Raw genomic sequence first — 138,391 nt, 5'->3', positions numbered from 1 at the left:
GTGCGGGACAGGAAGTGGGGGACGCGCAGTGGGGGGTCAGGAGCCTGGCTGCGTGGTGGCTGGGGCCTCCGTGGAGCCCGGCCGGCCGTCCTCGGCTGGGCGCCCTTGCTGGGCCGCATGCCAGGCCTCAGTTTCCTCACCATAAGAGGGCTGGGGCTGGTTGCAGGGTATTGATCTGGGTTTTGTGAGAACCCGCCAAGCTATGCACTTTGGGGGTGCATTGTTCTGCATGGTACGTGGCGGTTAAAGTTCACCGGTCAGCGGTTAGTGATTTGGGCGAATGTGTACTCTGCCACCCGCCTGTCGTCACACATCCCCCCTTTCTTGTCCATGCAGCAGGGACCTGCCTGGTCTGGTGGGCTTCCTGGTGTGTTCTGGATTCTGGCTCAGGGTTTTCTGGCCTCAGACTCCTGTGACGGGTGACGCTGGTGTTGCGGCTCCTCATTCCTGTTCTGCTCTGAAATATGTTCCCCCTAAATTCACGTGCGGAAGCCCTGACTAAACCCCAGTGCAGCTGTGTTTGGAGAGGGGGCCTTTCGGGAGGTGACTGAGGTTAAATAAGGTCATAAGGGTAGGGCCCTGGTCTGAAGGACTGGCGTTCCTATAGGGAAAGGAAGAGCCCCCAAGCTCTCTTTCTGCATCCATAGAGAGACCGTGTGAGGACACAGAGAGGGTGGCCCCCTGTAGGCCAGGAAGAGAGCTCTCCCCAGGACACACCAACGGTACCTTGATCTTGGACCTGTAGCCCCCAAACTGTGAGAAAATCCATTTCCCTTGTTTAAGCCTCCCTGTGCACGGCGGTTGGTCTTGGCTGCCCCAGCCGGCTAAGGGGGCGCATAGGGGGAGCTGTTCCCCTGCTGGTATGGGGTGGAGGCACAGTTGATTCCCTCTTCTCCCACTTGGCCTGGTGTGAGCACCCCTCCTCTGTGGGCAGAGGGTAGTGGGTGCAAGCTGGTCCTCGAAGACCAAAGGTGCTGGGTTTGAATCTCGGCTCCTCCAATTGCTGCCTCTATGCTCGGCCTCCCTGAGCCTCAGTGTTCCCTGTTGTCCACTGGGTCGGTGGCTCCCACAGCACCTTCTGCTGAGGGACCAAGGACAGCACTGAGCATAGGGACCCCTCAGTGAGGGCAGCAAGCTGTGTCCACTCCAACGTCTCTCCAGTCCGGGCCCCAGGTCCAGGCCCCCTGCAGAGGCCGGTAGGACCCGGACGGCGGTCTGGGAGATGATCCCTCCTCACAACGTTTAGGCTGTTATCAACTTCTGCACCGGGTGGGGTGGGTAGTCTTGGAATTTGCCTATTTTGGGGGACAGAGCAAAAATTGCCCTGAGGAGAGCTTTGAGGTGCAGGGCAGCCCCATTCCGGCCTCAGTTTCTGAAAGAGGGTGTTTATGGTACGTCTGCTTTCTAATTAGGCTGAGCAGCTAAGGCAAGGGGGGCAGAGGGCTGCTCTCCATCCTGGGAGGACATTGAGGCTCCAGCCCAGGGCACGGTCTGCAGACTTCCCAGGTTCTGGTGCTGCCCGGGCTCCCTGGTCCCCTCACTGGTGCTTCATCTCTGGCTCCCAGACCCTCAGCTGGTCCTGATCCTTGACCCCTGGCCCTGGGCCCGTGAAGCTCATTGCATTTCTCCTCCTGCAGGCTGCTGATCAGGGTCTGGATTTTCGGTTTAGCAACCACAAACCTGGGCACAAGCAAGATGCCGCAGGGGCCACGTTCTGGATCCTTCCTGCATCCGCCCTTGGAGCACAGGCGGCAATGGGCTCACCATCTTCCAGCAGCAAATAAATAAATTGATTAGAGTCACAGCTCTCGGGGAGGTTGACACAGATTGTATTTGTGCACCGGGTGGAAGAGATTTCTCTAAATTTAATTATAATTTAAGTGTAAAATATGCCTCTTCGGCGGGAGTTTCGCGCCTCGTGCGTAATTACTCCGCTGCTCTCTCCCAATCGCCCCCTCACGATGCCTCCGTGTGCTGTGAGCGATTAATTTATAGGCTGGTAATGGGCTAAAACAATATTTAAAGTCATTTTGCCCAATGTAGCTTTTAAGGAGGGACTGAGATAATTATTTAAAGACCCATTTTATCACTTTGGAGCGATACCCAGTTTATTCCCCCCGCAGTCGGAGCTGGCGGAATGGCCCCCCCCCTTCATTCATTATCGGACATGAGGGCTCCGAGCGGCCCTGATTCGGTGTTGGTGACACTGAACACATGGGTCCTCGGCCCAGAGTGGGGTGCCTGTGGAAGACGGAAGCCGGCCCCACTGGCTCCTCATTAACTAAGGGCAGAATTTATCAGCCACTCAGGAGGCGCGGGCTCCGAGGCCCGGGTTGCAGAGGCATCCAGCTGCCTGCCCTCAGTCTGGGGGAGGGATGGTGACTATTTTTATGGCTCAGCCGTGGGGGGAAGAAGATGGTCACCGTCACCTCGGGAAATCCACTCACAGTCACACAGAACAGTCCCACGGCAGGTGTGCTGGCAGGGGCCGCTGGGCTCTTTCTTCCCTAAGGGACGATTCTGCCACAGAGACGCTGCATCCCGAGGAGCCCCTGACCAGTCAGGCCCCAGGCCTGGGGCTGTCTTTAGGGGCCTGGCGAGGCACATGGTCATCCTCCCTGGGGAAGGACCTGGGCTTTGGGATCAGACAGAGCTGGGGCTCCATTCTAGCTTTGCCTCTCACCAGGGCAGTGACTTTGGGAATCTCAGGAAACCCCTGTGCACTGGGCCTGGGGCGGTGTAAGCGGGACTCTGGGCTGCTGCCTGGGAACCCTGGAGGGTGCTGGGTGAGCTGCGGGGCCCTGAGCCCCTGACATTGCCTACACTGCTGAGGGGGACTCCGGAGCCGCTGGTGAGCAAGGAGATGAGGGCTCCCCAGTGAGGAGGGCTGGGCTGGGTGGCCAGGGAGCCTGCAGTCCCCAGGGAGTTAAGGGAGGGCACTCGGTCCCTAGAGTGGCTCCTTGAACCTGCACTGTCGGGCAGATGTGCGCACAGTGGGGCAGCAAATACCCATCGCAGGATTCACTGATACTCCCAAGGGCTGTGGTTTCCACGTGTCACCGTCCCGGTAAAAGGCCCGGGGTTGTCACATCTACTGTTCTGGCCCATGTTCGCTATTCCTGGTGCTGGTGCTCTGAATTCTTCCTCGGGAAAATGAATAGTTGAGGGAAGGGATGAATGGATCTTGGTGTCAGGTCATTTGCAAGAAATGGTCCTTTGGAGACCACCAGAAATCTGAGTGCTTGGCTTTTCTTAAATCTGAAGCAGTGGATGCTCGAGAGAGAGGGAAGGAGGGAGAGGGGGCGAGGGCTCCCTCTCCCCAGGGAGCAGCCTGGTGAGCAGCTCAGTGGGGGACACAGTGCTCTAGCTGGTAGATGTGAAGGTCCCACGTGGAGATGTTGCTCTGTCTGCTCCCGCCCCTGCCCTTGGCAGAGCAGCGTGGTCTGCCTTGCAAGCGCCAGAGGGGGCAAGTGACCTTGGGGAACTCACTCACTTTCCTTTCCTGGGCCTCAGTTTCCCCGTATGTACAAGTGGGTGGATGAGATCGTCTCTAACTTGTCTTGAAATTGTCAGATTTTCGTGACTCTGACATTTTAGGATCCTATGACCGGGCGCCTAGCAAAAGGCTCAAAAACTCTTGTAGTCATTCATTCATTCGACAAACCTGAATGTGTGCGGACCAGACTCAGAGCCCATCTCTACAGGTAATGCACCATCTGTGGGCCCAAGGGAGGGCTCTGGTGGGCAGGAGCCCAGAGCAGGGCCTCAATGGACCTGGGAATTCAGGAGAAATAGGGGTGGGGGAGTAGGGCGTCTGGGTAAACAGGGGGAGGTGGGGAAGAGCTCGGGAGAGGGCCTGGGAAGCGAGGCTCTTTGTACAGGGCCTGTCAGTCTGGACTATGGTAAGGTGGGGGAGGGGATGGAGTGGGGGGGAGGCTGAGTGGGGGACACAGAGAAAGAGCAGGCCGGTGACATGGCCTTTTAGGATCTGGCTCCCTGGACGGAGGATCCCCCAGCCCCTGATGTCAGCTCCTTGTGGAGGACAGAGCAGGGTAAATGGCCTTTCCACAGCGTCTGGCCCAGGCTGCCACCTCCCCCCACTCTGCACATCCCCTCGGGTGATTCTGCAGCCTGGCTTGGGGAGGGGCCAGCTTATACACACAGTGGTGGGCCGCATCCATGCGTCTTCTGCAAAGAGTCCCATAAAAGGGGCCCCGACTGGAAATCAATTCTTTAAAGCTGAAATCAATAACAATAACTAATATTAATACTGATTATCTTTTCTTTACTGCACTTTGCAGCTGGGGATGAATTGTTTTTAAGGATTAGCAGAGGCACTCTGCAATGCGGCAGGGGGTGGGGTGGGGTGGGGTGCTTCCCCGGGAACAGGGGCCCCTGCAGCCCCTGCCTCTTTGGTTGAACAAGTACAAGATCTCGTTCCCCACCATGGTCCCCACGTGACTGGGCTCATCAACTGTACACTTATGGGCAGGGGAGCCGGGGACCTGGGTAGCTTAGGATGGGTGCTGCAGAGGGGAGGTGGGTTGGGGCATTGCCACTGGCCTGTGTACTCCTGGTGCTGGGTTCTGCCCTGGGGTGAAGGGCAGGCCCCAGGGAGAGTGTCACACAGGGAACGACCAGCCAGGCTCCCAGGCAGCACAAAAATGGGGTGGCCCTGGCTCAGGCCTGCTCCTCTTGGGGCTCTCTGTGGGGGGATGGCCCATGACTTCTGTCAGAGTCTCAGAGTGGGAGTCCAGATCTGGAAGATGAAGCCACCAGCCACAGAGGCTGGCCCGGCTGTCAGAGTCACCTGTGACACTGCAGTGAGCCCGCCCTCCTCCTAACAGGAACAATCACTAACTCCCATTTTCCGGTCCGTAACTGAGGGCCGCAGGGGGCCTGGGGCCTCCGTCTGCCAAGCCCCCCCAGTGACAGTACCCACATCACGGGTGGCTGTGAGGGTCCCCTGGGCTAACCCACCCATGTGCTCAGACTGCTGCCCAGTCCAGCGGACACTGGCCTGTCCTCTTTATGATCCAGAATAGAATTCAAGGACGCGCCTGATCCCTCTGCTCCCTCCGATCTTTTATCCGCCCCGAGCGTCATCCAGCCCTGGAGAAGCCCTTTTGTGCAAGAACAGCCCTTGCCCTGCCCTTTGTTTATGTTTGCCGGATTGTGCTTTGGTTGGCCCCTGGGCACAGCACGCCTGTGACTTTGCACACATGTGTGTGCACACCCAGGAGCACACCCATGCCCTTAGAGATACACTATATCCAGGAGGGAGGGCTACGGGGAGGGACGGTTCTGTGTGTGTGTGTGTGTGTGTGTGTGTGCTCGAGCACATGTGCCAGTGGAAATTATTCATTATACAATGTTAGTGGCTGGGTATTTACACAATTAGACAATTTCTGTGTCCTAACTTGGGAAACTTCTGGGAAAAGAATCATACTGAAGCATAGAACTTAAATATGGAAATCTGAGGAAAAGCTCAGGAATAATCTAGATGGAAGAAGAAAGAGAACGTCCTCAGGAGCCAGAGAGAGCTTCCCAGCTGCCACGGCAAGAAAGGAAAGCAGGGTGCGGTTGTAGTTCTGGCCAGAGGGAGGAAGCCTTCGCCGGAGGACTGGGGGTCAGCACTGGTTTATCAGGTGCTCCCTGCAAGAGAGGAAGAGGGTGGCCGTGCCTCCCAGGGGCCTGCTTTTCGTGGGCCCTTGGTGCTGCTGAGCCATTTCTGGGAGGCACGGGGTTAGCTGAGGAGACATTTTGACTTTCTGGCTGTGAAATCCCATGGTGACTGAGGCCAGACAGTAGCCTCCGGGGATAGGACCCAAGCCCGCCTTGCTCACCAAGTTCGGTGACCACGCCTCTCAGGCGCTGGGTTAACAACTGTGGGGTGAAGGAAAGGGTGTTCCATTAAGTCCCTCGACGGGAGGAGGCATCATGTGGGTTTGGGGGCCTCGGGTGAACCGAGGGCTGGGCTGGGGGTCTCCAGGCAGGCCTGTGACTGGCTGGGCTGGCCAAGGGGAGAAGATGGCACTCCTGTTGGTCTGTGACCCTGGGAGGCTTGGGTCAGCCCTCGGGGTGGGGTGGCACACGGTGTCTGTGCCCACCCTGGCTGCAGGTGGCAGGCTGTTGGCCCAGGTGGGGGGTGGATTCAGGCCATCTTGTGGGCCAGGCCTTGGCCTCCCCCAAGTGGCTCATGCTGCCCGGGGTCTATGGCAATCTTGAGTGAGCTGGGCGGCCTGGTGGGAGGGTTGGCCTGTCTCCTGGATTGGTAGGGGCGGGAGAGGGTCTTGCCCTCCGGGACACTGGGTTTATCCCTCTGCCACAAACCATATCATTTTCTCTTGAATGAGGACCATCTGTGAGCCCATGTGCCCCCCCAACCCCCACCCCATGGTGGCCAGAGGGACTGGCCTGGGTTTTGGTTTCCTCAGAAGTTTCTGGAAGGCCTAGCACAGTGCCCTGCAGAGAGGAAGTTGCAGCCAAAGCACTGCAGTGTTGAACAAGTCTCCTCCGGAGTTGTTTGGACAACAGCCCAGGTCCTGAGCTGTGGATGAGATGGGGCCAGATTGGGGTGCAGAGGGAGCAGGCACCCCACTTCCCCAGCCTCGGGGTTCACTGTCCACCGAGCAGGCAGGAGGCCTGGGTTCTGGCATTGGCCCTGCGTCCGACTGCAGCAATGAGGTACCAGTCCCCGTCTCTAGGCCCCAGTGTTCCCATCTGTGGGGCGGGGGCTGGAGGCACCGTCGGGGGGACAGCCCCAGAGGCCCTCCAGGGTGGGGCTCTTCCTGGCCTCTCCTGGGCCCTGGCTGCAGCTGGCTCGGGCTCCCCACAGGCCCAGGCCCCCCAGCCCACCCCCGGCTTCTGCTTGCCTGTCCCCCGCGCCCTCGCTGCCTCAAGGAGCCGGCCTGTGGGGCTGTATGTACCCGCTGTCCGTCCACCTTGACATGGACAAACAGACGGAGGACAAACTGGAGGGAGAGGAGATAAGGCCGGGCCGAAGGACCAAAGGTGAGGCTCCTCACCTCGCTCACCCCGTGGCTACTCACTGTCCCTGAACTCGTCTGCCGCCCGCAGGACAGGCGCCACACGGGAGCTCGGGAGGGCCCCACTTCAGCCCGGGAATCCTGCGGGCTCAGCCAGCCTCTGGACAGACGCACAGTGACGTATAGACATTCAGGCAGCACCACCTGCAGCGGCTGACCCTGCGCCGAGAGGGTGCCCGCCTTCCCCAGGGCCTCACGGCCCATTGAATTATCTCCATTTTACAGACCAGAACGCCGAGGCTCGGAGCTTGGGGCGCTGTTAGTAAAACATTGGGATGGGAGTTTAATTCACATCGTTCTGATTCTGGAACCCAAGCCCAGACCTGGCAAGAGGGCTGGGGGGGAGGGGAGAGGGGAGGGGGAGCCCCCCTGCAGGCAGGTTCTGGGCTCACAGTTTCACTGTCATTCTGAGTGTGTCTTCCGTCTGATCACCAGTGGAGTTTTCCATGAGGGAAAGGACCGAATGTTCTACCTAATTAAGACTCTGGAGAACCCGTCCGCCTGGCTGTCCTCAGGAATGTTCTCAGAGTTTCCGAGTAGGTCTCTGACTGCTTGCGTCAGCCCCTAGCCCTCTCCCTCTGTGTGTGGATGGAAAGAGGGAGGTTTCCACGCTGGCTGAGGTCACACAGCCCAGGGAATAGGTCTCCCGGTCCCCATCCTGTGCTCTTGTCCCCACGGGTGGCCCCCCTGGGACACAATACAGGAGAAGGTGGCCTCCTTGGGATTTTTCCCAACTTTGAGCTCCAAGGCCTGCACGCAACAGAGCTTGTGTGGCTGGAAATTTAAGGAGTGTGGCCCATAGTTTCGAAGCACACTGTGTGGCCAGTGGTGAGAGCAAACCCAGCTCCAGCACCCACTGACAAGGCCAGGTGGCCAGTCTGGTCCTCAGTGTCCTAATCTTTAAAATGGATGTGATTACCTTTTCCTAGCAGAGATATTGAGAATTAGCAGGGCTGACCCAGGAGCCAAGGGGCATGAGGGCTCCCCTGCACAGCTCCTGACCTGCTGGGGGTCCAGGGTGGTTAGGCGCTGTCCCCTGTCTCTTACTGGTATTCTGCATTTCATTGGTTGCAGATGAGACCTGCTGGAGATACTGGGTTGTTAACACCCCACGAAGGACTCTCAATAAGGGTGTTGGTGGATAGGTGCCCTCCCCGGGGGGGGGGGTAGGGTGACAATTCTGGGGGTGTGCTCTGCAGTTATGTAGAGGCCTCCATGGGACAGAGGCCCCAGTGCCTGCAGCAGAAACCCACTCAGAAAAGCATTGCCTGTCTTCAGCCTTTCTCCGCTCCCCACTGTGCTTCCAGGAGCAGCTCCCTGCACTTGCATCCTTGCCTCCAGGTCTGCTTTAAGGGGCTCTGGCTAAGAAAGAAGGTTGCTGGTTTATCACCCAGACCCACAGGAGAGTGGAGGAGACAGAGACCAACTCAGTAAGTGTGACTCCAGTGGGTGTAGGGAGATAGGGGTTCTTCCTGGAGGAGGTACCCTTTGAACAGAGTCTAGAAACAACTGAGGTAGGGAAAGTCAGAATGGGGTTCTGTGCTCCTGAGATTCCCCCACTGCAAGCTCCTCCCTATACCCTTAAGAGCTGGTGAGCCAGTGTGGCCCTTTGCCCCCAGCCCCTGGACTGCCAAGCTGAGACCTTGGTGGCCAGAGGGGAGGTGGTGGCTCGACTGATTCCTGATAGCTTCCAGGCCGCCTACTCTGAACTTTCTTATTTGTGCAAAATTAATGTCGTGTCATTAGCAGTTGGAAAAGCTCTTGGGAAGTTAAACATTAAACAGTACGTGCTGGGAAACGTGGTCTCTCACGCCCAGGGCTGAAGGTCAAGGCCAAGGCCATGGCCCTTGGTCTTGGCTTTAGAGTTCTCCGACAGACAGGCTTTCTAAGTGACCATCACTGAAAGGTGATAGCCCAGAGCCCTCTCTCCCAGGGTCTCTGATGGGCCCCAGAAATGGCCAGTCCCTTGAAGAAACTCCCAAATGCCCCGGTGGGCTGGGAACCTCTCAGGAGGAGGTGGGTGGGTGGTAGGGTGGAAGAATGGATGGATGGATGGATGGATGGATGGATGGATGGATGGATGGGCAGTGGGATGGGTAATGGATGGGGGTGGATAGATGAATCGGTGGTGGGTGGGTGAGTGGTTGGGTAGATGGATGGATCCTTTCGATCCACCATTTCCGTTCATATCAGAAAGGGCAGACTTTGATCCCCCTCTGTGGGGTGGAGTGGACAAGTGCCCTCTTGCTTAACTGAAGCTCCCCCGGGGGCTGAGTCTCTAGCTGTTGAGGGTGATGCTCGCTGGAGCACAGGGTCCTCCGCACTGTGGGAGGTGGGTCCCTTTCCTTGGGGTGCAGTTTCTGAGGTCAGGTGCAGAGGGGGTGGGTACCTGAGGCTGGGAATTCTCCTTCCCTGAGAGATTCAGTGGAGGGAGAACTCCCCCACCCCAATAGGCGACCTGAAGCTGGGAGAAGGGGTGTATAACCCCTCAGGCTTTGGGACCAGGAGGCTGGGGGTCCCTGGGGGAGTCAGCTGGTGTGAGCATCAGCCTGGAGCTGCTCTTCCCTGGCGGGCGGGGCTTGCTGCCTGATTTCACCTATGAACCATCAGGGTCCGTCTTCATCGAAGAGGGTCCCCCGCCCTTGGTCATTCCCCCTAGCTGGGCTGACATCTCTTGGGCTCCTCCAGTCCTACTCTCTCTCACACATGTGTCAGGGCCCCTGGGCCAATGCTGGCCAACGTCCACACCAGTTGGCTGGACTTGGCCTTGCCAGGTGAGGCCTGGGGTCACCGGAGAACGGCCGCGTGGATGAGATGACGAGACTTTGGATCTTTTTGAAGAACAGAGACTGTTTATTCATTAGCTGGGCCCCCGGCCTCCTCGTGGAGGTGACCATGGCCTGAAACGGGAGCAGTTTCTGAAATCTTTGGGGAGGGGATTCGAAGCAGGGTTGAGGGCAAAGGCTTTGGCTTTGGACCGGATCTAAATCCTGCCTGCTGCTGACCGGCAGTGTGACTTCGAGCTGGTCTCTGCTTCCCCAGCCGGGTGGGGAGCGCGGGGCCTGACATGGCACCGAGCCAGTGCCAGGGCTGCTGTTATCAGCACTTCATTTTTTAAAAAATTATTTTTCCATTACAGCTGACATACAATATTATATTAGTTTCAGGTGTACAGCATAGTGATTAGACATTTACGTATGTGCCTTATGAAGCGATCACCCCGGTATGTCTAGTATAACCACGGGCATTGAAAACGTCAGCCGAGGGCCAAGGTCAGCCGCTTATCCGGACCTTGGCCACCGGCTCCTCCTGCACGTCTGAGTAATGGATTGATCTCTCGGCCTGACGCTACAGTAAATGAGGAGGTGTACCCTGCAGGCAGCCCGGCGTCCCGGCGGCCTCCCTGTCCTGTGCAGTGGCGCAGCGTGAGGACTTGGGCCACAGCGGAACCTCCCAGCCTCCGCCTCCCATCCGGATGTCGGGCCTGTGCCTCTTCCTCGGCTCTCCACTCACCAGGCAGCCACGGGACAAAGCTGCTCATGTCTCGAAGCCAAGTTTTGGGACAGGGTGCTGTGGGACTGGGATGCTAAGGCCAAGAGGGCCAGCTGCCACCAAACGCTCAGCCTAGTAACACGCCTGGGCGTGGTGGCTCTTTCAGGTTTTGGAGTGCTGGGTCCCTAAGGACTGTGGTGTTTCCCCAAGTGTCCCCTTTAGCGCTGAGGGTTTGGGGACCCCATGTGACCCCTGGGCCCAACAGTGACCCCAATCAGCCTGATTTGCACGGTCTGGGATGGAGGGGAGGGGAAGGAGCCAAAAGCCCCCAAGGGCCCCACCTCTGAAGATGTCTTAGCTCAGCTCCAAGACAGATTTACAATTCAATGGAGAAATAGAATAAAAATTAGACACCCCCCCCCCCCAGGCATCTCAACTTTCATTTGGAAAGGTTCTGTTCCTCTTAGTAAATGTATTGACTTTTTGATTAGCTTTTGTGTTGTGTTGACAGGCCAGAGGGCAGGCAGGCAGGGCAGGGCCTGGGCCTGGGCCGGGGAGGGGGGCTGCAGACCTAAGGGTTAAGAAGCAGTGCTGACTAGAACCCCAGCTTTGCCAACCACTAGCTGTGTGGCCCTACTCGGGTACCATCTCTGAGCCTGTATCCTAAGTGAAGTGGGAACTCATAACGCGGGGGCCAGGCCTGGGGAGGAACAGGCCCCAGCCATCAGGAGTTAAGGGCCTGTGCGTGCACATGCATGTGTGTGTGTGTGTGTGTGTGTGTGTGTGTGTGTGTGTGTGTGTGTGTGTGCACGTGTGTGGGCCAGGGGCTGGTGAAGTGCTCTCCAGTGCTGGTTTTGAGTCAGGTGGAGGGGGAGACCGTGGGCATGGGGGAGGAGGCGGCCCTTGGCATCAGTGTCCCGCCTTCAGGCTGAAGGCCCCAGGATGCCTCCACTTTGCTGTGATCCAGCCTTGTCTTCGGCCAAGGGTGTCCTGGCCCCGACTCACCAGGAACCACCCCGGCCCCGCTGGCCATGCCTGCCGGGGCCTGGAAGTCTCAGCGCCCACCGCTGTAGACAGGTCGGCACGGTCTCCAGACGCCTGGCATCTTTGCCAGCGCTCGCTGGCGCCCTGCTCTCCTGGGGGTCTGGAGTGAGTCCTGCCCTTATGCTGGCTTTCTTTCACTCACTCACTTGCTCCCCCAGACCCCCCTTCATTTGCTCCTTCCCTCTTTTTAGGCCATACAGCAATAGACTCAAACCCCGGCTCACAGTGGGCAATGGGGGGCAGCCTGACACCTGCAGTGCGGAGTCTCAGGCCTGGCAGGACAGATGCCCTTCAGAGAGTCCCCACTCTTTGCTCTGTGCGCTCCTGGGCCACTCTATGCTGTTTACTCTGGCTGCCATTAGCCCCCTCCTCCTTCCCAAGTCAGCTCCTCCTGTCCTTACTGTCTCAGTGTGGCTGTGACTTCTTCCAGGCAGTCCTCCCCAATCTCCCCGGTCTGGATTGGGGCCCCCAGCATGTGCACTTTGAGCTTAGCTTGGCCCAGGCCCTGCCACACATGTCAAAGCAACCTGTTGAGGACGAGAATCCTGGGGCCAGGGCCCACTCACGCACATGTCGGCCGCCCCAAGCCCAGCACAGGTGTGTCAAATGCTCAAGGGAGAAAGGAAGGAGAGGGAAGGAGTGAAGGGCCCCCCTGCTCATTGTGGAGACTTTGGGCTGCCCAGGAGTCGAATTTCTTGGCTGTCGGGAGGGCCAAGCGGGGCCCACAGATCTTCCTTTAGGCTGCTGACCTTCCTGGCTGGAGGGGCCACCTCCAGGTGCCTGTGCGGGCCCGTGAGCTATGGAGGGAGGCAGTGCTTGGAGCAGGCCCTGGCCAACCTGGGGAGGGGAACTCCCAGGCCCCACAGAGGAGGGCGAGGGTGCTCACGCCTGAACAAGTAGAGTCACAGGGCCTCCTGCCTGCCTCCTGGGCCCTGATTCTCATCTCAGGTGGGCATGAGCCAGGTGAACGCTCCTGGTGCCAGTCATGAGGGTCGGGCCCCCACTGATGTCCTGATGGGCATGTACGGGACAGGGTGGGGGATCCTGAGGCCAGGCATCCCTCAGCTGTCCTCACTGGGGACCTCCAGGCTATGCCCACAGACTAGGTCTAGCTCTGGAATGGAGTCTGGGGGGATAGTCAGGGTAGGCCTCCCTGAGGAGGAGGCTGTGCAGTGCCTGTGATAACCTGTCACCCCTCTATAGAATGGGGACAGCATAGAGTGCACTCCCTGCTCCCTGGGTCATTGTGAGAGGTCAGTGAGCATCACGCCTGGAAGGAGGGATTCAGGGCCAGGCATCCAGGAGACACCTAATTATTGCTCAGTAATAAGCAAAGGTTCCTGGAGCAGGAGCAGGAGCAGGAACAGATCAAGGGGGACAACTGAGGTGCTCTCCTTGGGTCCCTGCTCTGACCCTAGATCCTGGAGAGTGGCCCCAATTCCACTGCCCAGTGTGTGGTCAAGGGCTCAGGTCAGAGAGCTGGGGTTCAAATCCATACTCTACCCTTCCTGGGGGCCCCCAGAGCCCCAGTGTCCTTAAGGTGCTGGGGGGATGGGAAGTGGGGCTACAAAAGAATTGGGTCTGCTTTTATCATCTTGGTGGACCCGAAGGCAGGACTGAGAGAGGATGGGGGATCCACAGCTAAAGAGAGCACCCCACCTGGAATGAGCCAGGCAGACAGCGTGGGGCAGTCCCGCCTTCCCAGCTCTCTCCTCGCCCTGTAGTGGGGCTCACTCCTCCAGGACTTTCCTCAAACCCTTTCCACAGCTGAGGATAAAGCCTGCCCAGGATAAAACCACAGCAGCACAATGGGAGTATGTCCCCTCCCCTCTGCTCCCCTCCCCCCACTCCATCTCTCAATGGGCCCTAGCTTCCAGGGGTCCAGATCTCCCTGTGAGAATCAGGAGAAGATGACTGTGTGTGTCTCCAGATAGAGCCAGGACCCGGGGGTACTGCAGGAGGCAGAGCTGAGGCAGTGTCGGAAGCATTTCTTTCAGCGGATCCATCCCACTGTGGACCAGCTGGCTTTGATAGGTAGCGAGCACCCTGCCACTAACGGTAATCAAGCAGCGATGTGACGGCCATCTCTCAGAGGTGTTGTGTTCGATTCAAGGAGACACAAAATGATCTCCGACCCCACAGCTTTGCCGTTGACCTCTCAGCCTGAGCACCCCACTGTCCCGCGGCCTAGCGTGGGCACACCCACCCTGGCCATCCAGCTGCCTCCCCTCCTCCCGCCTCAGCCTCTGTCCCCTCTAGGGAAACCTGACCCTTTGGTTGCTTGAAAGATGAGAGGAACTTGGTTTTGATGTTTTGAAGAAGTGGCTTTTTATCAGGAAGCCCTCTGGGAGCCTGGGCCGCCACCAGTGAAATTATATCTGTTGTTTCAAGGAGGGGAGAAAACTTGGACCGATGGTTATTGAGATTTATGGCTTCCCCTGAGCCTAATTGCCTCGGAATCTTTTTAACAGTTGGGCTAAGTGGTGCTAAGACGGACAACAGAGCCGAGGTGGCAGCTCACTCTCTCCCCCTCCCCCTCCCCCCTCACCTTTCCCTCCCTCATCTCCTTTCCCCTCCCCCTCTTCCCCACCCCCATTGGGAGCATCCTGGATGCAGCACCAGGCAGGTGATGGAATTGCTGCTCATCTCAGCCCAGTAGGAGAGGAGGTGTGAAAAGCTGCTGGAGTTCAGGCTTCTGGATGATTTTTCTCCTATTGCTGTTGACTCAGGGACCCAGAGGTGCAGGGGCAGGGGGCAGTGACAGTCCTGACAGACAGCAGGGCAGGGCTTGGACTCTTCAGCCAGGTCTCCCTGCAGTGTCTGAGTTTCCCTGAGCCTCCCAGGGCTGGGCAATCATGTTCCTATTGTGGGGCAGGTAGCCCAGCCCAGCATTGCATTCAGCCTAACACATGCAAAAGACCTGCCCTGTGGAGGCAGAAGTGGGACTCCGGGCATGACTCAGATCAAAAAAAGAAGAGTTTTCTAACTAGCTGCCTCAGTGGGAGTGAGATGCCTGTCTCTAGGGGCATGTAAGTCTTCTGTATCAAGGTGAGGCCCATCCAGAGTCCCTGACTAGGAGCCCAGCAGGGCTGCCTCGCCCCTGCCTTCTTCTCTGCTCATGGGCAGACAGGTTGAGAGGCCCATCCAGCATTTCTACACCTCTCTGTCTGTGGTTCCTGGGCTTTGGGGGTCCCCAGGCTCCCAGGTGAGCTAGGCTTTGGGGCAGGTCTAGAGCATTGGGGGTGGTGCTGGTGACCAAGGTGCTTGGGCAGCCCCCAGGGGTGCTGAGACAGGTGCACCCTTCTCTCTGAGTCTGGTTTGTGTTCAAGGCCCAGGTCCCTGGAGGTGAGGGTGGACAGGGCTGGGGGTGAGATAGGCCCCCAAGATGGCAGAGTCATCATAGTGCCAGGCCCTGCTGGGCTGCTGGTGGGTGCGGAGGTGGCCTGTGTCCAGGACACTCCTGCCAGGGATAGTGGAGTCTCAGAGGACCCCTTGCACAAGAAGCTGGGGCGGGGGTCCTCAGAAGTCATCAGACCCCCTCCCAGACTCCACAGGCACTGAGGAGAGCTGACCAAGTCCTTGTGGGTGGGGTGGGGCAGAGTCTGCTGCTCTGCCAAGTGGCAGAGCTCGTGTGTCCTGGACACAGCACTGGGCATTGTACTTCCCAATGCCTGGTGGTGAGGGTGGAGCCCTGGCCCGGTGCCCAGCTCCTCACACCCCGGGTGGGATTAGGGCCCCGCCCTGGCCTCTCACTGGAGGTGGATGGGGCTCCCTGCCCCACCCGGTTAGGGGGGCTCGCGGAGGTGAGTGAGGGCAGGCCTTCCACGTGCTCCCAAGGCCTGCTGGCTCCCTTCTGCTAGGGTGACCTGCCCCGGGAGCCACTGGTTCAGGGAACATGAGGAAATGTGGGAGCAGACCCAAACCCAGCCTACCAGAACCACCCCCACCCACCAGAACCCAGCCCACCAGAACCACCCCCAAACCCAGGGGCAAGGAAACCACTGTTGGGTGTTTTAACTGAGTTTTGAGATGGTTTGTTATGCATCAAAACTGACTAATACATAACAATATTATTATACTGACTATTATTATCATTCAGTGCTACCAATGAAGAAGCTGAGGCTCAGAGAGGTCAGGTCATGCCTCTGAGGCCATCCAGCTTGCAAGTGGCAGCCTGAGAGTCAAGCCCAGCAGTCTAGCCTCAGAGCCTGGGCTCTCTACGGCATCCAGTGCCACTGCCTTCCCGCAGGGAGTCCTGTCCTGCTCCTGGGGCCCTGGGGAATCACATGTAGGCCTGTAGGTGAACAGCCTGGGACAAGTGATGGAGCTTTGCAGCTCATAGGATGCCCGGCTCAGGCCCTAGGTCTGAGGGGACACTTGGGCTAAAGCCATCTCCCCATTCTATTTCTGGTCTTGCATTCTATGGCCAGACACTAGACCCAATACATTTATCTGCTGGACATCTCTCAGGTTGTCCCCAGTGTACCTCAGCCCTGTCCAGGACCCCTCCCTCCTTGTCCTGCAACACTGAGGTGGCCTCCAGTTGGTACCTGGGCCACTTCCTGTCTCCAGTCTGGCCTCTACTCAGCAGCTGGACAGACCTGCCTAAATCATCAATCTAACCCTACCACCCTCTGTGGCTCCCCAGTACCCTCAGGAAAGAGTCCTGACTCCTTATCAACTTATCATGGCCCACAGGCCCTGTTGACCTGACCTCTCTCACACACTCACACCCACCCCCACACTCACACCGACATACACTCACACCCACATACACTCACACATACTCACAAATCACTCATACTCACATTCATGCACACTCACATACATTCTCTCTCACACACTCATATCCACACATGCTATCTCACACACTCACACACATATTTACACACTCATATCCACACACACACATTTCTCACACGCACCAGCTCCAGCCTCCTGGCTCTTGTACTTGCTCCTCCCCTGCAGAAAGTCCTCCTCCAATGACTCTTCCTGCACCTCAGAGTGGCTATGTCACCTCCTCCAGGAAGCCCTTTCTTCCTGTGCTTGCCCAGCCCTGTAGGCTTCCCCCGTCTCAGCAGAAGTCCCTGCATTTCTGTCATTGGTGACAGGTCCCATGCACATCACATTGCAGGTGCTCATTCAATGTCAACCGGATCACTGTTTACCACGGAGGGTTGCTGGGAGGGAGGCTGAGCCCTCAGCCCCTGAGTGAAGTGGGATCTCCTTGCAGGGGTCTCCCCAAGCCTGGCCTCCCAGGGTCCGCAGGGCTCCCAGTTCAAGGAGCCAGTTGCAGCCAGGACTAAGCTCTGTGACCCTCTGGTTTCCATCAGCTCCCTGTGGTCCCCCCACTGCAACGCACTCACCTCCTCTCTCCCTAGGAATGAACATAATCTAAAAAATTCCTTCCCCTCAAGATCCAGAAACAGGCGAGTGGACGGGGCTGGAGTCCCGAGCCCATGCTGCAGGGTACCGAGCATTAGCCCAGTAACCCGAATGTGTCAGCTCACCCGCAGGGCCTCGCTTCCTGAGTCCAGGGGATGGCAGCAGCCCTGGGTTGAGGTTCTAGGAACATGAGCTGCAGGGGCAGTTACACTGTTGAGGGGCCTTGGGGCCATACCAACGGCCTCTCAGAGGTGGAGGTGCATGGATCCGACCCACTCTCCCCAGGGGCATTGTCTAGGCCTGCCCCTCCCAGCACTGAGGGGTCCAGTGAAGGAGGGCTGAGGCCTCTCCGAGACAGCGGCTTCCAGGACCCCGAAGACCTCTCCCTTCCCCACCCCTCCCCACAGAGGTGGTGCATTATCCTCGAACCCCTGGCCTACCACCTGTGTCAAGGTGCCTCGGGGTGGGGCTGGTAGGCCAAGTACCCGTCTTCAGGGAGAGGGTGCAGGGGAGAGGCCAGGAGAGCCTGAGGGCTGGGAGGCCTGACTTTCCTCAAAGCCTGAGTCACCAGTCTGGGAACCTTGGCCTGACCTTGGTCTCTGGGGTCAAGGCTCCGTGTTTAGGGCCTTCACCTTCCAAAGACAGGGAAACGGTCTTGGCCTGAGGACTCCGGCAGAAGGGGAGGTGGTAAACTCTGGACTGGACAGTGGCTGGGCCCTGGTACCAGGCAGCCAAGCCTACGGGGACTCTGGGACAGCGAAGCCTTCCTCAAATGCTTGCTGAGTGAGACTTTGGCCCCTGCTCCCAACCCTCAGCCCAAGTTCATGGTCTAATGGGACCTGGGAGACATGACTTTGCACCAAACGTGTATCCATGTGCTCAGGGACCCTGAGGGGGGCATGGATCCGGACTTGAGAGGCTCCCAGGGCATGGTGACAAAACCAAGCCTAGGGTCAGGGCATGGGCTGCATCCTTAAGATGACCAGAGTGCCCCAGCAGGCTGAACAGCTGGGCCTTGCCACCAAGGTGTTCCGGGGGTACTGGGCATCCACTCTGTGCCCAGCCCTTTGCGGAGTGCAGGAGAGATGGGTGGACAGGTGATGAGTGGCCGGTCCAGGGCCAGGACCAGCTTGGCCTCCTAGAAATCACAGGTCTCAAGCTGGCCAGGAGAATGGGTCGCAGGGTGAACACAGACCTCAAGGAGCAGGATGTCGAGGGGAGAGGGGACAGGAATCAATGGGCTGGGACTGAAGGGCATGGAGAGACGGACAGGAGAACCATGTGCCTCTCGTTGAGGAGCCGTGGAGTGAAGGACGCCTCTGAGGTGCCCGTCCATGGTCGCTGTGGGACTCACATACCCAGTGACCCGGCACTTTCACTTCAGGCACGAGCAGACACAGCTGGCGTCCAGGACACCAGCAGACGCTGGTGGGTCACTGCAGCCTTGGGGTGATGGCCCCAGCTGGAGAGGACCAGGTGTCCTGGGGCATATCACAGAGAGATAAATCCACGTGGGGTCACAAGATGGGCCGGCCACACCTCCGCACAGCAGGGCGGGACTATGACAGCTGCCAGACGCGCAGTGAGAGAGCCCACTGTTGGAAGTTAACATGGGACAGAGACCCAAGTATTAAGAGTCAGGATGGCAGCTCCCTTAGGGGACCTGGGGACTGGGGGTGGTGAGTTAGAGGGGTGCCAGGGGCTTCAGGCCATTTCTGTGGCTAGTCCGTCCTGGTTCTCGCCTGGTTCTCCCAGTTACCTGGAGGCCCAGCACCCCCCCCACCCCGGGTTTTGGAAGGCTGAGATTTCTACGTGAGCCATGGAGCCTGTCACCTGGGAGTCCGGGATCAGTCTCACCAGGCTGGTCAAGGCCTCCCCATCCCCAGGCCGGGTCCAGAGCCTCTCTGTGGGCTCAGGCGAGGGGAGGTAGGGGCGGGGAGGGGACGATGCCCTCTGCGGGAGCCACCAGCCTGGAATGGCAGGTGACGCACCTTGTGAGGGTCGCTGCTCAGCCTCTCCCGAACCCCTCAACACAGGCGCTGGGCAGCGGTGGGAGAACAGAACATTCTAAGGCTCTCTGTGCCCTGGTCGTGGTGGCCAAGACCAGGAAGAGGACAGCTTCAGCCCCGCGGGCCCAGCGCTCGGGTGAGGCCGGGTGTCCGGGGCCAGCAGTGCATGTGGGTGCACTCCCGCGTGTGTGTGCTCCCATGTGTGCGTGCTCCCGCGTGTGTGCGAGCACGTGTGTGTTTCTGTGTGCAGTTTATGCAATGCACACAATCGCCTCTAAAGAAACGGGCACGTTCTTTAGAAAGGGGACGCGTCTTTGCATTTCAATCGGCTATCCCAACAATGTTCGTTTAATTAGTATGTTTTGAAGGGGAAATGAAGGAAAATTATAACTCATCCGAGAAAATGGTTATACGTGCTCAGCTCTTCTTGCGGGTTCCGGAGGGGCTGCCCCAGTTCCAGTGAAGCCTGAGCCCAGAGATGTCCAGGCCAGAGGAGGAGGGAAGAGTCCACATGGCCCCAGGATTAGGGGAACACCAAGAGCAAGGGTGGGTGGGGGTCGCATCTGTCCTGGGTGCTGGGCACAGTGTTGGGCACAGGGAGCAAGCCAAGGGTCCCTCTTCTCGTCGTGGACTTTATGATCCAGGAGCCAAAGCCCTCAGCAATGTGGTTCAGTAAAGAACCAGGATCCACTGGAGGCCTGGGTTCAAGTCCCAGCTCTGCCTCTGCTCTCTGCCAAAGCCAGCCAGACCTAGCTTCCTTACTGTAAAATGTGTAAAATGGTGGTGATGCCTGTGAGCCCAATAAAACACTGACCAAGAAAGGGCTTTATAATGTGTTAGGTCCGGAAGGAACATGGCCATGATACACCTTAAAGGGTCCTGGCAGCTCTCTGTCCCACACGAGGGCTGAGTCTTGGTCAAATTTCTCCCCAAGTGTAAATGTCCTCTCACTCCCTTCCCCGAGCCTGGGCTCCCTGGTGCAGGGGCAGGGGCAGGGGCAGGGGCAGGGGCCTGGCACTCTCTACCCGTTTCCAAGCACCTCCTGATTGCTCAAGGCTGCACCTCGTGGAGGCCAGTTCCCTGAAGGTTTCTCGCACCCCACCCAAAGGCTTCTTCTGCTCCTAGGCATAGCCCTGAGCAAGTGAATGACAGAAGCCTGGGTGGAAAATGCCACTGCTCCCTGCCCTGGCCTGCAGGGTGGCAGCCACACTCCTGGACTGGGCCTCTTCCCCACGGATAGCTCCTGAGTCTCCCCACTGGCCCACACCCCTCCCAGAGGGTCTTCCAGGTGGCTTTTAGCCTGAGTTGGGGCAAGGAATCTCAGGTTCCTCCCCCCCACACCCCCCCCCCCTGCTCTCTGGGGCAGAGACCTGAATCCCAGCCTGCACAAGTGTGCCAAAGGTCTGCGGGCAATGGTTGCCCAACTCGCTCAGGAGGTTAGCTTTTGTTAGAGGGGGTGGCTGGGGTAGGGAAGGTGCAGGGCCTCAATTTCCAGATAAGAGCAGGGTGCCTTGCTTGGGAGGGTGCCAGGCAGTCTGCATTTATGCCGTCCACAAGGAGCCTCTTCCACAGACAACCTCACTGTCCAAGGGAGCAGCAGCTGACACCCAGCAGCCAGGCCAGGGCCAGGCCCCTGTCCTGGTTTAACAAAACTGTGACTACAGCACTGGGTGGTGAGGGAGGTGGAGGGGCTGGCCTGCACTGGCCCCACTGATAATGCCAGACTGGCTTCAGCCCCCAGCTGCGGGTGGGGGGCTTCCTGCAGAGCTGGGGACGCAGGTGCTAGAGACTCCAAGTGCCTATTCCCGCCATTGCTCTCTCTGCCTGCGCCCTTGGGCGCTGCCTGAGCCTCGGGCAGCTGTGATGCAGTGGCCAGCGTGCCCGCTGCCTGATCTCGCGCGCTCCCTGCCTCCACCAGCTCTGCTCCGTGCTGCGTGCCCGCTGGGTCCGCACAGCTGCCTTGCGGGCTGCTGGCTTCCCCGCCCCCACGCTGGGGCACCTGGGAAGGCTCCAGCTCTGTGCTGCCTGAATAGCGCTGCTTTTCCTCCCGATCACGTTATTTCCCTCTCGCAGGGTTTGGCGCCTTCCCTGACACATCTCTTACTCACCAGGAGCTGGCGGGACGCCTCCTGGGGAAGTTGGCAGCTGCCCAAGCTGCTGAGTCTCGGCCTCTAGCTGCAGATGAGCCCATCCCGGAGCCAGGGGCTTTCGCCTTTGGGTCCAGCTCTGCCCTGTGCCCAAGAACATGACCTCAGCGAGGTGAGGGCTAGCGTCCCCATTTCACAGATGCAGAAACTGACCCCGGGAGGTTCAACAACCACAGAGGTGGTAGGAGGGAGCAAAATTTGACGCAGGCCCAGTCTGACTGGAGGCCAGCGCTTGTTACCAAGACCCCATTTTAGGGACCCCTTCCACACACACGGTGTCCTATGTCCACCACCAGGCGTCCACTCCAGTTCTCTTGTTTCCCTGTCCAGGAAGGAGTGTCTGCACCTCCCTGTTCGCACCTGCTGTCCTGTCCCCCAGGGAGCGCAGTTGCCACCCCAGCTCATGCCTCCTAGAGCCTCATTTCACAGACTCCTCATGGGGCTCATGGGCCCTGGCAGAGCCCAGCCAACCCTGACTGGCTCATCTTGGGTGTCTCTCCAGCTCCAGAGTGGTTCTTGGGGGCAGAGACCTGACTCCCTGGTGGGGGGGTGCTGCCTGTGAGCACGTCTGGAAGGCTACGGCTGCCCCTTCAGTGCCTTGCCCCACAGACCTTGGCTAGAGCTAGATGGACAGGCGGACAGATGGACGGAGCGACAGATGGATGGGTGGCTGGCGAACATGCAGTTGAACATGTCACAGAAGCCTCAGAAAGGATGCCCTGAACGAGAGACGCACTAGGCAGTGTCCAGTGGGAAGGGACAGCCCACCTACATCCCACGCCCTGGCCAAGCATCAGCAGGGTGGGTGGCTGCCCTCTGATGGGATCGCACCCTTGGGAGGACATGGAAACCCTGGACTCCTTTCCTGCACCCATGGCAGACATGACTAATTGAGCGGGACTCCCTCTGCTGCTGGGCCCGGCTCCTGCCCTTCCATGCAGCCCAGCCCAGCTGATTGCAGTTGGCACTGGGGGCCAGGCTGGCCATCCCAGCTGTAAGTCATTGAAAACACAGTGACTGAGACCCAAGTTTGCCACCCCTGCCAGCCTGTGGGTACCAACTGAACACCTGCTGGAGGCATCTCAGGCTCCTTCTCTGCTTCTCCTTGTCCCTGCCCAGCCAGCTTCACTCACAAGACACTCAGAGCTAGGGTGCCCAGCAGCCCAGAGCTTTGCTCCAAAGATTCCAGGTTGCCGAGTGGGGGCCAAACCCAAGCAGGTGTCATGCTGGGGGCAGGAGCCCAATCACAGCCCCCAGGCACCAGGCAGATGTCTTCAAACCCCTGGGGCCTCAGCAATCTCAGATTCCAGGTCTGTCTCCAATGGTGTGTGCCTATGGGGGTGGGGGCCTGGAAACCTGCATTTTCACAAGCAGGTGCAGGGCTTTGGGAGCTGGTCAGTGTGACTGGCTCTGCAATTCTCACCCAGGGGGTCAGCTCTTCCCTGAAAGTAGGTTCAGGCTGCCTGAGGGTCCTCAGACCCCTCCAGCTTGGGGTGGGGCATCCCCACCATAACAGTCATGGCTGTAAGGTCCTGTCCCCCAGTATTTCTAGAGGCATGTCCTGGGGAGGGAGTCTCACATTTTGCTCCGTTTGGGTGGCTACACTGCTGTTTGCTCAGCGGGGCCTCCCTGGTCCTTGCTCATCCCTCTGGGTGAGCCCTTTCTCCTGCTGCTCTGCCCAGCTCCAGTCCCACCTGACCATGCTGCAGCCCCCACTTGGTCTGGGTGGTCTCCCTGTACCCTCAGTCACTAGGCCTCATCATATCCACTTGGGCCCCAGGGTCTGTCACTTGTCCCCAAATAGCTCTATCATCAGAGGATGTGCTGGGTGCTTGGCCAGGGCTCAAACAGACTCCTTGCTGTGTCTCCCTCTGACCATAGTTCACCAAGACCTTGGCACCAATGGGAGGTTGGGTGACTGGCTCTCACCTGGCCCCTTGGGTCTGAATCCTGGCTCTCCCACTTGGAGCTGTGCGACTTTGGGCAGATACTCAGCCTCTCTGGGCCTTGTTTTCATTCCCTGTGAAATGCAGTCATTCACCTGCCTCTCAGGTGTTGGCAGAATCACGTGGGAGGAACGAAAGCTTGAGGCACAGAACAGGCCCTGGGTGGTGATCATTTGCCTCGTGACGTGGGGCCAGCACCTCCTCAGAGTGTGGGTTTGAGATGTAAGAGGCAGTGTGCGGTGCTGGGCCCTGCGCCTGGCACGGGGTTGCTGCTATTGACGGTGCGCTGCCCCGACAGCCCTGCTCTCCACGGTAGGACAGCAGCCAGCAAGCCTTGGGGCTGGGTCACAGACCTACCCACAGACACACTCTGTGCTCTGAGCCACTGCCCCGGCCGCCTTCCAGGTCGGGCCCACCCGCCTGCCCCTGCAGCTTCCCGAATGCCACCTCGGCCCGCCAGGCTCCGGGCCACACACAGCCACGCTTCCCCCTGAAAGTCAACAGACCCGTTTTAGCAAAGGTGGAAGCCACAGAAAAGCAGAAAGGTGTAAACAAAGTCCCCGGAGGCCCCTCCTTGCCTCAGCCTCTGGGAGTCTGCGACGTCTGGATTATTCCTACTAGCGTCTCTTCCACTCAGTAAAGGCCCTGAGTCCTTCCCCTGCACCCCTGCACCCCTGTACCCCTGCACCCCTGCCCCTGGCTCCCGGCCCCAGGCCTCTATTCTCACGGCCACCTGCCACTGCAGTCCTGTTAGGATGCCCATTTCTCGGATGGGGAAACTGAGGCGCCCCAGGAGGCAGAATGACCCAAGAGTTGTACCTGGTGGGCTCCAAGTGTGAACCCAGGTCCGCCTGACCTCCAGCCGGCCTCTCAGCCACAGTGGGACTGAATAGATGTGTGTGAACAGTGAGGGTGTACAAACAGGACAGGGAGGGAGACGCTGCATTTCCCAGAGGCTCATGGGTGGGAGGCAAGGGTGCAGCTGGGTGAGGGGGAGGTGGGGTATCTCAGAGTCAGTGGCATTGGGATGCTAGGGCGCTTCGAGGGTTAGGTGAGAGGGAAAGCTCTGTGTCACCTTTCCCTGGGGGGCTGAATCTGCTACCCCCTCCCCCGCCCCCGCATCTGTCCCCAGGTTTTCTCCTTTCTGCTTCTGGCCCAGGCAGAGGCAGAGGCTGGGCTCCCGGGAACTCCCTCATAGATCACTCCAGGCCCAACGGGCTCATGGCACAGACTGACCATCCCCGCAGCCCGCCTGGTCGCCTCCTTCCCTGCGCCCACCTTCCCAGTTCCAGGAGCCGGCCTGCGACGGGGCTGTCCTCCAGGTGGACATTCCTTAGAAAAATGACTTCATTATCACCATCGGCAGCTTGGCGTTGGGGGAGGGAGGTGTGTGGCCAAGGGGACGCTGGCAAGATGAACACCACCTCTCATTGCTCCCCCAGCAGCTGGGCCCCGGGGTGACAGGAAGGCCTGGAGCCCAGGCACACAGGGACCCCCACTCGGGCAGGCCTGACGGAGACAGATCTGCGGGCCCAGGGGCTGGAGGGGAATATTACATTATGAAAACAAATCACTCTGCTGATTGGAACTTAATTACGTCTCTTTTATCTTGGTGACAGTCACGCACCTGGGCTCGAGGCTGGCTGAGGGGCCTGAGCCCCTGGGGATTAATGAAGCCGAGCCCTCCCCCTCCCCCACCCCCAGGAAGCCGAAGCCGCCCCTCCCCCTCTGTGGACAGACAAAGGGGCTTCCTGCTGGAGAACTGGAGTCACCAGGGTCTCTGCAGCAAGAGTGGGCTGCGCAGGGCAGCCTGTCAGGGGTCTGCCCAGTCCTGCCCAAGCAAACCCAGGAGGGCAAACTGGCCGGGCCGGGTGCTGGGGCGGAGAGGCCACGCTGGAGGCTGGGCCCTGAAGTGAGCAGCCGTCCCTGTAACCTAGGGGCTGCCCCTGTCTGGGGTGCAGCCCCGGGGTGGAGGGTGTCACGACCAGGGAACACAGGCGGCTTCTGGTGCTGGCCTTCGAGCAGAGATGGACTCAGATGGCTTCTCGGCACCCCAGGATGGGGCAGGACAGGACAGCGGGGTGAGCCAGTGCTGGTGAGGCTGGGGCGACGACAACCAAGACCTGGGCTGAGAGTGAAATCCTGCTCATAACCACCCTTTGAGGGCAAGCATATCCCCCGTATTTTTCTGGAATGGCTCTGAGAAATGTTGGCTCAGGAACCAACGAAACCCAATATTCCGGAGTTCCCTGTATGGCCAGGGCTGCTTTTCCAGCCCAGGGTGAGTTCAGGTCCTGGACCCCGAGTGTTGACCACGGGGGCGTTGGTCTGGGTCCTTGGTGAGCGGCAGGTCCCTGGGCAAGTGGTTGGGCCTTCCTGGGTCTCAGCCTCCTCACCTGGAGTTGGGGTGAGGACCAGACACCCCTAGGGCTGCCACGAGGCTCCGGTGGCTATTAGAGCGTGTTCAGTTATGTGATGAGCGTGTGAACCTGTCACACCCACAGGGGCGAGGGTCTCGATGTTTTACAATGTTGACTCACAGAATCCTCCTGCAGACCTTTCGAGGGTCTAGTTACTGGCCACACTGTGCAAATGTGGAAACTGAGGCACAGAGAGGTGACATCATCTACCCAATGCCACGCAGCTGCTGCGTGTCAGAGGCAGGGTCGGAGCCAGAAAGGCAGGCCCAGGTGTCTGCTCTCGAGGGTGGCTGTCCTATCCGCGGTGTCTGGCCAAGTGCAGGTGTCTGATGCAGGCGGATGCTATTAGTCTCTTTCTGTTTTATATGAAAATGGTTCAGTCACCAAAAAGTACATATTTTCTATTCCTGGCAAGGCATGGGATCAACGTGGAAGGGGACACGTATTTGGGTTGGAGAACATGGTTCCCGCGTGGGCCCAGAGCATGGCTGATAGTCCCAGCATGACTCGCCCCGGGGGATCTCCGGACTCTGGGCTCTCCTTGGGGTAGGGCTGCTCAGGAGGCTCCTTGCCCCCCATGAGAGAAGCTTGGGCTGGGGTGTACCTAGGGTTCTGGGCTGGAGGCCCAACGGCTGTCCCGTCACTGTCCTCCCAGCTCCTGCGACGGCCTCCGGGTTGGACGCCCCCTTCACCCTCACCCGCAGGCTGCCGAGGGGGCTGCACTCATTTGCCTTCTGATGGAAGTGCCAGGGCGACCCCAGCAGAATTAATGCGTTTTTATAGACTGGCTGATGGCCGCTGAGTCATCACACAGGGTGATCCATCAGCCAGGCCGCTGATGGCAGGAGCTGAGAACGATGTCATTGCTTTGGGGACAGGGAGGGGGTGGGGTGGGCCTCCGTCTTCCACCCAGTTCCCGGCAGGGGTTGGCTGTCGCTGTGTGGAGGAGGGGTGGGTATGCGATTCTGCTCCCTTGTGAGATGCATGGGGTACGCATGTGAGAGTGTGGGTGTCCCTGCAGATGTGTGTGTGCTTGCGGTGTACACAGGCCTGGGGTGTGTGCACGCTCACGTACCCTGAGTGTGTCTGGGACCCCCAGGGTCTCGTACAGCATGGCTTGTCAGCCAGCATCCACGCACGTGGTCCTTACTGTGGTTGAGCATTTGCACAGGAACCACAGGCTCCAGGGGGTTTGAGGCAAAACCTCAAGCTGGACAGGGATCCCCAGGTCTGTCACTCGCCACCAGCCAGGTCCGAGCGCCAGTCCTCTCATCTGATGATGGTGAGGATGGCGGAGCTGATGTGCCGTACTTGCAATGAGCGTTGACGAGACCATGTCTTCCTGGCACTGAGCCCACGTCATTATTTGTGGCTTTGAGCACAGCGCGTGTGTGTGGGGGTGTGTTAGTCAGGGTTCTGCAGAGCAACGGGACCAAGAGTGTGTGTGTGTGTGTGTGTGTGTGTGTGTGTGTGTGTGTGATGAGAAACTGGCCCACGAGGTTACAGAGGCTGAGAAGCCCCACGATGTTCCATGTGTAGCTGGACACCTGCGTGGCCCATGGTATAAACACCAGTGAGTCTGAGGCCTGGGAACCAGGAGCTGGTGCAACGAGTCCCACATGGAGGGCCGGGGACACTGGTGCCCAGCCCACGCTCTCAGGCAGAGAGAGGCACTCTCCCCAGGCCTCACCTCCTGGGCACTGTGACCTGGGCTACCACGTGCCCCTTCGCTCGCCCAGACCGGGGAGAGCTTTCAGGAACGCGAGGGCTGCGGTGTGGGTCCCCGCCGCCCGCTGGCCCCGCACCTTCACAGCCCTGGGCACAGCTGCGGTGGAATCGCAGTCACCGCACTGAAGGGCAGGTCGCCCCGCTCTCCCCACAGGAACCTCGCTGACAGGTGACAGGGTCGCTCTGGCCTGTCACCTGTCTCTCAGCCCTGAGAGAAGGACCACAGTGACATGAGCCCAGGGGACGAGTGAAGGCTGACAACTTGCCCCCCATCCTCTCACCCCTGGCCTCCCAGAGGCAGTGAGGGGACAGGAGTTCATCCGATACGTTGTGTTGATAACCAGCCCGGGGTGACCTCTGGAACCCTAGCCCTGGCTGGAAATGGAGCTTCCGGATGATTCTCTGGGATAGTTTTCACAGACACCTGATTCCTGAGGACCTGATCCCGAGGGGTGGAGGTGGGCACCCCAGGTGGAAGCCTGGCTTCCGTCCCTCGCATGGTGGCTGTCACCTGGCGGGAGACACGTCCGTGCCTGGAGCCTCAGTGTACCTGACTCAGTGGTTTAGGCTGTGGTGTGAGTCTCCAGACGAATCTTGCTCAGCCACTCAAGATACAGAACAAACAGTGGCCACCCTGTAGGACTGGGTGGGGCGGCGGGGACTTGCCCTCAAGGTGTTGAGATCCAGGTGCTGCAGGCTGCTCTCTCGGGGAGCCCTGCCCCGGAGCATCCTTCCTGCCTCCCCAGTTTCTGGTGGTTGCCGGCAGGCCCTGGGTTCCTAGGCTCACAGTGATAGCTCCAACCTCTCCTCTGCCTTGGCGCCCTTCTCCCGGTGTGTCTATGTCTTGTTTTCCCAGGCTGACATCCTAAGGACACCAGTCATATGGGATTGGGGCTCACCCTACTCCAGTATGACCTCACTGTAACTAATTACACCTGCAATGACCCCATTTTCTCCCCATCAGGCCATGGTCTAAGGTCCTGGGGGTTAGGCCTCCAACATATATTTTTGGGGAGGGATAGAATTCAACCCATATCAAATGATTTCAAGGGTCAAAGCGATCTTGTTCATAAAAGGCCTTGCCCCCACCTGGCTCACAGGAGGTGGCTCCCAAGGGGCTGGAACAGAAGCTGTGGGGTTTGGCTTCTCAGCAGGCTGTGTGGCTTCATCTTTTGGTGGAGGGAGTGCCCGGCCCACTTGTATGGGGCAGGAGGTGGGGGAGGGAAGGAAGCATCTGCTTCCAGGTGGCTTTACCCCTTTCCCCAGCCCCAGGATGAGGCCTGGGCTGTCCACATGGCCCACATCCCAGGTCAGCTGCCCAGTGTCCCATCTCAGGGGCAAGACTCACCCATGGGTGGCTGTCATCATGGGCTCATCATGGCCCCCAGCAGGAGCTGAGAAGCAGCTTTAGGGGAAGGAAAGCTGCAAAGCTGCATCTCTGCAAGATCAGCAGGCTGGTTCTCCCACTGCAGGTGCAGCTGGAGCCCAGGTCTTTGCCCGGCTCTGCGCCTCACGGGTCTGTGGGCGGTGGAGCAGTGTTCGGGCGCCCAGGCAGCTGTGTTTGAGGGTGTGAAAGCCAGCAGAGGAGGGGCAGGGCCTGAGACAGATGTGGCATGTCCCACCCTCCATCCCATCAGTGTCTCTTCTTCCCAGAGTCACCCCATTGAGCAGGGCCTCCCCCAGCCCAGAGAACAAAGCGCAGGCCTCTTTTATCTTTCCTGCCGAGGTCCTGGAGGGAGGAACACACAAAGGCCTGACGCAGCATCATTTCTCTCCCCCTCACCCTCTGGCCCACCCTCTTCTTCCCTTTATAATGTATTTTAATAGGGTCTGAGCAAGACGGATGGCCCCAGGCGCTGGGAGAGGGGCCACACCGGGCCTGCAGACCACCCGGGGCCTTGGAGCTCTGGCAGGCTGTGCCTAGAGTCAGGACTGAGGGGACTGACAGGAGGAGGTGTCACACCCGAGGCTGATGGCAGCATGCCCGCTCCCTACCCCACAGCCACTCTGAGGTCTCCTGAGGGACCCAGTCAGGGCCTCTCGGCCTCAACCCTAACTCTATAAACTATTCGCTCTCTGCTCCCATCTCTCCCAGCAAAGAAGCCCTGGGCCCAGCCCTGGTGAGGGGACAGAGGGGACCCCAACCTAACTCCCACCTGGCTGGAAGGACCAGAGACGACCGACTTATAGCGCCCCAGTGAGCCTCGGGCCTTCTTTCGTTGTTCGATTGCTTGTTCACGCCGTAACTGAGCCACATTCCCTCCTTTGCCTCCTCGGCTGGCTCTTCACTTCCTCTGTGCAAAAGCCTCCGGTCACCTATCCCACGTCCCCCCGGCATGGTCTCGTCAACTTCTCCAACAGTCCTAGGACGTGGATCTCCTCACCCATTTTACAGATGAGGAGATGGGGTCTCTGGGCTTCAGGGCGCAATGGTTGGGGTTCAGTGGTGCAGTCAGGAGTAGCTTCGTCCTGGTAAGGGACCACCCTGACCCCATCTCTCATGGAGAGACTGAGGCCCGGGACTACTGAGGACCTTTAAGCACCAGGGAAGTGGGGTGTGGAGCTGGGGGCTCAGGTCTTGGGGCCAGCCCCATCTTTGCTCTGGTACAGAGAGTGTTTTTGAAAATCCAAAGGGCCTAGTCTCCCTCCTGGAGTCAGTTCACAAATCAAACTTAACAAGTATTGTAGTGATTGCTTGGAGAGGCTGCAGTCAAGATGTTGGTTGGGCCAACATGACTTGCCTGGAGTGGAAGATCTACCTTGAAGGGGCTCACACACATCACTCAAGTTGGTGCCGGCTGTTGGGAGGCCTCGGCTCCTCCCCACTCGGATGTCTCCACAGGGCTTCTTGAGTGTCCTTGCAACATGAGCCCTTGAGCCAAGAGAGAGCAGGCAGAAGCCAGTGTCTTATGACAGAGCCCCAGAAGTCACACAGCATCATTTCCACGATGTCCGATTGGCTACACAGGCAGCTCCATTCAGTTAGCAGGGGACCACACGGGGCGAGGACACTAGGAGGTGATTGGGGTGATTGGGGCCATCTGGGAGGCTGCCTACCACAGGCACGAACTCAAGTTTACATCGAAAACCAAAATCTTTCTGGAGTTGGTGAGTGCAGTCTCTCCAACCCTTTGATGTTGCTGTTTTTAGTCCTTCCAAAGAAATTGATGATAATTCCCTGTGATTACTCACGCTGCACCGAGCCCGGGAGCATGTCTCTGCCTGAAGTGATGTTTTTAAGACTGCCTGACACTGTCTCTTTAGCAGGCAAACCAGAGTACCAATGGCAAAAGCATCCCCACGCACACCCTGTCCCGTGTGCAAGAGCTCAAGCCGGACGGTGAAGACGAAGGCAGGTGGCACCTCCAGCCCCTGCTCGCTTCCCTGGAGCAGGACCGCAGGAGCCCAGTCTACTCTGGTCCATTCCTTGGCCTCCCCAGTCCCTCCCCTGGCTCTGGGACTTCACTCAGCTGAAAACTCTGAGACTTGCGCTGCGTCCCTTCCTTGGGTGGCCTCCTCCAAGTCCCCTGGCTGGATTAGCCCCCAGCCTGGGATCCCCCACCCTCCACCATCATCCCAGTGCAATGCTCACTATTTATCACTATAATCACCAAGCCAGAAAGCCCTGGGACAGGGCCAGTCTCTGCTCTGGTCACTACCATGTCCCCAGCACTGGACACTGTGCCTGCCACTTAGGAGATGTTCGACATTTTTCTAAATAGACACCAGAGTCAAGGGATGACTAAAACCAGGTCCTTGCCCATCCACGTTGCCCAGACGGGTCCCTCGTGAAGGTCTCCGAAGCCTGAGGGAGGACCTGAACGGGTAGGTGCCTTCTGCTGGAGGAAGCCGGTGCCCGACCCCCTCACCCTCCTCTGCAAGCTTCGGACCCCAGCAGGGTGCTGGCCCTCTGGGGAGACCACATCCTTGCTCTGACTTCCTTCCCCCTGCTTTCCCAGCTAGCTCCCCTCTTTTCCCATTTGGGGGTGTCCAGCTGGAGCTCCTTCAGAGGCTGCTGGCCACCCCAGGCCTGGTAGAAGGGGGAGTCCATTGGCCCCAGCCTGTGCCCCTTTCCGCTGTCCCCACTGTGCCCCGCACCCGGCCTCTGAGATCGCGTGCCCCCATCACAGCCAAGCCCCTTGGCCCTGCGGTTTTACTTTTGACTTGTCATTGTCGATAGCACCCTATTAAAAGTTGAAAATACATTTTCCTCCTGCCGATCTTTTTTCCTTTTCATTTAGCAAACATTGATTTTTCCCCTCCTGCAGACGGAATAGAAATGAAATCACGAACGTCTCTTTGGGGTGATTTAGTTGTCAGAGCCGGAGGCGGCGGGCAGGAGCAGGCTTCTCTTGTCACCTCATCCATGGGTCGCTTCGTGACCTCGGACAGTCATTTAGCCTTTCCCCACTGTGTTTCCCCCGATGAGAAAGGAGATCCCGTGCCCCCGCCCGGGAGAGCAGGAGGCTCTAGTCACCGGCTGGAGCAGGTTCAGAGGAAAGCTTCTGTTAAAAGCTAGTTCAAGGATGTGTCAACACCGACACCAAGGAGTGGCGATTATCCAATTAGCCTGATTAGTGCGGACAGAACCACGACCGTCTGCTCTGCGCGCCCTTCCTCTAGCTTCTGGAGCTCGGACAGCTGGGGCACCACGGAGAAGGCTGGAAACGAGGTTGGCCTCCTGACTGTCCCTCTCTGTGCCCTAGTCTCCCTGACTCTGGTTTGGGGATGACAGAGCCTCCCGCACAAGTTGTGGTGAGGAGTCGTGGGCTGGCCTCCAGAAGAGCTCTGGGGAGGCCAGGGGAGTGGGCACCTGGAGGGAGGGCACGTGAGGAGAGTGTGCTACAGACACATGCTGCTCTGTGCCTCGGCTCCTTCCCCTGTTCCATAGGATTCTGATAGCCTCAGCCTCAGGGAGGCACACGCACAGGTCCATGGTGATGACGGTGGTGACGGTGTAGTGACGGCGATGGTGTTGATAGTGATCCTGATGGTGATGCTGATGATGGTCACGGTGATTTTGATGATGATGATGGTGATGATGGTGGTGCTGATGATGGTGATGGTGATTTTGATGGTGATGGTGGTGATGGGGATGGTGGTGATGGGGATTTTGATGGTGATGATGGTAATTGTGATGATGGTAAAGAAAATGATGATGATGGTGATGGTGTTGATGGTGATGATGATGATCATGGTGATTTTGATAGTGATGACGATGTTGATGGTGGTGTGATGATGGTAAGGAGGAAATGATGGTGTTGGTGATGATGGTGATGACAATGATTATGGTGATAACAATGATGGTGCTGATGACAATGATGGTGATGATGACGGTAAAGAAGAAGATGGTGATGTTGATGGAGGTGATAAAACATCTTTCTTATGGGCTCACTGTACAGCTCTTGGACGAAAAGCCTTCCAAAGTGATCCCTCCCCCACTGAGAGGTAGAGTCTGACTCTTCCCCCTTCAAATCTGGGCTGCCTCTACAGCTCGCTTGACCAATAGCACACAGTGGAAATGATGCCATGTGACTTCCAAATCTAGGTCAGATGGAGCCTTGTAGCTTCCCCAAACCCCAGACCTCTTAGGATATTCTGAGGGCCCTAAGCCATGACATAAGACTTCCAACCAGCCCAGGACACCATGCTGGAGAGCCCAGGCATAGACACATCCTAGCTGAGCACAGCCTTCTAGTCATGCTGCTCAGAAGCCAGACTTGTGAGCAAAGCTGTCTAAGACTTTTCAGACCAGCCTGGCTGCCCGCTAAATACCAACCACCAAGTGAACCCAGCCAAGGCCACATGGAGCAGAAGGGTTGCCCAGTAGGGGCACCGATGGGATTCCTGACCACACAATTGTGAAATATAATGAAATGGCTGCTGCGAGCTACCGTATGTGGGGGCAGTGTGTACACCCAGCTAACTGGAACAACGGGTCTGATGGTTCTGGTTCTTGGCCACGTCCTGGATGCACGTGTCTACAGGTGGCTGCTTGGCTTGGCATCACAGACCTAAGCCCCCACCTGGCCTTGCCCTGCTATGGAGTCCACTTTAGACAAAGGGCAGCTCAGCCCTCTGCCTTCTCAGTGTGGGGAAAGGCAGGTGTATTTTGGGGAAAAGCTGGTGCTCACAGAGCTGTAAAAAGTCACAGAAGGGAGTCCACCTAGGGGCCTGGAAAGAGCCCAGCACAGTGTGAGCTGAGGGCTACCCTGGCCCTCGTGGATACCATCAGCAGCTCTAAGAGCAGGGCAGACCTGGAGGACAAGATATTCTGGAGGGTGGCACCTAGGCAGCCCCCAGTGGTCCCCATGCTGACCACAGCCTGGCACTTTCTCCTGCCAGAATGGGGGCATTCTGGGGGTCCTGGCTTACTTCCTGAGGGAATAAGGGTAGTGGGGGAGGTGGGGAGGGGGGAGGGTGTGATCACGGGCAGTCACCTGCTCCTTTTTGTGCCTGGGCCAGGGGGAAGGGGTGCCTACACCCCGGGCACAGACTGTGTTCTGCTCTGTGCTTGCAGAGCCCACACCATGCTTTTTCCACCCATTTTACAGATGAAAATGTGAGGTTTCAGAGTTTCAGGGACTGAAGTCACAATGCAGGGACCAGAATTTGAAGCCAGGTCTGCTCGACCCTCAAGCCTGTGGCCCCTGTCCTTACACGAGGTTACCCTATAAGAATATGAGGGGTCTATACTTTAAGGATAAGGGGTCCCTTTCTGAATTTCTTTTCTTCCATGGAGGCCCCCACTTTGTGGCCACAGCAGGGAACACACCTCATTTATCTTGGACTGAACTTCTACTGGAATCCCACCTCTTCAGGGAACAAGTGTCTCCCCACCATGGATAGAGTTCAAAGTCTTCTCTGATCAGACAAACGACACAAATAACTCATATTTTATTTTGGTGGCTCAGAAAGAAAATGCAGCCAAATGCTAGATTACACAGGTGTCGGGAGCAGGGGAGCCCAGCAGAGCCCATGGCATGCTCTTTGGAGTAAGGGCATCTTTTTAATGCCTACAGGAGCCCTTGTGCCCTGGGTGGACTGGGCATGCACTTGGTGACCATCTGTGAGATCAGCCGGTGTTGTGCCCTCCTGTTCTCGCTGGAAGCCCCCTCTGAGGTGGGGCTGAGCCTCTGCTTCAGAGGGGGTGCCTCCTCCTGACAGGAGCCTAGCCAAGACGGCAGGCCAGCCAGCAGGGTAGGCTCTGAAGTGTGGGGCCGAGCCCAGCCGGCGTGGCTCAGTGGTTGGGCATCGACCTAGGATCTAGGAGATCGAGGTTCGATTCCCGACCAGGGCAATGCCCAAGTTGTGGGCTCCATCCCCAGTAGGGGGCATGCAGGAGGCAGCCAATCAATGACTCTCTCTCATCATTGGTGTTTCTCTCTCTCCCTCTCCCTTCCTCTCTCTGAAATCAATAAAAGTATTAAAAAAAAAAGAATTGTGGGCGAGCTGCTTATGGGAGGAGAGCACCCCCTTCCTCAACCATGTGGACAATTTGGGGCTCCTCTGGGAGCTTCCTTTTCTTTCCCCCATAGTCAAGTGCTATTTTTATAAAAGAAAATGTATTAAATGTTTGCTCTGTGTGTCTGCTGTGCCACTCTAACCACCCTGAGAGGCCCAGGTGGCTATAACACTGCCCACTTTACAAGCAAGGAAACTGAGGCCCAGAGAAGTGACTCTCTGCTGGGCACACCACCGGAAGGTGATGGGGCCAGGCCTGCCAAGCCACAGTCTCCTCCAGCCTGCCCTGCAGTGGCCTGGAGGGTGCGGGTCACTCGGGCACAGAGGACTCTCCCCTTGGGTCTGTGTTGGAGAGAGAAGCTGAAAGGGCCCTGCAGATGCCACCCTGGGCCAGTGGAGGCCGGCGGATACTGACTGTGTCCATTAGAGGGGTTGCTGTAATGGGACACAAGGCTTAGGTACAGTTAGTGTCCTTCGTAGGCATCGTTGGTCCAATCACAGCCATGACACTCAGCAGGTGTCGTGCACCTACCATATGCCTGACACTCTACATGCTGCATCTGTGACACTTACAGGGTCTTCTGGGAAGGTCCTGGGGCCCTCGCTTAGGGGGGAGAAATGGGCCCTATGGACGTGGGAACTGGCAGAGCGGCAATCCAACCTTGGGTGCTCAGAAGGCCCCACTCTCTCTGCACCCCGACTCCATGGACCCCAACGCTGGGGCAGAGGACTGCTTGACTCACAACAGAGCTGTCTGTCTGTCCAGACACCTTCACCTGCTGGACCTTGTCATAGAGGCTGACATCGGGCTCAGCTATGAGCTCGACTGTGAAATGCAGAAGCGAGATGGGCAGTCAGGCTGGTGGTCTGGGCGTAGGGAGGAGTGTGGACACTAATTCCTCTTCAGGCGCTGAAGGGGGTAATTGCAGCAGTGACAAGGCCAAGCAATCCTGTTAGTCCTTTGCTCAGTGAGCTCTGTCAAGTGGCTCCCAGACAAAGCCGCTCCCGGGGCAGCGGCCTGCCTTAGCGCTCAGGTGGTCAGGGAGGGCCGGCGGCCGCGCCGGAGGCGCTAATCCCCTGCAGCTCAGTGCGCTGCACAGGGAGTCAGAGGGGGGGCCGTGCGTCTGCTGGAAGCTGCTGAGGCATGGAAGGCCTGCGAGGCACTGCCAGCAGGGTGGCCCTGGGCGACCAGGCATGGGAGGAGACCCTCAGGGCGTCTAGGATGGTCTGGGGGCTCCCTGGCTCTTGCCTGGGACAGTTTTGGGCACTCTTACTTGGAAAGTGGTCTGGGCAGGGTGAGGCCACAGGCTATTTTTGGGCACAAGGTCCAGTGCTGAGCTGACTTGGGGTGGCGATGCAGGTGCGGGTGCCGCAGTCCCCTGCCACCTCCTCTCCCAGGCAGGCTGGACCAGCTTTTGCCCTCTTGGAACTGGGCTCCCAGCAGTGTCCCAGCAGAGCTACCAGGTAAAGCAAGTCACCTGGCATCTCAAAGCGTGTTCCCCCTGCAAAGTGGAGCAGATGATGGCCTTGATCTCTGTGACGGTGACAGCAGCCCCCAGGCTTACCGTCACCTGATGGCAAGTCCCTCTGGGCTCATACGCTTCTGGGGCTCCTGCTCCCCTTTCAATAGCACCTGAGGTGGGTGATCAAGGTCCTTCCAAACCTGAGCCAATGTAACCTTCAGGGACAGGACCCTCGCTGTGCCCTGAGCATCCTGAGCAGCCGGGAGCCCCACTCCCTGGAGTAGCCCCCGCCCTGCCCACCCAGCTGTGGTCTGACCTCCCCAACTTTGTCCCCCATGTCCCCTGCCTGACTTGGCCCCCCTCCAAGCCCAGCACCCAGAGGGCCCCAGAGCCCCCTTCTGGGTGTCCCTGATCCCTCGTTGCCTTTTTCTCTGTGGTCTTGCGCCCTGTCCCGCCTTTGCTCTGTGAATGTCTGGTTCGCCTTGGCAGTCACTGGCAGGCACGGGTGGGACCTGGCCCATGGGACATTATCGCACCGGTATGTTACCTTGGAGAGGAGGGAAGGGAGGGCGGCCTGGACCGTGCAGCTCCCGGCTTGCCGCCCCTCCCCCGGCCTCCTCCAAGGCTGGCTCACCAGAGGCCCTGCTGAGGGAGGGGTGTTTGCCTGGTGCTGGGCTCCAGGGCACCGCCCTGCACTCAAACCTTTTGGATGAGCCCAGCCGCTGGGCTGTGCTGGCAACAGACAGCCGGGAACAAAAGCCAAGTGCTTCTGCGTCAGCCTTTAAAACCACCGAAATGAGCTCACTTGTCGAGCTGTGGTCCAAATATTTTGGCCATTTAGACACAACCTTCTGTGCTTGTGAAATTAAGTGTATTATTAATCTCGCTTGGCCCGGTGACAAGGTGGGCAGATCAGATAAATATCCTGGCAGCAGACCGAGGGAGGGTGACCGTATTCATATCGCTACAAAGTAGACACGGAATGTTTCCTGAGCCCCACCGATGGAACAACGCCTGCCCGGGGGAGGGGCTGGGGGCCCCCCATGATGAGGGTGGTGGAGGGCAGGGGTGCCTAGAGAGGAGAAGGCTCAGAGACAGGGCCACTGCCTTCCAGGGCCCATGAGACTCACATGGGGGACATGGGGGCGGGGCAGGCAGGGGCTTCTGAGACAGGGCTGGAGCTGGGGTTGGCTACAGGCACCAGGAGTCAGGTTTCAGATGCATTTCAGACAGGCCTTTGTTAACCCTACATTTTTCTGATTATAAAAGTAATAAAGGCTCATTATAAGAAAACTACAAAGAAGCGTGTAGACGCTGCCCTGGCTTACACCCCCAGAACTCGCCACGGTGAACAAACGGGGGGATTTCTTCCCAGGTTTTTGTGTAAGCATTTATAATTAGAATTCTTCCGCATATAACTTTAAATGGCATTTTTTCCACTTGGCAATATATTATTTTTAGCACATGCATGGGTTTTATTGGAGGCTGATCATTCAGTGTCCAATAGACTGTCGTTGACGGCCATCAGGGCCGTTCCCAGCTTTGCAGCTTCCGCGGGGCCTCATCGAAGCCCCTCGTCGCTGAATCTTCCTCTGGGTTTGTTTCCTTGGGACCTCCAGCTGCATGGGGAGAAACTGGCTCAGGTTCATTCCTGGTTCTTGCTCTGATGACCCACAGGAGAGAGTTCTGGATCACACACCTGTTGGCAATGGGGGCTTATTTTACAGAGAAGACGCTGAGGTCGGGAGAGAGGACAGGCCTGTCCCACTGCCAGCCATCAGACAGGCTGAGCAAGCAGGGGCATCCTCCTGAGTCTGAACCCCAGGAGACAACACCCCTCAGGCCATCAGGATGAGAGTGTTCCCATTGGCCACTATTTCTCTTAACTGGGTGAGCGGAGAGGAGCAGAGGCTGGGCAGGTGAGTGCCAAGAGCTCACGGGCCAGCCTGGCCGGCCAGCTCCTTGGGACAGCCTGATCACTGGTGTGGGCCACTTTGTGTGGGGACAGCTGGGTCCTTCCTCTCTTCGGTGTGCAGTAGCAAGGCGAGAGCTCAGCTCTCTGGTGGTGTCCCTGTGGCCACCTGGTGACAGCAAGAATCTGTGCCCTCCCAGTCACCTCTGAGTGGCACTCAGGGCCCGCCAGGAGGCCCTCCTGTCTTCCCAGGCATAGTGCTTCTTAAGAGCTGAGACCCAGGGGCCGAACCAGCAGAACACAGAACCTCGTGGGGAGGAACCCTTAACCCTCTCAGCTCCCAGGACTGGAGCCACCCTCTCGTCTCCCCACCCATAGGGGGACTGCTGTAACAGACTTGCTCCCATCAAGAGGCCACGGTGCCCTGGAAGATCAGGGCGCATCAGATAAACCCCAGGACAATTGGGAAATTGCTGCCATGTGGCTTAAACCAGGCAATGCTAAGGCCTCACCTTTCATGAAACTGCCAGAGTCTCAGCTGAGTGCCTTGGTGGGAGATGGGCCTGAGAGGTGCTCCGGCCAAATGCACCCCGACCCAGCCCGATAACCCTATTAACTGTGCCATGACTTTGTCCTGCTCAGCAGGCCTGGGCGGACCTCTTTGTAGACATCGTCTCACTTGATTCACACTTGAGCCGTAGAGGGTCAGTCTGTCATTCCCCCCTCTTCCCGCTGCACAGGTGGAAACTGAGGCCGGGGGCATCACCCACTGGCAGAGAATGGACTTGGATCAGAAGGGTCTGACCCCTCAGAGCCCAGGACCCCGCTTCCACCACCTGGCCTGGATTTATCAAGGATACGCAGGTGTGATTAACCTGGAAAACATCAAGCGAGAAGCAAACTCACTTCTCAAACGTTAGTCATCTCCCAACCACCACACTCCAAACAGCAGCCACACTGAGAAGAGGGAAGACAGACACTCCTGGGGACAGTGCAGGTACAGCCTGTTGGCACAGCCGAGGTGACTGAGAACTGACTTCCTTTCTTGAACACTCACAGCTCCCGAGGGGTTCAAAGCCCTGGGTTTTGGTGAGGTGATGGTGGAAGGGGGTGAACCCCCTAAGACATTTTCTCAGTGCAAGACTCTGAGCCCTTCCCAAAGCAAACCCTAAAAGGCTTCCTCATGGGTAAATGCTCCAGGCTTTCAAGGGACCTCTATCCCCTTTCCCTTGTGCGGGAGATTTACTGTACTGATACGTAAACTGAGGCCTGGGAGTATAGAAAAACTGAGATGTAACCAGGGACCCTGGGAATCCACCCCAGGGCTTGGAGAGGAGATAGGCCCTTGAAAACAACATCTTCCCCTTTGTCCTTCTTTCTTTTCCCCCTCCCTCGGTGAACACCCCATCATGTGCCCCGTAGGGAAAAGGAAAGCCAGTGACCCCTGGGGCCCTGGCCTCTGGGGGCAGGAGCTCTCAGGGGAGTATCAAGCAAACAGATGGGCCACACAGAAGGACAGAGTGCTGGGGGCACAGAGAAGTCCCAGCCAAGCTTGGGGCTCAGCAAGCTGCCAAGAGGGGCCAGGCAGCAGCAGGGCCTTCGGGTGGAATGTGGCGTGGCCGGTGTGGATGGTGGCCCAGAACAGCAGTCCCGTGCTAGCCTGGGAGGGGGTGGCTTGTGGGAAGGGCTGGGTGCCCACTGGAGGGAGATAGGGAGGGAGGGAGGACCCGGTGGGTTTCTTAGGAGTTTGGACTTTATCCCAAGGGCGATGGGAGCATGGAAGGGTTTTAAGCTGTGACCAGATTGGGACAGGATGGGTGGCTTGCAGGGGGTTCTGCTTCATGCTGGGCGGAGGGAGGCTGGGGACAGGCCAGCTAGAGAGGGTGGGGCCCGGGCCCTCTGGGGCCTCCTTTGTGGGGATGGCAGCTTCCTGCCAGGCCAGGTCCTCCTCGGACTGGAGGGCAGCAGGATGGCATGTTCTGGGCAGTCTGTGCCCACTCGCTGGCAGTCTGTGGGTGGGGAAGCCACAATTTTAAGTACTGCTTCTTTTGATGCGAGCACCAAGGAGCACTGGGCAAACTCCTCAGTTGCTTCTCCCATTCTTCAGTGCAAACGACTCCCCTTTATGGCCCATCAATAACCGCTCCATCCCCATTGCCGCGGTGGCCACATATATAATATTTAAACCACATTGGTGGGTGACAGAGACATACGGATATTTTTAATCCCAACAGGCTATTACGGTTCATATCATGTCTGTCAAATAAATATTATGAATCATTTCCCGTTATCTTTATGGGGGCAAGTGACTCCATCAGTGAGACTGGGCACGGTGGCTCCCTGCATATTTATCCCCTTATGTATATGTATGTGCATAGAGAGAGATTGATGGGGCAATTGTCCGTAATAAATGCCCCGGAGGAAACATTCTCCTCTTGCTTGATGGGTGGCTCCCGGAGAGGGCCATGGCAGAGAGGAGCCAGGCCGGGTTGGGATCTGAGCGCCCGGCCAGCATTCTCAGCCTGAGCCTTCTGCTCAGCTCCTGTGACGTGCTCACATTGATTTTCCTGTTGACATGTTCTTACTTCATGCCAGAATGGCCCCACGATTAGCTGGCTCTTTCCCCCCATCTTGTAGAAGAAGAGACTGAGGTTCAGAGAGGGCCATGTGAGAGTTGGTGGCTGAGCCATGCTGTGGCATACCCTTCCTGGTACCCCGTTTTCCAAGTCTGCTGCCTGGCCCTTCTCTCTGGGCTCTGGTCTTACCTGGCACCTCCTGCACCACCCCCTGCCTTGAGAAGCAGGGAGATGCAGTAATTCACCGGAGGCAGGAGTCCATGGCCGGTGGTTGTCCCCAGGCTTCCCTAGGGGGTCTGACCATTCACCTCTGTGGTGGTGACCACATGCTGAGCCTCTGCCTGCCTGGGAGCCAGTCACTGCTCCTCTCAGCCTCAGTGTCTCCATCTGTAAAATGGGAAGCAGGAGTCTGCAAGGCAGTGTGCTGTAGAGCTGGCACCAAGAGGACCCTAGAGAATGCCAGTGTCCTCCTCTCCTGACTTTGAACTCTCTGGACCACCCCAGTACTCTCTAGCCTCCCAGGCTGCCCACCTACCCCCCAGGCATCTACGACTTCTTCCTGGTGGCCTTAGGGTTTGGTGGGAGCATTTCTTTGGAGGCCTCTGGAAGGAATCCAGCTCTTGCCTGGAGCTGCCCTGAAGTCCTGGTCCCTCTCCACAAACCAGTCCCATCCCCTTAGGCCTGTCACCTGCACTGGTCTTCCCAAATTGCCATCTAGCTCCCTGGAGTTTGGGAGCTAGGTTCCCACCTCACAAGAGAGGTAAGCTGCCTGCTCAGAGCACCTGTGGCACTCCCTCCCCTCCCCTCCCCTCCCCTCCCCTCCCCTCCCCTCCCCTCCCCTCCCCTCCCCTCCCCTCCCCTCCCCCCCCCTCCCCTGAGGCCAGTGGGGACCAGCACCTTTCCCTGTTCCCCCAGGCTGATGGAGAGACAGGACATGATTCTGGTTGCTCCATCTAACTTTGCCATGTGATGCTGGGTGAGCCCTTGCCTCTCTGGGCTTCATCCCCACCTGCCAGCTTGAGTCATCTGTCACCCCAGGCAGAAAGTGTCATCCCCAAAGGAGCCACAGAGGCGGTGAGAAAGGACCCTGGGCTAGGGTGCTTGGGAACAGAGACAGGCCACCTGCCCATGAGGACAGGCTGGAAGTATCTAAGCCACTGCCATGCTTGTTGGGGACAAGGGCCCCAAACCCCTGTGAGGTCTCGCTGGTCACCAGCTTGGGATCACACGGATCCGCCTTTGGGGGAAGGAACTGGCAGCAGCCGAGGTGCCTCTTGGTGTCGCAGGAGCTGCTGGGAGCCGTCTGCCCAGACGCCAGTCTCAGGAGCCTGAGCCCGGCAGACACCCGACTTTAAAAATATTATTCACTAGCAATTCCGGAGACTGTTTACAAGACTGAGCCGAGACAGGCGCACGGAATAGACCCAAGTACCTTAAAAAGCATCCTTCAGGGGGAATAAAAAAGCCCCAAACGAAAAACAAAACCCTCTCAGATCCCAGGTTGTAAATAGATGGATATTACTACAAAAATATTTTTGGCTGCAGAAACGCATGGCAGGAAGGCTGGGGGAGGTTTTTTCCATGGTTAGCTTGGATCTGGCCACTCCAAATGGGGCAGCCACTGTCTCCGACGGTGTCGTGTGGGATCATTTGCACCAAAGGGCCCCAGCTTGAGGGGAGAGTGAAAATAGAAATAACACGCAGTACACGCATTTTCCAGCCAGGAGCCCGTGTCCTGTGTTTGTGGGCCCTCCCTCTCCCGACTCCCAGGCTCCTCTCCCTCAGCACCCTGTGCCTGCCACCCCCGGGTGAGAGGGGCCAGGCTGCGAGCAGGCAGTGTCTGCAGCGCCGAGACTGGATAGCAGCCAGGTCTGCACGCCGCTGGGCCCCCTGCACGCTCCCGTCCACGTGGGCTCTGAGAGAGGCCTGGGCTGGGTGACGCCGTCTTAGGTCTCTCTTGGGAACAGAGGGGCCCTCTCGCACACTTGACAACCCTGAGCCCCTGTGCCTTCCCTGGGGTGGGGAGCCCAAGTGGAAATTCGTCTGTGTGGGCTCCCTGTCTCCAGGTGCCAACAGTTCCAAACAGCCTTGAGTTTTCCGTGGCAAGGGTGCAGCTGGAGGGGGGGTGGGAGCCAGGGTGCCAGTCTGCCCACTGGCTGAAGTGACTACAGATGCTTGAGCCCAGCCTTGCAGGCCTCCGGGACCAGCTTTCCCACAAACGCCCGGCGTGTTCCAACCTGTTTGCCCAGAGGGCCGCCTGCTGTTCCCTCATTGTGCAGGGTGCCTCCCACCTCCAGGCCCCTGCTCATGCCTGTCCTGCCGGGGGTGCCCTCACTCCTGCCTCTGCCCAAACCCCCACCTCCAAAGCCCAAAGCAAGAACCAGCCATGCCCGAAAGCGCCCGTGCCCCGCGGACATGGCCTTGCTCTCCCCTCCCCGTCCATAAGGCCTCATGTCTGCCCATCACACTCTGCCTCAACGAAAATTCCTTGTGGGTGTGTCTCCTCGTCTCTCTGGGCGGGGGCTCCCGAGGGCCTAATCCATCATCTCATAATACGAGTAATAACAGTACAAGTAACTGACGCTTACGGAACTCCTACTCGGTGCCAGACTCTACCTGTGTTATCTCTGTTAGTCATCCCAGTGACTCAGTGCGGAAGGTGTGGCTCTCCCCACTTTGAAGATGAAGAAACTGAGGCACAGAAAGGAAAGAGACCTGGCTAGGCCACAGGGCTGGTGAGGGGAAGAGGTGGGGTCCGGGCCATATCTGTCCACCTGGGACCACACCTCCACCTGAGTACCGAGCCCGAGTACAAGGTCTGGCCCTTAGTAAGTGCTCAGTAGAAGTTTGTTGAATGAATGAATAACCCATGACACTGGAAAACAGGGATCATTCATGTTTCCCTGTCCCCTGCACTGAGACCCAGTGCCACGGAGCATGAATGGGCTGTCCAACACAGAAGGTGGCAGACAGTCAGAGCTGCGCCACTGGTCACTGGCTCACATCCTCGATGGTCCAGAGGTTCCAAAGACAGGCCCTGGGTTCAAATGCTGGCTTCATCTTCAGTGCTGTGTGACAAACCATCATATCACCTCTTCCAGCCTCACTCTTGTCACCAGTCAGGTGGGTTGGTAGTACCCACTGCCCACCAATTGTTGGGGCGACAAGCAAAGGACTGGGCACTATGGACGGTCCTGGGGAGACTTCTCCTCCTGACCAATTGTACCCAAAGGGGCCCTGGCATGGAGAGGGCTCATGGCCTTTTCTTCTCTAGTGGGAGTGGAGCGGTCTGACACAGGCCAGGAGGAAGAGCCTGCAGGAGGGGCCCAAACGGGCCACTGTTTTGTGTGTCACGGCCAAGGGCATGCCAGGGGTGATGGAGACAAGCCTGAGAACTGAGTTGGCACACAGCACGAGCCCCGTACATGTCAGTGTGCCTAGCTTTGCTCCTTGCCAGACCTTTCCCGGTGTGATTGCCTGCCCCCATCCCTGGCAGGAGGAAATCAGATTTAGAGGCTAGTGGCTGCGGTTAAACAGGCTGGGGATGGAGGGAGGTGTGTGTGCGGGGGCAGGACAAGGTTTGTGCGTGTGTGGGGAGTGGGCAGGTGGGCAAAGGGCCCAGGAGCCAGCAAGGAGGAGGCTTTCAAGAGCAGGGGAGGGGAGTGTGGATCAGGCAGAAACCAGGAGGACAGGACAAGGTTGTGCTGGGGGAGGGTTCTCCAGCCAGTGCATACCCTCCCAGACCCCCAGGGTGCTCCTACCCCAAGGGAACGAGTGCTTCCGTCCTGGACAGGTCTCAATGGCCCTTGTGGGATCCAGCTCCTGGTTGTCCGGTAGAGGTGGGTCCTGTTACTACCCCATTTCACAGAGGGGAAAGTGAAGCCCAGGGTGTAGGAAGCCTTACAACTGGCCACACAGGGGGCAGTGTGCACCAAGCAGTAGGACTCCCACTCTTGTCAAGGGCTGCGGTTGTCTCTGGGCAGCCAGGAGGGCCATCCATGCTCAGTCATCACCTCTCTCTCCATCAGCAACCCCTACCCCCAGGGCCACCCTATGCAACCTTCGTGCTTCTGTCCCCCAGAGCCTGGGTCTGCACGGGGAAGGAGGTCTACACGGCAGCAAACTTGCGGGGGTGTGGAGGGTAAGCCGCCCGCGCTGGGCCAGCCTGGCGCCGGGGCGCATGGAGGGCCTCAGGGCTGCATTCGCCCAGGGAGGCCCCCGCAGGTAACTCACACCCAACCCCAACTCCAGCCGCCCAAGTTGTCCAGGGCAGGCGGCCTCCTTTCGTTTTCATACAAACAAATCCTGAATTTAAAAGTTGGAGCCGAGAACTACCCAAGGCATAAATATAGCCACCAGCCACAAAGCCGGTGGCCAGCGCTCAGCGGCCCCTCCCCAGCCCCGTGCCTCTGAAGAGGGGTCGCAGAAGTCGGGTCCCAGGGCAGCGGAAGCGTGAGCCTCCGCCCTTCCCGCGGGTCCGTCGTGGGGGCTGGGGTGCCCTTCGGCCTTTGCTCCCCCCCCCCCGAGACGTGAAAGTGAGGGGTGGGCTGAGGGCCCCAGAAAATAGCCCCCCGACGGCGGAGGAGCAGAGCCTGCGTTCTCGCGTCGGGGCGCGACCACCCGGCCTCAGTTTCCCCACTGTGGGCCACGACGGGCGGTGTGGGGTCGGCGCAGCCCCGCAGCTTTGTGCGGCCGCGCAGACAATGGCCCGGCCGAGCCGGGCTCCCCAGCCCCTCTCTTCTCCTCCTTCTCCGCCCTAGTGGCTTTTTTTTTTTTTTTTTGGCAGGCCGGGGAGGGAATTCTGCTCGCGCCCGCGCCCCGCCCCCGCGCGGCTCCCGGGAACCCCTGGCGGAGGCAAACTTGCAAGTTTGCACGGCGCTGGCTGGCTCGCAACTCGCCGGCCAGGCGGGCGGGCGGGAGGGCCGCGGGCGCGCGCGGGCGGGGGCGGGGGGGGCGCGCGCGGGCGGCGGGCGGGGCGGGAGCGCCGGGCGGGGCGGCGGCGCTGCGCCGAGTTCGCGCCCGTCGCGGGCCCCCCGCCGCCCCCCCGCCGGCGCCGCTGCGGTCGGAGCGGGGCGCGGGCGCGCGCGGCGGGGGCGCGGGCGCGGGCGCGCGGCGGCGGCGCGCAGCACAAGTAGTTTACATTGTTGGGCGACTTTTGCAACAACTCGCCGCGCCGCGGCCTCCGCGCGCCGCCGCCGCCCCGCCGCCGCCGGCTCCCGCCGCCCGGGCCCGGCCGGCCGCGCCGGGGGCCGCCGCGCTCGCCGCTGCCCGCCGCGGCCGCCGAGCCGCCGCCGACATGGACACCAAACATTTCCTGCCGCTCGGTGAGTGCTCGCGGGCCGGCGGGCGGCGGGCGGGGGCGCGTTCTCGGCGTGCGCGGGGCGCCCCCCGCCCGGCCTCCGCGGAGTTGGGGCGCCGGGCCCGGGGCGGGGGGCCGGGCAACTTTTACCCGCGCGCTCGGGGCGGGGAGGGTGCGAGGGCGGCGGGCGCCCCCGGCCAGCGCCGGGCCGCCGACTGGGTCGCGGAGCTGGAGGGCGGCGGGCCGCGGCGGGGCCGGAGGGGCGTCAGGTCGGCCGGGACCGGGTTCGTGCCCCCCGGCCTGGCAGCGCCCCGCAGCCCCCGCGCCGGGCTCCAGCGGGCGGCGCAGGGACCGGGCCGGGCGGGCGGAGCAACTTGTGCGCTCGCAGCCTCCCGCCGCCCTGGTATCGGGACGGCTTCCGCGCCGCCGCCCGGCCGCCGAGTCCTGCAGGCCGCCGGCTGGAGCACACGGGACCCTCCTCCCCCAGGGCAGCCCGGGCGCAGTGGACAGGGTCACCGAGGGGCCAGATGACCAGGCACGTCAAACCTGGGAATGCCCCATCCCAGAATTGGGGCCCCTCAGGCTGGCGCACTCGGAGTGTTTTCCCGGGCCTTCTCTGGGGCTGGCCCTACTCTTGGGGGGAGGACGCCCTATAGAGGCACGGAGGGTCAGTTTTCCTGTCCTCCCGCTGCCATCCTGCTCGGTATCTTCATAGCCCCAGAGTGTCCTCCAACTCCCGGCTGGGACCCTCCTGGAAGGAGGAGGGGCCATAGCCAGGCGCCCCCAGTTGTTGCCCACCCTGGGATTTGGGAGCCAGTGAGAGGCAGGGAAGGGGGGAGGCGGTGGGGAGACTTTACAAATGGGTGCTGGGAAGGATATTAATTTGGTGGTGGGGACAGCAGCCAGGCTGTCAGGCTGGGTGAAGGATTTGTCCTGAATGGAAATTAAAACAGCTGATTCTGAATGAAACCCCACGGTCAGTCCCCCCTCCTGTGTGCCCACCCCTCTGGGGTGCAGTTTGGCCACCCGGTTGGTGGTCAGAACCCGGCACAGCTGCAGGGACCTTGGTGAGATTGAGAGCTGGCCCCTAGGGTGTCAGGGCAAGGGCCTGAGCACTGGACACTCATGGAGGGCTTGCTGTAGGGTGACTGGGGTAGGATTTCAAGTTTGTCAAATTGAAGACTCCCTCCCTGACTCTGTGTGATGAAGACCTCAGCAGCCCCTGGTCTTCTTCCCCTAAGCCCCAGGGGTGGGCACTCATGCCCATTTTACAGATAAGAAAACTGTCTTGGAAAGGCCGAGGCCACAGGCTACAAAGTGGTGGATTTGGGATTCAGACCCCCAGCCGGTGGAGCCAGAGTGTGTGGAGCGGGGAAGAAAGCTGAGTTGTTTGTGACTTACTGTCTGGCGTAGTGTGGGGCTGGCGGGCTCCTGTGTGGGCCGACATCTCCTTTTCCCCATTAAAGCTTTGCGTGCACACTCGCACAGACACACACACACATACAGACACATGTGAGCTAGGCTTTCCCAGAGGATCCTTTCTGGAACAAGAATGCTCAGCTCCATCATATCCTCCACCCCCCACACGGCAGGACCCTGATGGGAGCAGAACAGGTCCCTGTCCTTGATGTCCTGGGAGTTGGCACATGTGGGGCCCAGGTTGCAGGGTTCCCATGAAGAAGAGAGGTCGTGCCTATGAGCCACTGCCCCAGGAACCTGCATAGATGCCCCCCTCCACCCCAAGGAGGCTGGAGGGTTCTCCCCAGCTCTGCCGGTGGCCTTTTAGGCAGCCCACGTACCCCAGGCCTGAGCGGAGAGACCTGAGCTCTGATTACATTTTATTTTTTTCTAAGCTTGTGACCAGCACTGAAGTCCAGTGGAGTTGAAGGTCCATTTAAGCGGTTACTTGCCTAAGCCCTTTTGTCAACACAGCCTAATCCCTCCTGGGGGGTGAGTGTCAGAAGGCCTGACTTGTGCAGGAACTGCTGGGAAGGTTCTGCTGCCCCTTGTAGTTGTCTGGCCACTTTCAGAGCCTCGGGCCGAGAGGGCTTGGTGGGCCCCATGGGGCGTGGTGGACTGGGGCACTCGCCCTCACCCGCCCAGAGACTCCCAGCTGCTGCCTGTTGAGCCACCGAGTGAGGGCTGGGGTGAGCCCAAGGTATAGATCTGGAGGCCAAGTGACTTTCCCAAGGCACCACTGCTTCCTGCCCCTGCTGCTTTGGCTGGCCGGTGCCCCCAAACCCTTCAGTGGGCAAGGCCTGTGCTGCTATCAGCCTGGACAGTGGGACTGGACGTTGAGCCTGTAAAGGATATCTGGAGGTCTCAGGCCACACCAGACCCTCTTGGCAGCTAGTGACTCATTTGCCCTGGGAGCGGGTGGCAGTAGCAGAGTAATAGACCCACTGACCACCCTCTGGGGGGCTCTTTGGGACCTGGGTGAGCTTGGAGCCCTGGTGAAGGACTTCTGGTAACATCAGAGCATTTGGGACCCAGAATAGAGCACGTTCTGGGGCCTCCTGAAATAACAGGGTCACGTGACTCTCTGGAGGCTGGGCTGGAGTCCGCCTGCCCAGGCAGCTCTGACTCGCCTGGGCACTGCCGACTGACTGTTGGGGTGTTTGTTTTGGTAAACTCCAGAGGGGGCTCTGTTTGTTGACGGGGAAGTGTCAGGGTGAGAAAAACAGCTCTCAGATGTGGCCTGACTGTGGCCATGGCCTTGCCGGCCTGCATCCTTCCCCAGGGTTGGCTGTTGTGCCTGGGCCCAGCATGCAGCCCTGACCCCCTTTGCCCAGACATGGGTGGGATGAGCTGGGGGCCCCGAGGATGGGCTGAGGAGAGAGGGCCAGGGCCCGGAGCCAGGGTTAGGCGGCTCCACTAGCTCTTCCAGCTGTGCCTGTCCTTCAGGGCCTGCGGGGAGCTGCACCTCCTTCAGGAGGCCTTCTGCCTGCTCTGCCTTGGTACCCACCCCACCCCCTCTGGCTCTGGGGGCAGTTTCGGTTGGTGGTCTTTATTTCCTCTCCTGGGAAAGGAGGCCTAGGGACGGGTAGTTGTGGAATTACTGTGCAAGCACAGAATGGGTGCTCTGGAGTGGGCCCCCTGCCTGGGTGGGGCTGAGTGTGCATGCCCGGGGCTCTGGTATCAGGAGAGGGGCCCCGAGGTAAGCGAGGTGGGACAGACTTTAGCTATACAGAAGGTGGCATGGGGGTGGGGGGGGTTGGGAAAGCCTTAAAACACCTGCCCAGAGCCAGTGGAAGCTTCCTGTAGAGTCTCATGTTCTTGGGCTGTGTGAGCTCTTTCCACAGTTGGCATGTTTCAGGGCCATGGCTCTAGTGGCTAGCAAGGCCTGTCCTTTAGGAAGAGAGGGCTCCTTCCCAGCTTTTGGTCCTGGCTCAGTGGCTCACCCGAGGACACAGCAGAGACCACTGAGCTGGCTCAGGTTGAGACTTCACAAGCTAAGACCTGTCCTTCCCTTCTCCACAGGCTCCAGGTTTGTTGTTCATAGCTACCTTTTGTGGCCAGGGCCTTGAGGTGGCCCATTAACTGGTCTTTTCCATGGGAACTGGCTGCTGGTGGGGCCAAGGATGGGGCAGGGGTGGACTGTGGCTGTTGGGGCTGGCGTGCATTTGGGAATCACCTTCCAGACCTTCGTCCGGATGTTCGTTAAGCAGGTCGATTTCAGGGATGTTGGGGAAGGGTGGGGGAGAGGATGTGCCTCCCCTCGCCTGCCTTGCCTGCAAGCGTTTATACTTTACAAGGTGCAGTTCCAACCGAGCCTCTTCCTCTCCTCCTCGCCCTCCCATTAAGGCCCCTTTGTCACTTGCTTCCCCCACCCACTGTCTCTGGGAGGATGTGGCCGTCCCTGGGGGGACCTCAGGAGCTGTACCTTCCTGGGGGGCAGTGTCCTGTTGCTGGTCAGGCCACCGGGAGTCTAGTCTTCTGTCCTTGCTGCCTGTGTGTGTGGTCTGCCTGTCCTCCTCTCAGAGCCTCTGCTGTCCATCTGTAAAATGGACACATGTCAGGGCTGTCCCAAGGTGCTGGGGAAGGCAGTTGGTTTGTCGTGGGGGCGTGTCTACCTCCTACGCCTGCCCGGGTCAGGACCAGGTCTGGTCAAAGTGTTGGACCAAAATGGGACCCTGGAGAAAGCAGGGATGATGGCTGGTGCCGTCGAGTGTGCATACCAGTTTCGGGAAAGGAGGGCTGCCCTGTGCCCTCCCCTGCTGGGTCCCCTGCACAAACTCTCCCCAAGGCCCTCAGGAGGCAGGTGGGACCAGGGACTCACTTGCACACCCACCCGAGCCTGGTGTGAGCTGTTCTGAGCAGTTGTGCCCCAGCGCCTCCCAGACAGGGAAATTGCACCCTAGAGTTACAAAGCGATTGTCTAGCTCAGCAGCTGAACGTACGTGAAATGGAGCAGAAAGCGGCTTCATAATACTGGCCCAGGCGGTGCAGGGAGAGTGGGAATGCGCACACACATGTGCAGGGCCTGGGTGTGCCCGCTCACACACATGTTCACATTCTCTCCCTCAGCTGGCTCTGGCTACACTGTGCTCCTGCCCCTGCAGCCAGGCCCTGCCTGCAGCTCTGGTTGGCACTGTTTGTTGTATGTCCCTGAGACCCCATGCCACTGTATCCTCTGACTTTGTTTCCCTGTATACCTGTGTCTTTGTGTCCCTGTGACCCTGTGTCCTTGTGTCTGTGTCCTTGTGACCCCATGTTTCTGTGTCTGTGTGTCCGTGACTGTGTCCCATATCCCTGTGACTCAATGTCCCTATGTTTCCATGTCCCTGTGTCCTTCTGACTCCAGGTCCCTGTAACTCTATGTCCTTGTGTCTTTGTGTCCCTGTGACTGTGGCTTTGTGTCCCTGTGTCCCTGTACCCCTTTGTGAGGTGGCTGCTCAGGGCCTGATTTCTCGCCTCCAGATCTAGACAGATCTCTATGGTTCCTGCCTGTTCTGTTTTTCTAAATCTCTCCAACCTGTTCAGGGCCCTGCACTGCCCCTTTGAGGGTGCTGATGGCTCCACCCATTAGGCCCCTGCTGTGTCCCTGGGACTTGATTTTCAGGACCTCAAGGAGGCTTCATGGAGATGGGCCCTTGAGCAGATGGGGAAACTGAGCTTGTCCTGGCCTTTGTGCTGGTGTTGGGTCCCTGGGCAGCTGCCTGCTTTTTTCTGCAAATTGAGTTCCTAGTCTGGGGGCCCTGAGCACCAGCTGAGCAGGACCCATCCCTGGGGTGGGGACATTGTTCCCCCAGCCCTCCTAGCCCTCAGGTAGCATCCTCTGAAACTGCTCGCCTGCCGGGGCCTGGTCTGGTGTGGCCTGGCTTCCTGGGGTCTTGGGCCCTGAGTGTTCTGTTCTGTGGAACTTGGGGATGTGAAGCTTCACTCCGTATGTTCTGTCCTCTTTACCCCTTGAAGGCCATCTGGGGCCTGGAGATCCTTGATCCTTAGCCAGGATTGTCCTGGGCTGGGGGTGGAGTAAGGTGGGGACTATCGATGGGCTGGAAAGCCATGGATTGGGACAGAAGCCAGAGCCTGAGGACCTCTGTGGCCTGGTACCCACCTCCTCACCCCACCAGGGTGTAGCTGTCTACAAACAAATTCCTGAGGGACCTGGTGGGGGTGGGGGTTGGGCAAGGGTGGCCACACTGGGTCTCTAGGGCAGGGTGGGGCCTTGGTTATACTGTGGTCTCCATCCCCAATACACATGCACACTTGTGCGCACACGAACACCCACATGCACATCCGAATGCATACATGCACACACGTACTACACACATGTGAATGCGCACAAATGTGCACACAGAGACACACACACGCATGGGCACATGATCATATAAACACATGAACGCATGCACACAGAGGCATGCATGCATACACACACACATGCTCATGCACCCGTCTAGCCTTCTGGGCTGATCCTGCAGTCTCAACAACCCCTTCCTTAGAGGACCCAGGTTTGCTGCTGGGTTCATTCCACACCACGCCTAGGGCATACCTGTCAGATGCCGGCCTGGTCCTACCATCTCCCAGAGATGGGGTGAGGAGTGGAGGGGTGGAGAAGCTGTCTGTTGGAGCTGGTTCTGATACGGGCTCTGAAGAGGAGGCAGGGTTGCAACAGATGATTGGGGAGGGACCCTCCCAGTGGCAGGGGCAGCGGAGACAAAGGCCAGAGAGGCTCGTGTGGCTGGAGCTGGGAAAGGTAATAGTGTGTGAGAGAACGCTGGAGAGACACATCATCCAGATGAGGTCTTGGTACCAGGTCAGGTGTGTGGGGGCCTGGGGGCTAGGGTGGCTGAGGTCATAGTGATATTCATGGCTGGAATTAGGCCTCCAACTCTGTGCAGAGGGTGGGCTGGAGACAGGCAGGGGCTGAAAGGAGGAGGTTCCCAGGTGGCTTGGAGCCTGATATGGCATGTGCCCCCTTATGCTGCTGGGCCACTCAGCACAGCAGCTAGGGCTGGGGGTGGTGGACTCCCAGTGGCTTCCTGGGGTCAGTCTCGGCCCCTTGGCTGGGCTGGGGATCTCCACCTTCCTTGAGCACGTGTCTGGGAGAGGACCCCCACCCCTGAGCTTGGGCTCTCGTCCTGTCCCCTTCTCCCTTCCAGGCCCTTCTGCCCTTGGCCAGTCCTTGGAGAGATGCTCTCTACCCTGTGCCCCACCCCCCATGTTGATGGAAATGTCCTGGGGCCTCGAGTGCTAGTGGTGTCCATGAGGAGCCTGGGGTCTCTGGGAAAGGTGGTTGAACTGTCTAGAGGTTAGAGGGCTCGAGCCTAAGCCTGGGAATGATATGCCAGGCCCAGAGCCCCAAATGCAGTTGGGAGGACAGGCTGTCCTTGGGGGCAAAGCAGCTGGGCCTGCTGGGGTCAGGGCAGAGAACTGAGTGCCATGGTGGGGGCTAACCTTGGGCTGGGGAATGGGACATTGGGGGACCCTTGGGGTACCAAACCACTCGGTGCCTTTGTGTGAGGCGTTTCCTCAGGTCCTCTACTCGCCCTTGGCTCAAAGTTCCTGAGGCAAGTGGCCCGAGCTCTGTCAGCTGAGGCCAGGCACGCAAAGGGGAGCCCTTGCTTGGCTCCCGGGCTGACCTGAGCCTGGCCCTTGCCTCCCTACCTCCCTGGGCTTGTTTGATCAACAGTGGTGTCAGCTGTGCCTCAGTTTCCCTGACTGTGCCCTGGGTGTGGGGCTGGTGGTGATGGGCCTCAGCAGAGTCTGTGGCTGCTGTCCTGAGTCTGGCGCCTCCAGCACTGAGGGAAGGGAGGGGAGAGCCAGTTGGGCCGGGGCCAGGGCGTGTGTAAACTCTTCGGTGCGTGTGGATAAACCCCGCGGAGTTCAAAGCTGGCCCCGGTGTGGGCTCTGGGTTGTAATGAGGTTACTGATTCAACAGGCTTCCTGGTGCTGCTGCCCAGAACCAGGGAGACTGGGAAGCCCCGGGGAGGGATCTAAGTATCCCATAATTGACCAATTTAGCTTAAGTGTCCACACTGGCCCCAGGCAGAGGTCAGGTGGTGACAGGCCCAGGTGGCCACAGTCGCTGTGCTGCCTTGTCCAAAGCCCTCTGGAGCAGTTGGGTCTGGCTGGCCCTGTGCCTCCGCCCGGGACTCCTGCCCCCCTCGCCCTCTCCGCTGTCTACGGGATCAGCCCTAAAGCCGTGTCTGTCCCAGAAGCCTGCTGGCTCTCCCCGGCAAGAATCAGCGACTGTACTCAGTCATTCATGCGGTAGGGAGTGCAGGGCGTTGGGTACGGTTTTAGGCTTGGGGCTGGGCTGCCTGGGGTCCAGCCCTGGCGTCAGATCTGCTGGCCTCTTGCTGTCTCCTCATGGGCAGTCGTGCTGCTCGTGGGGACACGTGAGGATGAGCTGACTTTGCACGTGGAGGGCTCAGGCTGGCCTGGGAGAACAGGTGCGTGGTCACTGTGGGCTTGAGACGTGCCAGGCGCCGACCCCGTCTTCTCTCATTTCTGAGGCTTCCTGAGGGCAGAGCCGGGCTGGTGCAGCCCTGCAGCAGCCAGCACGGGTGTCCAGGAAATGGAGAAGACCCCACGACTGACTAGTGCAGCCCCTGCTCTCCAGCAAAGCCAGATTTCATGGCCGGGGCACCTGCCTTGCTGCCAGCTTGCCCCTCAGGCAGGGCCGAGCATGGGCAGCACTGGTCAGAGGTGGCTTTAGGGGTGGCCCTGTGCTGAGCTGTCTTATGCCCAACTGCCTGTGTGGACAGACCCACAAGGTGGGGGACTGTTATGCCCATGTTTCAGACGCGGGCAGGTTGAATGATGTGCCCAAGGTGCCCTTGCTGGTAACGACCTAGAATGCCAACCCGGGGGGTTGAGCCGCAGTGGGTGTTCTTGAAACAGGCGGCACCTACCCTGCACCCCCTGAGACCCAGTTTTGTTCAGAGTGGCTTTGGGGTGCCCTCAGCTGAGGCTGTTGCTGCTGCTTCTGGGAGTGGTTTGTGCCTTTGAGCTCTGGGAGGTCCCCTGAGCCCCCTTGCCCTGCCCTGTTCCCGTGGGCAGGCAGTCACCCTCTCCCAAGCAGGGGTGCAGCTTGGGGCTGGGGTAGGAGTTGCAGGCCTGCCCTCCGACCAGCTTGTAGTGGGCCTGGCATGTCCCTTCTCTCTGGGCCTCAGTTTCCCTGGGGCCCTCTAACTGCTGGAGCGTCTGCCCTTCCCTCCTGGCACCTTGGCCTTGTTCCCATGAGCTGGTGGCTGTCTGTTGGGGTGGCACAGTTGGGGACCTGTTCTTTAGGAATGGCTCTCTTGCCTCCTCTGTTGACAGTGCAGGGCCTGGGCTGGGGGGATCGGTCCCTGAGGGCTAGGAAGCCACAGGCTCTGAGTTGGCTGGGGTGGAATGTGTGGTCACTCCAGGTAGGCCTGGTTTTGCTTTGAACTAAGAGTGTTATGGAGAGACACTTTGAGGGTGAGCAGTGTGTAATTGGGGTAATAGTGAACCTCATTTATGAGGCCTGGGCTGAGCAGGGGGCAGTGGGGCCATGCTGGCCACCACCCAAGGCCCCTTTCTTCTTGGTTTCTGACCTCCTATGCTAGAACTCCTCATGACCCTCACTTCCTCCCAGGTGGAGGCCAGGTTTCTGTTCATTGTCACGTGGACCCATAGCCTCTCCTGCCATATCAAGCACCACTCACTCTTCTCCTTGGCTTTCTCATGTTTAAAACTTGATGGTAAAAGAGGCTGCCCTGTGTGATGAATGACTGCCAGCTCGGAGTTGGGGGCTCTGTGGCCCTGAGCCAGCGGATTCACCTATCTGGGCCTCAGTTGCCTCACCTGTAAACTGCCTGGGAATTCAGGGAGGCTTTAAAGAGGAGGTGGTGTTGTAGGTGGGTTTTAAGGGATGAATAGGAGTTTGTTGGGTGGACTGTGGAAAGGGAATCAGGCAGAGGGAATGGGTGGACCCTTCCGAGGGAGTTCTGGCCCCAACCAAGGGTATGGAGAGGGAATGTCCACGTGGCCACGGGTAGGGGTCCTTCCTGGAAGATTTCAGAAGGATCTATTTGACTGCATGGCCAAGCTCCTCCCCTTGCTGGCTAGGTTATAGGTCTATGCTGGTGAGGAAACATGAGCATGGGGGTGTGGTCAGCTGGTCTAGGAATAATTAACTGTGGGAGGAGATGGGGCTGGGAGTGGGCCTGGCTGCGACCTAGAGCCCCCCTGAGTTGGCCCCTGCTGGCCTGATGTCCCCCCTATTTCCTGGGCCCTAGAATGTCCCAGTCTAGAGCGTCACCCACGCTGGCCCACCTTGCATTGTTACACCAGCTTGGATCCCCAGCTCCTGGGGTGAGTGCCATTGTCGGGCCCCTCCACTACCCCGTCTGTCCCCACATCCCATGGTTCATCCCCTCAGTTCCCCCTGCCCCTCTCCCATGGGCAGCTGTAGGCGTCATTTGCCCAGGTGTCTCCTGTGTGTGCTGGTCTCTCTGATGGCTTGTCACCCCCTCCCTGCCAGGATTGAAGAAAACAGTTCTGATTGGGGGCAGAGTCCAGGGAGGTGTGGAGCTGCCCCCGCCCCACCCCTGCTCCTGGACTTTCTGCCCAGGATCAAGGTCGGGAGGAGGACTGGGAGGTGGGGCCTGAGGCATTGGGTGCCTGGCCACTCAGACGTGGTGAGGTGGGCCACGGTTGGGGGCAGGGCAGCACTGGCTGTGACATTCCTGGGCCCAGCTGGAGGGGTAGGGATGGCCCGGAGGGGAGCAGGGCCTTTCCTCTTCCCTCTTCTCTCCCTGGGCACTAGCCTACCTCCCCCCAAGGCTTGGATCCCAGGAACCTCCCCCACAAGAGGCCGACCCCTCCAGGTGCTGGACCAAGGGGGTGGCTGCTCAGGGCCCCTGCCTGTCCCATCGGCTCTGCCTCATGACCTTTGTGACTTCTCATTCTTTATCTCGGTTTCCTCATTTGTAAAATGGAAGACAGGGTGCCGGCCGAATATGAGGTGGGGGAGGCATTGCTGGGTGCTGCTGCTCCCTGCAGGACCCTGCGCATTGCTCAGCAGTGTGGGGCCCAGGACCTCAGCCCTGCTCACTGACAGGGCTGGCTCGGAGGTCCCGTTTGCTGAACCCACAGCACCAGGTGCAGCACCAGCCCTGTGAAATGTTTGCTGAATGAATTTACATTATCTGAAGATTCCCCTGCAAACTCCATTTCAGAAATGTTGTGAGGGTGAGCCCACCCCTTGCAAAGATGACTTTTAAAATTGCCATATGACTTGAATCACCCTTCTGGGGGTGTGGCCCAGCTTTCAAGGGAGGAAAGTCCTCTTGATTCCTGGCTCTGATTCCTGGGATGAAGGGCTGGGACTCTCCGCTAGGGGATGCCCTGGGCCGGTGCTCGATGCTTGGGGTCCTGGGAGCCCTCAGGGAGCCTGCAGTCGGGGCTGTGACCTTGTGTGTTCCTGTCAATGGGGTGAGCCCTTTACCTTCTGCCCTGCTTGCTTTAGACACACACATCATCTGCTGCTGGATAGAACTTGGTTTCCTTGGACTCACTGCCCAGGTGCAGAGGGGGTGGACCCTCAGCTATAAATGATTGTGTGTTGGGACCTGGTTTCCTTCCTCTGCTGCTAGGCACCTGCTTTTGGGTGGGTGGGTGGGTAGGGGAACCAAGGCCTGGCTGAAATTTCAGAGTACACCTCTTACCTTGACAGCCGTCCATTCATCCATCTGTCCATCTGGCTAGCTGTCTGTCCACACATGTCTGGCTCCTGCTGGCAGCTCGGGAGGCAGAGTTGGGTGAGGCCCAGCCCCCCAAGGGATGAGCGATGCTTGGGGTCAGACAGTGTGTCGCCTTGGACCAGATTTTTAAAACCTTCCTGGGCCTCAGCTTTCTTGTCTGTAAAGTGGGCTGGTTATGTGCGTCAGGGCAGGTCACTCATAGTGAGTGTGGAGCTGAGGTTGACTAATGTGATGTCATTCCTGCCCCTGTCTGGGGGAAGAGATGGTGTGAGGGTAGTGGTGGGAGGATGTCCTGGAAGCAGACGGGGCACAGAAGGAGTGATGACAGCTTGCCCTGGTGTTCTGTGGCTTGGGCCCTGTGAATTGGGTCACAGAGGATGCATAGGAGTTCTCCTAGGAGAAGTCAGTTTCAGCATCCTCAGACCTATGTGTTTTGTCAGAGACATTCTGGGCAGGGCTCCTTGAATCTACCTGTGTGGCTGCAGCAGAGCCAGTGCGGGGGAAGGTAGAATGGAATCAGAGAGTGAGGAGAAGGTTCTGGATCTTCAGCTCCCAGGGAAGGGGTGTTGAGCTGTTGGAGGGTCCTGGGCTGGGGAGGGAGTATCTGGCCTGTGCTTGGTAGGAGGCTCTGCTGCTGTGTGAGAAGTGGAGGCCGGAGGGCAGGGTCAGGGAGGGGTCCCAGTACTTTTGGCCTGAGCACCTGGGAAGACTATGTGCCTTTTACCAAACGAGGCAAACAGTAGCGAGCAGGTCTGGGGGGGACAATCAGGACTAAGGTGTGGGATAAGTGTGATACCATAGGGAAAAGTGGGGTGGGCAGCTGTTGAGAGGGGCTGGAGTTCGGGGAAGAGACCTGTGCTGTGAGGTGATGTCCCCCAGGTGGCAGGGATGGTCCCAGAGAGCTGAGGCGGTAGCGGGCCGGGTATGGACTCTGTGAGAGGAATCTTCCAGGCTGTCTGGGCAAGGGGCTGTTGTGAGCCAAGCTTTGGAGGCAGGACCCCCACCCCAGCTTCCCCTTTCATTTCTCAGGGTCTTTTGTGATGGGGCCACCGGCCTTGCCCTTGCTGCTGGGCAGAATCGTGCCTGCTGTCCTGGTGGGTCTGTGGCCACAAAGCAGCAGCCGATAGTAGCAGCTCAGAGGACCAGGAAGAAGCCAGCAGCAGGGTGGCACCCCGGCCTCACCCTTAGGAGGAGGGGTGGTCCTTGTCTCCCTGTGTGGTGTGGGGGGGTGCCCTCTGCCCCCGACCCAGCGTCTCAGCCCTTTGATGATCTGTTGAAAGTGAGTGAGGTTATCCCCTGTGCTGTGACTGGGACACACGGAGTGGGTGTGCCATGCCCGAGATCATGTGGCTAGAGACTGTCCCTCTCCCAGAACCGGTGTGGCCACACCAGGAGGGCTGGCTCGTGCACTTGGGAAATGGGAGGCCCATCCTGGGTCCCTGCCACCTGGACCCCGGCAGCAGGGCAGTAGGAGCACCTATCTTGGGCTAACGCGGCCTGGTCTAGGTGCTGGCTCCTGACAGCCCAGTGCCCAGGGTTACAGGAGATGCTGCACCAAGTGTGAGCACGGCCTTGGCGTTGGTGGATGTGTGCAGCTCTGGCCCTGCCTCCTTGTGTCCCTGCACGTCAGCTTCCCCCGGGCCTCTCTGAGCCTCTGTCCTTGGCCTGGAAGGGTGGGCACCTATGCAGGCACAGCCCCAGCCTGGGACTGGTCAGCACTGGGCATGCGATCCCTGCCGACTTATTTCTGGCTCCCCATGGCTGGCGTGGCTGGGTTATAAAAGGAACATGTGTGGTGCTCAGAGGGCCTCCTCTTGTCAGGGCGTGACCTGATCCTCCTGGCTGTAGGAGTGCAGGAGCTCTGGTTCCAGGGTGACCGGCTCCCAGCCCAGGTGGTGACCCAGTCTCCCTGAAATGGCTGGTGCTGCCCCCAGTCCCAGGGTCAGGGTGGGTCACAACTCCGGGTGCTGCTGCTGGCCACAATTCGTGGGAGAGGTGTGCTCCCCGTGGCGTCTGCCCAGCTGCATTGGGCAGTCTGGGTGTGGGTGGCCTCCTTGCGAGAAGCCTGTTGCTGAGACTTATCTACTTGTGGACATTATTGAGTCTCCTGTGTGGGGCAGCAGGGACACACTGGTGGCCGGCTGATGGAGTGGGGGAGGGTATGGCTCTGGGAGCCCCGCTGGCCCTGGATGGGGCTGATAAGCTGCAGAGCTTGTTATCAGAGGGGGCAGCCAGCCCCCCCCCCCCCCCCCCAACTCCGGCCCTGCACTGACCTGGCCCTGTGCTCTGCCTGGCCCTGTAAGGGTAGGGGCAGGCAGATCACAGCCTTGCGGGAGCAAGCGGGCCTTTTGCAGACCTGGGTGTTTCGTGGGGCACCAGGGCAAGGAGATCCCTGTAGGGTGCTGGGATGGCCCTCCCTGGCCTCCCTCCCTGGCTTACTCTGGGCCCTCTTGGTGGCTGCCTCCCCCTAGCCCCCATTTCTGAGAACAAAGAGATGATGTTGTCGCCACCTGGCTGTCTGGACTCCTTACTTGGTGCTTGGTGGCCTATGCTGGCCAGAACCTGGGACTCCAAGCTGGGATCTGAGTCACTAGCCCATGTACCTGTGTTGGGTTGGCTGCTGGAGCTGCTGACCTGTGGCTTGATCCCCAGGACCTGGAAGTCAAGGAGCTCAGGGTCTGTCCTCTTATCCTGTGCTCCCATCCTTGCGAACACCCACCTTATGCTCTCTGGCCAGCTGAGGTCTGTGCTGGAGGGCACTGGGCAGAAAGGCCAGAGGGCCTCTTCCTCCCCAGACCCTCCTCAGGGACCTGGAGCCAAAACAATGCAGGGTGAAGGGACTGGGCAGGGCCACTCCTGTGGCCTGGGTCAAGAGCTGGAGTGAGAGAGAGAGGGAGGGAGGGAGGGAGGGGGAGAGAGAGAGAGAGAGAGAGAGTGTGTGTATGTGTGTGTGTGTTAGCGTGTGAGCCTGGGTATGTGAGAGGGTATGTGTGTGTGAGATGTGTGAGCCTGTGTGCCTGGGTGTCTGTCTACGTGTGTGCTCCCAGTGCCCCTCACCTGCTGCCCGCACAGGCAGGTCCAGGTGCGAGGTGGGCCCGCTGTCCTTGTGGGTGGCCCCCTCAGTCAGCTAGTGCCCTGAGGAGCAGGAGCCCAGACCAAGGGGCAGCACTGGCGAGCGCATGGGCAGGCCCGGCCTGGTGTGTGCAGGGAGGTGCAGGTGGGTCAGCCAGGTGCTGTTAGAAGCGGTGGGGCTGGGAGGCGGGTGGTCTGTACAAGGGACTGCGGTTTTCTCCCGAGGGCTGGAGAATGGAGAGTGCTGAGTACAGAGGTGTGCTCTAGAAAGATCTTGGGCTGTTGTGCGGAGGGTGGTTTGGGGTCGACAGTGCTGGGCCAGACCAATGATATCATCCCCAGACCTCCCTGGTCAGTCCTCCAGAGTCCACCCAGTTCTCAGGGAGTGGCCAAGGGGGTGGTGAATGTTAAGAGTCAGTGGTGGGCCAGGGGGTTCATCCATGGCCTGCATCCTAGGGCTCCAGGCCTAGGCTGTGGCAGGCATCACTCATCGTTTGCAGCACTCAGATTTTCTCCCAGCAAGTGCTCTCGGAGACTCAAAACAGTTGATGAGCAGCACCAGGCAGGTGCCTTACTAATGCAGCCAGCAGAGGAGAACCCACACACTGCCAGGGACGGGGCGGCAATTGGATGCGTGAGCTGTGCTCTGGCCCAGTCGGTCCTCCCCTGCCCTCTGGCTGGGGCGTCTCAGCTCCAGGATCAGATCATGCTCTTCTGTGGAGTCCTGTACCTTAAGAGAACGAGCCAGGGTCAGTCATGCACACTTTAGCACGAGTAAGCCTAGTGCCAATCCTGGAAGGCCCAACAGGAAAGGATAGGAAGGAAGGCTTCCTGTAATTGTGTAGATGAGGAAATTGAGGTCTGAGCTGCCCGGCGAGCTGGGGCGAGCTGGGAGCCAGGCTCGGTCTCTTATTCCCCTGTAGGGCTCTTCTCTCCTGATTGCCCACCTTGGGGCATCTGGCAGAGAGAGGCGTGTGGCAGTTCCAACATGGGGCACTCCTCCTGTGGTAGGCTGGTGGTGCCAGGAGAGGGTGCTCAGCTCCTTGCCCAAGGTTACACAGCTGGTGACTGGCACAGCTGGGATTTGAACCTGGTTCTCAGATTCCTCTTTGAGGTGCCTCTTGCCCTGGGCCTTGGGTTTGAGGTTGAAGTCCTGGTAGCAGCTAGAAGTTGGTGGGGCGGGGACATTCGTCATCTGGGAGGCACCAGAGCTGAGCCTGCCCTGTGGGGCCAGGAGATGCCTTGTTTCCTACACAAACAACCAGGGCGGCTGGAGCAATTTTATTTTTATTTCCTATTTTTACTTCCCTGTTGGCTCTTTTTAGTAACTGTGGGTCAGAGAGGCCCCCGCCCTCCAGTCTCCACCAGGCTTCCTGGCCTGGCTCTGGGCCCTTGGAGAAGGCAAGTGTGTGTGTGACCCTGGGTAGGGGAGGACCTGGCATACACCTGGTGACGGGGAGCTCACTCTCTGGCCGGGTAATTCTGTGGGGCAGCCCTTTCTCATCCCTTGGGACCAGACCTGGGGAGCAGGTGGTGGCAGTGGGTGTGCCCTGGTACATGACTCAATTTCCTCACACCCCTACTGTGGTTTGAGGCTGGACGTTTAAGTTTGGGGTGGCCATGATAGAGGAGAAAGGGTGACCGGTGTGGGCGTATGCACTGGGTGGGGTGGGCCGGGCCGTAGACGTGCAGGTAAATAAACCATGGTGTTCCTGCCTCAGATGTGTTGAGCAGGGTGTGGCGAGGGCAGGGCCACCTTTCTCACACCGTGTGCACCGTGGGTCCTGGTCTGACCCACTGAGGCCATGTTGCGGGGTCAGTGAAACCCACCCCTGAGGGGGTTGTTGGCACATCTGGCCAGCTGAGGTCTTTCCAGGGTGGGTGCTGCTGGCTGTGGGGGATGTAAAGACCTAGGTTGGAGGGGCATCTCCCCCAGGGCTCATGACCTCGCCTTGGGTGAGGGGACCCTTGCCTGCCTGTGTGAGCACAGATGGGCCTTGTACTGGCATTTGGTGGGTAGGGGTCCAGAACTGTGAGATCAGCTGGGGAGAGTGCTGGGCCCTCGGTGGTGCCCAGGCTTGAGTGGAGTGCCAGCCTTGCCAAGCCCGCTGCACTTCCTTACACATGAGGATCAGGTTCAGAGAGGCCAAGCATATCCAGAGAACCACACAGCTTGGGGGTGTGGGGTGGCTGATGCCATACCCTTTCCCTGTGTTCCACAGACAAGGAAACTGAGGCACAGAGAGCTGGGGCACTGCTGCCAAGGCCCCATAGGTGGCTGGGCCTTGGAGCTTGAGCTTTGGACTCTGCATTGAGCTGCCGTTCCAGGCCTTCAGTGGGGAGGGGCTGGCGGACACCAGGCAGCCAGTGGATCCTGGACTTGGTCCTGCTGAGCCTCACTGGTACCCGGCACCCTCTGCCAGCCTGGAGGTGCTGAGTGGGCTTCCCAGGTATAGCCCACGGCCCCTGGTTTCTCCATGGCTGACATTGCTGTGCCCAGGCCTGCCTGGGGGCTTGGGGGAATTTGCCCTAAGGGGAGAGTGGAGAGCTGAGGGGGCACCCACCCAGCTTCCCTGCTATCCCTTTCTGCCCTGGATGGCTTCGCCCGGAGGCAGGGGCCCTTGTCCTGCTGCCAGGGCCTTTCTTCCCAGCATGAGCGATGTGGGTGGCGAGGTCATGGCAGTGCCCAGCGGTGCACGCACGTGTGGTACCGGGATTGTCGGTAATCCCTTGATTAGAGGCTAGGAAACCAAATCCCACGGCGAGGCAGGTGGGGGGGGCACCTCCTCCTTGGAGAGGCCTCAGAGACTGGGATTTCCACTTGCCCTGCCCTTGGGAAGTGGCATAGGCAGAGGGCATCTGGCTACTAGGGCCACCTTGTCACGTCTGGAGGGGGGATTTTTCCTTGGAGCCTGGGAAGCTGTCTTTGGACTGGGTGGCCCTGTGTGCTGGGGCAGCAGGACTCATGCTCAGTTCAGGCCATCACTCAGCCCTTTGCACTTGGGTAACTTGGGGGAGCATGTCTTCTCTGTGCCTAGACTTTGTGATCTGTGAATTTGGGTGATGGCCCTTGCTTCTAGGGTGGCTGTGAAGGTGAACTTAAGTAGGGCCAAACCTTCAGTTCATGCCCAGGAGCGGGGAAGAGCTGTGGCTGGGGGTGCTTCTGAACCTCAGTCTCCTCATCTGTAGGGTGGGGAGAGGAATTTCTTGCTCTGGTGCCAGGGGCCCCGGGAAGGATTGCCTGTCACACTCTGCGGCACGTGGAATGTGGGAGCACACAGTGCTGAGAACCTGGGGGGGATGTGAATGTCCTGGCCCAGATTCTGCTCTTCTGGGAGGAAGTGTTCCCCTGGGAGGCTGGTTTCAGGGGCATCTGGTTGCAGAACCATCCTGGGGCACAGGAATTTCCCAGGCTAGGAGGCGACATCCACCACCAGGTGCGGCCTTGACACAGACTTGGGGATTAAGTTCCCTGTTTTGTCTCCACTCCACTGACATTTCCCTGCTTAGTTTCCCAGGAAAGGGCCTGTATCCAGGTGCCTGGCTACTTGGTGGGTGGGCTCTGTTGTGGACCCTGGGTCCTCGGAGACCTGCCTCCCAACCCCAGCGAGTGTGGCAGCGAGCCGAGGAATGGTGTGACTCTGGGTTTGCCTCTTCTTCAAGCAAAGAGGATCTTTCGTAACTGTGGGAAAGAGCATTTCCTCCCGAAGTTGGGTGGGGGTGGGGGCTTGGTCAGCACATGTGATGTCCTGGCGCCCTCCTGCCTGTGATGCTCACAGGCCCATTGCCAAGGTTGGGTGGGCATGCCTGGCCATCCCTCCCCCCAGACCTGGCAGTCCCCGGGGAGGGGGGAGGGCCCACTGGTTGCGTTGGAGCCCTGAGAGGTCCTGGCAGCGGTGCTGTGTGTCCTCACCGTGAGCCTTTGCTCCCTGTGCTTGCCCTGCCCTGCTCTTCTTGGTCCCTGCAGCCCAATTCCAGGGTCTCCTCCCCCTTGAAGCCAAGAGTCTGCTTCACTGCCCTCTGCGGGTCCCCATTGTCCCACATCTGCTCCATGGCCCAGGAGGGGATCCCACTAAGCTTGTCTAAGTCCATCCAGTCCTGGCCTCGACCTTCATTTCCCCAACCCCAAGGGGGTCCCTTCTGGTGCTGATGAGTGAGGATGTTGTGGTATTTGGTCCTGGGGAGGGGACAGTGGGCTTGGAGGGGGCAGGAGCTGGTGCACCCAGCTGGGGTCTAGCCTGGCATGCAGTGGTGCTCGGCAGGGACCTTGGGGCCAGCGGGCCTGGCTTTGTGCCTGCTCTGCAGGAAGGGGCTGTGATTTGGGCCCGCCCCCTGTGCTCCTGACTCAGCAGCCACAGGGTGGGGAAACCGGAGGTTTCTTGACAGAAGCCCCAGCCAGGGCGCCTGCCACATGGCCCAGACTTCTTGTGAAGCAGGTGGGAAGTGGAGCTCTCGGTTCCTGCCTCTGGGTTCCCAGCAGGAGGTTGGGGCTCTGGGCTCCTGGGCACACTGCTGCCCCTCTTCCTGGTCTCCACTGTAGGACTGCTCTCTCTCTCCTGTGCACCACTCTCTGTGGCTCTCCAGGGCCCATAGGATGAAGTTCTCACTGCTGCCTGGGCCTGCACCCCTCCTGCCACCACACTGGATGCCCCTCAGTCCTCCTACCTCTGGGTGCTGCCCATACTACCCCTTCGTCTGCCATCGTCTTGCTCTGTCAGGTGTCTGTCTATAAGCAGCCTCCTCCAGGAAGCTCCCCTGGGTCTGGTCCCCTCCACCTCATGACTGTAATACCTTCTGTTGTATTTCCCTGGCGGTATTGACGAGATTGGACTCAAGAGTTCTTGTTAACATCAATACTGGGCCCGACAGTCCAGTGGATGTGGAGTTGCGAGGACAGGGGAGCAGTGACAACCACCCACCTGGGGCCTGCCTCCTGGGGCTCAGCCGCATAGCCAGCTTGCCTGGGCCGAGGTGCCTGGCAGAGTAGGAGTCAGCATCTGTGGGACATATTGCTGGAGCTGCTTGAACGGGTTGGCCCTCTGGCCTCCTAGGCTCCAGCTGCCCCAGCCCAGTGCTCCATGTGGCCTCTCTGCCAGGCCCACGGACGGTAGAGGAAATGGAAGTCAACGTACCCCAGAACTTGTCAGTGAGTGCCTGGGCTCTTAGGTGAGGGCCTCAATCTCCCCACCTGCCAAGTGGGGATACGGGGAGCTGATGTTTCCACAGCCTGAGGCTGGGCCCAGCTCCTTGGAACACAGCTGCTGGGAAGGAGGGTGCAGGTTTGGACTGAATCTGGTGCTGAGGTTTTCATATCCCCTTGGCAGTCAGCAGTGGGGCCACCTGGTAGGCTCACAGATCTCCCAGTCCATCCTGGGGCCACATGGAAGTGGCTCATTGGCTAGGGGTTTGGAGTCGGGGTTGAGAAGTACAGCCTCGGTGGCCTTCGACAAGCAGGGACCACTGTGATGGAGGGGGCACATTTCTGTCCCTCTGACGTTGTGTTCCTGGCCTGGTCTTTCTTATCTACTGTCTTAATTCAGTGTCTGAAATTGACAGAGTGTCCCTCAACCCACAGTGCCACCAGTGTCTGCCACCATCAGCTGCCTGCTTGATCCCTTAAGGTATTTGTGAAACATGGAGCTAAAAAAGGCTCTTCCTCGGTGGGGAGAGCCAGGCAGGAGCGAACAATCGAAGCTGAAATTAATTGTGCTGGGTGCTTTCCTTCCCCCTCCCTGTCAATGCATAATGCATGGCGAGGGAGAGTGAAAAGTAATTAGAGTCTCGATTCTCGCCCAGTTCATTCATGACTAAATCTGGGTCAACAGATAAGCACAGGCGGGTGCCACATGGTGGGACAGTGGCAGCACTGCTGTGCCCAGATGTTCCCTCCTACGGGAAGCCCTCCTTGATGCTCCCACTTGGGAGGACCTCTCCCACACCCTCGGCCTAGTGCCTTGTGCATCTGATGATGTCTTTTCCCCACCTTTCCTATAGGGAGTAGGAGTGGCAGCTCCTAGGGTTGGGGCACATGGGGGGGTGACAGCCGGAGCCATGTGCTGTCAGGGAGCACAAGGGCCTTCTTGCGGCGCTCACTTGTTTTAAAACGCTTGACCCTGATCATACCGTCCTTTTTTAGGTGCCTCCCACGCTGCCACAGCCCTCGGGGTGAAGTCCCAACCCTGGACCTGGCACTTGTCCCAGCTCATGGGGGACCAACTGCATTGGTCCGCTTCCTGTTCCTAGGATGTTCTCAGTTCTTCCCCTGCTCAGGTCCTTTGCACGTGCTTTCCCCCCTCCCCAACATGTCCTTCTGGTATCACCCCATGGCTACTGCTGTCTTCCCTTCTTACTTGGGTGTCACGCCCACGGGCCCCTGAGTGTTGTGACCTTGCCCCCACTGTCACCCTTGGCCACCTTAGCCTGTTTGTTTCTTTCTGAGGCTCTGCACATCTTGCGAGTGATTTGTTGCTGGGGTTCCTGTCTGTCCCATGCCTGGGCACAAGTTCTGGTAATGGGGGTACCTGAGAGACTGCCTGGCTTGCCCTGTACCCCAGTGCTCTCCCTCACCCCCTGTCAGCACAGCAGGTGAAAAGGGACATGACTGTGTGCCGGGGGGCCTGCTGCCTTCTCCCACCCGTGGGAGGGGTGAAGGGAAGATTCACCCTTGGGAGATGGTCCCCTTGCTACATTGCTAGGCTCCAGTAGTGAGAACTCTTAGGGGCCTCCGGTGCTTGGAGAGGCTGAGTTGGGACATTGGTGGGTGAAGGAGTGACATCTGGGACCTGACTGAGACCTCATCAGCTCCTGATTCTTCCCATTTTCTAGAAGGGGAAACTGAAGCCTGAGGGGGAGGAGCTTTCCCTGACTCAAGGCCACTGGGGAAGGCTTGGGGAGGTGCAGCCTCCTGGCTGTACACTCTGTGCCAGACCTGGGGCTATGAGTGGGGGACCTGGGCTGTGTGGAGGACCCCACAGTCACCGTGGAGGTGACAGGCAGACTGACGGGTGGGAGCCTGGACATCACCCTCAAACGGACAGCATGGGGCTGCTGCATTCATTGCAGGGCAGGGAAAGAGTTAAAGACTGAGGAAAGTAATAATGTTTCTAATTTTCCTGTGTGATTTAATAAAAATGTAAATGGCAGGGTGGAGGACAACCCACCCGCCATGGTGTTGACCGAGATTAATTGTGGGCTCCCCCTGGTCAGCCTGCCTTTGTCTCCACGCCCCCAGAGGAGGCTGGTGCATCCTTCGACCCAGGGGGCCAGGCAATAAGGGGCAGACACCACGTTCTCTGCCCAGTGGATGGGGAGCCCACTGGGGTGTCTGCTGAGGAAGGGGAGTGGAGGAACCTTTTGTGGCCTGGCCTGTCTGACCGCCGCACACCCAGACCCAGGGATGACAGGGGCTTGGGGCCTGTGGCGATGACGGGCACTTCCCAGGTATGTGGGGGTGACATTTGAGCTGAGGTTGCAGGACGAGGAGGGGCAGCCAGGCAGAGATATGGAGGAGGAATATTCCAGGCTGAGCAGCATGTGCGAAGGCCCTGAGGTGGGAGTGAGCTCGGCCATAAGGGTCTGCGTAGAGGTGGGTGTTGGGTCCAGCATGGCATCAGTGGTGGGATGGGTGCCTGGTAGCCAGCTCCCAGGGGCCTCTCAGAGCTCAGGGCCATCAAGGGTGGGTCCCACTCAGGTTGGGGGTGATTATGCCTGGGGAAACCATGCACTGTTGAGCTGATCTTGGGGACTGTTATTGATGGGTCTTGGCCAAGTCCAACAACTATGGGACCCCTCCTGGGGTAGTCACTTCCTGAGAGGGGTCACTCTCTTGGCCTGTCCTGGGGTCCTGGGACTTTGTCGAGTCACCTACGGTCAGGCCACGAATGCTTGCCTGGATGCCTCTGGGGATGCCAGGCACTGAGGGGGGGCGCAGCTGGGCCCTGGGGGGGTGCCACATAGTCCCCGAGCAAGAGCAGATTTCCAAGTGTGGAGCTGAAACACGGCCCCCCACCTTGGGGACCACAGACCAGCCCCGAGATGCACTCTACACCTCAGTAATGCCTGTCTCCGACACCGGCTCTGCCGGGGGTGAGGGGTGCTGTGATGTCATGCCAGCAGGCAAAGAGGGAGCAGGCGTGTGGGAGACCCAGTTCTGTCACAAGCAGTGAAGGGAGGGCCCTCACCAAGAAGGTGTGTGAAGACTGGCCGTGCACTGCCGCCTGGGTAGGGACTGGTACTGCTGCTGGACTCACGGTCCCCTGAGCACTGCCCCCACCTCATTGAGGGCTCTGGTGGAGGCTCCCCAGGTCAGGGGTCTTGCTGGGCCTGTAGACCCCAGCTCCCTGCCCCCAGGTGGGCCTGGAGCTGCTGCCCCTCATGGTGAGGATGTGGGAACCCTCTTTTCCCAGCTACCCTGGGCTTTGCGCCTGTATGCGTGTGTGTGGTCAACGGTCCTGCTTAGGGCAGCACTGGGCTGGGGGTGACTGAGCCTGGGTGGAGGGCTTGGCCAGGTTTGGTGGGCAGGGAGAGAAAGCATCCCCAGACAGCAGGAGGGAGTGGGAAGGGATGGGCCTGTGGGGGCTCTGGACAAGGGGCTGGTGTCCAGGAGTGGGTGAAGCAGCCCCCTTGGGTGGGCTGGGTGTGGGTGGACCTCAGCCGGTTGCCTGGGACCCGCCCTGGAGCTGTGGGTGGCGCTAGTGTGCACTCGAGGTTTGATGTATCAGAGTTTTTGTGGGACCAAGTGGGTCTGCCTCTTGGTGAAAGCTTCTGTACCTGGCAGTGGTAACTGAAGGGGATGGGCTAAAGCTGGGGTCTCTCAGTCCCTGAAGCTCCTATTTCAGCATTAGTGGGCAGGGCCAGTGACGTCAGGAGACCCTGTGCTGGGTTCCTGTGGGCCTGCTGTCTTGTCTCATAAGATTTGGGGTCTTCAGTCCCCCGAGGCTGCCTGCGCCTCTGTCTTTGAGTGTGTATCTGGGATGTGAGCCCTGGATTCGCAGCTCTGTGCCCACAGGCTCAGGCCACTCGGAAGGCTGCTCAGAGGAGGCCGTGCATGGCTGGCTCTGGGTGGGCAGGGTCCCAGGGGACTGCTGTGATGGAGGGACATCTAGCACACACCGTTCCTTCCGCCCGTAACACTGTCCCCTCCTCCCACTGGGTTAGCTCCTGCTGCCTGAAGTCCTTGGCACCACTAGGCCCCCTCCCCCACGTCCTGGACCCAACTGTTTAGAGCACACACAAGCCCAGGGTCAGAAGAGCGGGCCCACCAGATGGCTGGGCGGGCACATCAGCCCAGCGGTCTCGTGCACTTTGATTAAACGACCTGTCCGGGCCGACTGGGCAGCTGGTCAGCGTCAGGCTTGCACGGCAGGATGCACGGAGGCTGCGTGGAAGCTGTGCAGTGCCTGGGGGGAGAGGGGCAGCCCTCAGCAAGCCTGGGCTGGCCCTGTGGGTGCATTGGCATGAGAGACGTAGGGCCCAGCCCTGGTTCCCACCTGCCAGCTGGGGCCCCCTGGACCTGTTTTCTCATCTGTAAAGGGAGATACCGGTCCTCATCTCAGGACTGGTGGTGTAGAACTGTGGGGGCTCATACTCTGTGTGTGTGCGCACACGTGTGTGTTGGGACGAGGCCCATGGTTTCCGTTGTCTCCCTTCTTGGTGGGCACAGTGGGCACCTGGCTGAAGACACAGGAAGCACTGTGTTGGACTGGCAGCCGTGCCCTCTGGCCCTTGCTCACCATGCTAATTTGCACAGGAAATCAAAACTACCCGCCAAGTGGGGTTCCCGCCACTGGTGCCTGACTGGGCTGCTGTGGTGGCCTCACTCCTGCTGCCCTTCTGGCTCCTTGATGGGAGTCTCCTGCCCGCACCAGGGCTGCTCATTTGGTGGCCATCCTCTGTCCAGAGGCGGGGGTGGGAGGAAGGTGGCCTGGTGCGGGCAGGTGCTTCCTCGCCCAGGGGGATACATTCCAGGAGCTGAGGTCCTGGGCTCTCACTGCCGGTGTAAGCACCTCCCCTTGCTGGTTCTGTGCCCTCATCTGGACCTTGGGTGACGTCAATACCTCGTGGCTCCTTGCAGGGACAAGGGACTGCACTGTCACTGTCTACCCTGGCCATGCCCCTGAGCTGTGGGTGGGCCGGCCCCCAGGGAGGACAGGCTCATAGGAGGGTGGGCAGAGCCTCTCTCTCCTGCCTCAGTGTCCCCTCCCAGCCGACTCAGCCTTCATAAGAAGTGTTTGTACCCCCGAGGTGTAAATGCCTGATTGGAGGGAATGTGGGCATTAGGAGCTAGGCTTAGGAAACTCCAGTGCCAGGGCCGGGCCTGGTTCTTCTGAAGGGGGTCGCACTGGTGGAGGCTCAAACATGACAGGGCTGGGGTCAGGAGGTCTGGGAGGACGTCACCAGTGACCTTGGGCCACAGCATCCCCCTCCAGGGAATTAGCCACCAACAACAGGGTTTGTGACATGTCCGGGGCAGGGGAGAGGACAAACGGTGCTGGCTGTGGGATAGCTGGTGTCCAGCCCCTGCCCCATGGACCCTGCTCTTCAGAGCATCCTGACCTCATCACCCAGGTGGTGTCCCCAGCTTGGGAGCCCCTAGAGTGGCGGGGATCTACACCAGGGAAACGCGATCCCCTCCCTGGCCCCTGAATATTTCATCAGCAGATTAATTATTGAAGCTGAGCCATCCCTGCTTGGGGAGGTGGAGGAGGGGCTCTGTGTCCGGCACGTTTGAGTGTTTTTCTTGGTGATGGAGCCGTGTCAGTTAGAAAGTGACATTGCTGTTTAAAACGTTGTCCTGTGGCCCTCTTTAACTAAGGCCGAGATGGAATAACCAGTCTGTTGCCGCGAATGAGTTTTTAATCCTCAGAATGAGAGGTGGGCGGTACAGCGTAGGGTTTGTCAGAGTGGGCGCTTGGGGGCCACAGAGAGATTCGAGGAGGCCGTGGCCGGGCATGGGGTGTGTGTGCCTGGAATGGATTGAGGGGTCATCCTCAGTCCACGCGTGTCGGAGTAGAGCTGTGAGGACGACAGTCTGGTTTCTGCATAGGCACATGTACGTGTGTGTCAGGGTAGGGAGAGCCTGGTGGCTGAGGCCTGGCTTTCTGTTGGTTAGGAAAGCTGCCACATTTGCACAGCCCCTCGAGAGGAAGTGAGGGTCCCAGGAATGATTTGTGAAGGGTGAGCAGTGCTTGGGTGTAGCCAGGTGACAGTGTTTTGCATTCTAGGGCTGAGGACGAGAGGGCCTGGTCCAAGGGCAGGTGTGGGCTTTGGGGCTGCCCCAGGTGTGTGACGGGTGCCTGGCGAGACAGAGGGGCAGCTGAGCTGACACCGGGCTCCCGAACATGGGGGAGCCTGGCCCTGAATGGATAGTGCCACTCCAGATGGGTGTGTTGGAAACCCTGGGCGGGTGCCCTGAGCCAGGCAGGGGGACAGGGAGGTGGTAGCATCCAGCCAGGTCTGATGGCTGCTCACTGGCGCCCTTAGGGGTCTTAAGGGTTGCATCAGGGTCCCTGGGTGGGTCTTGGGCACTGGGGAGGGTCCCCCCGTCAGGATCCCAGACAGGCGGCACTGCCCTGGTCCTCCCTTCCTCACCCCTGCCCAGCAGCGGGCAGAAGTGGCGGCTCGCCAAGCAGCAGACCGTGTGAGGCTAAGTGTCTGGACCACCCAGCCTCCAGCCACTCTCCTGCTGGGCTGCTTGTTTTCCTTTGGCGGGGCTGGAGCTGATCCCTAGCTGCTGACGGCGCTGGACACGTCCTGCACCTCCCCGAAATGCTGGATGGACTTAGGGAGTCAGTTTCACGAGAGGAACAAAGTCATGGCCTACGCATGCCATGGGATTGAGGGGAGACGTCAGCCCTCACGTCCAGGTGCTCTTTGCGTCGGGGCTGCAGGAGGCTCCTGCTTGTCTGCACAGTCAGGCTGCCTGCTCACTTTGGGGATGTGGATGCCTTAGCTGTCCTCTCCTGGGGACCATGGGAGCTGAGTTGCTGATGTTCAGGGCAGTTGACTCTTGAGGACCCTGTGAGTCCTCACTTAGGTTCTCCCCCACCCTCTCTCTGAGGGGACTCTGCCCTCTTCCTGGGTGGGCAGTGTTGCCCACTTGGAAAGGTAGGAGGGCACTGTATTCTTGGTTGGTCTCTGAGGCTTTGTTTGCTGGGCACAGGGGGTTCCAGCCACATCATCCAGGCTGGGCCCCTGGGCTATGGGCTAAGAGAGTGAGCAGCCCAGGGCTCTCTCAGTGTTCACTGAGTTGGGGTGCAGGGCCCCCCTCTGGCACTGGGAGGAGGGGGCTGGGCTACCAGGGCAGCTGGCAGGGGCAGGCCCGTAGCTAGAGGTTTGAGGCCTGAGGCCTGAGGAAGCTAGATCCCATGCTGGACTGAGCTGGCCCCTCTGGGGAAGAGGTGTGTTTATTTTCTTAAATGGATTTAAAAGGCTGCTGGAGTCTCGCTCATAAACATCCCAGAAGGTGGAATTTCTGACGGCCCTTGGTTGTGAGAGGCCTGGAACCAGTGTGAAGGAGGCAGAGAGGGGATCCTAGGTGGCCTGGGCTTTGCGTGCGCACGTGTGCACGTGTGTGTGCATGTGAATGTGCACAGGCAGGTGCATGTACACCGCATGCCTGTGCACATTAGGCTGGTCTCCCTTCCCATGGCCCCGCCACAGGCACTCCTTGCTTGAAGCAAAACTTAACTTGCTTTCAGAGCAGCACTGACTTTACGGAATGATTCGCTACGTCCCTAGGGCACTCAGCTGGACCTTCCCATCCTGAGGATGGTGACCTAAACGTACCCTTTTTTTCCCAGGGAGCAGGTAGTCTGCCCCTTCCCTGGCCCTCCCTGCACAGGAAGAGCCCTGTGTGGTGATGCCAGTCCTCGGGAAAGGAGGGTCCTTCTCTCTGAAGCGTCCTGGTGCCTTTGAAAGGTGATTCACTTACAGGGCTGGGTGCACCTGTTTGGTAAGCCAGCCATCTGTGACCTGAGATTCCTGATCTCTTGCTGATGATGTTGGCAAGGCTCAGGGACTCCAAACACATCCACCACCATTCTGAGGGTGAGCACAGAGAGCTTTCTGCAGCCGGGGGAAGTGTCCCGGAGCTGCTGGTGGGAATGGGGTTGGTGTGACCGAGGGGTGCTGCTTCAGAGAGCGGGGTCCAGTGGGCCCCTGGAGAAAGAGGCAGGATGCAGACGGTAGCTGCTCTTGCTTCCATAAAATACCCCTTCAGTCCATACCTGGGAAAGCAGAGGCCTGTGTCAGTCCACAGGGGCCTCTTCTGATGGACCGGTTGTGACTGCCTGGGCTCGGCAGTGAGAATTCGGGGCCTTAGTGGGAAAGGGTGTTGTGATGGATTGGTGATGTCTGCGGGGATGGGAATGGGGCGGAGGAGGTGCGTGCTGTGCCATCCTGGGTCTGCATCCTCCGCAGCTAATCAAATTGAGCTCTTCCACCAGGAGCTGAGTAATGAGGTCATGTCTGTTCTCATCCTAACTTCTGCAGAGTGTCCTTGTGCGGCCACTGGTCCAGAATTCTGCTGCCTCCCTCCTTGAACAGCCTGGTGTGAGAAGACTGCAGGAGCTGATACCTGCTGAGATGGATGGGGGAATCCACCTGACTTAGCTGTAGCTTTGTGCTGACCGGGCTAGAGGTTCTCACCCTGGCCGCCTGTCAGGATCATCCAGGGACCTTTCAGAACTCCTGGTGCTGGGCCACACCCCAGACCAGTTAGATCAGCAGCTGGTGCCTGGCAACTGGGTCTTTTCACGACCCTCTGGGTGATTCTGATATGCAGTCAGGTTGAGACTCATGGGTGCAAATCATCGGGCTGGCGTTCCCCGGGGTCCTTCCCACAGCTCCACTTCTGTCCGTGTGTGTGTGTGTGTGTGGGGGGGGGGCTTCCCCTGAGACTTCAGTCTCTGGGAGCTCTCTTGTTGCTAAAGGTCTCAGATCTGGATGGACCTCCCTCCCATGTCCCCAGCCCTCCATACCTTTCAGGCCATGATTATTTGAGTCCCTGATCTGTGGCTTCCATCCCACAGACCAGAGCACTCCAACTTCCCTGGTTGGTACCCGCAGGCCTTCCAGGACTGGTAACGGGCTGAGAGGCCACTAGGAAGTCTCGGTTGGGAGTTGGGGAGCCTGCACCAGAGTTTTGGGGTGTTCAGACTAGATGGACCCCAGAGATTGGCTCTTTTGCTCTCAGGAGGCTGCCCAGAACTGGTGGGCCAGGGTGTCTGAACTCCCCAGGCAAGCCAGGTGCCTCGTCTGACTTGGAGGTGACAGGGAGCCATATTACCTCAATGACAGACAGTGAAAACACGCCTGACTTTATTGTGGGTCAGGGAGGCATTAGGCTGCACCCCCACCCCTCCCTGGCCTCAGTTTCTCACTCTGCCCTTGGGAGAGCTGGGAGGGTGAGCAGCCAGCTCCAGGAGTTGCTGTTTGTCAGTGTTGGTTAATGTTCTTCTTGCAGGGGTTTCACCTCTCTGCTGGGGTGAGGAGGGAGGGAGGGGCACAGGCCCAGAATTAGGAGGACAGCAGACCCCGAGAGGAGGGCTAGGGTAGTGGCTGTCCACAAAGAGGTTTTCAAAGTACCCTTGGTGGCCAGGGCTGGGTGCCAGAGGCTGGGAGCCCAGACCCCTGCTGCCTGCCCCACAGTACTCTCCTGCCTGGAAGGGCGCGGGTCCTTGCAACACCTCAGAGGCAGGCCGGGACCTGGCCTGTTGTGCAATCTGCAGCTGTGCAGGGGAATTCCTCCCAGGGCTCCAGGCTCTGCCCTGCCCTGGAGTCTGCATTTTTTGGAAAGCTTTGTGACACCCTGGTCCCAGGGGAGCAGAGGCTTAGAGGAGGCTGGCCTGCTCCCAGGTGTCACATAAGCCGGGGGGTGGGTTGGGTTGACCAGGTTTGGGGGGCAGCCACCTGTCCTCTGGGATGGCTGCTGGGCCTTGATGTGCCACCATAGAGAGGCAGGGCCAGTCCCCATAGGGAGCTAGGGAGGCCCACCCTGAGCTCTCACCATGGGAGCCTGGCTCAAACCTGTCCATTGCCAGGCCTCCTTCCCCCTGACCAGGAAAGTGTGACCCCTGCTGGTCTTTGTTCCTTCCCCTGCAACCTGGGTAGGGCGGGGGCAGGGCTGGGGCAAGGGGTGCTTCTTGGGAAGCTGCTCCCAACCCTGTGAGGCTGGACAGGCTGATCCTAGGGAGAAGGGGGCCGCCTCAGGCTTTTGCAGGTAACCCCACTGGAGAGCAGGGGGCTGTAGGTAAGTTACTTAACCACCCTGAGCCTTGGTTTCCTCCTCAGTGCCGGGAGGAGAAGAAAACCCTGCCTTGTTAAGTCTTTCTAAGGTGGTAAAGAGGTGTCTGGCTCACACCTGGGACATACAGGACATGGCAGTGGGGCCTGGGGCCCGTGCCTGGCCTTGGGCTGGGCTCAGTGTGCTGGGCATAGGAAAGAGCCCTGACCCACAGCCAGGCCAAGGGAGACGAGGGATCTCTCTGTGCTCCCACTGCTCCTATCACACAGCTCTGCAGACGAGGGTGGCTCAGCCACCAGCCTCCTTCCGCAGAGTTGCTGGGTAGAGTCAGTGCCCCTCGCTAGGGCCTCTCCCTCACCCCCAAGTGCAGGCCCTGTTTTCTGAGCTCCCTGTGTGCTGGGCACACTTGAAGGTCTGTTCAGTGGCTCTTGGACTAGACAGCTGGGGCCTCAGACAGGGAAGGGTGGACGTTCTCACCATGGCCCTGCTGGAAAGGAGGGTCAGTCACAGCCTAGCTCGTGGCACGTGTGCCCTTGTAGGTGGGATGGGGTGGCTTTCTCAAGGGTGTGTGTGTGCGTGCGCGCGTGCGCACACCTGCCCATCCTCAGCCTGCCTGGGGACCTGCTTACTCCCCACCCTGTGACAGAAGGTCCCTGCCTGCCTTCTTTCCAACCTAGGAGCCCTGCGGGTGGCCCAGAGCCCCAGTGCTGAGCCCCAGTGCCCAGCCCCCTGCAGGACACCCGCGGGAAGCCTCTGGCCGAGTGGGGCTTGGAGCAGAGACGGCACAGTGGGGGCGGAAACAAAACAAAACAAAACAAAAATCCACCCCCCCATTGCAGCCAGCCCACACCCGAGCCTCCTTATCTGTCTCCACAGCCTGTTGCAATCGCTTGCTGGGTGCCGGGTTGAGAAATGCGATGGGGCAGATAGTCGCCAGGCGCTGAGTGTCTGGGCAGTCAGACAGGTTTAGTTCCCGGGTGGAGGACCTTCTCTGGGAGGAGAAACCTGGCCGGAGTTCACCGCCATAGGAGCGGGGGCCACAGTATCCTGCCGCATCCTGGGCTCCTGGCAGGTTCCTGGGCAAAGGAGGCTTTGCATGCCAGGCGGGGGGCTTGCAGAGAGCTGGGTCAGCCGTGGCCCCTCTCCTGTAGCTCTGGGATATCAGGCACTTCCTGGGCCTCAGCTTCCTCACCTGCCCCGGGGGTGAAAGAGGTCTGTCTACAGGAATGTTCACATGGGTGAATCGCAGGGCCCCACGGCTGTGTCAGTGGGGAGGATGGGAGCCTCAGAGGCCCCCATGAGCCCATACCCAGCTGTGGCCCTGGGAGCAAGACCCTCGAGGCCTGGGATGGACTGTGGTTGACCCAGTCCTGAGCAGATTTCAGATAGGGGATGCCTCACCTCCGGAACACTAAGTGCCGGGAGAAAGCAGAAAGGCCCAGCCTGTCTGGTCAGAGCCTCTCTCCTGGGAACTCGTGTGCGCACCATTGTTTCTTCATACGCTTATCTGTTTTGCCTGGCAACCTTTGACCTGTTTTATCGTAGGATGAGACCTGTGGTTGTAGCTGAACTGAAGTCAGCAAGGAGAAGGGACTGCCCAGGAGGAGGCAGAAAATACCTGGGAACTCTGCAGTTGTCCACAGTATCCTGGGAATGCAGGGAAGTGTGCGGGAACATGGAGCTTGGTGGCCTGGGCTTCTGCTCATGCTCTGGGGCACAGTTGGCATGAGTGTTGTGCCCACATGTGTTTTCATGGACAGATCCTGGTTGCCTGTGTACCTGAGGGCCTTCTCCTTCACAGTGGTCACCATGGGAGGCCCTGTGTTGCTTTTAAGAGGGCCACGACCAGGCACAGGCACACTGACCCTGGCCTGGCTCTCCAACCAAGGAGGGGGCCACTGTGAGCTCCTAGCTCAGGTCAGAGCTGAAACAGCCAGGTTCTGTGCAGCCCAGCCTGGGAGTCCTGGCCTGGTGAGTGCCCTGGCCTGATGAGTCGTGAGCTGTGCCGGGGGCCAGTCAGGCTGCCAGCGGTCAGTTTCAGGCAGGGTGTAGGTGAGGGAGCAGGGTATGGTTGGGGTGAGGGGCAGGACATGGGTAATTACAGTCCAGGGTGAAAGGGTCTCTATCAATCTGGGCTGGAGCTTGAGAGAAGGCTTGCTGAAGGAGGTGACAACCAGCAGGTCCAGACAAGGAAATGGATGGGGGAACAGCATATGCAAAGGCCCAGAGGTGAGAGAGGAGTTCGGCATTCACATGGGGAGATCAAGAACTGAGGTTGGTCAGGTCGCAGAGGCCCTGTATGGGGTCTGGACTTGACCCTGTGGGTCACTGTTCCAGAAAATTATCAAGGAATCCAGGAATCTGGCTTTCCAGGCTTCTGTTTGGGTGCTGTTTCAGCAGAGCATCTCTGCCCCCAGGCTCTCCCTCCCTGCCTCTCCTGGCCCTGGTTGTCAGCAGGACCAGGCAAGGCTGCTCAGCCCCACCAGACACAAGCCATTCCTGGGGCAGGCCTGGGCTAGGGCTGGGGTCTCCGTGAGCAGTGGTGGTGGCCTTGGGAATGTTGGCAGGTCTGAGCCCAGTTTGCATGTGGAAGCGTGCCACGTGTGCGGGCAAAGGGCTCAGGAAAGGATGGGGGCCCAGCGCTCCCCCAGGGCCCAGCCAAGAAGGAAAGAGAAGGTGCAGGTACATGGCTGAGGAGCTCAAATCCCCCACATGGTGGTGCATTTAGGTGAGCCTGGTGCCCCCCACCTACCCCTTACCCTGGCAGAGAGGCCTGTTCAGTTCAGGGAGCACCTCTTGTGTACAGGAGAAATTTGCGCCCAGGAGGAGACACGGTTTGCAGCCAGAGGGTAGGGACTGGGTGAGGCCTATGAGTTCGAGCACAGACGTGGCTTTGGAGAGCTCTCCCAGGCGGTCTGAGGGTGGAAGCCAGGAAGAGGAGGTGTTCCCGTTGGGCTGGGGCCTGAGGCGTTCCCTGCTCCATCTCAGGGTGCCTTAGAGCTGATTTGAAAGCCACTGATCCCACTGTGCAACTGGGGAAACAGACCCAGAAGATGAGGTTTAGGGCTCGAGGGGTTTTGAACACCTTGTGATAATTATGTGTCAACAACGAGCTAATTAGTTGCTTGGGGGGGATTGCCTCCCCCCCACTTCCCCTCTTCCCTATCCCTCTCTGGTGTTTCCGGCCAGCACCCACCCGGGTCCCCACCTCTCTCAGGCCCCAGTCCCTGTGGAAATGAATTCCATGAATCTTCCTCCTCCTCTCTGTTGTCTGCACGCTTCTCCCCAGACACGGAGTGGGGCTTTGAGTGGGGCTTTGTGTGTGGGGGGAAGGCATGCCAGGCCTCGAGGGCGGGACCCTGGGGCTAACTCCCCTCACCGCCATTAGTGGGTGTGCATTGAATTTTCCTGGAGATTGGTACTGAAAGACCCCTTGCTTACTCCACTGAATAAATAATAAACCCAGTCAGTTATCATTTGTGGCTCCGGGGTCCTGAACAGCCACCTTTGAGCCCTGGTCAGGGTAGGCAGCAGGCTGTCCTCCTGTGTTGTCCCCTCCCCCCAGCTGGAGTTTGCAAGGCCATGTGACAGCCCTGGGTGCCCAGGCCCCTGGCCAAGGCTGCCTCCTGTCCATTTCCCTCACGGGGTGGCTCGGGGCATTTGTTCAGTTGGGCAGGGCAGCCTGTGGAAGGGGGCTCTGCATGGGTCTGACCTGGGAGGGGGAGGGGCTCACAGAGCTGAGGCTCCTTGTCACCCACCAAAGGGGCAAGTGGAAGGCTCAGCAGCTGCCCAGGGTCCCAGGGCTGGAGAAGGGGCTCGGAACCAGGCAAGGCTGTGGAGCAGTGATGCAATTTAGCCATGTGGAGTGTCCACCGTGTCAGCCGCATGGTCCAGGCTGACTTCATCATGTCCACTTGATCCCAGAGTTGGGGGAGCCCCCAGGCCCTTATCTAAAGCCCCTGCTTTCCCCTTGGGGCAGTTCAGGGGCCCTGGGCTGGGCTTGGAGTTGCCAGTTGCCCCAGTGGCCTTGACCAGGGCTCTGGGTGCTGGGTTGGCGTGTGACACGCGGCTGCTATGCTTGTCCTCTGGGGTGGGGGGCAGGGCTGGCAGGAAGCAGCTGTTCCGTCCCGCTCCCACCCCTGCTGGTCACAGGATCACGCTGTGACAGCGAGGCCTGGATTTGCCTTGTGGTGGGAGTCAGAGATCCGGGATTCTAACGGGCCTCGTTGTGCCCGGTTGTGTGGCCTCCCTGAACCATTTTCTTTTCCCTGAGGAGCTGGTGTGGGTGTGGGCACCTTGTCTAAAGGCTGCTGCTGCCGGGGATCCCCACTCTCAGGCCTGGCGACTGTTCTTTAGAAACGGAGGAGGAACCGTCCCAGGCCGCGTTGGCCACAGGGCCTGTCTTGTGTGTGGGGGCTGAGTCCGGGGTCCAGGGCTGCTGAGGGAGGCGTTCTGGTTGGAATGTCCTGGAGGGAATAGCCCCACCTAAGTCCTGGGGTCCCTGTGAGTGGGGTCTGCCCCCATGCAGGGCCTAGGTCTGGGAGCTCCACCTGGGCTGGAGGCTGAGCACACGGGGCCAGGAAGGCAGGGCCCTGAGCACCCCCTGTGGCAGGGGGGTCCCAGGCTAGTACCGGGTCCCATCTCCAGTGCCTGTCAGAGCCCAGGTGAGCCCTGTCTTTCCCGGGGTCTGGGATCTGGGAGCCCCCTCTGGGTGGGATGGGAACCCACGAGGCCTGGTAGGGTTTGCAAGGTGCCTCTACCAGGGGAGCTGCCGCACCATGCCTGGCTCAGGCCTGCCTCTGTCTTAAAACCCCCTTGTGGCTTCCTCTCCCCTACTCTGTTTGATGTTATCTGATGGGAGAAAGTGGGCCTTTTGGTGTCAGACTTGACATTCCCACGTGCCCTGCCACCTGACTCATCATATTAATGCAGTGACCATTCCACTCATTAGCTCATCAACTAATTTATTCTGAAACTCCCTCCAGGTCAGGCACCTGGTCTCAGAGCCATAGGGAACTTGGAGAGCCTATTTAATGCTCTCATTTCACAGGTGGGGAAACTGAGGCTTCCCCCAAGGTAGGGTGGCTTCCTAGGCACTGCCCGGTCCACCACCCGTCGTGGGCTGAGGGCCTACTGTGTGTAGAGGCTGGGTTGAGCACCTGTCCAGCTGTCGTGGTCCCTCTGGCTCATCCTCTCCTCCCTCTCTTGCTGGGTCCAGGTCGGTGGGAGAGTGGCCGGCTAGGGCTGGGACAGTGGTGGCTGGCAGGTGTGGGTGACAGATGAGGCCGAGGGTGCTGAGGTGTTGCGGCTCCTGGATACTGACCGCCTCTAAGGCACACGATTCATCAGGGACCCGAGTGCTGTCATTTGTTGGTAATGAGCTTTTTCATTCAGTAATTTGTGTCCTAATTGCCGAGCAAGCACGTAATGACTCTGATTAAAATCAGAGGGACTCTGGAGATTCCTTGTTTGGGAGCAGGCTTGTGGCTCTTGGGGCCGCCCACCACCTGCCCAAGTGACCTGGTGGAGAAAGGAGGTTCTGGAACAAGAACTCAGTACCTGCGCACCTTGGGCCTCCTCCTGGTCTGACCTGGGTAGGGAATTCCCCTGCCATTCTGTAAACTGGAGACAGCAGTCTGTACCCTGCAGCGAGTGCCCTGGGGAGCCAGAGTGTCCCCATAGCCTTGCAGGGCTGGAGCTTCAGCTCCCATGGGGATGCCTCTGAGGTATGGCCATCTGCTTGGCAGGGTGTCCGGCTGGCAGGAGGAGCCCCTGCTCTGGTCCTCTCCCATCTTGCACCTCCCTCCCGGGAGGGGGCTGTTGCTCACCTCACTTGTTTCAGGTCAGAGGTCCCTGCATGGGGTGGGCATCTCCTGGGCTCCTGCTCTGAGTTGCCGTCTGTATTGGATGCTCCTGGAGCCCCTCTGCCTCTTTCCTTCCTACCACAAGCTCCTTGTTTTGGTGGCTTGTCCAAGGCCTGTCTTCCCCAACACCACTGGACTGTGAGCTCAAGGGGCAGGAGCAGAGTGGGCCCAGGTCACCACTGTGACCCAGTGCCCAGCACCGTGATGGCAGGATGTGCTGAGTGAGTCAGAGGTGGCATCCGCAGTAGTGGGGCCACATCCAGAAGTGGGGCTGCCTTCTCTCCACTTGATGGGCCCGTGGCTTCCCGAGCATTTCCGCTGAGTCAGGCACCAGGCTGGCCGTGGAAGCTCGTGTGGTCATTTCCTCTGAGCAGGAGAGATGGGAGGCCCTGCTGGAGTGAGTCTCAGAGTCTCTGTTGGAGCTGAGCCCACCACCACTTTCCAGGTACCCCTTGCATGGTTGAGGCTGGCTCCTAGCTGTGGTGAATGCTGGGCTGGTGGCTGAGCCAGGCTGCTGGGGCTCAGGGCCAGGAGGGGACTTCTCCTCGGGCAGAGGCTCTGCCTGCTTGCCTCAAGCCTGAGCCTGCGCCTTGCCCAAAGTGTCCACTGTAGTGACCACCTGCCCCCTCCTTACTCCCAGCCCCACTGTGGGGCACTTCCTTGCTGTCACAATTAGGGCAAAGCTGGCACTCCTTCTCCCCTGCCCTTTCCCAGCATCCGAGGCAGTACCTTGGACTTCCTAGGGTGCTGGTCACTCATTTTCTGCAGGCAGGGACTTTCTGGGGGCCACTGTGTTTGGTAATGGTTGTAATCGGAGTAATCACCACAGTCGAGTGGGCAATGGGCCTCATTGCTCTCTGTCCCCGCACAGCCTGCTAGCAGCAGGGCTGCTTTGGGGTACTCCTCGCCGGAGAGCCAGGTGGTGGGCCCCGGAGGTGCAGCCCCTGTTCACCCCCCTTCCCTGCCTGGGGGGGGTAGAGTAGAGGCATCCATTCAGAGAACCAACTAATTTCACAGCTCACTGGTTTCCCATCTAAGCACCCGGCCCTAGTGGGCCTGGGGTGGACCCTGCAGGCCACTCTGTTCCTCACCCCTCACCCCTATAGGGCTGTCTGCCTCTGTGCAGTTTCTGTGACTTGCTGACACTGCCCCCCAGGACGGCCCTAAATGGTGCACATGGGCAGAAGGATGTGTAACGTGGCCGTGGTGAGGACCCTGCTAGGAGCCTGTGCCTGTGCTCTGCCGAGTGCTGAGAGCATGGTTGTGCTCTCATTGGCATCGCACTGTCCGTCCAGCTGAGCACAGCCCTTGGAGGAAGGCCCCACCCTGCCCCTTCCTGACAGTGAAAGTGCCTGGGTCTTGCCTTCAGCGCACGTGGGGTGTGGGGAGGGCATGTGTCCAGTGTAGGGCTGTTGGGCAGTTCCAGCTGGTGTGATTTCTGGGTCAACAGTGTTATGCTGCCTTTTGCAGAAATCTCCACTTGTTTTAGCAATTTTAGGGAGAACTTGGGTCTGGGCGTAGTGATGAAACCAGGTCTGCGTAAGCTTGTGGGTGGCCAAGAGGTAGGGAATCAGGGGTCGGGTCAAGTGAGCCACCTCTAGGAGCATTGTTCTGTCTTGGCCAGAGCCTTAAGACTGTAGGATTTGTCCCTTCTGGGGGTGGGCTTGACACTGTTTCCGTTTCTTAGGCCAGGCCCTGGTGTTTTAGTAGCAACCTCGGTAGAGGTGCTGGGCTGATCACAGATGGGAGTCAGAGGCTTGCAGACGCCAGGCCCCAGCAGGGAAGCAGCCAGGGAAGGACTGTGGTCCTGGGGGTGTCTCCAGCATCAGTGCTGCCTGGGTGGTCTATGGCACATGTAGGGGTGGGGGAGTGTCCTCTCCTCCCCTGCTCACTGCTTGCCGCCCCCTCTGGGGTCCATGGGCCTTGGCACAGGCTCAGGAATTCCACATTATCTCAGGCCCTTTCCAGCTTCCTCAGCAGGGTGCAGGGCTGCTCCTGTCTTCCACTGGTCACATCTGGAACGAGTTACCCCAGGGTGTCGGCAGCGGAGGCCCTGGTTGCAGCAGGCGCTCAGGGGGAGCGGAAGAAGCGGCCCCCTTCCTGGCACCAGCTGCAGCTGCCCCTGTCCCTGAGTCCCATCGGGCAGGACGAGGCCGGCCTGGGGCCAGTGCGACTAAGCCTGGCCATGGGAAGGCAGGGAGAAGTATCCCCCTACCCACAGGCTTGGGTCTCCTGAGCTGAGCAAGGCTGGAGAATCCATCTTCGGCTGGCCTGGTCCTCCTGTTTCTAGAAGCTGCACCTGGAAATAAGGTGTCAGGGTGTGAAGGGCGGAGGGACTGTCCACATGATCCAGAGAGGTGGATCCCTTGCCCGAGGCCATGCAGTGCCCTGGAACAAGGACTGACCCCTGCCTCCTAAAGGCCAGCTCCTCCCTTAGAGCGGCAGCCACAGCGGTGGTCTCGACCCTCAATGGGCAGATGGCACGGAGCAGTCAAGGGACCAGCCTCTGGAGCTGGGAGGTGAACCCAGCAGGCTCTTAGCCTCTTGCCTGGCCATTAGGGCTTTGCAAGGAGGGTGTGGTGGCTTCTCCCGTCTCCGCCTTCAATGTCTGCCTTGGTTATTGCGCTTGCCTTGAGTACCACCTCCCAGGCTTTGACTTGCCCACCTGTGTAGTGGGCAGGTAGGAGTTCGGAGGCTCCCTGAGGGGCATGGAGAAGTCGTTTGCGCCCGTGGGACCTTCGTGCCCGTGGGTGGAGAGCTTCGAGGGATGATGATCTTCCTGTCTTCTGGTACCTCGTTTGCACCTCTGGGTTCCTGTTCCTCACTAGCCTGTCACCCAGGGACGCACCCAGTTGTCTCTGGCAGACATGCTGGTTCCCAGGCCGCTCAGCCAGCAGTTCTTGCTGACCCTGCAGGAACTGCTAATTAAGCTAATAGTTCCCAGAGCTCCCTGACAGCAGTCGATGCTATCGGCCTTGCTGGAGGATCCTTGCTGATAAGACACTCTCTGCCTTCTCCGGGTAATTTGTTATTAAACAAACACAGTGAGGTTCATTACGAACCTGCTTCTTTCCCTTTGCAGGCGCCAGCCTGTGCGGCTACGCTCCAGGCCAGGCTGCCCAAAGGCCCCACTGTCTGAGGGGCGAGGGCTGGGGTCCTGAACTTGAGAAGCCTAGGCCCTCACCTGAGGAACAGCAGTCCGTTTGTCTCTTCATCCTTACTCTGGAGCCACGGGACACTCATTCCCTCCCGTTGTCACCTGCATAAGGCTAACAGCACAGGGGTGGTGGCATTAAAATGAAATCTTTTCCTGGGTCCAGTCGCTGTGAGCCCCTGTCCCTGGAGAGGCCGCCTCCCTCGAAGAAGGACATGCCCAGGTATGCGGCCCTGCCCGCTCCTGTCTCTGCCCCGACCCCATGTCCCCATGGGCTCAGCAGACTCCTCTCCTTCCCCTGTTCTCTGCAGCCTTTCTTGGCCACTGTGTCCAGACTGGCCCCCCCACTTGGTGACCCCCAGTTACCTGCCTTATTTCTGTCCTGGTTCACTCTCCATCTGCCCCAGTGGGTTCTCTGCCCTGTCCCCAGATCTAGAACCTCGCCTGGCGTGATGAGGCCTCTGGTCTGCATCTGATGAAGGGCGCTTGGTCCGCCCTCATTGGAAATGCAGTCTCTGCTGGCGCGGCCTGGCCGCAGGGCGCATTTCCGGATTTCAGGCCCATTGGGCTGTGACGTCACCTTTCTCTGTCACCCCCGAGCTGTCCCCCAGAGTCGGCTGGGCACATTGTGCTGGACCATAAGGGTGGGGGCACCTGTGGTGTGGGGACCCCGAGAGTCTGCCAGGTGGGTGGGGCCGGCAGTGGCAGGACCCTGGAGGGGCAGGTCACTGGCAGCATGGGCTGGGGCTCCCCTCAGTGCTCAGTGGGACCATTTTCCTGGAGCATGGGTGCCCTTGGGTGGTGACTACTGTCCCGGCCCTACACTTGTTTTTACTTGAAATTCAGTAAAAGCCTGCAGGCTGTGGTGGACAGTGAGGCAAGCTCTCCAGGGGCCTCTTGGGTCTGGGCTGGCAGGGTTCCCCGGGCAGTAGGGCACCCTTTCCGACTCGGACGCACCTCCCAGGGCTGGTGATAGAGGCTAGCTTCAGGGACACTTTCTCTTTCCAGAGCGTGCTCTCTCCCAGCCTTACCCCAGCTGGTCCGCAGAGAACTCTCGTTCCCCTTTCATGGCCACGGGTCTGGGGCTCTGAGACTCTGAGCAGAGCCTAGTGGCTCATTTTTGGCCTGGTAACCCCGGCTTACTGGCCTGCAGCCTGGCCCACGGGCATGGGAAGCAGGCTGTGGGGGCCATCATCCAAGTTGGGGGTGGCGAGGGGAGCTGTGAGCCTGAGCTGAAGCCCGGGCAGGCGGGTAGACAAGATGGCATTGACCCTTTCCTGGGCTGCTGCATGTGGAAACCAGTCAGTGACGTGGCTGATGGTGTTGAAATAAGGGCTCGTGGGTTTCCCAACATCCTGCCAGCCTGTCATAGGACTGGGTGTCAGGATCTTGGGTGCCAGGCCCAGCCCGGGCCGCCCTCTCAGGGTGCCTGGCTCCGTTTCCTTCCCCACAGCTGCCCAGGGCAGTGGCAGAGGTGGTGACGTTAGGGAAGGGTGGCATTACTCTGGGCCCACGTAATTCTCGTGACCTGCACATTTTAGGGAGGTCATGTGGCTTTGGAGTAGAGGGTAGGATCTGAACCCAGGCCCTGGATTCTGTGATGTTGCTGTCCTAAGGCCAGGGACTTCCTGCCAGCCTGGTGGGCAGACACTAGTCAGGAGGCAGAGGGATGGCAGCCAAGGGTCCCAGACCCCTCTGCCCTCTGGCCTCGACTGGGGGTGTGGGCCCTTACTGGGCTGACTCTCCCATTGAGAAGAGGGTGGGAAAGGAGAAGCTTAGAAAACACCCGGTGGCATACCTCTCTCTTGGGCTGGAGTGGGGCCTGGTACCTGGACTGCCCTGCAGTGGGCAGACTGTATGTAGAGGAGAAAATTGGGGCCCAGAGAGGCAGAATGGGGCATACAGCCAGGGGACAGGGGCCAGCGCCCAAGTTGCTGGATGGTGAAGGCTGTTCTCTGGGGTTCTGCCGGATCAGACTGGGAGGAGAGGGACAGTGGGATAATATGCTTTGGGGTGTGTCCAGCTCTGCCATTCTGAGCTGTGTGACTTTAGGCAAGTAGTTGGGGCTCTCTGATCACTGAAGGTAATTGGACAGCCTAAGTGTGGAACTGGTTGAGGATGCTTCTGGAATCTGGTTATCTGGGTGAGGGGAAGAACAGGGGGGCTCAGGACTGCCTTCCCTGGGGAGGGCTACTGCACACCCCAGCTAGGTTCCTGGCTGGGTGGGGCCCAGGGTTCTAGGAACTTGTGGTCATGCCTGCCTATGGTTTCTGCTTGTTGCCTGTCAGCAGGGGAGGGGCCTAGAGATGATTCTCTTATGGATGAGGAAGCGGGAGCCCAGAAAGGGTGAGGGGTTTACCCAGGGCCACACAGCGAGGTGGTCAAGCCTGGGCCGGTGGAGAGGGGTGTTCGGAAACCATCCTCTGGTAAGGCAGAAGTTTTGTGGTTGGGTGGGAAGGACAGTGTGGGTTCCAGCCAGCGGCACGTAGTGCCTTCACTGGGACTGGGCATGACAGTAAGGGAAGGAACGATGCCCCGAAGTGCACCAGGAGTTGTGGTTGTTGCCTGTCTGCTTCAGCAGTGGCCTGTCTACTATACCCTAGGTGCTGTACTCAACTTCTGCCATTTATGTCCTAGGACAACCTGTCTGCAGGATTTACTAATCCATTTTCCAGGTGAGAACACTGCAGCCCAGACAGGCGATGTTTACTGTAGTCCTTGGCTCGGAGGTGGTGGGGCTGGACCCCAGTCTCAGTGTCTCCTGCTCCCAGGGATCCCCTTTGGTCTGCCTGCCACCCTTCCTGGGGCTGTGGCTGCCCTCACTGTGGACATGTATGTAGGCCTGACATATCATCCCCCAGCCATGTACAGAGAGTCCAGTATTTTGTTTGGGGGAGTGTAGGAGTCTACTGTGTTGTAGCTGGAGGGGAGTGGTGCTTCCTACAGGAAGCCCTCCTTGATATCTGCAGCTAGACAGAGTGCCCCCTGCTCTGCTTTCTCCTGCTGCATCACTGACTGGCCCTTTGGACTCCTGGAAAAGGCTGTCTGTCTATCTGACTCTGCATGAGTGTCCCTGGGCAGGGCCTGACCTGGTTAATCTGCCTGTTTCTAGTGCTGAGGGCAGTGGGGGAGTGGGTATCCCATTAACTAGCACTCTGTAACATGGGAAAGAAGTTAAAGCTGAGGCACTGTCCCCTTTCTGAGGATGAGGTCACTTAGACCCAGTGGGGTTGAGTCAGATACCTATGGCCCCACCCAGCTATGAGTCATGCAGCCAGGAATCAAACCTGGGTCTGCTGGCTGTGGGCCACTTGCACCTCCCCACCTGTGTTCATCACCTTTGGGGACAGATGAGGAAAGGCCAGCTTCATGGTCACTCATCCACTGCCTCCTAGCCACTTCCTTTGTATATTTCCTCTTCCTTTGCAGAAGAGGAAATACAGGCTCAGAGAGGTTGTTTAACCTGCTTGGGGTTACACAGCTTGTCAGTGCCTTGGGGTCTCTTTGAAACTTGTTGCTTGCTTGGCTGGTTCTTAAGGACTATGGTGAATCCTGCAGCTTGTACTGGCCCATTCCCAGCTCTTCTACTCCCACCCCATCCGTTTAGTAATCTTTCATTTGACACCTGTTGTGTGCCAGGCCCCAGGGATGTCCAATGAACGAGTTATGGCTCTGCCTCTCAGAGCCCCCAGACCTTGGCGGCCTCAGACAGGTAGGCTGGGGGCACTTGCAGTGTGGTGAGTGCTCTTGGAGGGTGTGTGGTAGGAGAGGCCTGTGTCCTGGCTGGGAGGGTCAGGAGGGCTTCCAGGAGGAGGTATTGTTTAAACTAGGTTGCAGATGCGTGGTGGGAGTTTCTGGCCCAGGAACTGCATGTTGAAGCCTCTAGGCGAGAGAGCTGGTGTGTTCTTGGAAATGACCCAGTTCCCAGGGCTGGGGCTGGAGAGTGGGCAGGCCTAAGAGCACGGGCAACGTGGGAGGGCAGGCAAGGCACTGAGTGGGGGTGGCTGCTGTGGCTGAGGTTGGCCTGGGCACCCCAGGAGACCTTCCTGCCTCCAGAGTCTAAGCAGCTTCTGGGCACTGGGCTGGCACAGTTGGGGTCTGGGAGGTAGGCAAGCTCTGTGGAGGAGGTGGAGGGGCCCCTGGTGGGCCTCGACCTTTCTAGAGCTCTGGTTGGGCTGCCCCGGAGATACTGCAAGAAGCTGGTCCTAGGCTTTGGCAGAGGCTGCAGGCAGGCCCTGGCCCAGAGCAAACCCAGTTCATCTTGGGGTCAGCCCAGGACCATGTGGATGGGCTGCTGGGTCAGCCAGCTCATCTTACAGCTGAGGACACAGGCTCCTGCCCCTCCTGGGGCTCCTTCCAGCTAATGGTGGGGGAGGGTTTGAGGGACTCTGGGGTAGGTGGGTTTTGGAGAAAATCAAGAATGCGTTTGGCTTGGCGCAAGCTATCAGTGGGAGCATTTGTGCAAGTGGTTGGTCAGGGAGATGCTGAGATTCTGTAAAACACCCTCCACCCAAGAAAAAAACCAAAAAATCAACCACCCTGCAGCTCTCTTACCAAAGCCAAACGAAATAAAAGCCAGCCACTGGGTCCCCCATCCCAGCTTAGTATCACCGGCGTCCTGTGTGCCGTCCTTTCTTCCCCGCAGGCAGAAAGATAGTGCATATCTTGGTATTCACTATTTTTTAAACAAAAATGGAATATAGGTTTTCTGTTTCTGTCAAAGTTGGGATCTCCCATAGGAAGGAGGGACCCCCCTCTTCTTGGGAGGAGGAAGAGTTTGGCCTCTTGGGACTGGCCAGGCCTCCCACTGCCCCGTTGTCAACCCCTCGCTGCCCCCTCTGCTCATCTGCCCCCTTGGGCCTCCCCTTACTCCCCCTGCGCCGTGTGCCCAGGCATGCTTGTGCTCACCGTCTGGCCTGTCGCCGACCAGCTGTGTGGCCTTGGGCAGGTTGGATTTTGTGTGTCTCAGCCTCAGCACTGCAAGAAGACAGTGATGCTTGTGAGGTTTTTGGTCAAGGTGTGTGTTTCAGAGTTCCCAGCACAGGGTCCCGTGCACGGGGGACAATCCTGGACAGGCTCCTTGCTGCTGCTGTTCCTGAACTGAGCTGGCAGGTCCTCCAGGAGGCCCTGTGGCCCTGGCCAGGGAAGGGACTGGTGAGCGACTCTACTGGGAGCAGGGACCTGGTCGGGGGGCAGAACCCCAAACCCTCTGCTTCCAAGCTGAGGTCCACGGGAGCCCCGCTGTCCATTCCCGGGGCCCCAGGCAGAGTTGGTAGTTACTGCCTTCAACCAGACCGGTGGTCTTGGTGTCACTGATAGGCTGAGCTGGCTGCTATCCTGCATCACCCTATGTTGTCCCCCAGCACGGGGGTCAGGACTTGTCTTCGTGGCTGCCTGACTGAGACGCAGGTGGGACTGGGGAGCAGGTATGGGGCAGGGGTTCTTCCCTGGGAGCCCCAGCTTGGCCTCCACTCACTCAAGGGCATGCTCAGAGCTGCCCTGCTTGGGGGCATCGTGTGCTCACAGTGAATGCCTCTCTGTCCATGCCCAGTCACCCAGGTTCCCCGTCATGTGGGTTTGTCTCTTCTTGGACTCACTAAATTTGCTCATGAGCTGCTGGTCCTCACGCAGCCCATCCATGCGGTCGTCCGTCTCGTCTTGTCCTGCAGGGAAGCAGAACTCTGCTCTGTCAAGTTCATTGTGAACAGGCCCAGTTCTCTTGCCGTCGTGGGTTGCTGGCCTTGTTGGTGGGACTCATGCCCATGGCTCCTCTGGCATGCGGGAGCAGGAGCAGAAATGGGACTGCCCCATCACAGAGTGTGTTTGGGGGTGGTGGCTGTCCCAGGGTGTCCGGGTTTCACCCTGTGGGCTCGGCCCTTCCCATGTGCTTGTTAAACACATGGGGAGGCCTACCCCGGGTTGTGTGGGTGGCAGGACGAGTGCTGTGCGTAGCGTTGGGTCTCCGCCCCGGTCCACGTGTGCCATCTCCACTGTGTTGGATTTTCGAGGGGTCGAGGAGCACCCTGTTTTCTGGAGATTTAAAATTTTTATTCTAGGGTTTGGTTTCTTTTTTTCCCTTGAGGTTCTATATGTGCGTTTTAATCAGTCACAGGCTCCTGTCCAGACTAACTTGTGTCCTGCCCCCCTCGGTGCTGGGAGGTGACGGGGTGCTGACTGAGTCCCTGCTCTGTCACCCCTGAGGAGCTGAGCAAATGCCGGGTGGCAGGCCAGCATGGGGCTGGGTGGGGCCGGGGGTGAAGCCCCATGGCCTGCCACTGCTCAGTCCTCTGGACAGTGGGTGGATGGCTGTGCCAAGGGTGGTGAGCGGGCTTTATGCGGAGTGCTCTGGGGATTAGGGGCACGCTCTGCAGGAAGCTGGCAGCTGCCACTTGTTATGGGTAAGACGAGGGCGGGGCAGAGAGTGCAGGCGAGGCCTTGAGCTCCTGGGAGGGCCCGGGGAGAGCGGGCAGTGGAGGACAGCCCTTCACAGACATTGCTGTTTTGGGTTGTACACAGGGTCCTGCACCAGGACCCTGGCCCCATGCCTCTGTGGGGTCCTGTTCCCCAAGCAGTTTTACCCCTTGCCTCCCGAGCGGCCGTGCAATCTTGTCTCCAAAAGGTTGCAGAAGAGAGAAGCAGTGGCCTGCCCCTGTGGGAGACGTGTCCTGGGGTGAAATAAGGATACCTGCTGGTTTATAAAGGTTCTAGGGTGCCCAGAGGACAGGCCCTGGTCTTCATCTCCACGGAGCTGTCCTCTGGGTAGGGGGCATTGATGCCCAGCCCAGACTGTGGCAGTGCCAGGGACAGGCGTGAGAGGGGGCTCTCTCTGCCTCCCTGCCAACTCAGGGCTGTGCTTCAGCAGGCTCAGTGGAGAGCTCCGTCATGGTCGGGGTGGGAGCCTCCGACCTACGTGCGCTTGCCCTGCCCAGCGGCTCCACTCCTGAGGGAGTTTGGTTTCCTGATCCCAGGGGTGCCACAGATTGTCCACCTGCCTCCAGGGGTCCAGTGGGGATTCTGCCTGTAGGCAGCCCTCTGGCCACACGCCACCTGCGTTGAGTCCCTTGAGCTGAGCACAGGGGGAAAGCCAGGCTGCCCTTGGCTGTGACTTTGTTTTGTTTCCTCGAGTCAGATTGTCCTGCTCCATCCTGTGCCCGGAAGAGAGGCCTGCTTCTGTCCTATGGTGGGGCCAGAAGCCCCTCGCCTTCCCGCTGGTGGGGGTGGGGTGGGGCCTGCACTGCGTCTCAGTCAGTCAGCAGATGTAGATACTGCTGGGTCACTCTCCTGCTGACACAGCTCCTGGGATTGGGCCAGACTCCTGAGCCCTCCCCTCCCCATATCTGTGCATGCTGTTCCCTGTCCACCTGCTTGTCCTTGCAGTGCTCTTCCTGGTCCCCCTTCACCTGCACTGGGTGGGGCCCTGCTCTCCAGTCTCTCCCCACTCAGTGGGGGGTCTTGAGGGCCTGAGTGCCCCCTGTTGCTGAGGGAACGGATGACCCTTGGGGGGTAGGGATGGTGTGAAGGGAGTGCAGGCTGTCCCAAGGGGGGCACTCAGCACAGTGGGCTCCTGGGGGGCTCCTGGGACTGGGCCTCCCTTGCTCTCTGGCCACCTGAGGCCAGTGGTCAGGAGGGACCCCTGCCCCCAGGGTGGTAAGTTGGGTGGTGAACATTGCCCAGTAGCCTGGTGGCCCTTCTGTGTCCCAGGCCTGCTCTGGCACCTTTGATCTGAGGTGTGGCTGCCCCCTTGGAGGCATTTCCCACACTCCTCTCACCACTGGCAGGGCCTTGCCCTCCTGTCCATTTCCCCTCTTGGTCCACCTAGTTCCTCGGAGGTGACAAGACATGCCCCATTGACAGCTGAGATTTTGGCCCAGACTTGAGCAGAGGCCCTGGCTGAGCCCCACCTGGAGGTGGGCTTCTCTGAGTCGCCCTGGCCAGAGCCTGAGACCCTGATGCTTGTGGCCTGTGGGGGACTAGGGACAAGCTCAGCCTTACATGGGGAGAGGCAGTGTCCGAGGCCTGGATTTGGAGGGTGCAGTGCCCTTCCCGTTCTGTCAGGTGCTGAGCTGTGGGCTGGGTGAGTCCAGGAGGGGGCAGGTGGGTCTAGGCCTGATTCCCCACCACATTCCTCTGGGCCTTGGGGCCCTCAGGATGGGGCTAAAGCCCTGCAGAGGCTGCATTTCCTAGGTTGTCTGCCAAGCATGACTTTCCTCCTGGGAGCCCCTCTGTGGCACCATGCTTGACCAGCCCAACAGTGTTGGGACATCCAGTTCCCAGGCCCATCCTATGGTCCGCTGGCATCAAGTCTGGACAGGTGTGTGTGTGCAGGGCAGGCGCCCGAGGTAGGGGCCAGAGGCAGCATGCCGGCCCCGTGAATCACACCGATCCTGGGAGCGGGGGTGGTAGGGGCCCGGCTGTGGCTGACGTGCTGAGGCCTGCTGCTGGCCTGGCATGGGAACCATCTGAGGCTCGAGAGAACTGGGTGGGGGGCCTGCCCAAGGCCTCCTAGAGAAACTGGGATGGGGCCAGCCCTCTGAGGCCCTGCCTCCCACCAGGCTGTGCTGTGGGACCAGGATGGGGAGTCTGGGTGGCCATGAGGACGGGGGCCTCCCAGGTCAGTCCTCACCACAGAGCAGACTCTGCCCCAGGGCCCACCTTTCAAGCAGACGGAACACCCGCTGGAAGGGCAGGAGGGGAAGGTGGGAAGGCAGATAGAATCGGAATCCGGACCTCTGTGGGTCCCTGTCCCCGGGTGTCCAGGGAACAGGTGTGGCAGTGTAGGGAGTCTGAGGGGACGGCCCTCCGCAGCTGCCTCAGCACCTCCTGCCAGGCCCTCCTGTGCCTGTGTCCCAGGGTCCTGTCCCCAGAGCCAGCTGGGAAAGACTGGCCTCTGAGTCTCACCAAGCACCTCCTGCAGACCCCTCGCACTTGGGTCTGGGGTCGGGGGCTTAGAGCAGTGGGGATCCCAAGGTGGACAGCAGCCCCGCCTCCTGCTGAGGGTCAGTACCCCACTGCCTACTCTGTGGCAGAGACAGCTGAGCGCAGGAGGAATGGGGCTGTGTGCCCCGTAGTGGGGTGTGGTTCAGACCTGCACAGGGCAGTGAGAGCCAGGGTCCATGCCTGCACAGCCTCTTGCCAGATGTGTGATCTGGGCGTAGCTTTTTGGGGAAAACTGATTTTTGGAGGCCAGTGTGGATACTGCTCTGAGGAAGGACAGATGTGTGGGCTGGTATGGTCACAGAGGTCCTGGAGGAGGTGGGAGCTGCTAGGATAGGTCAGAGGCTGCAGAGGCTTTGAAGAGGGCGGGGGACTGGGGTCCAGCTATGACCCTGCCTGCTTGCAGAGCCTTCAGTCTGGAGTGGTGGGCTCAGACTTAAGCTTGCACCTATAGAGTGGGGCCCCTGCTCTCTGAGGGTGTTTTTGGGAGCTGGGCTCTGGTCTGGACCTTTCTGCTCTGTCTGGCAGGGGCAGGGAGGGCTTCCTGGAGGAGATGTCTGGAGGGCCAGGGCTGGGGCTGAGAGGGTCCAGTGACCACACTGACTAGAGAGGGCTGGGAGGGTTGGGCAGGACTGGACACAGAGGCTTTCCTGGGACGGAATGCCCACCCGTACTGTGGTCACAGGGCCCCTCTGAGAGAGGGAGGCAGTGTTGGCCTTGGTGAGTGATTGATGGAGACCTCTGGGCTTATTTGGGGGTTTTCCAAGCTGATGGTCAGCAGCCTTGGGGGTGGGAGGCCCCTTGGCTCTGTTGTCTCAACTCCCTGATCAGAGCTTTGAGGGGGTGGCTTCACCTGGGATTATCTCTGACCTCCCTGGGGCTCTGCCTGTCCAGTGACTCACAGTGGGAGCAGTGGGGCAGTGCCTCAGTCCTGGCCCAGCACATAGTAGGTACTCATAGTAGGTACTCATCCTGTCCCTATGGGTGCCCTGGGGAATAGGGTCCCAGGAGGAAGCGGGTGCTCCTCCGGTTGGGGCTGTTCTGGTGGATTCGAAATAGTACCCAGTGCCTGCTGGTGTAGCTGTCAGAGGGACCTCCCCAGGCCCCTCCTCATCCCACCCCAGACCAGGCATGTGGGAGTAGCTGGCTGGCCTCAGTGGGGGCCCTTGGTACCAACTGCCCTCCCCCAACCCTGCCAGGATGTGAATAATGTGAGGGGGCGGCTGGCTGAGCCAAGGGGCAGTGCTGGGGGCCAGTGTACCCACTGTGGGGCCGGCGCCTCCTGCCCACCCCCTTTCCCCCCCGCTGCTGCTCTCTTGCTGCTGGCAGCTCCGGCTTTGGCCAGCCGCGTGTGGAGGAAGGAAGCTGAGGTTTGGGTGGTGTGTGTGTGTTTACTTTTGACTGGGCTCCAGGGGTGCTGGCCAGGGCTTGGGCTTCTTGATGGGGGGGGGGGGTGAGGCCTGGGAAGGGAAGGGGGCCTCCGTGGGGCTGGGGACTTCCTGGGGGCCAGGAGCTAGGTGCCAGGGTAGGTCCAGGACAGCTGGTGGGGTGAGAGACCTGAGAGGGAAACAGAAGGCCTGCCCATCCCCCAGGGGTGACCTGGGCCTCCACGTCAGATGTTGCTGGACTGGTGAGGTGGACCAAAGGCAGGGGATTGGACAAGAAGGACCCCTGTGCTTGGATGGAACAGTAGGTCTGTGGGATTGAGGCCGGGGGGGGGGACTGTTCAGGTGACCTGTCCACTCCCTCTAGTTCTGTGTGGGGGAAGCTGAGACTGGGAAATTGTAGTCCATGGCTGCCAGGGGGCAGGGCTCTGTCTCTGATCTGTGTGGTTTTCTAGTTTCCAGGGTGTAAACTGGAAACTTCAAGCTACCAGTGTCCCTAAATGCTGGCTGGGAAGGGATGTACCCATGAGCTGGTCTGAGCTGGTCCCTCCCTCTTGTGCCCCCTCCCCCTACTTTTATGCCCACCCTGAGGTGGCACATGCTGCTTGCAGTTCTGCTCAGCTTTTGGCATGTTCTTGGCACTTGCCAAGTGTTTGAACACCTTTGGCTGTGCCTGCCTAGGGTGGGGCCCGTTGGTGAGACCCCTTGGGCCAGGACGCACCTAGCCTTGCTCAGCTTGGACTCTAGGTCTGTGTGACCTACACAGATGTGGCTTGTGTTTGTGCATAGGTGGGCATGGCGGAGGTTGGCCATCTGAGCCCCCAGTCATGTGAGAGGCTCCCCCAGTTGTCAGTAGGGAGGTGGGCCTTGGTAGGGACTTGTGTCCAGGCTTTACCACCCCCGAGGCCACCCAGCCAGTGGGACAGGCCCTGTGCCTGGTCAGCTGGACTTGCTCTTCAGCCCCGATGGTCCCTGGCAGGCAAGTGAGGGATGGCAAGAGGGCCCAGAGGGTGGTTCTTCCCATCATTGACGAGCCATGTTGGGGCGGGACAAGATGACGTAGGACCTCTGGTGTTGGGGTGGTGCTGGGGGGCCGTGGGGTTGTTGCGAGTTGGGAGCCAGGCCCCTGGTCAGGATGAGCCCTGGGCCTAGCATTGGTCGTGCGGAGGCAGGAGGTGGATCTGTGTTGGCTCTAAGAGGTGGCCCCCGCAATTCTGGACCTTGCCTGCCACCTGTGGAGTTCAGGGTGAGGGGGGTGGCTCTGAGCACCCTTTTCTCCCTGGTTGCTAAAGAGTGCAGGAGTTAGCTTTCAAGTGATGAGGCTTGTTGGGCACAAATGACCTGATTCAGTAGGGTGAGGGCCAAGAGGATCTCCCAGGAAGCTTCCCACCCTGCTCTGGGAACACAGGCTGACTGGCCAGGCCCTCAGGCAGCTGAGGAGGACCTGGGGGTCACGGTTGACCGCTAGCCACAGCTGAGTTAGCATGGCTTGCCTCTTGGGAGTAAAGCCTTCTGCTAGAGCTGGGCGAGCATGAGGTAGGCTGGGGTGTGATCCTCACTCGGGCAGGACAGTGCCGTGCCCTTGTTCATCAGTGAGCTTATCCAGGTGTGGTCCTGGGCGCTGAACCAGACGAGCAGGCAGCTGGGAGGCATGAATGAGGGATCCTAGCCAACACGGAGGAGGAGTGGCAGCAGCCTTGGGACTGTCTGGCCAGGGTCTTGCTAAAATCAGGCCACTGCAGAGGTGGTTTGTGTCGTTACTATGAAAATAATACATCCACATGGCACAAAATCTGAGCCAATAACTTGGGAAATGACATACCACCTCCCACCCCAGAGCCGGGAGTCCAGACCCCTCTACCCCACAGTGGAGTCCCTGGGGACTTCTCTATCATCCTTGAGCCCACCCTTGAGTGAGTTCTGGTGAGTGGACTTTTATGAGCAGGTGGGGTGAGTGGAGTAGGAGGCCCCCAGGGGAAGGGCCTTGCCCGGGTCCCATGGCAAGTTGGGTTTCAGGTGGAGAGTGCAGTGTGAGCAGATGGGTGGACAGGTGTGGGGTGTCCTGCGGCCAAGGGGTGCTGGAGGAGAGACCGAGGCAGGGCTGCTGCTGGGTCATCAGCATGGTCAGCCTGGGCGTGAGGTCTCTGGCCCTTCTGTAAGTGTCCTGCAGGAGGAGTGAGCCCCCTGCCCCCGCCTCACTGATGTCCCTTGGCTGGTGCCAGGGCTGTTGTGGGCAGCAGGATTTCCAAGTGCTCAAATAAAATCTCGGCGCCGGTCCCCAGTGTTGGCTGTGGGCCGTAAGCGTGTGCATGTAGCCTCGGCCCCTGCAGCCTGGGCAGGCAGCCCGTGGACCTCCTGGGGGTGGGGACTGAGGACCCCCTATTTGCCTGCCATGGGCCCTCGGAGCTGAAGGCTGTTTGCTGTAGCCCCCTCGCCCCCACTCCCTGGGCTGGGCCATTGGCTGATGGGCCACAAAAGATATTCTGTGCCCCGGAAGAATGACCCCGTTGTGTGGCTGGAGGGCAGCCAGGAGCCACGAAGGCCCCCTTCCCTCCGTGCTTCCTGCAGAACCCCTCTGAGGCAGAGCCCCGCCTGTGGCCCATCCGGTCCTGCTCAGGCCCTGCTTCCCTGGCTGTGGGGCTCTGCTGCATTCCTCCCTCTGCGCTGCTAGGCCTGGTGACCCGTCTTTCATCCTGGACTCCCTGTCTCTGGGCCTGTGCCTTTGCTGTCCCTCCTGCTGGATGCTTGCTGCTCACTGCTGGGCTCAGGGCACCATGCACAGAATGCCTCTTGCCGGGGAGCGGGGGGACGGCACAGTGGGGACCTGAGGGTGGCCGAGGGCATGTGAACCCCCATGAGTGTCACTTGGGCTTCTCCCAGCGCCACTACCCACCTGCCAGTCCAGGCCAAGACAGGCACAATGCACTTAATGATTGAGTGTTCCTGGGGTGCAGGCTGGTACTGTTGGGGGGCATGCACCATTACTCCATCTTCATGCCAGCATGCAAATGGGAAATGGGCTCAGCCAGGTCACCTGACTTGCCCACAGCCAGGCGGCTGGCAAGCTGTGGAAAGGATTTGAACTTAGGTCTGTTTGCCATAGTATGGGCTTTGCCCTTTCCGCCTGCCCAAGCCCCTGGCCAGGTGATGGTCCCTCCGCTGTGCTGCCTTCAGGCTGGACTGTTGTGTCTCAGATTGAGGAAACGAGCCAGGGTCCCTGTCCTTTTCCAAGAAGCTCTTGGCTTCGGCCAATGGGAGCTGCCTGTGGCCACAGGTGTCTGGGTGAGGGTGGTGGGCCGGGCGGGCCCTGGGAAAGGGGAACTCAGCCACTGGGCCAGCCCGAGCACCATTTGTTCCTGACGAGCTCCCAGCTGCCTCGCAGAGACGCCAGCCCTCCTGGGCCCCCTTCCTTGCAGGTTCCTGCCGCTCACTGAGCCGCCACACTGCATCGCCGGAGGCTTCGGGACCCCGAGCCGGTGGGCCGGGGGCTGATGGGGCTGTCCCCGTGGTGGGACCTTTCGCCTGCACTTGCCATGAGGCTGCATCTCCTGGCCTCTCTTTCGGGAGGTGGCCTGGGCATGCGGGCAGGAGACCGTAGGTGGCTGGCAGGTGAGGGCTAGGTTTGCTGGGCACTGGGTGGCATGGCCTGGGAGGGTGCTGGTGTCTTGCTTAGGGGGTGTGGAGCTCATGGCAGGTCTGTCTGGGGGGCCAGGTACTGGGCATTTCCACAAAGTGGGCCTTCTGGACATCCCGTCACTGCTGCTGAGCCTGCCTGTGGTGCCCAGCCATGCCAGGTGTCTCGTTCATATCCTGATTCTTGCTCACAGCCTGATGCCAGGACCATTGGGCTCTGGCCTGCTATGGGTTCTGGGTGGGGAGGGGAAAGTGGCTGGCTTTTCTCTCCTTGCCTTGATGCTCTGTGGATGTCTCCTTGGGGTGTGGCTTACTCCCCTTTACAGATGTGTAAACTGAGGCTGGGGATGGTGGGGATTGTCCAGCTGGAGGGGTGCAGTGGGCCCGGCCATTCTCCTGGGTCCAGTGTCTGGAGCGTCTGTGAGGGAGCTGCGTGGGGCCTGGGCTTCCTGGAGTGAGCCTGGGACAGGTGGATGGATGGGTGGCTCAGAGCCAGCTGCTCTGGGCCTTGGCTCCGGCTCCCTGTGGCAGTGTGGGAGGGTGTGAGGAGGAGACCTGCGTGCAAGGAGGTGAGAGGCTGGAGTTCAGAGGCTGGAGTCCCAGCCAGCCCCAGTTGAACCTTGTCATGCCTGGAAGAACAAGGGGGTTCCGAGTGGCACGTTCCATCCCCTCTGGTTTCTCCATCACTCACCCTGTGCCGGGGCTCTTGGGGCTCACTCACTTATCTTCAAAGATGTCCCTAGGAGGACGCACACTTCCATGCCCAGGTTCTGGGGAAAACTGAGGCTCAGAGATGTGAAGTGGTTTTCCAGGACCACACAGCGGTTCAGGGGAGGGACTCAAACAACACCTGGCCAGCGGATGGCAGCTTGGACCCTCTGGGTCTTCCGGGCCTTTTAAAATCCTTTTGCAGTTTGTGAATGGCTAGCCCATCATGTCTAGGACTCCTGGCTTGCGTCTCCATGGAGGGGGCCATGGCCTGGCCTCCCTCGAGCTGTGTGGACAGTGGTGGACGCCACAAGGGGCTGCACCGGCTGTCTCTGGGAACCACCTGGTTTTGGAGCTGGACCTGAAATAAGAGAACACCAGCTGGGCGCCATGCCGTCTGACAGGGGCCTGCCCATTACGCGCCCTTTCCAGGTGTCTTCCCCCACTCTGCTCAGTCAGGAAATAAGGGATAGGCACCCAGGTGTGTGGACCTGCATGCTGTCCTGGAGCCTGTGCTGGGCTCCTCGGCTCAGTTCCGTCATCGTTGCTCTGCTTCCTGGGGAGTGACCGTGAGGCTCACTCAGTCCGGGGCTGTGAGTGTGAGGTTTCTCGAAGGCCTGTCTTGCAGGGAACTCTCCGCTCATGGTTTGGCGGGGGGCTCTTGTCTTCCTGTTGCGGAGGTGTTGGTGGGGGTTTGGGCTCCCATCCCTCTGGGAGCTCTTCCTGGAGGGCGAGAGCCACAAATGCATGCCCTGTCTCCCCTGTCACCTGTGACCAAGAGGCCTCTTCAGCTCCTGGCTGTGGTGTCCCTTATCTATGAATTAGGTGTGGAAAGAGAGATTTCCAGGCCAGGCTTTTGACAGGACAGAGGCTTGCAGTCATATATAATTACTTTCATACAGAAAACACCCTGGGTTGTCATGCTCTGCTGTGTGTGTCTGTGTCTGTCAGGGGTTGTCATGGGCACTTGGCGGCTGGGCCAGCATTCGCGGTGTCCTGCAGGTGTGCTGACTGCCTCCCTTGCAGGTGGCCTGGGATCATTGCTCCGTGCACCTGTAGGAGATGAGTGTGGGCTCTTTGGGTTTCTGTGCCTGGAATGTGCACCTTGGTGCTGGATGTGTGACCTTAGATTTGTCCTCTTGTCCCCTGCTTGTTCCCTCTTGCTGCCACTTTGAGTTCTTTCCAGTATATTCTCTGGGAAGTCACCCAAAGCAGCTCGTTAGTGTTGTGTGTAAACTCAAGTCACCAGCCGTGAGCAGGGGTGTCTCCTGTAAGTCCCCCATGTGAAATCGGCACATTAGGCATTCTTACTGATCCCTGGGGTCTTCCTGTGCTGGGATCCGCAGTTGTCCTGGGTCTGGGTAGGTGAGGAAGTTGCGCTCGATGGAGTGAGGTTGTACATGGTTGTCTTCTCTGGCAATCCAGGTGACAGCTGAGTGCTCATGGGGCCAGGTACTAAGGTTCCCCTTAGGCGTCTGGTGGGCTGTGTGTCCCCTGGAGGGACAGAGTCTCCCACTCCGGGCTGCTGCTCCACGGACTGCGTGTGGGTTCTGGGAACTGGGGTGTGCTTGAAGCCTTGGAGGCATGTTTCTGGTTCCCCACTTCTCTCTGTCAGGTGCTGAAGGGCCTCCCCCCTCTCTCTGGAGAGTGTGAGAGCTGGAGGCTGCTGCCTGCCTGGCTTGTTCCCCAGCCTTTGGGCTGCCCCGACCCCCAGGGCAGGGGTCTGGTTGCCCAGGCCCCTGGAGGTGGCCCTTCCACAGCTGGGGCACACATCAGTCACTTGACTGGCCTGTGGTGAACTCCCCCAGCCCTAGGTATTCAAATGTGTATGCTGTGCACCGTTCGTGGAAGCAATTTGCACTGGTTCCCAAGGACAGCAACCAGTAGTGGAAATGTGCTTTCCCACATCAGCCTTGGCCTTAGGCACCCCCAGTTTGCTTGTGGGACCTGGACAAGTGGACAGTGGCAAGGCTGTGAGGGCCAGGATAGGGCACTGGGGCAGCGCCTGCAAGGGTGGAGGCCCCAGGTGGCAGAGCGGTGGGGCCAGGCATGCTGGGGAGTGGTGGCCCTGGCTTGGCCTCTGGGGTGGACCAGGGCTTTGGAGTTTGTGGGGTGCAGTAGGGAGCTGTGGGAGGTTCTGGCAGCGACTGAGTGGGCAGTGGCTATCCTGCTAATTGACCAATGGAGGGGATGGCCATGGGGAGAGCTTGCTGAGCTGGCTATGGCCATTTGCGGCTCTCATTTGTACAAAGGGGCTGTGGGCATTCCCTGGTGGCCGTGCTGCGTGGTTCCCCTGGGTTCTCTGTCCATCTGCCCATACCCTCTTCCACCTAGAGGCCCTGTGGGGTGGGTGGCGTGGCTGGGTGCTGCCATGGTGCTTCCTGCAGCCCCATCCCAGGTCCTCAGGGCACTTGTCATGGCATCTGTGCACCCTCACGTCTGCAGGGCCAGTGGCTTGTTCCCTCTGCTGCCACGGCATCCTGAGCTGTGCCATCCTTGCTACCACCCCCTCCCCAGATGTGTCAGGAGTGAGGCCTTGGGTCAGAGACTTGGGGACGTGGTTTGATGCCTCATGAGGACAGGAGTGGAGGTTCTGGGTCTGTGCGTGCACCCCTGGCCCCTGGGCCTCTGTCTCCTCAGCGCAGAGTGCAGCCATTTGTCTGTCCCTTTGCTTGCTGGGGACCTGGAGGGGGAGGGCATAGCCTGGCATAGCTGGTCCCCAAGGGGTGGCTGGTGGGAGGTGGGGAATCCTGTCAGCATGGCAGGCACCCAACTGAGTTGACCAGGAGGGACACAGCAGTGAGGGCTTAGGGGCTGCTCTGCGGGGGTGGGGGTCTCCCCAGAGCACTGGAGAGCCAGCAGGGCTTGCAGCAGGGTGGGGGTGATGTGCTGAGGTTGAGTTTTGAAGACGCAGGTGTGGGTGCAGTAGGGCTGGGTGGGTGGGGAGGTGGGTGGCCGCTGTGATGGTCCAAGAGAGTGCCCACGCAGGCCCCACCCCTGTGAGGGGAGGCTTGGGGAAGCCCCTTTCGGGCGGGTAGACGGTTGGTTCTTGGTCTGTCTCACTGGTGAGGCCCTGTCTCCGGTCTGCAGAGGCCCCGCCAGCCCAGCCCCCACACATGACGGGCACCAGGCTGGTGCTGCCGGCTGAGTCAGTGTGCGTGGGTGAGCCTGTCTACCAAGGGGAAGGTGCCGTGTGGCCCAGGGCTCACGAACTCAGCAGCGGGGGTCTCAGAAAGCCCTCTATGAACCCCTCGGGAACTGAGCAGATATTCTGATCTCCAGGGATGCCTCGCCCTGCCCCACCCACTGCATGGCCCTTGGTGATCACACCCTGGAGGCTCTGAGCATCCCGGCGCATGTCCTCAAAATGGCCACACTCAGCAGGCAGTCTGGGGACTCCGGGATGTCCCTGGGAGAAGCCAACCCATGCTGGGCCCAGAGGAGCTGCACCCAGAGCGTCCCCTCTCCCTTACTATTCCAGAATGCTCTGACTTGCTGCCGCCTGGCATGGAGCCCCTCACTTCCACCGCAGGTGGCTGGGGTGCGGCTGAGCTTCGGCCTGAGTGTCTGCAAGTGTGTTCCAGGAGCCGACAGGGGATGCGCTGAAAATTAGAGCGAAAAACGGCTGGAGGGGGCGGAAAACACAGGCGTTCCACGACAGAGCAGCGGGCGGCGGGCCTCAGCCAGAGAGCCGCGCGGCTCAAAATGAAACAAGAATCATTTCTTTTCCTGTTAAAGAGAAACCGCCTCAGCCAGCCCGCAGGCTCGGGGGGCCCCCTTACCCCGCAGGCTGCTGTGGAACAGGCGGGGTTTCACCAGGAATTCCCCCTCCGCCCACCCTCCTGCACTGTCTGGGCAGACACCCAGGAGCTGCTGGGGATAGTCCAGGGGGACTGCTTGGAGGGGAGGCAGCTGCGCCCAGGAGCCCCTGCCTGGCCTCAGAGAGGTGAGCGTGCTTCCACCTCCCTGCGCTCCTGTCGTCCCCACCGTGGTCATCACTGCTGGACACTGGGTGTCTGCCTGGAGCTCTGTGCCCGGCTGCCCTGGCTGACCATGGGGAGTTCTTTATAAGGGAGGAGTATGTTGGGAACAGTGGGGCAGAAAGCTGGGCCCTGCTCCTGGCTGGGTGGCTCTTGCTCTGGCTTGGGAATTGCCTCCTTCTCCCTGAACCCCTTTGCTCACCTGCAGGACTGGACAGAGCTCCTGTAATGAACATTAGCATAGTGGGGATGGTATGGACACGTCATAGGTGCTGCTCCTTAGATCATGTGTTGTGTCTGGAGTCTCTGCCCTCAGGGAGACCTCCCGGCCCAGTGCAGTGTGGGGCAGGCCCCTGTGTTTAGGAATTTCCATTTGGCCCAGGCCAGGGTGCTAACAGCATCACACGCAGGTTAATCTCAGCTACCTCCCAGCTTCTCTGCACCCTGTCCCTTTTAGCACCCCTTTCTGCACCTGTGCCTCCTCCCTGGGATCCCAGTGGGCCTGGAGGTTGACTGTTGCCCCCTGCCCCACCGCACGTGTTAAGCCACTAAGCAGGAGGCATGGCCCAGCTGCCCGGCAGCAGGTCAGGGTAGTCTTTCTGCTGTACCCAGAGGAGGGGAGGGGCATGAAGGGCCTCTAGCCACAGGGCTGGACTCTCTGGGACCCTTGGCATCTTTCTGGGTGGCTGTCCCTCTGCCTGCTTCCACCTGGCAGCCCCCCTCTTGGAGGCTCCTTTCTAGAAACCAGCTGCAAGGGAGTGTTGCTGAATGAGGCCCTAGCTGGGTGCTGGCTGTCACGGTGCTCTCCTGACTTGCTCCTTGGTGCCGGCCAAGCCGGGTCATCCTCACCTCTGGGTCCCTGGGTGGGTGTTCACTTCAGTGAGGCCACGTAAATCCTCATTGTCTCCCAGCTGTCTCTGGGGTGTGGGGGTGTGGGTACCTCTTGGTAAAATCGGGTGCCTTGGAGCTGTCCTAAAAGGACCGACCTTAGATTTGGGGGTCCCAGGTAATTGCTGTGAGGCCTGCCTGCACCAGGAGGACAAGCGTCCTGTGAGGTTTCTGCTCGTTGGGTGGATGGAGAAGCAGCACTTGGAGTGGGGACCTGGCCTAGGGCCAAGCACTCCAGGATGGGCCTCTGAGTCCCATGGCCACTGCTCAGTCACTGCCAGTTCTGCTCCTGCCCCCTCCCCCCCCCCAAGGCCTTTGGGGACATGCCTGCCTGCTGGTCTTTGTCAGGGACTCTGTCTGTGTTCACCTGGCTTCTTCTGACCACCCCCCCCCCCAAGTTCTGAGAAGCCCTGGAGTCACTGGGAAGAGGGAGGGGAAGGTGTGAGTTGGCGTTGTCAGAGCCAGTGGTTGGGGGTCTGTGCAGCATGTAGGACGGGGCTTGGAGGAGGCGTCTGTGCAGCAGGCTCTGGTACCCACTATCCTGAAGCTATGAGTGGCCTTGGGGTCTTCTCCCTGTAGCACCCAGGCGCACACAGGGTAGCCTGGTGGAGAGGGGCATGGCATAGCCAGGGGGCTGGGTAGTGTGTGTCCTTGTCCTGCATCTGTCCCCCAGCGCGTTTCTCTAAGCTGTGAAGAGCTAGGGAGTGGGTGCCGCTTCAGAACAGGTTCCTCATCTGTACTGGGGGGTTCGAGCAGAGCCCCTCAGGTTAAGTGTGCAGCTTGGCAGCCAGAGTGCCTCCGGATAGTGCCTACTGCAGGTATCTATCTGTTGGAGTGCTGCCAGCTGGGTAGGTGATGGCAGTGCCACTGAAGAACTGAGGGGCAGGTGGTGCCGATGCATTCGGTTGCTGTAGCTGGGCCTGCTGTGAAGGCTGTGGCCACAGCCGCCATGGACCATGGCCTTCTAGAGGGTGGACACGGGCGGGGCAGCCTCCTACAAAGGCTCTGGCCCTAGTGCCCCAGTGTGTTGGTGCCATCACTCCTCAGCTCTTTGATGAACATCTTCCAGGCCCAGGCGCTGGATGACTGGTCATAGGTAACCCCTCCTAGCCACACCTTCCTCCTTGCTGTGCTTCCCACTTCCCCACAGCGGCTGGGCTCCAGCCACACCTGCTGCCACTGGGCCCAACCACTGGGCCCAACCACTGTGCCTTCAGGTTGTATAAGTGGGCTGGGTGAGTGCGGCTGCTCTCCTGGGACCCTTTTCTCTTCCTCCCCCTGCCCCTCACCAGCCCTGGCCAGCTCAGTATGGCCAGCAGAACCCGAAACACCACCCCTTTGCCACTGTGGCAAAACCCATTTAGTGTCCTCATCAGCGTCCCTGTGTGTAGCCTTTTGTCTGTACGGCAGGGCAGGGCAAGGGGTCGCTCAGATGATGTTGATAGTGCTGATGGCGGTGATGGTGCTGATGGTGCTGATGGCGGTGATAATGGTGGTGGTGGCGATGGTGATGGATCTGATGACGGTGGTGATGTGGTGATGGTGTTGATGCTGGTGGTGATGGCGAAAGTGATGATAGTGATGGTGGTCATTATGGTGAAGGTGATGACAGTGATGCTGACGATGGTGATTATGGTGATGGTACAGACTTGTCATTGAGGGCTCACTGGATGCCGGTGCAGACATCTTCCTACCCTGAGCTTTATTATGGAGAGTAATTTCACCATGAGGGGCATTGCAAGGTGCATGCCCTCTGCCCTGGGAGTTTGAGGTTGGTTGGTGTCTCCTGGCTGGGCCCTGGGGGGTCACGATGTTCAAGTCGCCATTCCTTGACCTCATGCCTCTTTAGGTCATGGAGGTCCCTTGGGGAGCGCTCTGGCCAGGAGCCCCGCAGACCTGGGTTGAAGATTCTGCCCCTGCCTTTTTATCTGTTTTTCTTGGATTGGGGGGTGGGTCTAACTATCTGGTCCATCGTGTTTGCTACATGTCCTCCTGCACCAGGGACCACAGGCCTTGGGTAGTACCTCCAGGCCCCTCGCCTTCACTTTGTGCCCCCTCACTTCCCTATATTTCCCCCTCCTGTTCTGAGCTAGTTCCTGATCCCATAGTGGGGGCTGAGGTTGTTTCCAAGGGGAGCTGGACAAGGTCCCTGCCATTGAGGCCTCCTATTCGAGTGGGGTAGAGGGCTGAGAGGTGAGTTCAAGGAGAGAGAGCCCAGCTGCATGGCTGCTCCTGGGGTCAGGGGGCAGGGAGCTGAGTCCCTGCTTTCCTTGATTTGGGCAAGGGTTGTTGACCACAGAGGTGGATTGGGCATTCCTGAGTCCTTGAGGTCTCACGCTCAAATGGAACCTGGGGGACCTGAGCTCATAGAGGCAGTGGCCAGACTGCCCACCCGGGGTCCCTTTGAGGTCTGGACACTGGAGGCTCTCAGGAGAGCACCCATCCCTTCTCAAGCCCTGGGCAGAGCCTTGGTCTGCTTGGGTCTACAGTCCCTGGTCACTTTAAGTCCCTGTGTGACCTTGGGGCTGGCATGGTAGTGGTGTTCATCCCTCACTCAGCAGAGCATCCTGCCTGTCCTTTGGCCTTTGGTGTTCAGCCCTCCTTCCCCTGTCTTTCCCCTCCTTGGCCCCTGGACATCCCTGTCTGTTGTACAGGCCTGGGTGGGGCAGGGCTAGAAAGCAGCACTTACAGCTGGTGGTCTCCCAGGGGCATGTGGAGTGTGAAGCCCCTGTGTTGTGTCCAGAGGCCGAAATTCCTTAGAGCCACTTCCTGTGGGCAGGTGGGAAGCAGGGATGAAGGAGATGCATGTGTTGGTTCACCCTGTCCCTCCTCCTCTCTCCTCTAGGGCCTGGGTGGGTCTGGGCCACCCTGGACTCCTGTGTGGAGTGGGGTCTGATTTCTGGCCCCTGCAGGCCGACTGATTTGCTGGGCCTGGGAGAGGGAGAGGCTGGGGTCCCTTCTGGCCAGTTGGGGGCCTCTCCATAGGGGCCCCTGAGGCCGGCTGCCTGATTGCTCCCTTCTGATGCTGCTTGAGGGCCCAGGCTCATGGAGGCAGGCTGGGGTTTCTCCTGGTCACCCAGGAGGGCCCTCTCACCAGTGTCCTCCACTGGGGCTGAGGTTTTGGGCCTGGGGCTGTTGGTTGGGCAAAGGGCAAGGTGACCCCAGAGGAGCTGAAATTTCAGCCCAAGCCACTTGAGCCGTAAACTGACACGGCTGTGCTCCTGGGTTTGGAGGGGCCAGGCCCCCAAGTCGGCCTGCCTTCTGCAGAGAGGTCGGAAGCAGGCACATAGTGTGTTGAATCCACCTTGCCAGGACTTGTGGGGCCCATTCCTCTGGGCCATGTTGGCAGCCTCTGCTGTTTTATAGAAGGGGCCACTGAGGTCAGGGAGGCCAGAGCACATTCTCACCAGGGCTGCACCACCTGGTGGGGCCATGCCTGCCTCCTGCCTTAGTCCCTGAAGGCCCCTCAACCCTGTAGGACTGTGGAGCTTCTTGCCCCTACTTCTGTTCCAACCACCCTCAGCTTCCCCCAAACCCTGACGCGCCGTGGTCCCACCGCAGTCCCCACCAGGCTGCCACTTCTCCCTCCTCTGGCAGCAGGGGAAGCAGCCCTTCCAGAAGGTGAGGGCTGGTGGTGGGCATCCTGGGAAGCTCCTCACTGCAAGGTTTTCGTCCTGGGGATTCATCAGGCAGGGGCACAGAGTTGCAGGGGTGGGGACAGACGCTTGTGCTCAGAACCTGTCCTTGTCTTGTTGGGTGCTGGCTCACTGCGGGGGTCTTTCTTACCCATTTGTGCCCCTCCTGGGCACCCCTTTTCTACTTACTCGAAGCCCCTGGCCCACTCCAGCCCCGTGGGACACCCCCTGCTCCTTTATTTGGACCCCGTCTGCCCCTTCCCTGCATCGGACTCCCTGCTCAGAGGAACCTTGTATCCTCTTTGCCCCGCTTGTGTGTGGTCTGCTCAGCTCCTGCAAGTTTAGAAGGGCCTAGGGGAGCTTTGAGATCCCCTTTCCAAGAACTAGGGGTTCCCTGCCTGCCTGGAAGGGGCCAAGTCTAGGACTCACCACCACCCTCTGTTAGGCAGCATGAGGCTGGCATTTCCTGCCACCTCCCCACCTCCCCCGCCTGCCAGGCAGAGGCCGGAAGGGAGCTGGTGGGGGTTCCCCGGCTTCCTGCTGTGGGGTCCAGGAGGGTCCTGGGGAGCATTCTGGAGGGAGCCTGTACAGCTCAGGAATTTGGTCAGTGCCGGTATCCCTTCCCTCTCAAAGGGATCTTAGGGACCACGTGCTCAGCTGTTCCTGAGAGGTGGTTGTAGTTTCTGTTTGCATACAACTGTCACGGGGAACTTACTACCTCAGAAGCAGCCGTGCCATTGTCCGTCATCGTGAGAACATTCTGTATTACAAGTTTACAGCATGTAACGTTTGCCCTCACACGCGGGCCCAGGGCGCTACTCTGAGCCTGCTCAGAGCACTGATCATTCCGGCTGTTCCCTCTGCTTCATGGCTTCTGTTTCTGGCCTCCAGGTATTTTGCATTTTAGTCAGTTTTGTGGCCTGAAATACTTTTGTGCCATGAGAGATCTGTCTACCACCTCTTCCATGCTGCCTTCCTGGACTGAATCCAGCAGCTCTGTGAGGTCCCTTTGCTTGTGTTGGGGTTGCCAGGGCATCACCTCTGCCTGGACAGGGCGTCTCTTCTTGGAGGTCCCTTGAGTTCCCAGGTTCTGGACTCCTTCCCCTGAGTCCTACTTATTGCTGATGGTCTCAGAGGAGTTGTGGTGGATATAAGGGGTGTGAGGTGCTCAGGTTTGGGGCCCGGTGAGGCCCACGTTTGGATGACCCCAGATTTGGCAGTTGGGTTTTGCCCTCCAGAGGCCGCTGTGCACCCCCTCGGGTGGGGCGGGCTGGGTGTCAGATGGCTCCCATGGTTGGGGCTGGGGCCCTGAGCCTGGTGTCCTGCAGCTGCACTGAGCCCAGGATCAGATAAGCATGTGGTGACAAGTTCCCTGCAAGTCCAAAGTATGACTTTTTTAGAAGAACCTTATCGCCCTTCACGCAGCCCATGCTTATCAGCGGGTGGGGACAGGTAATAGCCTGGAGAAGGCAGAGCCTGCAGCCTAAGGGTGGTGGGCAGGGCCTCCCTGAAGCAGAGGGTGTTGGGCACTTTTGCCTTTTCTTTTTGACATTCCCTTCCTGGCCAGTGTCTTTCCAGAAGACTCCAGAAAACACACCCAGTCATTGTCACCCAGGCTTGGGAAAGTGTCTCTATGGCCGGTCTGTGTAAACAGGAAACACCCGTTTGGGGCCTGGGGGCAGCCAGGGTCCTGCTAGGCAGGCATTGGGGGGGGGTGGCTGCCCCCTCCTGACTTGGTGTCCCCAGGGGTGCACACAGCCCATTTGGAATAATTGCTGCACCCTTGACCCTGGGGTGCAAAGGATAGGGGCTCACTTGAGGGGCTAGGCCCCCTCATGTGGGGAATGGGCTGCACCCAGAGGCCGAGTCTCCTTCCCCTGTGTCCCCTCTTTCTCCCCAAGTCCCTTCTTACGCTCGCCCATCTTTCATCTCCTGCCCAGTTTCCCTTCCAATCTCATTGGCTCCCCCTCCTCACAGTTGTGACTTGGGCTGGGTGCCCATGGTGCCTTGGGGGGCTGGGGGAGCCTTGGGGTGCAGCCTGGCAGCTGACAGTCACCTCCCTCCTTCCCTCCTTCTTTCCTTCCGGCCAAGACCAAGCTTTCTCCTTCATCTCCCTCCCCTTCCTGCCCTGGAGCAGCAAACAAACTGGGCAGCTCAGGCCCAACCTGCTTAGCTGGACCACAAAGCCCCTGCAGCTGTGTGACTGGGAAGTCCCCCTTCCCCGGGCAGGACACTCCCTGTCAGGTGTGGTTGGCCAGAAGCAGGCCCTCCTGGCAGGACAGCAGCCCCCTTCTCTAGTTCAGAGACCTTCAGTCCCCACCCTCCGGATTCCCCCTGTGGAGGGTGGAGGAGGTGGGGCAGCTTTGAGAACCCTGGAGTGTGACTTCTCCCTCTTGGCCCATCTCAATCCCAGAATCTGGGAAGAAAGGTGGGTGTCTCCCCTCAGGGCAGCCAGGCCCTCAGGCTTCTGGAGGTCCTCCTGGAGTTGAGCCCCCCCCCCCCCCCCCCCCGGGTCCAACCTTTCCCCAGATACTCCTAGTGGTTGCCTTTGTTCCTTTCAATTTGGGCTCTGGTGATGTCTGCAAAACAGATCTTACAAAGTCCATCTTGCTTTCCTTTCTCTTGCAACTCGAAGTCATCAGGGCCCTTCTGGACCCGTGAAGGGGAGGGCAGGCCCTGATCAGCCCCAGCCTGCATCTACAGAGTGGGCCTGTCTGTCTGCACAGACGGGAAACCGAGGCTTGAGCAGGGACGGAGCTGGCTCAGGATTCCTGGTCCAGGTGGTGGGTGCAGGCTGGGTGAGGTGGGTACTCCAGGTGTCCCAGCAGTTGCCTGGGACATAATAGTAATTCCCGGCCTAGGGGCAGCTATAGATTTCTAGAAGTGTGCCTTCCCAATGCCTGTTTCCCTGTCTGTCACAGTGAGATCAGGGATACACAGGTGCTTCACGGATTCACGTGGGTAGCTGTCCCGGATACCTCTTCATGCCTGTTTGCCTGGGCCAGCCCTGGCAGAGACCTCTTGGTTCACACATGGTCCAGGGAGTTGAGCGACTAATAGGGCTGATTTGTATTACGGATCTTTGCCAATAGGTGCTACTGCCGTCCGCTTCTGGATTTTCTAAGCTTTTGTTTTCAAGTTCAATGAGGTGGTTTTAGTCTCAATTTTGTGACTGGCGAGGGTTTCCAAGGGATTAGATGAGGCTTGTTTGCCGGTGGAGTCAGACAGGGCACAGTGGCAGGCAGGCCCCCACCCCGCCTTGAAAGTGGAATCCCAGGTCCCCTTCCTTCCAAGAAGGGGAAGCGAGGGAGGAAGTGCCCAGCAGGCTGGGGGCTTCCAGGTGGAACTGGTAAATGCTCTCAGAGGAGGGGGTCTGGCAGGGATGCAGAGCTTCTCATGTTCCTGCAGGACCACCCCGCCTCGAGGGTGCCCAGCATCTTCATGCATGAGGCCCTGGATGAGAGCTTGGGCTTTGGCTGGAGTCGGACCTACTGGTTGGTAGTGGTGCCCTAAAGCCTGACAGTGCATGTCCCCTGAGACTCAGTTTGCCCAGGCGACCAATGTAGATGAGAGGACTTGGGGACGAGGCATGCACAGCAGTTCTTCCTGCCCTGGGCCCAGTGCGCAGGGAACACTCAGGACACAAGTGTTCCTGCTCTGAGGGTCAGGGAGTTGAAGTCACTCTGGGGCTGTTGAGAGGTTGCATGGCTGTTGAAGGGTGCGACCAGAGTGTGTGGACAACCTGGGGTGTGTGTGGCTGACCTGGGGGAGGGATGTAGACGGAGGCCCTCCATTGTGCCCACGGCCCTTCTCGACTTCTCAGAAGCCGTGCGATGGCTGTGGGCCGGGTTGGGAAGGCAGCCCAAGAGACCCTCTGCAGATGGGAAGGCTGAAGCCCAGAGAGGGACGTGGCTTGCCCTGGGCATCCTGCCGGGTCCAGCAGTAGCTGCCTGCTCAGGCCCACGGGCAGTGGATTCACCACCTGAGAGCCTCCGCTGGGGGTGCTTCTGCTTGCCGAGCCCTCCGGGTGGGGTGGGAGGGCTAATGAGCGCTTGTTGGGGCTTTGAAATCCCTGAGATGAAAGACTGGTGTGTGGGAGGTCCCAGCCCCTCCACACAGTCTCTGTGGGCTGCCCGACTCCAGGCCTGGCACACAGTTGGGCCCCCTCCACGAGGCCCACCTGGCAGCTCCCTGTCCCCAGCCACAAGTCTGGGCACACAGGGAGTGTGCACCTCTCTGGGGCCCTAGGAGTCAGGGGTTCCTTGGGGTCTGGTGTTGCGACTACTGCTGCTGGGGTCCCTGTGCAGGCCAGGCATTGTGGTCTGAGGGTTAAGGCCATAGACTTGGGAGTGGGTGGCCTCTGGTGCTGGCCGTGCCTTGCCAGGGCAGGTGTAAGATCACAGGTCCTCATTCCCCAGCTGTGAAATGGGGTGATACAATACCCCTGCCTCCCTCTTCACTTTGGGCATTTGTCTGCACCCAGAACTTGGTGAAGGGCTGGCTCTCCTGGCGATTGGCATTCTGGATGGACAGACCTGGGGTGTTGAGGGTTCGAGTGGCAGCCATTTGGCCGCCTCGCCCAGATAGGGATCCCAGAGCATGCTGACGGGTCTGTCAGCATCTCGTCCTACGTGTGCCTGGGGCCTAGCCTGAACCCGAAGGCTGAACCAGGTGGTAGTGGGGTTGGGGGGGGGGTGCCTCAGAGGGAGCTGGGGCACCGCTGCCTCGCCTGGCCTGTATTTTGGGGAATTTTTGTCGGTGAGCCCCTGGGACGGGGGGTGCCTGGGGCCTTGCCCTGGGCTGGCTCTCCCCACTGTATGGCCCCCTGCGGTCTCTGGCCAAGGGGGTGGCATGCCAGTCGGTGTGGGTTTCTGACTTTCCTCCTGGGGATTCTTGTCTTGCAGACTTCTCCACCCAGGTGAACTCCTCGTCCCTCAACTCCCCCACGGGGCGTGGCTCCATGGCTGCCCCCTCGCTGCACCCCTCCCTGGGGCCTGGCATCGGCTCCTCACTCGGCTCCCCAGGACAGCTGCACTCGCCTATCAGCACCTTGAGCTCCCCCATCAACGGCATGGGCCCTCCCTTCTCGGTCATCAGCTCCCCCATGGGTCCCCATTCCATGTCCGTGCCCACCACACCCACCCTGGGCTTTGGCACCAGCAGCCCCCAGGTAAGTGTGGGGCTGGGCCAAGGGTGGGCCTGGGCTTCACCTGCAGGATGTCTGAGGTGCCGTCATGTCCACCCCTCATCTCTGGGAAGGAGAGCCTCGGAGAGGTGGCCTTGGCCTGGGTCTGAGCCTGGGTCTGGCTGAGCATGTAGCCCTCAGTGGTCACCACTCTAGGGTGGCCTTCTCCTGTCCCCTAGCCTTCCAGAAGCAGGCAGAAGGCCCGAGGTATTGGAATGAGGGAGGCTCAGCTACCTTCCTGGGCCCGGCCATGCTATTTTTAGTTTCTGCCCCACCCCCATTCTGCTGGCTGCACGGTGCACACAGGGAAAGGGCAGATGAAGACTGGGAACCGGGACGGAGGTGGGCACCTGCTGGCTCTCAGAGCCTCATGAGCTTCCTGCTGGTTGCAGGCTGGCGCCTGCTCTGGATGCCCCAAGGGCTTTTGCACAGCGGGAGCCTGCAGTGGGACTGTGTGGGGGCTGGGCCCTAGGGTGCCCACCTGAGGGTGGTAGGGATGCCCTCAGACCTGGGGTGCCTGGTGCCCCTGACATTGTTAGACCGTCTGGGGGCAGGGGTTGGGTGGTACTGGGTGGGGGAGTTTCAGGGCTGTAGCCGCTCTGTCCTCTGTTTTCTGCCCACAGCCAGGACCCTGTACGATGCTTGTTGAACCAGGTTGCTTGTGAGCAAAGGGCCCAAGCCCCTCTAGGTAGTCAAGGGGATCAGGGCAGGAGTCGGGCCTGGAGGGGGAGGGTGAGAACATACCCAGTGTGTCCAGATGTTCACTATTGTCCTGCTGGTCAGCTGTTGGTCTGTTTGTAGGTGGTTGGGCTGCACTTGGTTTTGCCATGGTCTGAGCCCCGTGCTCGCTGTCTGGCCTGGTTCCCCTACCCCCTGCCTCACCCCTGCCCCCCTGCATCACCCCTGCCCCCCTGCATCACCCCTGCCCCGATAGCTCCTTCCCAAGTAGCTGAATTTGGCTTCCCAGCTTTAGCAGTTTGCCTTGGAAACCTGGGGCTCCCCATATTCATGGGAGTGTGGGTGGAGTTCAGGGAACATACACCACCCCCTGCTCCAAAACCACAACCTCGCAGGCAGAGTTGCTGGAACCAGCTTGGTTCTGTCTTTTGCTCTTGTCTGGAGGGTCTGGCGCTCTGCTGAGCAGTGCCTGCTGAGTCCATAGCCAGGGACCAGTCCACGGCCAGGGAGGGCCAGCTACATCCCTGAGTCCACTCCCACTTGATCCTGCCTTGCAGGGCAGTGAATGTGTGGGGGTCTGGGCAGATCCAGACCACACTATAGGCACTGGTGCCTGAGCGGCCCTGCATCTCTCCCCTGGTCTAGGGCTTCACCATTGCAGGGCCCAGGAAGTGTCCTCTCCAAGTCCCAGAGCTTGCCCACAGCGTGGGCACCTTAGTGTCAAGGCCTCACCAGTTCAACAAAGCCTCGCTGGTTCAGGACCTACCCAGGCCCAGTGGGTAGCCAGTCCTGCCTGCTCCTTGCTGTGGGCACTGTGGCTGTGAGACCTCAGTGACCTGGTGTCCATGCGTGGCTGAGTGTACCTCACAGGGTTTTCCTCTGCTTTAATAGGCAGATGGGGGCCAAGCGCCTGCTCCCAGCACATGGCGGGCCCGGAGCCTCCCACTCCAGCTCTGCTGTGGGTGAGCGCCTCGAACGGCAATCTTATGGTGCACTTGGGCTGGTGGGGGGGCCTGGCGTGCAATCGGGAAGGAAGGGCGTGGTGGGCGTGGAGGAGAGGGCCGGGGAGAGATGAGCAGGAGACCTGGGTGGGGTGTTGGCGAGGTGGGTGGTTATTTCAGTAAGTCCCATAGGCTCCAGCGGGAACTGAAATAATGGCCAAGGATATGAAAGGGGAAACGGGCCGGAGCCCCCACCCTGGCTCCGGCAACCGGCTCTTGGTGTCCTGGGTCCCCTAGGAGAGGAGTGGAGTGCAGGAGAGCAGCATCCTCGTAGTTAGGGGGCTGTGGAGCTCCCCGGGGGGGGGGGGTGCATAGCAAAATGAGGCCCCGGGGGCTGACCATGGTCTGTTCTGAGAGCTGTGAACCCAGCCCAAGGCCTGGCAGCTTGGAGCTGAGAAGGGGGAAGAACGACCTGCAGACCCCTAGTAGCCTCACCCTGGTAGTCGTGTGGAGACTGTCTAGCAGTTGAGATGAAAAGCAAAGCGGGTGGCCTGGCTGGAGTGGCTCGGTTGGTTGGAGCATCACTCTGTGCACCGTAGGTTGCCCATTGGATTCCCTCAACCTAGGTTGTGGGTCCAGTCCCTGGTTGGGGCATGTGTGGGAGGCAACCAATTGATGTTTCTCTCTCACATTGATGGTTCTCTCTCTGTCCCTTCCTCTCTCTAAGCATGTCCTCGGGTGGGGATTAAAAAGAAAGAAAAAAACCCCAAAGTGGGTGGCTTGGGTCCTGCAGAGAGGTTACATAGCTCAGCCTCATCTCCCACATGGGCAGGGTCTCCTAGGGCTCCCTTGCACTGGCTGACTCTGTGCCCAGAGGAACCCAGGAGGGCAGGGATGTGCAGCTCACGGCCTGGAAGTCAGTGTGGCCACGGCACTGACTGTGACAAACCTCTCTATCTGTCCTGCCTGCTGCTCCTTCCCTGGTGGGATCCTAGCCAGCCTTCCTTCTGGCCCTGCCTCAGTTTACCTAGGGCAGGCCCCAGTACCAAGGGCCTGCACCTGGGGCGGGGGGCAGAAGATAGGGCAGGTGACTCCCTTCACACACAGCATGGCTTGTGCAACCACAGAAAGCGGACATGTTCAAGTTCTTTTGCTTGGGATCGCTAGGCTGATCCAGCTGCGTGGAGTGGTGGCCCCGTCCCACCTTGGGGGAAGGCTGTAGCCCTGGAGAGGCTCCTCCCATGTCCTCATTGGCTCCCCACAGTTGGCTCCTTGGGGTCTGCCCTTGGCCCCTGGTGCTTTCCCCCCACTTCCGGATGTTTAGTTGGGCAGCCCCTTTGCCTGGAATGTCCACCTTCTGTCGTCCCAGGCTGGGCCGGTGGCCTCTCCTCTGGGCAGCCCAAGTGGGAATGCGCTGTGACTGGCGTGCTCTGAGCCGGGTTCTGTCAGCATGGCCGTTGGGCCAGCTCAGTTACCCAGCAGCAGCCCTTGGACCAGGCACTGCTGGCATCGCCTTGCACGTGAGGAACCTCAGGCTCACTTTTCCAAAGTCACACAGTGGCTGGAGGAGGCAGATTCCCGAGGATAAGCTGTGGCTGCCCTCCCTGTGCCCCTCCCACTGCAATGCACCTGGCAGCCAGCAGTGCAGGTGCTAGGGTGGGGTCACCGAGGGGCTCCAGGTGAGCCTCCTCTCTTGGGGGCCTCAATTTTCCCTTCTGCACAAGCTGGATCACTTTCGTGGTTTCTGCCTGCTGACTTGGAGGCCCCAGCGTGCACTCCGTGGCTATCCCTGGCCTCCCCTAGCCTTTGTGTCCATGCCTGGGAAATGGGGGGCCATTTCCCTGTGGAGCTCCCAAGCCGTCCAAGGCCATCCTGAGTAGCCCAGGGCACAGGGGCACTTGGCATGCAGTTGGTGCCTTCTCTTAGCTGTGCCCCTTCTTAGTCCCCTCTGTCATCTGGGACACACTCCTGCCTCCTGCAGACAGTGCACAGGTCACACAGAGCTTCCCCCTGGACACTTGCCCTGTGGACTCCTGTGTCTTGATGGCCGAGTGTTTGGAGCTGGCCTCCTGCCTCCATGCAGCCTGCCTGAGCTCCTTGGAGGGTTAAGCATCCTCGCAGAGCCACCCAGCCCACCCAGGCGGAGAAAGGACCCGGAGCGACCAGGACTGGGAGATTGGCTCCAGGCGGGAGGCCTGTGAAATGCCACTTGGGGTGGTTTCTGCTGTGTGTGCTTTGAGCACTGAGCTCTTCCTGTCCCATGAGAAAGGGGGATGGGAGTTGGGGGCCACGGGGAAGGAAGGGGGTGAGGTTCCTGTGTGCGGAGGGGCCCGAGGCTACCAGGGGACAGCGGCTGTTGCTGCCCATTCCCGGAGACATCTGCACGACTCGATTTCCGCCTTTGTCAGAGGTTTGCAGAAGTGGGGGTACTGGGGGCTGCCTAGCCAGGGTCCTGGTCTCTAGGGAGACAGGCTGGCTTGCAGGGTGCAGTGGGCAGCACCTGTGTGCCCTTGGTGCTGACTGGAGAGCCAGGGCGGACACAGCGGAACCAAAACTGCTGTGTCATTGCAGCCTCGGCAGCTGTTGCCAGGGTGACTGGTGAGTTTCCCACGCTTCCTCTGGCATGGCGTCAGGCTGCCGTGGGCAGGGCGGAGGGGCTATGTGGAGAGGGAATGGTGTTCCTCTCTGCGGATGCTCAAGGGGTGTCTCTGTTCCTCTCTCCTTGAAATGTGATCGGAGGCCCCATCCTGCCCCCGAGGCCTGGGCAGTGTGGCCTCTGGGTGGACCTCCCTCCTTGCTGTGACCAGGCCTCAGTGCCCCTCTGTGTGTTGGGGATCCCCAAAGTGCCTGGCTCACCAGGAGGGTCATGGAGCTCACACTGTCCTGTCCAGGGAGTGGCCAGTAAGGGGAGGCAGTTCTTCATTAGGTGGGCGAGGGACAGGGGCTTTGCGGGGGTCCCCTTCTGAAGTCTGGGTTGGCAGTGGGAGGGTGGAGCCCTGAGGGCAGGGCAGCCTTCACCAGCCTGGCCCAGCAAGTGGGGGGCAGGCATGCAGCTGGTGCTCAGTGGGGCTTGGCCCTGCTCTTCCCTGGCTGTGGCCTGGGGTGGGCAGGGCCCCTCTTGGAGCCTGTTTCTCTCTGTAAAGTGGGGGTGTGGCAGCGCCTTCCTTGGTAGAGGGCTGTTGGGGGGATGCTGGCATGTGCACCTGGGTTCCCATCCCCTGCCAGGGCTAAGCGCGGTGTTCCCTCCTTAGCTCAACTCGCCCATGAACCCCGTCAGCAGCACCGAGGACATCAAGCCCCCGCTGGGCATCAATGGCGTCCTCAAAGTCCCGGCCCACCCCTCAGGGAACATGGCGTCCTTCACCAAGCACATCTGTGCCATCTGCGGGGACCGCTCCTCAGGTAGGCCACGTGGTGCAGCAGGACCGCAGGGCCCTCGGGCGGGGTGCAGGGAGGCAGGAGTCTGCCTGCCAGTGAGGAGGGTGCTGAGCTCCCGGCCTTTTGCAGGGGACCTTCTCGGCTCTTCACATTGAGGTGACAGTAAATAGGGGAGCACAGAGTGGGCAGGGTGGTCTGGAGGCTTCAGGAGAGGAAGCAGCTGTTGGTGGTGACAGTGGCATAGGGGACAGCAATACAGGCTGTCCCTCTGGGCTGAGCCTTGGGCGAAGGGCTCCCCGAGTCCACTTCTACACCCTGATAGCCCCTGGGGAGGACGACTGTCCTCAGACGTGGACAAGGCAGGTACCGATGGGGCCCAGTCCTTGCCCCAGCACTGGAGCCCAAAGGCCACGGTGTGGAAACCAGGGGCCTGGCAGTGGGGAGCAGGAGCTCATGGCCTGCGCCCCCCCTGGCCCCCGCAGGCAAGCACTACGGCGTGTATAGCTGTGAGGGCTGCAAGGGCTTTTTCAAACGGACGGTGCGCAAGGACCTGACCTACACCTGTCGGGACAACAAGGACTGCCTGATCGACAAGCGGCAGCGGAACCGGTGCCAGTACTGCCGCTACCAGAAGTGCCTGGCCATGGGCATGAAGCGGGAAGGTAGGCTTCGTGGGGCCCCTACTCTCTGAGCCCAGTCTCCAGCCCTGGACTGGGAAACTTCACAGCATTCTGGTGGTGGATGGCTCCTTGCATACCTCTGGTGATGGGGCGCTTACTCTCTGTAAAGGCTGCCACTGCCGTTGCACTGTGGGTAGTGTGTCCCCATGGCCAGTGATTTCACCTACCAGATCTTTACTGAGCACCTGCTGTATGCCAGGCTTTGGGATTACAGAAGAGGCAGCCTTGGTCCTGAACAGCTGTGCCCTTAGGGACAGTTGTTCAAACCCTGTCCGTGGTTGTAGTGACCTGGCTCTAGGGAGACAGGCAGAGGCAGAACGACAGTGAGGGCCAAGGCTGGAAGTGGGAGGTGGGGGTGGGAATGGACCAAGGCTGGCGTGGTAGGAGCCTGGGACAGTGAGTGCACACGGGTCCCGGGGTTGTATTCCTGCTATCCAGTAAGGCGACAGTCGAGGAGGCTCTAGTGGGGACAGCGCTGATTGGGGAGGTGGTTGGGGGTAGGGGACTCTAGAGGCCATCAGGTGTCCCCAAGCCTGCCGGATGCCGGGGTCAAGCTGCGCTCTCTTCGTTCTGTGAACCTGGTGAGGGTGACTCCCAACAGTCAGGTCCTGGGAGGAGTGGGCCTCCAGCCTCGGGCCTCTGGGCCTTGGATTTGTGAACCCATTTTATTGACAACATTTGTCAAGGGCAGGTGTGGGGCAGGTGGCATGAAGGTCACTATCCTGAAGTCACTGAAATTGTCAAGTGGCCCGGCCAGACCTGGGTCCAAGCCCTGTCCTGGCTTGCAGTGTAGCCTCCTAGCTCCTTGCTGTCTGTGGTCTCAGTTTCCCCACTGTGTAGGTTTGGTGACTCCTGTACTTGGAGTGACTCTCTGCAGAGGGTCAGTATCCGAGCTGGCACGGGGGGGGGGGTGGGCCCCATGGGGTTGGGGTTTTGAGGTCTGTTCCCATCTTCACATGGCTATTCCTGTGGCCGAGGCGTGACTGGCTTGTGTCCATTTCCTTCCACCGGCTCCTGACTGTCCTCTTGTGGTGGCTGCAGTTTTTATCCAATATAATTTTTTTTTTCCTCCTCTTTAGCCCCAATTGTTCTTGTTCAGAAACCGAAACCTCAGCTGGGCCACGCGGTCCTGCAGGATTTCCTCTCTGAGGCTGCAGGGCGAGTGGAGCACAGTGGTGTGGGTGGGGGCTCGGCGGTAGCCCTTCTCCTGCAGCTGTCACGACTCCCAGCCAGGGGCAGCGGGTCTGTGCACCCCCCACAGGGGAGCTCGGGGGGGCTTCAGCTCTGAGCTGAGGGGCTGGCCTGGGCTGCGTGGAGTGTCTGCCTGCCAGGCCTTTCTGACCAGAGTGCAAGTTTCATATAGCGCTTAGCCCACCATGGAGAAACTGAGGCCCAGGAGGTCCAGGGCTTGTCCAAGTCACATGCAGGCCTGAATCTGGGCCTCAGGCTCCCAGCGCAGGACTCATTTCTTTAGGCCAGTGAAGAAGTGGGTGCCCGGCAAGGGGAGGCCTGTGTGCCTATCCCGGTTCTCCTGGATGCTCTGTGTAATCAGGGAGGGCTTGCTGGAGGTAGTGGGAGAGAGTAATGTTCCTGAAGGATGGAGATTTGGGCAGGGGACAAGCGTGTGGAAGGTAATGGTTGGGTTGGAGCCTGGCCAGAGTGCTGGGTGCCAGTGTCCCAGGGGGAGAGTGCGGCCCCTGGCATGCAGCTTGAGGCTCCTACACTGCAACACAGAGCAAGCTTGGATTATTGCTGCGATCTCTTGACTTACTGAGCTCACCAGTCATGGTGCCGAGCATCATGCTGGGCACCGCACTGGGCGCTGGGCATATAGCAGTGAGTTGTGGGTGTTCTTCCATTGAAAGTGAGCATCATATAACCAAGCAGGCCCCCTGATGTGACTTAGGGGCGGTGCAGAGCCCCTTGGGAGTCCAGAGGAGGCACCCGCCCCAGCCTTGGGCAGCCGGCAAGGTTCGGGTGGGTGGGAGGTGGCCAGGCTGATGCCTAAAGAATGGGGAGGTATCAGGCAGACCACTTGCCTAGCCAGAGGGGACGGCGTGTGCAGAGGCTGAGGATGTCGGTGGATGTGGCACACTGCAGGGCACGGTGCCCTCCTGGGCCTCAGAGGGTGACCCTCCGCAGGTCCTTGGGACTGTTCAGTAAACACTGGCCCCTTTGTAAGATCCCCTAGCCTGTTCACCTGAGAGCCTGGGTGTCCTCAGACTACAGCGTCCTGTCCCTGGAGGCCTGGGGAGAGAGGCTGGTGCCCCATTTCATCCCGGTGGAGCTGCCTCCCCTGGCTCCCGCCAGTGACTGGTTCTTGTCATGAGCAGCTGTCAGGAGTGTTTCTGTGTATGGGGCTCACAGGGCACCCGCCCATCTCCACACACTGTCCCACCTGCAGTGCTGTGGTCCTGTCCCCACCCCTGCAGACTGGGGTACAGAGAGGTGGGGCGCTTGGGGAGGCCTCAGCCAGCACAGGTCTGATAGACGAGTCTGGTGCTTTGGGCACATCAAGGAGGCAGTGTGTCCTCGAGGCCTGATTTACGGGCCGTTAGATAAATACCTGATCCTGCCAGGACCCAGCTCCCCTTTGCCCCCTCCTGGGTTTCTGTCACGAACGTGCAGTAAAGCTCTCGTGCCCGACACAAGGGCATGAAACTGGCCTTGCTGGCTGTGCTGGGTGGTTTTGTGCGGCACTGAGAGCCAAGTGGGCTCTTTCCTCAGGCATGCGACTCCCCAGCAAAGTGGTGGCTAGTCACGTTTCCCGGTGCCTGAGGGGCACAGTCCACAGCCATCCTCAAGAGGAGTGACTCGTGTCCCCACTGTGGCCTCAGTGCTGTCCTTGCAGGGAGCTCCATGGTCTCTCAGGACGAGTGGCCCAGAGGGGTCAGGAGGCACATTCCCCCCCTGCCCCCACACCTGTCTTGCAGCCTGTAGCTGGGTACTAGGCACTGCCCGCAGTCCCCCAGAAATGGTCCTGAGACACACAGCTCCTCTGCTCTCTGCTGTTCTGAGCAAACCACTGCAAGGGGGACTCCTGGCAATGGTGGCGCTGTTGGGCCCAGGAGTCGTGGCAGTGTGGTAGCCAAGGGAAGTGGGGACCAGGCATGCCAACCCGAAGTTGTATATAGGATGTGAGCTGTAGGCTCCCAGGGCCAGCCCTGGGTGAGCAACTGTGCTGACTGGCCTTGATGCCACATGATCCCCCTCTGTGAGGCTTGTAGCACCCGTTGCAGGTGAGGAAACTGAGGCTGGTACGCAGGCAGCATTGCCCAGTGAGTGGTAGGAGGGGCAGCTGGGGGCTGGCACTGGGCTGGCAGACCCAGGAGGTTCTGGCTCAGGGCTGACGGGACCCCACCTCCTTGGGCAAGGGATGCCGCAGACGATAGCATCTGTTGGGCAATGGCAGGGCCTGTGAGTACAGGCAGCCACCAGGGACTCGTTCCACAGCATTCCGGGGGAGGTGGGGGGCCGAGGCGCAGGTGGGAAATGCCACTTGGCCAGCCCTCCACCAGGCTGAGCCCGGGCCTGTCTGCTGGAGCGTGTGCTGCAGGGCTTGGGGGCCTCTTGGTCTGATGGGGTGGTAGGCGCCAGGCTTGGGGGTTCTCACTGTGAGGGGGGGAGACCTGGCCCCCACCTGGGGTGATACTGGCCCAGGGTAGAAAGGGGACCCCACCTCTCTGTTTCCTTCTCCAGGAAGGCCTCTCCCTGTTTCCTGCCTCCCTCTCTTTGCTTCCTGTGCCCTGTCTCTGGACTCTGAGGGCTGGGGTGTACAAATGGCAGTGTCTGGTGTGTGTGTGTGCACGTGTGTGTGCATGCACAGGCGCATGCGGTCCCACACATTATTTCTGTAGAGGAAGAGCCCTGGCTGGGTTCAGGTGCCTCCCTGTCACCATTGGGCAGGTGACTGCTCCTCTGGGCCTCAATGTCCTCTTGTGTACAGTGAGGCATCGACAAGGTGCCCCCACCACGGCTTATTGGGAGGAGAGTGGCAGGTGGCAGCACAGTGCCTGGCTGATAGGGTTGGATACCACAGCACATGTGTGTGTGCGCACGTGTGTGTGTGTGTGTGTGTGCGCGCGCGCATGCTTGTCACGTGATGATAACTCTTACGTGCAGACTCCTTGTCCCGGATTGAGACCCTTAAATAAAGGGAAGGACATGTCCTCTGAGCTCAAGAGACCCTAACCAAAGCCTTTTGGTGAAATTCAGTCCTGCCTCTCCGGGAGTCACATATAGGACAGAGGGAGGTCCCAGCTGCCTGGCAGTGCGCACAGCAGAGGAGGCAGCAGGCCCAGTGTGCCCGCCAACCCCGACACCCTTTCTGGCCAAGGGACTGCTGCTGGCCCTCGTATCAGTGGGTCTTTTGATAGTTGGGGACTCTGGTTGTGTTGGGGGTTGAGTCCCCCTCTCAGGCTGTGTTTAGCAGCTGGGAGAGGGTCTTCCTGGGGATCCCCAGCCTCCTCTGCCTGCCGTGCTTAGAGCCCCGTCTTCCCAGACACCTCCTGCCCTAGGCTTCCCAGTGCCAGCTGGAACGTCCGTCAAACGGGACTCCACCTACAAGGTGACTGAGCCGGCAGCTCTCTCCTGCCCCCTCTGCTGCCCGTAAATAAAACTGTAGCATTTATAATGACGCTGCTCAGAGCTGACTTGTGCAACTTCTAAGTGCTTCACAAAGTCTTGGCTGTTAATTCTTGGCTGCCCCGTGGAGACAGGTGCGAGGAACCTCCCACCCACTGGTGCTTCGGGCGCTGCCTCCACACTCACGGCCACCTTTGGTGAGCTCGGGCTCCCTGCGCCCTGGGGCTGCCTGGAGAGGGAGGATGTCCTGTGACCAGGCTTCATGGTGGGGAGCATGGGAACCCGAGGCGCAGACAAAGCTGAGCATCTCCAGGCACCTCCTCGTGGGTCTCCAGCCTGAAGATCGACACCCTCACTCATTGTAGGGCTGAGGGTGCTGGGGAACAGTGAGGCCAGGAACTTGCCAGGGCCACACAGCTCTTAGGGGCAGAGCAGGGTCTGGGAACGGGACTGTCTGACTCAGAGCCCACTGCTTTAAGAAGCTGCCACTGTCCTGAGAGCTCAGCCGTTCTCTTTGGCTATCTGAGCCTCAGTTTCTCCACCTGGTAAAATGAAGTGATTGAGTGAAGTCACATACTTTTCAGCTGTGTCCTGCCTCTGAGGATTTAGGGTTCCGCCCAGGGGACAGACCTTGGGGACCCATCCTTAGGGTCCCAGGGACACGGGCCTGCCTGGTTGCCAGGTCCCTATCACCTTGTGTGGCTGCCTCCTGCCTGATCAGCCTTGCTGGCTGGCTCCTAACCCTGTTTGTTGTGACAGAGAGGGTGACCCAGCACCCCCCTTCCTGTGCAGAGGGTGGGGAAGCCTGGCTGGGGAGGGGCTAGAGCTTCTGCAGCCCTGCTGGCTCCTTGCCATCTGCCTGCCAGCTTGAGCTCCCCCCAGCCCTCACCCCCACCTGCTGTCAGATTTTCCAGAAGAGCCAGGCTTGCAGAAACTTGGACACGAGGCTTCCTGCCTGGCTCCTTGGCCCAGCTGGCGCCTTGTGAAGGTCCTTGAGTCTCACCATGTGGACAGAAAGCCCTCACTCGAGTCAGCCCTTCCTTTGGGTCTGGGAGAGTGCAGCCCTTGGCATGGGGGCAGCTCTCAATAGCCACATGTCTGTGTAGGGAGGGACACAGGGCCTGCCCCCAGGGAGCCCAGTGGCCCAAAGAGGGGCTCTCGTGGGTCCCAGCTTCTCTGCATAGCTATTGGTGGGGGCCTGGCAAGAAGCACTTCTCCCTGGGTTGTGGAGAGGTGTTAACGGGGACTGTAACAGCTCTGTGGGTGGTGCGACAGGGAACCTAGCAGGTCTGAGGGAATCCCCACGACAAGTAGGGAGCCCTCACACCTCACGCCTGGAGGAGCAGGGGAACGTGGGCTTGCAGAGCCCCAAAAGAGGGCTGCTCACCAGGAACTATGGCCTTCGGAAAAAGTGGCTGCTGAGTCTGGTGGGGCACCCCCCCCTTCCCCCAGCCTCCTCCCTGCTGCTGGTTCCTTGTGTTGGCCAAACCCATGCAGAAGCCAAGGGGGAGAGGGTGTGGGTGAGGCTGCGCCAAGCTTGTGCCCTTGGAGCCAGCGCACGGGGGTGGGTCTAGAGGTGCAGAGGTGGTCCTGTGCCAGCCAGCGTCGGTGAGAATGGAAGGTGTCTGCCCCATGGAGGTATCCAGGGAGGGGGCAGGGATCAGCCCATCTGAGGCCCACAGGGCAGTCGTGCTCGGGAAGGCCTGGGAGGCTCAGCGCTGGCTCTGGGATGGAAACCTGGGATGGGAACCTGGGATGGGCCAGGAATAGGGAGAGGGACACCCAGGTGGGGTCTGGCTGGTGGAGGGAGGGAGGCAGTGGCACCTGGTCTGGTGGGTGTTCTTGGGAGGCCCCAGGCCCCTTTGCTGAGCCCCCACTGCCAGGACCGGTGGGAGGCGGGGCAGGGGGCCAGAGTGCCCGCAGCTGCCGTGCCCGTCCCCTCTGCCAGCTCCTTCCTTCTCCTCCCTGCCTCCATTTAAGGGTCTTGGTGTCTCCACCAGAGAAGAGGGAGATGGACATGGGAGTCAGCCTGGGAGGCTGCGAGAGCCCCAGGAGCCCCTCTAGGTGGGGCTGGCGGCCTGGCTGTGGCTCATCGCTTTGAACCTGCCCTGCTGGGTGACTTCAGGGAGCTCCTGGCCCCCTCTTGGGAAAGGGCCGCTTGAGCTGTATGGGTTCTGAAGTCAAAGGTCTTTAAGCACCCAGTGTGGGGTACCCTGGCCTCCTTGACTTTTCTGCCACATGTTTTTTTGGGATAAAATTGGAGCGAACCCCTACTTCTCTGCCTCCTCCCATTGGTTTCTTTTCCTGGGCTCCCAGAAACCAGGCCACCTCCTGACTCCCCCATGTCTTCAGTCCTCCATACATCGCTGCTCTGGCTCTGGACCTTGTACAGGCCACCTCCTCTGCCTGAACTGGAGCCCCTGTTTTTTCTGCTCCTTCAGTTTCATTGCCCCTTCTTCTGGGAAGCCTTCCTGGCTTTGCCTGGGTCCATGGCCCATCAAAGCCCTTCTGTCTCCATGTCGGGATCTCTGCCGAACCGTCAGCTCCATGAGAGCCGGGCCTCCTCTGCCCTGCTGTGCTGGCCCGGATGGGTCCTGGTGTGAACATTTGCCGAATGAATTAGTGAGGGGGGCGTGCCCTGTGTCTCAGCCGTGCAGGAGGAGCGGCAGCGGGGCAAGGACCGGAACGAGAACGAGGTGGAGTCCACGAGCAGCGCCAATGAGGACATGCCGGTGGAGAAGATCCTGGAGGCCGAGCTGGCTGTCGAGCCCAAGACTGAGACGTACGTGGAGGCCAACATGGGGCTGAACCCCAACTCGGTGAGTGCGGCCTGCCCACGTGGCCTCCCACTGAGTTGGCAAGGACCCGAGCTGCTTTGGGCACTGTGGGCCCGGTGAGTGCCCCTGGGTGGAGGACCCCATCTGCCAGGGCCTCGCTGAAGCGGCGTGCAGCTGTGCCTGGGGGTGCTGACTCTCTGATAACTTGAATTAGAGCCAGGACTTTGCACTTAACCTTCATACTTCACGTTGTCTCCGGCCCACAGTCCAGTCATTTGTTGGGGATCCTGTATCTGCTCCAGGTTTGCATCGTGTCTAGACTTCTTCTGTGTCTCCCATGTGGGTTCAGGGCTGGGAAAAGAGCTCTGTGGCTGACCCTGAGGTCGTCCATGTCTACCCTAAGGTTATCCTGGCATCTCTCCCTCCGTTCTTTCCCTGGCTCGGTGGCCCAGGCACACCCTGCTCATCCCCACACCCCAACCCCAGGGCCTTTGCACATGCTGCCCCTGCTGACTCCTCAGGCTTCAGTCTCAGCTAGGGTGTCATTTCCTCAGAGAGCCCCTGTCCCTGGGATCTTTCTTGTGCCCCTGCCAAGGTGGGCCTGGCCCTATTAGGTGGGCTCAGCCTTGATCTTTCCCTTCATGGCCCCTAGCACATGGTGATGGCATGGTGGTGTGTGTGGTGAGCGAATTCTCCCTTGTCACCATGAGGCTGGGGTTGGCATCCGAGTTGTTCCTCACTGTCTACCTTCGGTCAGGGACAGTGACATCTCTGTGCAGGTGGGTGCTCATACATGGCCCTCAGCCTCAGTCTAAGAGTGTGGAGGTCCCCTTTTATCTGCTCATGATGCTCCAGAAGGCAGAGGCCCCCCTGCTTCCTGCACTCTGTGATGGGACACCCAGCCACGAAACCCTGTAACCCTGGACAGTGCTGCCTGGCCTGCAGCTCCGCCCTGCCCTAGGTCCATATCCCCAGTCCCAGTGAGGGGGGAAGGCAGCTGTGAGGGTTTCATGATTGAGCAGAAACTCCAAAAAAAAAAATCGGGAGATCGAGAAAGGGCTGCCAACTTTGAATTTTGTCAAGTAAGGACATTATTTTGAGAAAACAAATCTGGCATCTGTTCTCCCCATGGTTTCGGAGGAAAGAGGTCGAGGCTGCAGACAGGCGGCTGGTGGAGCGCAGGGCGTCCCGCAGGGGAGCACCTGCCTTCTCGTGTCTGACCTCACGCTGCAGCTTCCTGTGGGTTGACCTGGGTCCCCCTTCCAAGCAGCTCACTAGAGAGCCCTTGTCCCTAGGTCATTTGAGGCAGTTGACCTCAGATAGCAGTCGGAGGCCCAGGAGGCTTAGCTGGTACCTCCTGAGTCCTGGGAGAACCTCGGGCCTCTGCCAGGTGGTCGCACTATCATCTCCCAGGACAGGGACAGTCCTTCCCACTCAGGCACAGGGAGCTCATTCAACCTCTGTTGTTGGAGCCCATTTATTTGAGTGAGAATTGAGGCTCAGTGAAGTTAGGTGTTTGCTGGAGGCCACACAGCTGGATGGAGCTGGAACCCCTCTCAGCCCGTGTCCCCATAGGGAGCCCCTTCCAGGTCCATCTCTGTGCTGCCAGTGCAGGTCTCATTGCCTGCAGCTCCTGTGCCCACATCCTGTCTTCACCTACCCCAGGTGCACAGTGTGCCCACCTTCGAGGCCCCATCCTGCCTGAGAGTGCTCAGGGTGACAGCTTATCCCCCAGGCCTGCTCTCACCCCATGAAGGCTCTGGAGGGGCTGTTGGCCAGCAGCTAGGAGACCGCCTGTTTCTCAGGGCGTTAGCCCGGGGCCTTCACCATCTCTGTCCTACCCCCGTCTCCTCCTTGCATGGCTCCCTGGGCCCTTGTCCACCACCTGGGCTCCCACTTCGTGGGCTGCTTTGCGGCATGGAGAGGCAAGGAGCGTGGTCCTTCTCAGATGGCCACATGACAGGGTAGCGAGCTCTGAGAAGTGGAGCCTGGCCGTGGTGGCACCAGCCTGGCCTCTGACACGGCTGGCTGCTGGTGTGTCACGTGCATAAGCCAGGGACCCCGGCAGGCCAGCCTCTGCCTGTGGTTGCCGGTCCTTGATCCGATGGGGTGAGGGTGAGTGCCTGCAGGGGTACTGGGTGTGGGCACGTGGTACCTGGGCTGAGCACAGAACTGGCCCTGTGAGTGCTCAGAGGTTTGCTAGGGAACCAAGGCAGGGACGTGTAACTGAGGGCCAGCCCCTGACAGCTGGGGGATTTCAGTGTGAAGGCGGCTATAGGGTCATCCCTGGTGCTGGTGCCCTGCCGTCCCTCCCCACAGAGGGTCTCCAGGCTGCTCTGGCCCATGTGTGCCGGAAGCCCCTGCTGACATCTCTCCTTGTGGCTCCAGGTGCCCTGCTCTGCATGCTCTAGCACTGCTCAGCCTGGTGGCCTGGGTGCCAGTTTGTCCCTGGCCCCCCGAGAGCCCTCAGCTGCCCTTCATACAGCCCTGAGTGTTTAGACTGCATGCTGCTCACTGGCAGATGGTTTCAGTCAGGGAAGCTCTGTAAATGAGCCTGGCCATCGTGGTTTCTGGAAGGAGGGATTTCTGCATCTTTCTGGTGCAGGGGCGCCGGTCCCATCCTTGCTCAGGACCCAAAGGGTTAGTCTGCCACCTAAGCCCCACTTACCAGGAGCCAGGAGGAGGGTGCCCTGAGGCCCGCCTGTGTTTCCTCATCTGAGAGGTGACTGGGGAATCCCCTCTGGCTAGAACTTTCTGGAAGGGCCTCTGCTGCCACCCTATCTGTGTGCCACCTCTGTTCCCAGCAGTGGGACTAAATGAGTCATGGTTGGATGCTTCCTGTGGCTGCTGCAGCAAATGACCACAAACTGGGTGATTAAAACAACAGATTTTATATTTCTCATGGTCGAGTCTAAAATCCGTCCCACAGGAGTGAAGTCAGTGTGTCAGACAGGCTGGTGCCCTCTGGAGGCTGGTCCCCTCTGGAGGCTGGTCCCCTCTGGAGGCTGGTCCCCTCTGGAGGCTGGTGCCCTCTGGAGGCTGGTGCCCTCTGGAGGCTGGTCCCCTCTGGAGGCTGGTCCCCTCTGGAGGCTGGTCCCCTCTGGAGGCTGGTTCCCTCTGGAGGTTGGTGCCCTCTGGAGGCTGGTTCCCTCTGGAGGCTGGTCCCCTCTGGAGGCTGGTCCCCTCTGGAGGCTGGTCCCCTCTGGGCGGCGGCGCCTCCATGCTTTCCCCAGGACTAGAGCCTCACACTCCTGGGCTCGAGCCCCTCCCTCCAGCTTCAAGGCAGCAGTGTCTTCTCTCCTCCGACCCTGCTCCGTCCTCACATCTCTCTGGGTCTGACCTCCTGCCTCTCTCTCTAAGGGCCCCTGTGATGGCATTGGGCCTGCCCGCATCATGCGGGGTCATCTCCCATCTCAGAACCCTTCACATCTGTAAAGTCCCTATGGCCATGTAAGGTCACGTAGTCACAGGTTCTGGCCATTAGGACACGGTGTCTCTGGGGGGCATATTCAGTCACACCAGGTAAAGTAAAGCCTGGTCTGAGCTGTGTTCTCTCTGTGCTACTCACTACGGTGCCCTCCCTCACCTAGCCCAATGACCCTGTCACCAACATCTGCCAAGCGGCGGACAAGCAGCTCTTTACCCTGGTGGAGTGGGCCAAGCGGATCCCGCACTTCTCCGAGCTGCCCCTGGACGACCAGGTCATCCTGCTGAGGGCAGGTGAGTGGCTGGGCCTGGCAGGGCTGGGGGAGTTATCCTGTCACTGTGACAGGGCAGCCCCTTCCTCTCCCTGGGCCTCAGTTTCCCCCTCTATAAAGTGGGGCTAATTCTTGCTTTGTAGGATGGTAGTCAGGATGACATGGGAAAATCCACGTGATAGTTGGCTGCGAAGCCCGAAACCTTGGAGCACTTGGGAGTGGTGGCTGTGACACCATTACTGCTCTTATTTGAAGATGGCTTCATGTCATCTCATGATAGGTGTCATGGAAACATTTGAGCACGGAAATTGTTTTAAATTTTATTTATATATCTTTTCTGCTCTGGTTCTTCTGCGGATATAATGAGAGTGCTGACTTGACCTGTGGCTGTAGCACTCCTTGTTTCAACTCAATAGTTTACTATTTTGTGGGGTTCCACGTTGATCTCTGAGAGTTTGCTGTTGGGACCAGACTGGCAGCTACTATTCTGTGGTTGTCCCAGAGAGAATCATGGGAGCTTTCGTGCTCTGTGGCACAAGCTATCCCATGGCCGTCCCAGAGAGAACAGTAGGGACTCTCCCAGGTGCTCTGTGGCACAAGCATCTTGCACGTGCAAAAAGAGACTTCCCTGGGCACGCCAGTTTGGGAGTGCCCGGCTTAAACAGCCACAGGAGGTGTTCTGTGCAGGACTTCTCAGCACCTTTACTATACCAGTGTGCACTGTAGATAGCCGTTTCCCAAACTTAGGTGCTCAGGAACCTCCTCTCTGGGGAAAATTCATGGGGTTAGGGTTCCGTGTAACCCATTTTGGGAACCCTAGCTTGGGTTCCCATGGGGATGGGTCTGCGATAGGTGGTGCGCGCTGCCTTTGAAGGGGCGAGGGGGTTACGGGAAGGGTGGGCCGACCGATGGCTTGTCCCCCATCAGGCTGGAACGAGCTGCTCATCGCCTCCTTCTCGCACCGGTCCATAGCCGTGAAGGACGGGATCCTGCTCGCCACCGGGCTGCACGTCCACCGGAACAGCGCCCACAGCGCGGGGGTGGGCGCCATCTTCGACAGGTGGGGGCGCCGCCCCGCTCGTGTCGGGCGCGCGTTTGTTCTGTGCACGGCGGCTGGCAATGCGGGATGCAAAGGAGAGCAAGAGGCACAGGTTAAATCCCTCACAGGCCCAGCCCCTGCTAGCGCTCTGGTCCATCTCCTTCCAATTCGTTTGGTGGGATCCCGCGTACGGGAAGGAGAGCTGCGCTTCTTAAAAAGCAGAAGCAGCTTGTTCCGTAGGCGCGGTTCACTGTGTCCGTTAGGTGTCAGGATCTTCGCAGCTGTGACCGGGATGCAGCACAGCCCACGTGTGTGCTGTGCAGTGGCCTGTCCCTGGGTGGTCAGCTGCGTCTCAGTCACTGCCCCTGGTGCCTCCTGGGTGGAGCTCAAACATGTACCTGTCTGTACCTCGGCCACTGCTTAGCACACCAGGGGCAGGTGCAGGGCAGGCCCACGCCCCGGGTCAGGATGGCCTGTCTATTTATTCAGGTCGCTCTCCAGGAACATGGCCCACCAGGCGAGGTGCACGGGAGCTGCTGCCCCCGTCTGGCTGGCCTTGTCTGTGAGCCCAGGGGGACTGTGGCAGGCTGGGGCCTCCTGGGGATCTATCTGCTTCAGCTGCCTGGAGGGGGAAGGGCTGGGAGGGGTGTCCCAGGGTCCCTCGGGCTGGGGGCTGTGGCACAGGAGTAGGGAGTGGGGAGGGGCATGCTGAGGAGAGAGGTCCAAGGGGAGCCCCTGAGAATGGAAGCTGTGCAGTTGGAGGTGAGCAGTGGCCCCCACTGTTAGCCATGCAGCAGGGTCGAGGGAATGCCAGGAAGTGTGCTGCCCTCTAGGATGGTTCACAGAATGAAGGAGCAGGCCCTTGAGTCCCCTGGGATGTCCTAAGTGCAAGAAGGCGTTGTGGCCACCTACTGTGGGGAGGCGCTGGTTTAAACGGTGCATGGATATGTCTTGTCTGCAGGGCTTCTCAGGGCTTTTAACAAGCTGGGTCCACAGAGGCTATGGGCGTGAGGCTGGATCAGCTCTCCCCGAAGGGTTCCAGGGCAGGCTTTCTGCTCCGATGAGGCTGGGTGGGTTGCTCTGCCCCGTGGAAATAAATGGCTGGTGACAAGAAGTGGAACATGGCCCCTCTGGCAGCTAGGCAGGACCTAGGAGGGCCATGTCCTAGGGCCCAGCTTTCCCAGGACTGCAAGGTGTGGGTATGATGCTGGTGCACCGTGACTGTGCCTTAGGCTACCCTGCTCCATCTGCAGCTCAGTACCGGGTAACAGTGGACTTTGCCCCCCGCATCCGGTTCCCTGGCTCACCTTGGCTTGGCTGTCACAGGTTCCTTAGTCTCCAGGTCCCTAGAATAAAACCCCATATGCAGACCCTCCAGGCAGAGGAGAGAGCCCGCCCCGGGGCAGGAGGGGACGGGCCTGGTGTGGTAGACGTCGGGCCCTGTCTGGGCAGCTCCCCCGTTTGGCCTTGCCCTTCTCAGCTGCCATCCAGGGCCGCGCCAAGCTCCCTGAGTCCTTTGAGTATTTCTTGGGGGCCCATCGAGGGGCACAGTCTGATGTGGCCTTGGCATTCGCCTGCTTCCTCCCGCAGGGTCCTGACAGAGCTCGTGTCCAAGATGCGGGACATGCACATGGACAAGACGGAGCTGGGCTGCCTGCGAGCCATTGTCCTGTTCAACCCGGGTACGGCCCTCCACGCACGGTCTGTACCCTGCTCACCGCACATGGTCTGCACCCGCCCCCGGCCACGGCACCTCCTGTTTATGATGGGGACGCGCCATGCTGCCTCCTCCTCTGGTCCTTGTGAGGGTTCCACGAGATGGTCTCTGTGAGCCCCACTCGGCCTCTGGTTTGGTGAGGCCTCTTGCTGGGCCTTCTGGGTTCTGCCAACCAAAGCGTGGCGCCCCTTTGACCAGAATCCTGGGGCCCAGAAGGGATAGGTTCTGCTTCCAGTGCTGAGGGTCAGGAGCTGGGACAGTCCAGAAGATGTCACTGATGGGCAGACCTGCCCTAGGTCCCGTGAGACCAGCCTGTCCCCCACCTTAGGTGCTGTGTGGAGGGGCCCTTCCTTGTTGGAGCTGCCCGAGTGTGCAGGTCCTGGGCAGCTTCCCAGGTGAGGAGCTCTGACCTGTGGCCCCTTCTTCCTCGCAGATTCCAAGGGGCTCTCGAACCCAGCTGAGGTGGAGGCATTGCGGGAGAAGGTCTACGCATCCCTGGAGGCATACTGCAAACACAAGTACCCAGAGCAGCCTGGGAGGTGAGCCCAGCCTCGGCCCTGCCCTGTATAGACATCATGGTCTCATGTCCAGACCCCTGCCCTGGGCAAGACCGCCACCAGGCACTGCTGTGTGAGGAGAAGGTGGTGCCCCTCCCGGGTCGATGGCAGCCCAGGGAACACCTGGTGTGTCCAGAGCAAGGACGGGCGCTCTCCAGGCCCTCGTGTAAACACATTCACACACTTTTCTGTAGCCCCACCAAAGATGGGCCCCGAGCCGGCACACAGTAGGTGCTTGTCTTTGTGGAGGGGGTAAAGAAGGCCGTGCTCCCCCTTCCACCACTAAGGGAACCACTAGACGCATGGCCTTGGCGCTCACCCCTGGCAGGGGCAGATACCAGCCCATAATAGATGCTTTGTAAACACATGCAGAGTAGATAGATAGTATGGCCTCTCACCACCTGACTGGGCCTGGATGGTTGGGGATCGTCTCATTTCCAGGTCCGCGGTGCTGGGGCACAGTATGTGTCAGAAGAAGGGAGCCAGCTCAACTTTATTCTGATTGTACCCCCCTATCTCCAAAAGAGCACCTCCCGGTGGGGGTCCAGGACAGCAGGCCTCCCTCCTCCGGCCCACTGGCTGGCGCCCACACAGTTAACTCTGTCCTAGCTGCTGGGCCTCATCTGGTTTGGTTTAAACTGAAACTTCCCGGATGGAGGTCGGAGGACGGGATGGAGTGGCAGGCCCGCTTGTTTTTCCTGGCTCCCCGCCGCAGCCATCTCGCCAGCTCAGCAGAAAACAGCTCGCTCACTGGCCCCGCTCCAGGCTCCAGGCTGAGTTTTTTGCCTAGAAAATGTGGGTTGTGTGGCAGCCAAGCACAGGGCTTTTGCCCCCAAAATACAGACATTGTTAATAAGTCATGAGGTCCTGCAGCCCTGCAGCCCCTTGAGGGTCTGAGTAGAGAGGCCTGGGCAGCATGTGGAGGGGGCCTGGGGCAGATGTGGACGTCCCCAGAGGGACATTTGTCCCAGTTGGCTGAGCCTGATGTTTCTCCTCTAAGAACCCCCAAACTTCTCTCCTCCCCTCCCCCACTCAGGGTCCTCTGAAGAAACTCTCTGGGGGTGGGCAGGGCCTTTGGGTGTCCTGTGCTCAGGCCCAGCTCTAGCAGAGCTGTTTCTGCGGAAGGGGTGGGCCTGGCTTGAGGGCACAGGGTGGGGCTTGCTCCAGCACAGACCTCTCCCCGGCTCAGGACTAGCTCTTGTGCCTTTGGTCTCCCCACTGTAGCCAGTGGCATTGCTGATTCTTACAGCTCTCCCCTGTGTAAAATCATGCTGTGGCTCCCTATTGCTATTGGAACAAACCTACATATTTTAAATTCCGCACAAAGCCTGGTCAGTCTGCCCCAGCCTGGCCACTGTTCCACCACTGTCCCTTCAACCCAGGGTCTTTTGCCCACCTTGGGCTCCTGCTTCCAGGCCCTTCCCAGTTCTGTTTCCACTGCCTGAGTGCCTTGTCTTTTTCCTCTAAGGCTCAGCAAAAGCAGGTCTCATGCAGGTTTGAGGGGGATCAGGCGTGAGACTTGGTCCTGTCCTCAGGAGGTAGCCAGGCTCCAGGGTGGAGGGCAGGATGACCACCAGCCCCAGTCACGCCTGCTGTCCCACAGGTTTGCCAAGCTGCTGCTCCGCCTCCCAGCTCTGCGGTCCATCGGCCTCAAGTGCCTGGAACATCTCTTCTTCTTCAAGCTCATCGGGGACACGCCCATCGACACCTTCCTCATGGAGATGCTGGAAGCCCCCCATCAAATGACTTAGGCCCTCAGGCTGGCCACCCCATCTGGCCTCCAGCTGCTCTCCTCGGCTGGGCCCCATCCCTGCCCCTTCTCTGCCTGGCCTGTTTGGACTTTGGGGCGTAGGCTGTCACTGCTAAGCCTAAGAGATGTGTTGCCACCCTCGTTATTTTCAATGCTACTTGTCTTTGGACCCAGCAGGGCAATGCTTTCCCGGGCAACAGCTGGAGAGGCAAGAACTGGTGTGACCATCAGCTCCCAGGGGAGCTCAGGGCGGCTCACGGGGTCTCAGGGCCCTGTCCCTGGAGCTGCAGCAGGCAGGAAAGGTTGGCTCTGTCTTGGGTTTTTGAATCTCCCAAGCCACTCTCCTGTTTGGAGTGTTGGCACCCAGCCAGCCTCACCCCATCCATGATCAGGGGGAGGGGACAGGTGGGGGACCGGTGTTTCCCACCCACTCCCCGGGAAGATGAGGGGCTCTGGGGCAAGCAGGCTTCTCTTCCCTCATAGCGAAGGATGAGCAGCCCCTTTTCCAAAGATGACTTGCCGTGGGCCCTGAGCCAGTCACGACAGGAGCTGACCTCTGTGCCGGATTTTGGGGCCACCTCAAGGCTGCAGGGACTACGGTCGCCCGTGTGCCTGTCTTCTCGTTGCATCATTTCAGCTTCTTCCCCCAGCTCCTACTCTCATGGTCCCGCCTAACCCAAGGTGACAGGATGGCAGTGCCCTGGCCTCTGCTCAACCCCAGATCTTCTCTCAGTCCGTGAGGAGGGCTGAGGCTAGCCCCTTGCCCATGTGGTTCTGCTGCAGAGTTTTCCGCTCCCCTGGGAGCCCCATAGGGATGTCAGGAGAGGAAGGCTGCTTTTCCAGAGGGTCTTCGATCCGCTGTGCACATTTGGAGAAAGCCAGAGGGACTTGTGGGCTCATGAGCCCAACAGGGAGGGGCAGGTGGGGCCGAAGCTGGAGCTCTCGGGCAAGGCCCAGGCAGGCTATTCTGTCCACAAGACTTGGAATCAGAAACCTGGGGGCACCAGGCTCCTCTGATCTGGGCTGGACGCCCCTGGGAACACCCAGTGGGTGTTGTCTGGGTGGCAGAGCATTATGTGGGAGCTCAATCTAACACCTGCCCTGGTTGAAGGCCCCCTTCAGCCCAGCACCCACTTCTGCAGCATTTTGACCCAGCCTAGGCAGGTGGGCAGTCGGGGCTCTCAGCTTGAACCGGCCTCTTTTGCACTGTAATCCCTCCCGTTGGTCTGAGTGCTTTCCATTTTCACGCCACACACCCCGTGGGCCCAGCATCTGTCAGCAGTGGAGGCCTGAGTAGGGAGGAGAGGGTGTCGGGGGATGCAGGGGGCTCCTGTCTGCACAGCCCCTGAGAGCGTGCTCTGTAATGGTGGCTTCCCTCCTGCCTCCTGCCACCCCCACTAGCAGCGCTGGACAGGGTGTGTGTGTGTGTGTGGGGGGCCCTGCTGTCCCCAAAGTTTCCCCAGATGGTACAGGAGTGTGTGCCCCAGGCTGGGGCAGGGGCTGAGTGGGATGAGGCAGGCCTTCGGGCCTCCACGGGAAGACAGTCCGTTCTTTGCTTTCCAGAGTCACCAGCCCAAGCTGAGCTCGAGGCACCTGGGCAGAGGCTGTAAAAGCCTTGGCCACCTCTGCCACTTGGGCACTCCCCTTGTCCACTGTCTGAGGCATGCCAGGGCCTGCCCAGCTGCCCTCCTCCCACACTCTCCCCAAATGTCTTGGCAGCCTTTGGGGCATGGTTGTGACAGGCAGTGACATAGGCTTTCTCGAGGTATTCCCTTTCGGGGTCCCCTCAGTCATGGGAATGTTAAACTTCCCCCCACACAACGCCCCTGGTGCCTTCTGCAGCCAGACGCATCCTATCATGCCCAGCCTTCTGCTCCCCTCAGCCTCTGGGGAACGTGGGTAGCTCCAAAGGAGAAAACTCAGACGGGGGTCCTCTGTTGGGTCAACTTCTTGGGAACTTCACCATTACCGGCCCTGGCTGACACTGTAAAACACTGAGGCCCCCCCCGTCCCCCGGCCACCACCTCCCAAGGCCAGAAACTCCCTTGGTCCCTCCGCTCGGCCTCCCCGCAGCCCCACCTGCACTGCAGCCCCACCCGCACCGGCATCGTGGGCCCGTGGGAGCTGCCCTTTCCTGTCCTCGCCAGTCGGTCTTCGTGATCATACATGCAGTGCTGTTTGGAAAGTGAAATGTGGGGAGACAGCACATTACTCTGTAGAGAGGTAGAGTTTTTATTTAACCAGGTCTTCAGTAGTATTACCAATCTGGTTCAATTAAGGTGATTTTTTGGTAATGATGATTATCATATTGGTGGGACAATCTTTAATTTTCTAAAGATAGCACTAACATCAGCTCGGTAGCTACCCCGTGCCGTCCCCACCTTGGCCCGGCTGGACACTTCCCGGGTCCCTGGCCTGCTGGTGCCTCTGCCAGTTCCTCAGCAGCGTCGCCTCCACACTCTGACACCCAGATCGGGCTCCCACGGCTGAGGATCGGAGATGACCGCGTCCCGTGTTTGGAAGGTGCTGGCAAAGCCAGCTTGCCCCACCCCCCACCCCCTTGGAAGCTGGCCTGCCCAGACGATCACGGAGATGGCCCCGTGTCAGCCACTGGTCACCTGGAAGCATGAGGTCTCCGGGACGATGGCTCCACCCCCTGGGGTTCCCAGGTCTCGGAGTCCCCGAGGACTCGGGCTGGCAGCGAGTGCGGAGGCCGGGCGGGCTCCGGTGCGCGCCCGGGAGGGGAGCCAGCTGCGGCTGTCCCCGTGGGCTGCCCCTCAGGAGCTGGGCGCGCCTGCCCCTGCCCTGCGGGGCCACGGTGAGGTCGCGCCTGTACGGAGAACCCGCGCGGAGCCGCCGCCTCTCCGCAGCGCGCAAGGCTCCCAACGCTTCGTGTTTATTTTTAATTAAGACTTTTCCCCCCGTTTTCCTGTAAGTTTGCTTCGTGTAAGCAAGTACATAAGGACCCCTCCTTTGGTGAAATCGGGTTTGAATGACTGTCTCAAGGCGAGGAGATGCATCTATTTTAAGATGCTTTGGAGCAAACAGCTTTAGCCGGTCCCCACCCTTAGCCATGCCTTAGCAGGGACACGTAGCTGGCGCTTCAGAGGTGACAAATACAGAGAGTAAAGAGAAATGTCTAAAGCATCGGGAAAGGTAAAAAAAAAAAAAAAATCTATTTTTGTACAAATGTAATTTTATCGGTCATGTATACTTGGATCGTGCGGCGGGAGGGGGGACTTGTTCTGTTTCTGCTCCGGAGCTCGAGGTGGATGTTCCCGGGAACACGCTGGGATGGAGCTGGAGCAGAGCCGGGGCTCCGGCGACGCAGCACAGGCTGTGGCACCGGCAAGGGCACCTTCCCTTTGGGCTGCCACGCCCCCTGCAACTTGGACTGTGAAATTGCTCCGACGGGACCGCTCTGCAGCGTCGGCCGCAGGGCCCGGGCGACGAACAGCGGTGTGGGACTCGTGGAAAAGCGAAAGACACAAACGTGGGAGGAGAAACAGCAAAATATGAGCGTTTAAAAATACGCCCTCACCCTTCAGGCCTCGTTTGTTCTGCCGGGGTTTCCTGTTTGGGTCTGGAAGTCGGCCAAGCGAGGGGCTCGGGGGGCTTCCTGCCGCCCCCGGAGGAGCCCTGCTGCCCTCGGCCTGACCCGGGCCAGGTCCCAGCTCCGTGCGCCAGCGGGACTCGACCCTGGGACACTTCTCGTCCCTCCTGCTCCCCCCAGCTCCCCGGGAGCCCCTCTCCGGGGTCCAGGGCTGGCCCCGCGGCACAGCGCTTGCGCGGCTGCCCC

General features: G+C 59.6%; 1 protein-coding gene across 1 annotated transcript; it reads left to right on the top strand.

Moving 5' to 3' along the window:
- Positions 1-45,881: 45,881 nt before the first annotated feature.
- RXRA (retinoid X receptor alpha) lies at positions 45,882-138,124 on the top strand. Its single transcript, XM_087822966.1, has 10 exons — positions 45,882-45,959; positions 112,513-112,778; positions 117,664-117,814; positions 118,273-118,452; positions 125,704-125,873; positions 129,422-129,551; positions 130,457-130,589; positions 132,159-132,250; positions 132,719-132,824; positions 134,446-138,124. The coding sequence occupies exons 1-10, from the start codon at positions 45,932-45,934 to the stop codon at positions 134,591-134,593; spliced, it is 1,404 nt and encodes a 467-aa protein (XP_087679092.1). The 5' UTR covers positions 45,882-45,931; the 3' UTR covers positions 134,594-138,124.
- The last annotated feature ends 267 nt before the right edge of the window (positions 138,125-138,391 follow it).

This window comes from Miniopterus natalensis, chromosome 12 (genome assembly GCF_054644295.1).
Source record: "Miniopterus natalensis isolate mMinNat1 chromosome 12, mMinNat1.hap1, whole genome shotgun sequence".
NCBI classification, from domain to species: domain Eukaryota; kingdom Metazoa; phylum Chordata; class Mammalia; order Chiroptera; family Miniopteridae; genus Miniopterus; species Miniopterus natalensis.
This window is presented reverse-complemented; position numbering and strand designations above follow the sequence as displayed.

Coding starts and splice junctions, on each gene's coding strand:
- RXRA (XM_087822966.1), top strand. CDS start 45,932: ATGGACACCAAACATTTCCTGCCGCTCG. Junction 129,552..130,456: donor GGTCATCCTGCTGAGGGCAG/GTGAGTGGCTGG, acceptor GTCCCCCATCAG/GCTGGAACGAGCTGCTCATC. Junction 132,825..134,445: donor TACCCAGAGCAGCCTGGGAG/GTGAGCCCAGCC, acceptor GCTGTCCCACAG/GTTTGCCAAGCTGCTGCTCC.